This window comes from Sturnus vulgaris, chromosome 3, assembly GCF_052056855.1.
Source record: "Sturnus vulgaris isolate bStuVul1 chromosome 3, bStuVul1.hap1, whole genome shotgun sequence".
NCBI classification, from domain to species: domain Eukaryota; kingdom Metazoa; phylum Chordata; class Aves; order Passeriformes; family Sturnidae; genus Sturnus; species Sturnus vulgaris.
Window position 1 is genome coordinate 97,120,118 of NC_142245.1, and position 144,179 is coordinate 97,264,296.

The 144,179-nt window shown below is 38.9% G+C and overlaps 1 protein-coding gene and 2 long non-coding RNA genes across 6 annotated transcripts; 2 read left to right on the forward strand and 1 right to left on the reverse strand.

The window, feature by feature from the left end:
• Positions 1–18,187: 18,187 nt before the first annotated feature.
• LOC148224493 (uncharacterized) lies at positions 18,188–99,839 on the forward strand. Of its 4 annotated transcripts, XR_015802718.1 has the most exons (6): positions 18,188–18,469; positions 19,208–19,384; positions 85,607–86,092; positions 95,672–95,806; positions 98,552–98,643; positions 99,047–99,839. It is a non-coding gene; the product is annotated as an uncharacterized LOC148224493 (long non-coding RNA). The 4 variants fall into 4 exon arrangements; XR_015802719.1 differs by lacking the exons at positions 98,552–98,643; positions 99,047–99,839 and having other exon boundaries at positions 18,191–18,469; positions 85,607–85,892; positions 95,672–98,539; XR_015802720.1 differs by lacking the exons at positions 85,607–86,092; positions 98,552–98,643; positions 99,047–99,839 and having other exon boundaries at positions 18,197–18,469; positions 95,672–98,539.
• Positions 40,546–48,460, reverse strand: LOC148224494 (uncharacterized). Its single transcript, XM_088162373.1, has 2 exons — positions 47,877–48,460; positions 40,546–42,914 (listed from the first exon to the last, which is right to left on the reverse strand). Exon 2 carries the CDS (start codon positions 42,870–42,872, stop codon positions 42,171–42,173), a length of 702 nt encoding a protein of 233 aa, XP_088018499.1. The 5' UTR covers positions 42,873–42,914; positions 47,877–48,460; the 3' UTR covers positions 40,546–42,170.
• On the forward strand, positions 42,912–47,028 carry LOC148224495 (uncharacterized). The gene is made up of 2 exons (XR_015802717.1): positions 42,912–44,204; positions 46,278–47,028. It is a non-coding gene; the product is annotated as an uncharacterized LOC148224495 (long non-coding RNA).
• Positions 99,840–144,179: the final 44,340 nt, after the last annotated feature.

Here is a 144,179-nt window from a genome sequence, read left to right on the forward strand (position 1 = left end):
GGGAACAAAGCTGAGAGAGCAGGAGAAGCTCTGGCCTGAGAATGACTTTCCAGCCTGTAATTTTCCTAGCTCTCTAACAATGTGTCCACACAAAAGCAGTGAGTGAAAGAAAGTAGTCCTTCTTGAAGTCAGTAACTTTTTGAAAATTAGTAAGGGAATTTCTAACATTAGTATTCAACTTCTGATATGTTAAATGAATTGCCATTTTCTGTTGTTTCTTCCTTTGATTTCCATGTTACTCTGCAAACAGTAACAGGTATCAAATAAAGGAACAGTGGTCCCTTTTCTGAGCCTTTATATTCAGTGAATCATAGTCAGCTCTTGTAAATGACCAATATTAATCAATATTAGGAGGGAACGAAGCAAAGGAGTAACTGTATCTTGCAGCAAAATCTGAAGGTTATTAAGTCTAGGCAGGATGAAGAAGATCAAAGCATTCAAAGAAGAGAGAATGTGACAGTTTTAGTTGCACAATGTCTAAAGGCCATTTGTGTTGTACTGCTGGTTTTTATATATGCCCAAATCAGTAAAGTCAGTATAATTTTATACAATTTATTCACTCAGTAACATTTGACTTACTGCTCTGGTCATTCTGCCAGGCATTGGTGTAAGTTTTCATTGCAAAAGAATGAATGGAGATCATATCAGCCAAGTGCAGATAGTATTTTCATTTTTTAAGGTGGGAAGCAGTAGCTCAGTATTAGGAAGCAAGATATTCTGCAAAAAAAGACTGTTGGATACTTAAAACAACTCCTGAATTTCCCTTTTGGCTCTGGCACTCATATTTGAATTGCTTTGGTGATGTGAGCAGCCATGAAGGTGGCCTGGTAGGAAGGTGACAAATACTGAAGAAAAGAAACTATGTGCTGAAAAATACTGACATCTTTGAAAAGTGCAGCTGGTCATTTTCAAGTGCTGCCAGGGTACATAGAAACCAGAGATACCATGGATGAGCACAAACCCCAGGGACTTCAATGGCAATTTAGAATCTGATAAGGTAGAAAATCACCTAGCTCTGAAAGAACAAAAAAACACCATCATCTAATGTCTGTTATGGGCAAGAAAATCAAAGTTAGTGGTTGCTCGAAGTCGATATCCTACACTATCTCAGTGTTATAAAAAGGACCTATTTTATATTCAAAATGAATCGTCTTGATCTCTGAGAACTTTACAGTTGACTCCCACATGAACTTTCTATCAGCTTTTGGACTCTCACTAGGAGCACCTGCCTGACTGCAGGCTCTATAACATGGATCAGTTTTGAAGGGAGACTATTACCTTATTGGTTCAGTCTGTTCTCCCTTTTTTTGAGGTGACTAGATTCTTCTGGGATCCCTCAGCCCTCTTTTTGGATAGTGTGACTCCTTCTGAAATCTGTCCAATTCACTTCCTGCCGACATTATAACTATATTCTTATAGAAAACCTATAGTATCTGCTGTTACACTGCTGGCATGTGTGCTCCACTAATGGGAAGCTGTAGTAACCTGTAGGAGTGTTTGGCTATTACTGTTACTGGTTGTACTGCAATATTGATTGATAATATATTATTGATTGAGACTAATTATTGATTGATGACAGTAATTTTTAATAGCTTGTTGTATATATATTTATAGATACTCAGTTATTAATTACGTGGATTTCATTAATGACGTGAATTTCCTAGTAGCAATCTGTGTGTTATGTGTGGATTTTGTGGTAATTTGTAATAAAGTAGAGAAATTTAGAGGATAAAGCCTTCATGTTGTTGTGTATTACAAGACTCTATGAAGCTGTGGTTGCAACTCTGCACACCCAAAGGCGAGGTAACCCTTTAAGTTGAGATGCTTGGGAAAATCACTTCATATCCTGTGGTCCTTCCTTCTTTCTATTGAATTGTTAAAGTTAAAACTGTAAACTTCCAACTTTCTGTCTAATTCTTCCTTCCTGATTTTCTGTACCCTAGGAAAGAGAATTTTCATTGTGCCATCTATAAGGAGAACAAGTAGAGGATAGTTTTAATACAAGACCTCATAATTTATATTTTGTCCCATTCCTATACAGAGGAAAAAGGCAATACTTCGCATGGAGAAACTTCAGCTGTCTCTCTTCTGGAACAGAAATGTGTACTGACATTTTTCTGTCTGCCATAAAAATGTTAGTCATGTAAAATGACCTACTACTTATAACATTTTAATTTCCCAAGAGAGGAAATAGAGAAACAAATACAACATCTCTATTAAATATTGATAAAACTCAAGAAGTAATATTTACTGTAAAGAAGGAAATATTCAAAAGGTGACAGTGGAATAGAATGAGATCACGCTTGTAAGTTTATACATGCAAGTAACGTGTAAAGTCCTTCTCTTCTGGTCAAAGTTTTTTCCCTGACGGTTTAATTCTAATGGCATTGATCAGATTATAGTGATTTCTTTTGAAAGAAATACGGCTGTGCTAATGATCTATCAGAATAACAGTATTCAAAGGTCATATATTTATCATATGTTAAGAGAAGATATGGGTTTTTTTAATATCTTGGATCCTCATTAAGTATTGAAAGTAATTAGTTTTGTTATTCAGAAACCTCTTTCCTCTATATGTTTGCTTGAGTTTTCTTCTGTACAAATCAGTCTAATAAAAATAATAGATCTGGTGATGTTTTGCCTCTTCATTTGTCTCAAATTTCAGGAACTGCATGGTCCAGAAGACAGTGCACTATCCGGTGAGAAGTTTACACTTGGGTTTTTTTAAGGACTTGCTGCAGTAAATTTCCTTGTTGCTGTTTCCCCTCTTTCGTTGTCTGATATTTCAATCAGTTTGGGGCAGCTGCCTTCCGTTATGTTTCTGTAATCCCTGGCACAATCAGGATTTCGTGGTTTTTTTATATATATAAGAGAATTTTAAAGTAAAAGACCACAAGTTTTAAACTTGATTATGGCATACTAGCAAAAAAGCTCATGTGGGTATTAGGCGAATACATCGTATGCATTAGATCCTCTCCATGGATTCAGTACATACCTATGGAATTTGCAAGTCTGTGTGTTTGTGTGAAAAGTACAGAATCAAAGAAGCTGTCGAGCAAAGACTGGGATCCATAGGACATGATAAAACTAAGTGTCCATCTTGAGAAGCAGAGAGACATTGAAAACAATTGGAATTAACTTATCCCAGAAGGTTTTAAACGGTATTAAGTGTGCATAAACATTGTGAGAAAAGTTCTTTCCTTTTGATAACTGTAATAGATTTAGTACTTTGTTTTTCATTAGCGTTTTGCTAATGCCTTTATTGCATTAAGGAATGTAACATTAAATGTTAATTTTAGCTAAGGCAGGCTTTCCTCCCAAGGCTCTATTGACAAATGGTTCTTCTGAAGGGCAGTTCAGAGCCCGCTTCATGTGCTTTGAATTAGTTTACTAAAGGCACCTTTCTTTGTCCATTGACTCAGCCCTAGAAAAAATAAGTTAGACAGATCTCTGCAATGTAGGCTTAGTCTTCAGTGAATACATGGAAAACCCTGTTAGCATTCAGACTATGATTCCGAAGAACTCTTTTAAAGTCACATTATTTATGAAAATTTTTATTGAGTTTTCACAGCTTGATAACAGAGTAAGACATACTTTTGAAATAAGCCATCTCCCACCCCCTGCAAGTGTTATGCAGATCTTACAGACACTAATATTGGGCCTCAGATCTTTGTGCCATCTGCTTTAGTATCTGTTTTTCAGCAGAGTCTGAAGCACATCAGCAGTATTTGATTGCTATCTGCTGTGCAATTGCAGTGGTCCTGATAGCAACCAGTAAATGCCATTTCCTTATCATAATCTTTTCACTGACACTCCATTCACAAAAACCTATGTAGAAGGAGTTTCTTGGAATCAATCAGATTTATCTGGGACCCCTTATAAGAAGGGAGAAAATGCCAAAAGTCGTGTATTATTCTAATTGTATGACTACCTCACCTAGGAAAATCTTCAAAATAAAACAATGGCATACATAGCAATGCCCTCCTGGACATGACCTTACCCTGTGGCAAGAGAAATTATTATCTGAGAGTACCTTGCCCAGGAAGCTCTTCAAGATAAGGCAGTAATATCCATTGCAATTATGTAATTATCTTACCTTGATTATAGGCACTTGGACATTTAATGAGACTCAGAACACATTCAAACACTTGGTTGGGCATGTACTTCTAATGATTGCAAGTCTTTGATTGACACCACATGCTTGAAAATCTATTCATGTATGTTGTGGTAATATATACGAGGCACCTGTGAATGTAGGAGTGGCACAACCTTTTATATATAGACTGGGGAATTTATTAATATGAGTTTTTTTCAGTTCTTTCTTTCATTCACTGACTCAGACGTGAAATTCGGGTTCAAAGAATATTTTCACTCTGGAGAGAGCTTTAAGATACCAACTTAAGTTGCTTCAAGCTGTACATGGAACTGGGATATTGATTCCCGTCTTCAGTCAAGAGATGATGTCAACACACAGATCATACAATTTCATTTTCAGAAGAGCACAAGAAACCCATCATTGTCCAGTAAAATCTCTTCTTCTAGAATCCTGTCAGAAATGCTGTGATAACTTAGAGAGCAGATGTGATAAGTTTTCTTTTTCTTCTGTAACATTTCTGGTGCACATTTGAACACTACCCTCACCTGTGACTAGAATTATTTTGCACTATCACAATGCAGATGAATTTTAGAGCACTGAAAATGCCAGATAAAATACAACAAAAATGGACAGATGCAGCCAAGCAAATTACAGAATAATATTTTGCACATGATCTCACAATTTTGTGAAAACATTTTGCCTGACTGTATAAATGAATCACAGAATTTTTAGCTATCCTGTTTAATATGTTTCCAGCCATTTTAAGCTGCTTCCAGTCTTTCTCCTTAGCTACAATTGTGACGTTAATCTAATAATTTTTAATGTAGTGAGGCTAATTGATACAGTAACAATTACCTTGATTAAACAACTTAGGCTTTGCGTGCCTGCTTTGCAAGATAAACATTCCTGGTACAATCCATTCTTCATTTCTTTTTGCTCGATCTTCCAACTGAAATCATGTGCAGCCTCTAATTTAGGCAACCACTAATCAGGAAGAAGTGCATTTACAGGTTGAACTTAGGTTGATCAATGCACATGACCTGTCAATTGAGTTTGTAGTATGGATGTTAACTTCAACATTTATGTACCTTTCACCTCCTTTTCTCACTAGCTAAATTTAGATGTTGGGTTTCACTGCAGGATAAAGGAAAGAACAGCAACCTGTTCTAAAATACCCATGTAGAAATAAAGTTAACCCAAAATGGAATTCCACTTCAGTAATCTGACTGCATGGATAACAACAAAACTGTTGGACCATAACTGTGCATGTTTCGCAGCAATAGAAACCCCAAGTTTGCCTCATAATCATTTAAAAATAAATATATAATTTAAAAAATTTACAAGACTCTATCTACAGGGGTTTTTTAGTGAAGTATTCTTTTTATACTTTGTAAGTGGAATTCAAACATAATGCTAAGTATTTGATAAATCAGTACCAGTGACAGAGTGGCTGTTAGTTTCTCCAGTTATACTCACCTGTCCAACAGAAACAAATCTGCTGTATTGCTTTGTGTACACTCATAGTCATTTCTCACCTCTTTAAACTTTTGTACCTTCAATGAAGGTAATATTCATCAGTAAAAATGTTCAAAGTAATTCCATTTGTGTTAGGTTGTATTATATTTTAAAATTCTGTCTTCAGATTTTGGTAGCAACAGCACTGACTGGGAAGCAGTGTTAAATACCTGACAAAATTTTATTTTTACATAACTTTTAGTGCAAGTCAAGCTTGAGTATTATCCATATATTTACTTTTGTGAGAGGAAGAATTGATTAGAATACAACCCAACCATTGAAAACTATTCTGACCTGAGAGAGTTTTCAATCTGCTTAATAAAACAGCCTAGATGAGGTGTGGCATTAAGCACATTCTCCAAGTATTTTCATTTTCTTAGTGGGTCCTTTTGGCCTAAAAGAAGAGTTTTTATTCTTATGAGTCAGTAACTGCCATGTGCACTAGAATTTCTTGAATATCCTTTTATTTTCTTCAGAACTGGTTTGCTCTGAAGATATCACTGAAATTTAAATTTAGAATCAGCAGACTTTATATGTACAGCTTACAACTAAATGTTATATAATGAAGATATGTCTCAAAAAAATCGCATAAGAGAAAGAGTAAATTAAGTCATCCTCCTTAGCTTTTTGCCACCTTCTTCTTGAGGCTGTGTTGTTGCACTGTATGGTTTTCTATCTGGTATTTCCTCTTGCAGCTCTCTGGTAGCTGCATACAGTCAGACCATATCATCCACATCTTTTAATGACTTAGCTCATACACTCCAAATACTTCATGATTGGAGGATAGCATCAATGAGTTCTATCTACATAGTGTTCTAGTTATGACGAGTGGAAGTATATGTGAAATATGGCTCATAATTCAGTATTTTGTATGTGTCTATGTCTGACTGAGAGGCTATGCATGTTGCAATATTGAGCCTCAGAGGCTTAGGTCTTAAGCTCCAACTACAACAAAACTTGTTTAGCATTTGGATTTTCATTCACATCTTGCATGTTGGATGAGGAGCAACCACCACAAAAGAAAATACAAAAATATCTCTTCACACTTACCTCTTGTTAATGGATATTATAAACAGATGCCATCTCCGTCAGCTACAGGGCCAAGGGTTCCTCTACCCAGCCACTGGATCCCAGCCTAGAGACTCAGGAGTCACCATCCCAGGCTGATGAGCATGTCTACTTCTTTCCCATTTGCTCAGTCAGTAGGCTGAGCATGTGTTTTGGTGACATGTGCAGTCACACAGAGAAAAGAGGCAGAGCTGGCTGCATGTACTGCCACAGACCAGGTGCTGCCTTCTGCAGCACCCACATGTGACAGTGACAGGACTAAAGCCAAGTCCTCCTTTTCCTCTTGAGCTGGTATGCAGCCAGATTCACTAGCTGAAAGCATGTGTGTCCCCACTCACTATACTCCCAAGTAGATGCACATGTGGAGGTCCCTCATGGTGCTGTAACTAGGAATTGTCAGGGATGCTGCATAAGTATGGTCTGAGAAAGCAAACAGGTCAGTCATAATTCTACCATGTTATTTCATGAACAGTAAACTATTCCAAACTCCAGCCATGCTAATAATAATGGGTAACATAAGATAGGCTTGAAGTCTGCTTTATTTTGCGTAGACCAAATCTGTAAATCTAAATGTTTACATTTATATTCCATATTCAGGAATGTGTATGTTTGGCAGTTTGTTGGGGTTTTTAAAATTCCGGATTGAAAATGTAGGTTTTGAATAATAAAACCATTACTTGAACAAAGGAAAAACTATGGCTCTGTCTCCTTCACTCACTCCAACTTTTCACTCTCAAACCTTCAAAGAAAGCTGTAATTCCAAATCTCAAATGTCCCCATTGTCTACACAGTGGGTAAAATATTCATCTTCTCAAAATTACTTCCTGTTTGCATGTCATTCTGAGGTGCAGCTGGAGATACCAGGCTGTGCCAGGGCAGTAGCCTTTCCTGAAGGCATACTGTTCATGGGATTCAAAACTGTTCTCAAGCATAAAAAAATTTTGTATAGGATATTAGTTTCTAAATTGTTTTGTCTATAATTTTATCACCAGCTTCACTATGTGAACTAGTAGACCACTAGGTATAAAGTCCTATGTAAAGGCACAATATTGCATTATTTTTGAATGGTTTGGTTATAATTAGTTACTAAATCGAAAAATATTTGAAGTTGCTCACATACAGCCGACTGCTGCAGATTCTGGTAGACACATTCTCCATACACACCATGAACAGAAATGTGTTTAGCCCTTAATGGCAGTAGTTGATGTAACCACCCAGTCAAGATAATATGGAAGCTAAACTAAGCAAGATGAATCACTATAAGAGCAAAAGGAAGCTTGCAGCTCCATACTACACAATGCTAAAGTAGACATAAAAGAGCTGCTGGCTATTTTTTTCACCCTGCTCTAGTATGGCAAACAAGCAAGCCCTCAGCATTGTAAACAGTGTTTCTCTCATGCTGAGATTGACTTTTCCAGTCATAAAAAACATTTGCACTTTTAAAGGGGATATAGTTACAGATGAAGAATCTGTAACAGGTGAATGAAGAAAGAGAGGACATGGTTCCTACAGATGTAGAGAAAACTGTACATAGCCAAAAGTAATCTTCTAGGCATGTTTTTACAGATGTGACACTGAGAAGGAAACTGTAGTGGTGTATGTTTTTATCCCCTATTGCTGACATGAAGTTTTAGCTGCTGATCTAGCCTCTATGCAGCCAGATTTGTTTGACTCCTGGAGAAAGGAACCATAATGCTATCATCAAAACACTCAATCGAACATTGAACTTTGGGGAGAAAAAGATTCTGCCTCCTGTATCTGTCTGTGTTTTTAACATGATCTCTTCTTATGTATATATGCCTGTGAACAAAGTCCTTCCTATCTGTCAATATTTTGTTGTGTGGCCTGGAGTAGATCCCATACTTCAAGAGGGAGTGAAATCCTTCCCCTGCTACCAAGAGTGGGAGTCTTGGTCTTCAGTAGGGTCAGGACTTCATCCAGCATCTAATATTCTGAACCTGTACAGTGAAGACATGGCTATAACAAGTATATTATGCCTCCTTCACATGAGTATTGGTAGTTGAAGTGTGAGTAGTTTCCCTTCACAGAAATTAACGAGTTTTGTTAATTAACGTTATTTTTTCAAAGCATAACTTCTAAAAAAAAAGAAGACTTTTTAAATCAAGAGAATTACTTAAACAAAATGAGCCTTTCCAGCTCAACCTCTAGTCGTATTTTCTTTCAGTAGTTAATCCCTAATGGTAAACTAAGTATAGTGTAGTCAGATAGTTTAAATACTTTCATAATACATTCTGCATATACTTTCTGAAAAAAAATTACTTTAATGAAATCTGAATCAACATAATTTCAAGGACTAACTAAAGTTAGCTACTCATTCCTTTCTGGACTAGTTGAATATTTTTTACTAACTGTTCATAATAACAGCAACAGCAGCAACAACAGCAAAAATAATAACTATTATTACTGTTATTAATATTGTTATTTTCATATTGTCTTCACCATCATCGACATTATATTAAATTGTATGGCTTTTATGGAAAATTTGATTTTTCAAAGCTAAAAGTTTCCTTTCACTGAAACAAATATTTTTCAAAAATTTTACTTAACTATTTAGCTATTTATGAGAAGAGGGTGAAGAAAATAATGTCGATATAATGGGGAGTGTATAGACCTTTATGAACTACATTCTCAGGCCAGCATACTTCTTCAGAAGTGTACCAATGAAGACATGAGATTATGGTGAATAATAGAAGGGGAGATACTATAATTAATAGAAAGAATGGGAGCATAAAGATTGAACAAGGAGCTTGAATAATTCAAATGAAAATATTTAGGGGTTTATCACAATTAAAGGGGTATTTCTGTTCCCTTCTTCCAACCACATTAGTTGATGTGGTTCTGTATGGATTGTAGCTTCTTTTGGTCATCCATCTGGAATACTTACTTTCCGTTAAGAATTACTTTTAATCATATTACTGTGGCTGATTGGAAGTACTGAAATATTACAATATATATTAAGTATATTATGGAGTGAACTGCATCTGGGAGAAGGTAAGCATAGCAATTTTCTGTTCTCTTCAGTATGGTGAGTGTCCTGTCAAAAATCACAGAATGGGTAAAATTGGAAAGGACCACAGTGGGTCATCTGGTCCAAACTCCCTTCTCAAGCAGGGTTGTCCTGGAGTACACTGCACAGGATTACATCCAGATGCTTCTTGAAATCATCTCCAGTGAGGGAGACTCCACAGCCTCTCTGGGCAATCTGTTCCACTGCTGGGTTACCTGCACAATAAAGAAGTTCTTCCTCATCTTCAGGTGAAACTTCCAGAGCATCAGTTTCTGTATGTTGCCTCTTGTCTTAACTGTTCTATTATATATGGAACATTTAAAGTTGTATTAGTACAAGAAATTAATGTATGAAATCTAAATATTGAGAAAGATAAAATAGAAAAAGAAAACATAAGTAATAATTTTCTAAGTCCAAGATGACCATGAAGGTAGAATGCTAGAACAGTTGAAAGATATGGCCTTCGGAATATTTTTAGCAGATAAAATGAACAATTCATCCTCATATTTTCACATTTTTAAAAAGTGTTTGCAAATTTCAGGGAAAATAGGGAGGAAGTTGCATAGGACATGTTAGAAACACAGCAGAAAATTGTAGAGTTGTTAAAATACAATAAAGAAAATCAGAGCAGGAAAAAATGGTTCCAGAGTGAATCCATCCTCCAGAATGAACAATAATAAAAAGTGTAAAATTATACAAAATCATTGTATGGTTTTGGTAAATCTCAGATAGAAAAAAATATCTGGAGGCATTCAGAATTGTTGGGAAGGTTCAATAAAGCATACATTTTAAAGAATATGTATAAGAAGCAAACACTGTGAAGGAAAGAGGTATAAAACTTTTCTTTCTTTCTTCAATTCAGATAAGCATAGCCACTGTTCTGTAGTTCAAAACTAATACTCAAACTGAGATTACAGGACTGTGACCTTACAATGTCACAAAATGTAGAAGATTGGAAACAAATAAATAGATCATAACAATAAATAGTTTAGAATAATTGACTCCCTCTGTTGATTGATGTACTATCATTTCTATTACTTTTTCTCATCCTCATTTTAACAGATTTTACAACCTCCTTAAAAAGTTCATATGTTAGGCTGTAAAAGAAAAGTGTTTTCTGATATTTGCTCTCTTTTTAACACTTAATTTAGACTCTACTTTTCATTGTATATTTGTAGATTGTATTAAAAATTCCTCCTTCCTACTTCCTGTCTTCTCTTCAAAATCTTGGGATTTTTAGCTTATATCCCTCTGTCAGTGATTGATTGAAGCTGTTGAAGAAAGCTGGCAAAAGCTTTTCCCAAGGATAAATGTGAGAAATAGTTATGGTGGGTTTTGTAGTAAGACATTGCAGAGAAATAATTGCCCAAACGCAGGTTTGATCAGAAGCATATCTGTGTCATGCTGTATTGACATTCATTGCAAAAGGCAGGGAGTTATCCTATTTGACTTGGTTTCCCAAAGGTATACAGAGAGCCTGAACAACATGAGAGTGGGACACAGAGAAAACAGAAAAACAGAGAACAGAAGGACCATTTTGATAGAATGTGACAAAAGAAAAAATACTGAGAATGCTGGAAAAAGAAATTCCTCCCAGTTTCATTCCCATTGCCTTTAGTGTTGTGAAAGAAATAATGTGACTGTATGTCATCATAATGTGACTTTCTGCACAGTTTCAACTTATAAAACTGATAGTAAAATTACGATACTGACTAATTGTTCATGTTAGGATTAGGAACATTTTCCTAGGTCACTGCATTTTTAGGACACGGAAATCTAATTCTTCTCATATTTATTGTCTTACACTTTAGTTTCTCCACTGGCTTTACTAGTGTTCTACAAACACTTTGTAGATTTCTGACATTTCTTGATCCTCATTGCCTCAGAACTCACTTCAGTGATCCCACTTAAACAGAGGATCAGCTTCTGGATATGACACTACATATCTAGGCTGAAACTACTTACCATTGTGTCAAATTTAACATCTACGAATGTCCTTATATTTCTTTCTATATTAATGTTTTCTAATGACAGTTACTCAATTTGATAAAGACGACCACTTGGAAAGTAATATTTTCATTTTAGTATATACTTTCCTATTTTCAAAAGTTTACATTTGTGATATATATTAGTACACTTTACTGTGGGAAATGACAAGTATTGACTTTTAGCAAAAGCACAGTAAATAGTTATTTCATTTTTTAATTGAAATTTCATTTTGGTTTTTGATACCATTTCCATGAGAATGACTTTGGACTCTTCTCATCTACCTGAATTTGATTTGCAGCTGGGGTCTTTATTTTATCTCGTTTCCTTCCTTTGATCTTGGTCTTGCTACTAACTTTTCTCCTTTTAACAGTATCTACAAATTTAAGTTCTGGTATTATGAACAGCACTTTCATAAAATAATCTACTGGTTATAATTGGACTACTCTCAGGAATTAAATCTGCTGACAAGTTTTTGTAGATCTGAATATCAGGTACAAAGGCCAAAGGGTCAGACCTCCTGTACACACAGGAAGACTGTGGCACACCTTATGGAGCCCAGTTGCTTGCTCCTAAGTTTGGTTGTATTTCTTCTAAAGACTGTGTTGATTTGGGACATGAAGAGATGGGGAATTCAAAATTTGCCTCAGAATCTTTGCAAAATTTAACCAAATTCCTTTTGAAATTTATTTGGATTCCCCTTGCTCAACTTTCAACCATTGGTTCGTATCATGATTTCCTTTGCTGGTTAAAAGCACCATCTGTACATGGTGTTTTTATACATGGGTGGTAGCTAAGCACTGAGAAAAAATATTTATTGGTAGGCGAAATCTGTGGAGTTCATTAAGACAATGTAAAGGACCATCCTCAAATTTCTCATCACTATTTGGCTCTGTTTTGCTTTCCCTTTCCCACTGTTTTGAACACCTTTGTGTTTTTATTTTAAGCAAAAAGCGAGCAGTTCTGAATTTGGTTCCGAGTAAGTATATGTTGACTGCTAAATTGGCATTAGCTACAGTAAATCTTTGGGATAGTTTTAATTCATGTTCCTATCCAAGATGATTTGAATTCAGAATACTAGAATTAATAAGAAAATATCACTGACATAGTCTCATTGCATTTAGGCTTTGTGCTACCAACCATTGTATCTTGCATTACAATATAAGTTCTTGAATTCTGAGTTGCTACAATACTTCGAAAAAATTAAGTTTGTGATGAGGATTCCTCTGTAATACAGCAGTATGTGGAGTATATGTAATAGAAGTTGTTAAATATGCAGGGTATATATGTGTACATCAGCTGTTACCCATTTGGCAATTCTGTTGAAAGCTGTAGCCAGAGGCCAGATATGGCAGATAAGAGGGAAAAAATCTCAGATAGTGTAAATAGTGACAGCTTCATTGCCCATTACAGAGCCATGACAGTTTATTCTATTGGAGCAACTGACTGTAAGAACTTGAATCCCTGAATTATTCTGATCTCAGGAGCTTCGCATCTCTGTGAAAGGGCAATATTATTATTCCTGGATGATAGTGTCAGGTGGATTCAATTTGCTCCAATCAGGCTGGGAGATGTGTTACAGCCTCTTGGAAATTAAGGTCCTGGACAAAAGACCTTAGGAACAAGACTGGGCTAGAAATAAATGACAGCTATTTCCTGCAAATCGATGAGAGTAGGTTTTTGATGTATTTACTTCATTTAGAGTTTCAGGGTCAAAGATTTTATGGGATTAATTGTTCTTAATTTTTCATCCTGTAATTTATGGGGCTTTTGTTTTGTTCTGAAACATATAGTCAGCTATTTTGCTGGGAAGCTCCTCTTGCAATACAGCAGTGTGTTGCTTTTTATTTCACAGAAGAAGAATACTGTGTTTGCTTCTCTGATTCCTCCAGTATTTCCACTCCTTCCTATGAATTAATGAACTATTTATTCAGGTCCCTTCTTAGAAGAAAAAAGGCAAAGATTCTTCATGTTTTGTTATTGATTAACCCAAATATTCTTTTTTATATTTTTATCAACAGTTGTAATTCCAAAACTCTTCCTTGCTTTCAGTTGTACTTTCCTCTATTACTGTTCTTTGCAAGAGTTTCCCACAGGCAGTGTTTTGCAGAAGCTCTAACATGTGAGTTGGACAGTGCATTTCAAAAATAAGTATTGGAGAATGCTGAGGAGGAGGGAAGATCAAGAAAAAGTAACTTTTTTTTTTAACTGCAAAAGCTTAAATCAGTAAAGATTTTATGGAATTAACATGGAATCTTATCTGAATCCCACTAAACATCTACACACAATACCTTTCAGCTCTGTTTTGCTCACTAAAGGCAGGTAATTTACTATTATATATCAATATAGGTGAATATTCCACTTAACTTATTAGTGTACTTGTGGTAGTTTGAGCAGCTGGCTGCCAGACACCAACCCAGCTGCTCTTTCACTCCCCTTCTCAGCAGGACTGGAGGAGAAAATAAGATGAAAGAGCTCGTGAGTCAAGATAAAGACAGGGACATCACTTAGCAATTATCACTGTGGGCAAAACAGATTTGACTAAAGGAAAATTATTTTAATTTATGGCAAATTAAAATAGATGTGGGCAATGAGAAACACCAACAAACTAAAGCAACACCTTCCTCTACCCTACCTTCCTTCTTTTCCAATGCTCAGCTTCACTCCATCATTTCCAATTCCTCTACCTCACCCCACCCCAATGGCACACTTTCATGGCACAGGAAGATTTTTCTCTATGCTATTAGAAGTTAGAGATCAAACGTATCTTTAATTTGTATTATATTTATCAAGATTTTTAATATTTTGTGACTTTTCTTCTTCCATAGCCTTTTTGTCACCATGTTGCCATGATGATGTTCTGTGAAAGTTTTAAGAGATTTTGTTGAGAAATCACACCCACTTTGTACATCAAGCAAAGCACACCATGAAAATATTTCATCATTTTAGGTCTCTCAGGAGCCTCTCTGGGCCACTCTGTGCCTTGCCCACATCAGTGTCTCACCAACATAATCAGTAAAAGGGATCACGCCCATTACAAATTTTATGAAATAAGAAACTTTCCTGGTACTTCTTCTGAGCTGCTATCATGAAAGTATTTGGGATACCATGGAGCAGGCATAGGGTTTTTGGATGTCTTCACGCAAAAGGAAAAGGAATGATTAATCTCAATCTAAAGTACTTTTGTTTCTGATTCACTGAAGATCTTGGCTTCTAAAGTACTACCCTTAGTGACAAGGTACCATATTCAAACTTGAACTTTGAATCAGAGCTTCTTCTGACCATCATAAATAGGATTTCAGTCAGATTCTAAAGCATGCATGTGTAAATGCTGTCTGTGTGGTGGTTATTCAAGCTTCCTTTGAATTCCATCCATCCATTTAGTCATCCCTGCCAAGTCAGTCTCTATTGTCCATACCTTCCAAGATGAGTTTTAATGGTGACAGTAAGAAGCTCACTTCAAAGCAAAGCTGCCAGTGATACTAGGAAATACTTGTGTGGTGAAGCACTAGAACAGGTTTCCCAGGGAGGTTGTGGATGCCCCATTCCTGGAAGTGCTGAAGGTCAGGTTGGATGGTGCTCAGAGCAACCTCATCTAGTGGGAGGTGTTCTAGTTGGAACTAGATGATCTTTAAGGCCCCTTTCAACCCAAATGATTCTTTGATTCCATGATTCTATGACTTTAATAAAATAGAAAAATAATTACCTTAGGAGAGCTTTGTCCTTGTCACAGGTCTCTGCTAGGATCAGACACATAATTATTAAAAGGAGCCAGCCCAGTAAATGCAGTGTCAACTACTGTTTGAGCACACAAATTTCCCTCTGAACATGTGGCAGGCCACCCTCAGTTTTCAGTGCCTCAATTTGCTAAAATATTTTGTCATGTTAGAATTGTGAGTTCTCCTTTCAATTAACATAGTATTATAGCTGTGTAGTCAGTATAATGGCAAAAATATATATGTAGCATGAAACTGTTTAGATCAAACACCCCAGAAACTATGGAGTTAATCACAATCAACTCTCATCTTGGTAGTAAACTCAAATTGTTCCTGTTACTGATTTTCATTCTGATAATTAAAATGGCTCTGGGTTTTTTTTCCTTTAACCTACTTTTCTAGTGAAAACTTTTCCAAAGAAATGCTACAGGCTGTGACAAAGACTTCTAAGGGAATTGGCCACTGGATTAAAATTCACCTTTATGTAAAAAAGCCAGATCCTGCGAGAACTACATTTTTTATGTACATCTATTACTTTTTTTTTTTCTTTTATCAGTGCTTTATTGCAGGTCTATTTTATTTAGATGGCTAGAAGCTTTCTGTTTTGACTGACTTAGCTGAGGCTGCTTATATCTATGACAGATATGCTGCCATGAAACAGAAGAGAAACTGTCAACCAAATGTATAGTCAGGATGGAAGAGCACCTCTATTCTTTTTTCTTCACTATGATGGGCTTAAGGGGGCAAAATCCTTCATGTCCATCCCTCTCTCCTCTGGCACATATGCCATTTCACTGAATAGATAACAGAGAACAGACTGTTTTTATGGCAATATGTTTTGCACCATAGGCACAGTGCTCTTTTGAGAGCAAGACAAATAGTGCTGTGGTCATGTGCTGTTAGGAAAACAGATTTCAGTCAAAGTCAAGAAGATGTATCCGTTTGGTGAACATTTCATGAATCATTTCTATTTGAAATTAGGGTTGTGAATAAATACTACTGGAATATTATACAAAAGCCACGTGTTTACGCAGTATTACACCTGACCCAACTGCTCTTTCAGTCTGGCATCCAGGTTTTCCCTAATCCCAGTGAGCACAGCCATAGACACACCATAGGAGCTGTGGCCTCCACTGCCTCTAGAAGCCACATAAATCTGAGTCTGGCCTTTGCTTAAAATAGATTGTCCCTAGTGTAAGGGAAATAAATCTACCCTGAAAATGTCCATATGTATGGAATCAAATACAAAATGTATCTGAACTTTCTTTTTGGTGCAACTAAAAGTGCTTCATAAATATGACTCATACAGTATTTCGCCTGTTCGATTCAGGTGGAGGTTGCTTTAGTATTTGTCTGAGTTTTTAAAAAATCTTTAATAATACAAATTGAAGTAGTGATAAAAAATTTAAAATAAAAAAATTCCAAACAGCATGAAAAGTTTTAGTAAATTCATATCCAAAAAATCAAAGCTGAAAAATATCTATAATGCATTTCTATAATAACATCCACAGTACTTCCCACTGTGTTTATTGAGTTGGCTTCTTTTTATAATTATTTGGCTGTTTCTAGCAGGGACCCATGAGAAAGAGGAACAAAGCTCCCATCAGGTCATTATTTTTCAGATTAGTAAAGTCCCAGCATTCCTTGGTGTCACTGCCAGCATTCTTATTAAGTCAACCTGTTACTTTCACCATTAAAACACATCTTAGTAGGTACGGGTAATAGAGACTGACTTGGCAGGGATGACTAAATGGATGGACGGAATTCAAAGGAAGCTTGAATAACTGCCACACAGACAGCATTTACACATACGTGCTTTAGAAGTCTGACTGAAATCCTACATCCAGGTGAATAATAAATAAAAGCATTTGTTCTTTTGGTGGTTGCTAGTGGCTCTGTTTTATTATTTTCATGCTGGATGGCTAAAAAGTAGAAAGTGTGGCAGCAGGACATCGTTATGATAGGCGAACATCTGAAAATGTACAGCTTTAGCTAGGTATCCGTAAGTTTCTTCCTTGCCCAATTAAAGGTTCACCCTTTGGTATCTACAAAAATTTGGATGAAAGTTTCATGTGAAAAGACTGTCTCTCAGGATTTCTACACAGAATTTTCTGCTCTCATTCAGGCTGAATGGTGCAAAGAAAAGTAAGGGATAATAAAAACAAGAGGGAGAGTAGCAATGGCTGTACAAGAGTTATATAATTTCAATGAATGAAATTGAAATTAACTAATAATAAAAATAATAAATAGCATCAAAGTGCCTCCCTTCTTTTGTCCTCTGCAAATCCTTGGAACTCTTTTTGTCTTTATTCCTTGTCTTAGTCTTGCTTTCCAGTGCTCAGTAATATGTTTCTTTTGACCTTTATTTGTAAAGCAAGGCCAATATTTTTAATCAAGTGTTTACACTCAGACGCCTAAATCTATATTAAGCATCTAAATAAGGCTTGCATTTTAAATGAGCCAAGCACAAGTCAATAGCAGTTGCAGCCTCTGACTACTACTGAAAAGTAGTCCAGCTCTTTAGGTGCCCTGTTCTCTACCCACAGGCTGGAAAATGTTTGCAGCCATTTTTGTATAATTCTTACTCTCACTATGCAGTATAGTCTTGATGTTAAACAAATCTGCTATCATGCTGCATCTTTGATATAGGAACACAGAAGCATTCATGTCTGACCCAGATGTTAGAAATAGCTGTACATCTCACAGATATTTATATATTTTGTGGTTACACTCGCTGTCACAAAACTACTCGAAATCTTAAAATTCTGTTGTATTCAGTTGCATGATGACAAAGCTAGCTACACGAGAAGAAAAAAACCCATGATGTTATTTTCCTTTTTGTTAGGGAAGTGGTGTATTAGTGGATAGGTGCTTGCTTCTGCTGAAAATGTTCGTTCATCTCTTGGATATGATGCTCATACTACCTGTCTCGCAGCTGTCAATTCATGATTGAGGCAGGAGCTTGCAGGGATGTGTGCGTTGGCTGGAGGGGATGTCTGGAGGAGCTGGGAAGTAACCAGATGACTGACAGCGATTGAGGCTTGACGCGGTATGGAGGGGGTAGGTACAGAAGAAAGCTAATCCTATAGAGGCAGTTGAAGGCTTTTTTGAGGGAGGATGAGGGAGGTAGAAAGCATCTGCAGGATTTGCTTTAGAGAGAATTTAAGGTTACATCTGCATCTCTGCAGCTCAAGGGAACTGAGAGCTAGTAAGTACAGCACATATTATCAATTATACCAGCACAGTGATGCTGATATGGTTATATGAGTGTAACAACCATATGAACACGCTTATTCCAGAATTAATTTATTATTTTTTATTAATTTCACAGTCATGTTGTATAAAGCTGAAATGTTTGGTTGTTTTGGTTTTGTATTTTTTTTTTTAAAGCAAAAAAATGTATTTTTGCCAGTACGGTAAACGATGCAGAAATTTAATTTTATGTAACTGTAGCTGTTTAATTCAGCCCTTAGAGTGTCCTGGTGTATTTTCAGCATGTGCACAGCTCTAAGTATACTGTTTTTCTTGCAATAAGGTTAATATTAGCTAGAAATGGAGACCTGCTGGAGATAAAACCAATTGCAGATGAGCTTGGCTAAAAGCAAAAGCTATAGTCTCTCAGATAATACCACAAGACAGCTTGAAAGGCTAATATATCATGCAAATGGTGGACCAGAATCACTTAGGCATAGATGGTCTGTGGGCTGTGCAGAAGGAGTGAATCTTTCTGTATTCAGCTGCGCGTGTGTGCGCGCCTCGCTCCCCCTCCACCCGCTCCTCTCGCTCTGCCTCTCCCAGACAGGCGAACAGACCTGCTCCTTCCTTTGTGTTGCCAGTCAGGTCCTCCCTCTGCAGTCTTACACAGGAAGAAGATTTATAACAGCTGCATGCAATGCCAGTGTCTCAAAGAGACAGTATCACGCCATGTGGAGGATTTTTGTATGGGGTTTAAGTTTTCTCCACTGAATTGGAAAGGTACATTTTTTTAATCTTAATTATTTTAAACACTTAATTCCCGTGGCTTTTATTTCCTGCTAAATTCTGACCTCCAGATACTATCATCTTTAAATCACAATCTGTTGTCACAGTACTGTAATGGCTGTGATGTCTTAATTGAAAACATGGGGATGTAAGGATTTCGGAAGTATAATTAGGGTACATTTCAATGAGAAGCTGTAAGTGCTGTTCTGTAAGATGGGCATCTGATATTTCTGACATACTGTATCAGAAATATAAGATTCAAACTAGAAAATGAAAATACAGCACACATGCAGTGCAACTGTGTACCATATGTTAAGAAATGTGCACCTCTTAAACAGCGGGCTAATTAGCTAGAGAAAACAGAGATGTCTGAATAATGATGCTAGAAATAAAAAGGATAATGAAATCTCAAGACAGACTTGTGTAGGAGATCCACCTGGCAGCAACTTGCCAGGTTTACTAAATTAAATGAAATCAAAGGAAAATTTATAGGTGGGAAAAAATGAATGTAAAAGCACTACATCCCTTTGTTTTAAGCTCTTGGTTGCCTGCTTCTTACCTCCCTGACAAGTGGCATGTATTATACTTAATGATGAGTGAAGCATCACAGTCAGAGAAGCCCAAAAGCTTAGGCTTAGTTCCCTAGGCTTAGAGAAAATTTCTAAAAAATTTGGCAAGGGATAGTTTCTTGGGGTATCTCTCTTCCCAGGTAGTAGCAAGAATACAAAATTAAAGTAGATTTCCTTTTGGCATTTCACCTCTTAGCCTCCCTGTTTCCCAAAGATGAATGCACAAAGTTGAATTATTTGATTTCAAGAAATCCCTAAAAGGGCTAGTGCTTGTTAGTGTCTAGGTTCAATATTAGTAACAGATTCCTTCTTCAGAGGAAGATACAATCTGGAAATATAAACCTAGATAAAATAATAAGGAATAGAGGCAGTTGCACTATAAGAAGTAAAAGACTACACAGCAGGCCATGGCAGGGAAGTCTGTGTCTAATTCTTCTAACTCAAATACATGCACTAGTTTCCTTCTTCTACCGTTTTACCTCATCCCATAAACAGCAAATCTACACATGTTGCTTGGGATTTGCCTTAGGACTTCTCTTCCCAGGATCAATGAACTCCAGAAGAGTGTTCACTGTATTCAGTCACTGCTGATTTTCAGCAGCAGGAGGTCCAAAATATGCTTAATATACCATTTGGAGAAACATAACCAAGATTTAATTCCACTACTCACTCATGCCTGAAATATTTCCTCTGGTTTTCCTCAAATGTTAGTCTGTCCACCCAGAACCACTTCTGTTGCATTGTTTTTGAGATCTACTATTACCCAGTATTATCAGAACAATGCTTATTTTTGTTCCTCCTGATAACCTGAGCCTTTGCCCTTCAACTTCTACAGCTAATCCACTGCTAGTTTTGGTTGATGGAGCCTGCAAATGGGGTGACATAAAGGATTCCTGTCCCTGTGACATGTTAAGTTCATATGTTTATAGCTGTTTAATCTGTAACTCTATCTATTCTACTGTGTCAGGAATACTATATTTACCCAGCTTGGAGTAACATTAGCAAAAGTGCTATGGCATCAGGGAATTGTCTGCTCCTCACTACTATACAACTGGTTGTTATTGTTGTTTAAAGAAGCTTAGAGCTGATAACAGAAGGGCTTCCATAGAATGAACTTAAAACCTAACAGCCTCCAGAAATTGTTCATAGCTGTGTGATCTGCTTTTAGTGTAGGACATAATTTTCTCCACTGCTAATTAAATCTGTAGTATCTGAACTATTCACATTAAGTTCTTTCTGCAAAGTACCGTAATACAACAGATAAATCTATGCACTGTTTACATATGAAACGAAACCTCAACATTTTTAAAGTTTACATGTATATCATCATGGTTAGATGCCATTTTTGATCTAGGAAACAGTATCCATACAGTTATTTTCCCTTTCCCTCTCTGGTTCCCTGAGGTTTACACTGCCTAAATATGTCACAACTTTTGAGAATTTCTTGGGACAAGATTCGGACTGCATCTCATTGAAATCTTTACAGAAAAGGTGACGGTACTTCCTTGAGAAGTCCCAAACACGGCAAACAACGAGGAGGGGCAGAGGCTATACAAAAGGCTTCAACGTGGATGTACCTATGCAAATACAGAGACACAATGTCTGAGCATGCATTTGCATTTGCACTGAGCCTGTATAACCATAATGCTATGTAAACAGAGCTTGAATTCCAGCACTGGACCACTGGTTATCTCACTGCTTGACGGCTAGCAGACTTCATTCTCCTCAGTTTGCCTGGTGCTAACTAGCACCCTGCCAGACAATGCCCAGGCATGGGGATAGCATTTGTCAGGAATCACTTCCAATACACACTATCGCCCTTGATAGTTTCTCTGAAACTGTCTCTGAAGGTTTTGGACCTTGACACCTACCTCCTGCCACATGCAGCACGCAGCAAATTCTCTCCGTTTCATAGTAGAAAAACCCCCTGTTAAAAGCTGCAATATGACCCTCACATTATTTCAGACACTTTGTCCCCTTGAGGTGACACTCAAGGCCAAGTGTTATGTAGTTTGCCTGCAGCATTGTGTGCCATTTCGCCTCACAGCCAGAAAACAGCCCTTAGCCCTATTTTATTTATTGACGTATATAGCCAACAAGACCTTCTGAGTTAAAAGTTAGGGAACACTGAATGAGTGCAGTGTTGAGCCAGGAGAAAAAAGGAAAACTAAGACAAATGGCCTATGTCTCATGTATTTGTCAGCAAGGTTAAAAAAATGGTACAGACCATATGAGAGACAAATGTTTGCTTCCCTCTGTGCCTCAGAGCACCAGCATATCTCAGTGGGATAAACTGAGTTTTTCTATAGACTTGTCACACCACATCAAAATGCTTAATCTCCAGAGAAATCACAGTCAGGCAGCTAATGCTCAGTTGACTAGGAGAATATTCATGTTCATGTATAGGAGTATAGTCGCACAGCCAGAACAAAGACTTTCCCATGCAGTTTATGGTGTTGAATGAAACTGTACAAGTTCCCTCTTTCCATGTCAGAGATAAATATGGTGTTCAGAAAGGGGAAAGAAAACAAACAACAACCCTAAACCTCATCCTAAAGGAATTTGGGATTAAAGTATACTAATTAATATATACAGTATAAGACCATCAGTGATGCCAACAATATGCTTCATATGAGATGTGGAAATATGTAGCCAGTCTTAGTCTCAACCAGAAGATGTGAGCTGAATTTTGCAGAAACAATAGAAACACTGGGAATGCATATAATCCGAGAAATTCCACATAAGAATAAAATCTCTTCTGACTCACAACATATAACAAGAAATGCTAGCAATGCTATAGTGTTTGCAAATAGGGTTTTTAAAAGAAATGAATCTGCATGATAGAAAGCTATTGGCCCATCAAGCTAAACTATCAAGACTGGAGGCCCAGCAAGGATTTAGCTGATTCCATTCACCAAACATACTGTTGGTAATGACTGACATAGACACAGTATTAAAAATTGTGTTTTAAGCAATGGCCAAAAGACAAAATATGTCATATGTACTAATACGTTCTTGAGAACAAATGGTATTAAATAGCACTGTAGAAAACACTATAGTAACGTATCAATTCAGAATACAATCCAGAATGCTCATAAACAAAGCTTCAAGTGTTCATGAAACTGCTAAAAATAGCATCATGTTCTTCATGTTCTTTATGTTCTTCGTGTAGTTAAGACATGTACAACATTTGTATTGTAGTTCCATTAAATCTGTGACTCACAACTGCAGAAGTTAAAAAGGGCTTATTTTAGAAATAGACACAGATAACAGTCAAATACTCCATCATCAAGCCTGGGAAGTTTAAACTTCCATTCTTACAATCTAGATGGTTCTGATGTGTTAAAATGGTTGGAAACATCAGGGCATTATGCACTTTTGGAAAACAGCACCAGTGAAGCATTCTTTCACATGAAAAGGACTACACAAAACAAGTTTCTACTTGTTTCAGAAATAAAAGGTTGGTTTTTTTTCTTTTAATAGTGACGTAAGGTACTTCAGGTTGGAAGGAACCTCAGGAAAGATTTAGGGCAAAATCTTGCTCTAAACAGAGTTGCATAGAGATTTATACAACCTGGTCTTGAAAACCTCAAAGTAGAGTCTGTGTACCCTCTCTAGGTAACTTACTTCACTTCTTAGGTGTCCTCATGGATTATACCCAGCTGGAAACATTCTTTTTCTCATTCATGTCTATTGTTTCTAGTTCTCCTGACATGCATCACTGGAAAACCTGCAATGTCCTTTCCATAACCTCCTCCTAGGTATTAGAAGGCTGCTGGTCCTGTCAAAACTGTATCTTCTCCAGGAAATTCTATTTCCTTCTATCTCTTCTTGAAAGGCTTTTGTTCCCTGATCCTGTTGTCCATTCATCCCATAGGTTCCTCCCAACAGCAGCCTGCCCCTCAAGTCCTTGAACTGTAGCCTCCATATGAGTTTCATCTGGAAACCTGATGAAAATATTGTCCATCACACTGTTCCTCACATTGTTCCAGGTTCCCAGAAATATGTTCCTAGAGTATTTACTCTGGGCATTTGCCAGGGATTGAAATAAGGTTGAGCAGCCTTTAGTTCCCTGGGTTTTTCTTTTGGAACCTTTATAAAGTTTTGATACAGCTTGTTAGGTCCATGAGCATTTATGAGTTGAGTTCTCATAAGTAGTCTCTGACTTGATCCTTATCCAGTGCTGCTATTCCCCTCTCTTCTTGCACACAGGTCTCAAAGAACAAGGCCCTGGGCACTTCAGCCTTACAGTGGCCACTGTTGCTGAATCATCCTTTTCATTCAGCAATCAGTACATACATTTTCCTTTTTCAAGCTTTTTTTAGTAATGTACAAGCTCTTCTTGTTGCCTTGATGTCGCTGGCAAGTCTTGATTCCATTTGAGCTTTGGTTTCCCTTTTCCCTGCCACAATCATTACAAGCTAATGCAGTGTTTCAGAAATTCCTCCTTTGAAGCCTATCCTGGCTTCCATCTGCTTTATGCTGCCTTTTCTGGTGGATCTCTGTCTTGAGTTGATCTGTTGATAAATGTACTTGATTTCCTGACTGTCACCATGAATATTCATAGGCTTGAAAGGTGATATCCTTACAGACTTGCTCAATTCCCTGAACTCATTTGCTTGTCAGACCTGCCTCCCATGCAATCCTACCTTTCAACTCCCCAGCTAAGCTGAAGTCTGCCCTTCTAAAGTGTATCCTCTGCCTCCTCAGGATTCTGAACTCTACTGTTTTGTGGTTATTACAGCCATGGTTTCTATTGATTATCATATTCCCAAAGAGCTGTTGCTAGCTAGTGAATGCCAGAGTCTCCTTGTTGGCCCTTCCATGTCTGTATCACGAGTTTACCTCAAATACAATCCAGAAACCTCCTGGATAGCTTTCTTCTCACCACAGTGTCCTTCCAACAGATGTTAAAGTTCCTGTAAGAACCCACATCATAGGATCCAAAGACTTCCTTGAATGTTTCAAGTAGACTTTATCCACCTCACCACGTTGATCAGGTAACACACTTCCTCTTCAATGTCACCTTCACTGGCCTCTCTGAGACACAAGTCTCTCATGCAGCTTTAGCACATTTTTAATACCATGTCTACGTCAGTCATTGCTAACAGTATGTGGCTGAATGTAATCAACTAAATCCTTGTTGGGCTTCCAGTCTTCATAGTTTAGCCTGATGGGCTGAAACATTTCCTCTGAATGTTTCATTAAAACCAAAATTATTTTTAAAATTCAGAACAGCTTTTTAAGGTACATTTGGTAGTAAAATTCTGTTAGAATGATGTCTAGAACCACAAAACTATTAAACTTATGGCAATATAGTACTATCATCAGTTTTTTTTAAGTATTTATATGACACCTGGCATGCTGTTTAAATATTTTGTAAGAAATTACTGGAGGGTGAAGAACAGGCACTATACAAGGTGCCTAGACAACCAAGTCCACTTGGCCTTGCAAGTCTAAGCAACAAGATCCTTTCAAGACTGTTCAAAGATAGGTTAGTCAGTACTGTTACCTTGGGGGAGGGTGTGAGTGCAGCAGGGTTGGTAGAAAACTTGATATCCAAGGTAAAAATAGTGTCTTAAAAATTTTGCTCACAGCATTTTTGTGAAACAGTGATAAAGAAGGACAAAACCACAAAAGCATTCTCTTAAATTCAGCAAGTAGGTGCTGTAGCAGCTTCAAAACACCTTTGAAAAATGCAAGGAGAAACTTTTTCTACTTTATTATGAAAATGAATACATGAGATACTGAAATGTGCTGGCTTATTGTACCAGCTTGCAAGGTCATGCAGCCAGTAAGAAGGGGGATTACAGGTCTAAACCTTAGACTAACTATCATAAGCTCCTGACTTAGGCAGAAGAGACTCAGATATTTAACAGATTTGCAATAAAATTAATGGAGAAAGTAATGTAGAGGCTGTCAGTGTAAGGTAGGATGTAAGGGGGAAAATGAATATGTACTCTTTTTTCATTTTCGTTTAGATTCTGTGAGTGGATTAGTCTGGCTTACACATAGCTGTATATTTAGCTATGGTGACAAATATTGCTTAACAGAGGAATATTTCACAGTTAACACAGCCTCTTTCCCAAACATTAGGCCTTATAAATACAGAAAAAATTGGCTAAAGAATTCAGATTCATTAATATTGGAGGAAGAAGAGAATTACAAAGAAGTGTTCATGATCCTGGACCTTCTAAGGACAGACTGGCAGGCTTACCAGTGAACCTAATCAGTTAAGGTAACCACTTAATCAAGATTCTTGTTTTCTGGATCACACATTTGTTTCTGTTAAATAAACTCACTGCCTTTACAGGTGGTCAGATATTTCTCTTGGAGCCTAAAGGTTCTCAGCACGTAATTAAAGCTAAGGTATTACAGTAGACTCCAAATATATGAAAAGCTGACACACAAAGGAAAGGAGTAATTTGTTGTCTGTATCATCAGTAGATGAGTTAAGTTAAAGAAAAGTTAGGTGTTAGGAAGCAAATTCCAGTGCTAAGAATAGAGAGAACCGGGAAGATAATGCCATGGGAGATTGTAAAGGCTCCATCTCCTGAAGTTTTTAGAACAAACATCAGTCAGGTGGATATAAGCATAGTTCAGTTTGCTTTAGAGCTGGGATATGGAAAAAGGTGTCCTCTTGAGGGCCTTTTCAGGCCTGTGATCCTATTCTTATAAAGCCTGCTTCAAAGACTAACAGTCTTTAATATGTTTCAAATGCAATTACATGTTGTTCAGATAGCTGTGAAATATTCAAATGAAATGTAAGTTTCATTAAAACCTGAAAAGTGAAATGAGTGCACTAAATTCATCTCTCAAGTAACTATTTGACCTCTTATGTTTTCCCTTTTGGCTTATTCCTGCCATTGTGCTCAAGAAAGCTGTAACCTGATAACAAATACCTGGATAGCTGGCAATGACTCAAACTCATCCAGTTGTGTTCATGCTTGACCTGCCTTTTCTTAAGCAGTTTCATCTCATTTTGTACCAGTCATTACGCTTATTGACTAGTGTTCAGAGATCAGTAAGTGGCAAGCTTAAAGACAGTAAATCACACAGAAAGTCTGTGTACAACTGAGACGTGTTGCTTGTTTATGGTAGCACTCTATTTCTGCAACACCTGGCCTCATCTCTGAACAGTGCATGTACTGACACACAGCATATTGCATCTGAAAGCTGGAATTTGAATAGATTGTGCCATGTAATGAAATACTAAGAAACAGGACGTTTCCTAAATAAAGATTCATTACTACTTGCTTACTGGCCCCAATAAGAAATAATCCTTTTCCTCCAGTTTCCATTTTTCAGCCAGTAAAAATGCTTTGTAGTTTTTCTCCAGATTCAGCTGTAGCAGTCATGATTGACTTCTCAGCTAAAGTCAGCAGCAGGGGGGCAAACTTCTTCCTCACCATTGGTTAATACTATAATCAATAGGAATCTTTTGTCCTCTTAAAAATAGGGAGTCTTTTCCAAGGAAAAAAAAATTAACCATCCATAGAAAATTGCATAAGCTCTTTCCCGGTCAGTTAAGCACAGGGGGTTCTTCACCTTGCACCAGAACATAAAGAAGGTCCTCTCTGTCTAGCTTTGCTATTCCATAGATAACTTCCTGTTTAGCTAATGCAGATTTATTTAATTTTAACTTTTAATGCATTTCAGTGAAACAGACTGCCACCAAAGAAAGAATAGTAAGACAAAAGCCTTATAGTCTAAATAGAAAAGAATTTTCAACTTGCTAATCAGGAAAAATAATCACCTAGGTTTAAAGGTTTAAATCCTGTCATATTGAAATCACATGTTTACTTTAACACTTCATACTATAGAATATTCAGAATTTACATATTATTAATCCTGTTTTTGTGAACAGCACAGACTTCTATTAACAGCAATGAGCTTGCACTTCTGTGCATTGTTAAAATGAGTGAATTTATACCAGAAGGAAATCAGGAAATTCACAATAAGGGCCAACGTAATTAGTTACACAACGAGTGGTGTTAAAGATGCCAGCCCATCCACATCTAAGTATGAACTTTGCAGAAAAAATCAGAGCATTCCAACTTCTGTTAAACTATTCAGAGACTTCAAGATGCAGAACATTATATTAACTCAAATAAGAAAAGTAGGCTAAGAAAAGGGGAGATATCAGATTCAAAGAAAATATCGGAAAGAAACAGATTAGATGAGACAAACCAGAAAATCCCTTATTTTTTAGTCATACTATATGTCATAGGAAAAATATATTACCAAAATACTGTAGAGAAAATAGCGATTTGGGGAATAATTCAGTTCATGAAGACTTCTGGATTCTGTTTAACATTCTTCAGAAAAGTCTGTACAGTACCATACCTAGGGTTTGATTCAGATTTTTAAAAAAACGTATATAGAAGTTTAGCCACTTTGCTAGTCTAGAGTAGATTCTGTCTTAATAGACACAAAGCAGTGCTTCCGAGGGAAGTATATCCCTATTCTTAAACTCCTTTCTTAGGCACCTCTAAAGAATGATTTGTCCCATCTTCGCTCTTTCCATAGTTCACTGAGGAAATCTAGAAAATTAACTTAATAAAGCTACCTGTATACTACTCAAGAACAACTTACACACGTACAGCATTGAAATTGTTTTCTAGGTAATTAGTAAATAGTAATTAAGCTAAACCTCTAAAGTAAAAGAAAAGTTGGATTTCCATCAGTATAAGTCTTCTGGGCTCAAGTTTATGACTGTCTTATTGCAGTGGGGTTTATTCATTGTGCTGGTACAGCTTTGCAAGGGCAAGTACAAACTAATAGGCATGCTATAATAACCAAACATGAAGGAAATTATGAACCTGAATTAGTTCTACAGTATTTCAAAGGATTAAAGGTATTAGAAAACAGGACAATATAATCTTGTCTGGGTGACTCCATGGTACTGATTCTTGTAGTAGGGGGATCTTCCTTGCTGAAGGACTTGCCACACCATGTGCACAGTAATATTTTTCTTTGCTTTCAGAAACAACTGAAGAGACAAAATAGTGTGATTTTGAGTTTCTCTGTATTAAAAGTCTATAAAAATCTGTTCTTTATTTGAAGTCTGTAAGAAACCACAAGCAACTCCATATGTGCCTTCCTTTTATGTTACACTTGTCCTTTTTATTTTGCAGTGTACAAAGTCACCACTGGAACCCAGTGACAGACCTTGATTAACTGTGCTTCATCTATTTCCACAGAAAAAATGGACTGAAGAAAGTGTTCTAAAACAAGATAATAAAATGTTATCATTCCCTCACTCTCATTTTATTAAATATGCTCATCTTATGTGCAAAATAAGTCTATCCAGTTGGCATCTTTGTGATGAGACAGAATGCATAAGGAAAAATTGCTTTTGAAACGTATGTTTACATATTCTATCTGCAATGGTAATCTTACTGACAGACATTTGTCACTGATCATTCTGCTGTGGTACAGTATAATTTGTACTCCTTTTCTCTTTGTTACTGGAAGTTAAATGGGAAAATAGATAACTGTAGAAAAGCCTGTAGCTTTTTTTTTTAGACTACCATTCATCTCTAAGTCAGTTCCAAATGCAGGAATACCTCCCAATATCCATGAAGCCCTTTGTGACTGTAATTTTTGTTTTCTAGCATGAGGACAGAAATATTCAATGAATTCAAAAGGGGGGAAATTTCATACTACTAAAACAAAACATTCACTCTATAACAAGCCTTTAATTTTCATCAATGTCACAAAATGTTGTTGAAGGTTATAGTTGAGCAAGTTTTAGATGGTAGTTAGATATTTATATGCCTAGCAGGAAAAGAAAATCTAGTCTCAGAATATTTACTAACAACAATTGAATTTTTGAAAAGGAGATCAAAATTCACATTTCAGGCCTTAAGGAAATCACAGACTTAGGGAATAGGCATGAGCCATTTAATGAAGCATTTTCCCCATGGTTTGCATCACGCATTTTCCTGTGGGAAGCTTGTTGCTAGCCCTCAGAGTCTGAATAATGGACCTTGTTTTAGCAAGAGGATTCCTGTGTTCTTATGTAAAACCCTGACAAAGTGCCAATAATGGTCTCTGCTGTTACCTACCCTTGTGCACACTATATCTGTCCCTACGAAGATGACAGATGTGTTGGAGTAAGGAAAGAGCATTGGAAGCCTGGAGCTGAATTGGTCTTCTTTTATAACCAATAGAATGCAAAGGAGAAAAACAGTTCAAGGGATTACTTACAAAAACCCCAAAAGTCACATCCTATTTTTACTCACAATAAATAAGAAAACTCATTGGTATCTCTGGTAAGTTGACCTTGTCTAGCTACCACAGGCCCACCAAACCTCTCAACTGGACTGTGGACTGGGGAGAAGAAAATGAAATAAAAGACTTGTGGGGTGAAATAAGGATAGGGAGATCACTGTAATGGGCAAAACAGACTTGACTTGGAGAAATTAATTTAGTTTATCAACAATTATCAACAATTAACAGTGAAGTAGGATAAGGAGGAATAAAACCAAATCTAAAAGCACCTTCCCCTCTCATCCCTCTTCTTTCTGGGCTCAGTTTCACTCAGATTTCTCTACTTCCTTCCCCCAAGTGGTGCAGGTGAATGGGGAATGGGGGTTGTGGTCAATTAATTACAGCTGTGTGTGCTGCTCCTTCTTCCTTGCACTCTCTCCTTGCTGCAGTGTGGGGTCCCTGCTACAGCAAAGTCCCCCAGGATAAGTCCTCCCATGGGTTATAGGTCTTCACAAACTGTTCCAGTGCATGTCCCTTCCACAAGGTGAATTACTTCAGGAAGAAACTGCATCAGCATAGGTGCCCCACAGGGTCACAAACCCTGATGGCAAACCTGCTCCAGAGAGGCTTCCTCTCTCCATGGGTCACAGGTCCTGTCAGAAGCCTGCTCCAGCGTGGGTTTCCCATGGGCTCCTGCACAGGCTGCAGGTGGATCTCTGCTCCACCAGGGACCTCCAAGGGCTGCAGGGACACAGCTGCCTCACCATGGGCTGCACCAGGGCTGCAGGGGAACGTCTGCACTGCCCTTGGATAATAATCCCTGCAGGATTATTTCTCTTACATGCTCTCAGTCCTCTCTTTGGTTGCTGTTGTGAAGCAGTTTTCCCCACGTCTTATCTATGTTATCTCAGAGGTGCTGCCACTGCTACTGATGGGCTCAGCCTCTGCCGGTGTGGTGGGTCCTTCTTGGAGACAGCTGGCATTGGCTCTTTGTATATGGGAAAAGCTTCTGGCAGCTTCTCCCAGAAGTGGCCCCTGTAGCCACTCTGCTATCAAAAATCTTGCCACATAAAGCCATATACTCCAGGATCTCTTCATGTCCATAACTTTTTCCATTAAAACCGTGTTATCATGCAGCCTACATAACTGACACCACCTTAACTGCCACACCTCGACTGTTACACAAAGATCTCAAAGGCTGCATTTGACACATTTTCATCCTGATATGCTGTAAAAAACTTTCCAACATACTTTTTCTTCATATGTGTGTTTTTAATTTAGGACTAACATAACTTCATGTATTTAATTTAACTCTATATACATACTCCATGTATGAAGAACTACATACTCTATGTATGCTATGACATATATATATTTATTTTTATACAATCTCATATTATTAACTTGTATAATATATGCATTACATTTAGAATGTTTACTATATGTATTTTCTATTGTTCAATATGTTATATACGACATATAATTGCAGTTTGGTGAGACAACTGGGAATCTAATCTGTAGGCACAGATCTGGAATGCCATCTGAAGAATTTCTGTAAGCATTCTCCAGATATTGAACCAGTTTTTGTTGTGTACATGTGGAATTTCTTCAGGATGTAATCAAGAGGCAGTACATTGTTGGCTAGAAAATAAGAGCCTAGTGGCAATAGGACAATCTGCCTGTCTTCTTGAGCTGTACTCTTGACTTGAGCATTCGTCCAAGCTCTCTATTAATTTTTCTTCAATTTTCTGTAAGCGTATACAACACAGATATTCTCCCTTTTCTCTCCCTACATATTTTTCTTTTTAAAATTCTCTAATTCCTTTTATTTCCTTAATTTCACTATTTTAAAATTAGTTGATTTTCTTTGGTATCCATGCAAAATATGGTCTAAACTTTATCTTCAGTTGCTTCAGTTGCATGCTTCATCACTGGCCTTCCTTGTTTTTTCTTTATCAATTTCATCCAAAATGCTGGTCTAGTAATCATCTACATTATGGACAACCTCTTTTATGATCTATTCATTAATCTCTCATTATCCTCATTCCTGACTTCCAAACTCTGCATAACTCCACTCTCATTATTGGCAATTTTCTCTGCAATTTCTTAACTTTGTCCTTGTATCCTCTAAGTCATATGTCCTTTGTTTTATTCTTTCATTCCTGTCTTTAGGCCTCAGATTTTGGGGAGTCTTTGAATGTCTGAGTCTAGGGTGAACATATCAACCAAAAGCAAAAGTGCTTGCAATCAAAGAAACTCTCTATCATGAACAGTCATGGAAATCATTAAAAATCTTAAGACTGAATTTTCAAAGATTGTCTTCACACTCCCTTTTATGTTTTATGCCCTATTAAAATATTTTGGGTTTGGTTTCTATAGTTCTCAAGGTGTTATAAAAAGTGAATAGGCCTTGTTAGCCTATTTACAATACTAAGGTAGGGTAAACCTAACACAGGTGAGCAAGGCCAGTATCTTGATAAAGGCCAAATGTCAAAATAACAGCAGAAATTAGATTAGATTAGACTAGATTAGATTAGATTAGATTGTAATATCATAAACCTGGATTATCTACCTGGGTAGATAATCCCAGATTAACATTTTCTATCAGATGTTCATGTCAAGTTAGATACATCTTCTTCTACTCTAAGGTAGCAAGTTATGAAAGCATTGCTCATCCTCCATTGAGATATGGTGGTATTATACTCAGAGAAGCAGGGAGTATTCTTCTGTTCAAGGCTAAAAATATTTTCCTTTCAAGATACTGCCATGGAATACAATCAGGATCAAAACTCACTGTTGAGATCAGTAATAGAAAAGAGAGTACATTCTTACAGTCAGAAGGACTTTTTTTCTTCACTGCAATTGCAGCTGAGATAGGTGAACCAATACTGGCCTTCAGATATATTAAATTATGTTTCATTGATGGTAAAATCCAGTTTCCAGCTAATATGCCATTTAGTAGATGGCTTAAAGTGCACCTTAATCTGCATCGTGCCCCAAGTTTGACATTATTTGTGTAGGGCATCACAGGTTGATAGTATATTTTTTCTGCTGACAGGCACAGTTCTCTTCTCCATTAAAGCTTATGGATATTTATAACTCAAAGTGTTCTTGTAGTGGCTGGTAATATAGAACACTTCTCTGCAGTCTACTATTTGACAGTTTCTACTTACTGAGATCTAACTGATGAGAACATCCATAGCTCTTCTGGTTACTAGATAGTTGTACCAAGGTGATCCTGATCCCTGAACTGAAGGAAGCAAAGACTACTTTCTTACCTAAATTCATGTCAGTCTTTCTAGCAGTAATACACACCACTTTACTAAGATAAATAGCAAATCAGCTCTAACTTCTTCATCACTTTTTCCTGTTTCTTCAAAATAAATGTTGACCTCCAAAATCCCAGACTACAACACTGCCTGCATAGATATAAATCAAAGTACATTTTCTTCATTCGTAACAACATGGAAACAGTATAAAACTCCAGTGCATTAGGAAGCAGGAAATTAGAATCAGAACAAGGGAGTCATTGGAAGGATTTTTAAATTATTTCAGGCAATCTCCTACTAAAAGCAGGAGTATAAAATCCTAAAAACCTTCATGAGAAGAGAATTCACAACTCCTCTGTATAATAGTGCTGTGCTAAACTTCCATTTTCCAGAATTCCAGTGGTGAAAAATGTATTCATAATGCCCTGTTTGAACCTCCCAACCTGTAGTTTGTGGTTGTTACCTGTCAACAAGCCCAGGTATAGAATGAATCATAGAATGGTTTGGGTTGCAAAGGACCTTAAAGATCATCTAGTTCAAGTGCCCCTGCTGTGGGCAGGGATGTCATCCTCTAGACCAGGTTGCTCAGGGCTGCATCTGACCTGGCCCCAAGCACTTCCAGGAATGGGGCATCTACAAGTTCTCCGGGCAACCTGCTCCATTGCCTCACCACCCTGAGGTAAAGGTTTTCTTCCTAATATCTAATTTAAACCTGGCCTCTTTCAATTTAAAGCCATTCCCCCTCGTCCTGTCACTATCTGCCCATATGAAAAGTCCCCCTCTCCCTTCTCTCTTATAAGCTCTCTTACGGTACTGGGTGGCCACACTGAGATCTCCCCAAATTCTCCTCCACACTGAACAACCCTAGCTCTCTGCCTGTCTTCATAGGAGACGTCCTTTCTGACAGACCCTTTCCAGTTCCTCCACATCAGCCCTGAATAGGGAGACTAAAAGCTGGATGCAATAGCTGAGATGTGGCAGCATGCAGTAGAAGTGAATAATAAGTTCCTCTGATCCTTTCTAGTAGTGAAAATTCTCCTAACTTAACCCAGAATGTAGTTTGCCTCCTATGAGATGAGGGGGCCTTAGATTCCGCCAGGGATTTGCTACACTTCCACAGCCACCTGGTCATCTCAGAGCTGCATTGATTTATTCTGCTCTGGAAACAATTTTGAATTTTTCATGTCAGCTGCATGGGCATCCTTTTGGATCAGTTCTCCAGCATCTTAAGATCAACAGAAGCTTTATTCTATTTATTGTGTGAACCAAATTTAATATCTTCTGTAGATTTACTGAGAAGTCTTGTCTCATCATTGAAGTTTACAAAGATACCAAACAGTTGTGGAGCCATTGTCACCCCACTAGGTCTTGTGCTCATTAGCAGGTTCACTGGACATCACATGCCTGATTCCTACCCTCTGAGCACAGAAGTCCAGCCAATATTATGCATACTTAAAAGTGCATTCGTACAACCCATTCTTCTTTAACTTGCAGGTTAGAGAGATATTTTTTCTCTGAGTGATTTCCAAAGCCTCAGCAAAGTTGTGTTACATCCACTATTACCCCTTCACTCATATTTATAGTCACTTTATCACTGAACATAATTGAGATAATAAGCATGATTAGTCCTTAGTAAACCTTTATTACTTGCCCTTCAATGTTTAACCTCAGACAGTAAGTAAACACCATGCAGTCATTCACTTAATGCAGGATGGGGAAGAGAATAAGAGGAGTAAAAAGTAAGAAAACCTGTTGGTTGAGATGAAGACAGTTTAATAAAAATAAAAACAACAACAGTAATAGCAAGGAAAAAGGAAAAATAACAAAGAGAGAAAATAAAACCCAAGAAAGACAAGTCATGCAAGTGAAAAGAGTTGCTCATCACCAACTGAGCAATGCCTAGTCAGTCCCTGACTAGTCAAGGGAGTCACGTAGTCAGCAGGGAGCCACTCACCAACCTCTCCTCCATCTATATATGCTGAACATCACACCATATGGTGTGGGATGTCCATTTGGTCGGGATCAGCTGCCCTGGCCGTGTCTCAACTTCTTGTGTACCCCCAGCCTCCTCACTGGTAGGGTGGGGAGAACTGCAGAAAATACCTTGCTGCTGTGCAAACACTGCTCAGCTGTAACAAAAACACCCTTCTGTTATCAACACTCTTTTGGTCACAAATAAAAAGCACAGCCCAACACCAGCTACTCTGGAAAAAACCCACCTCTATCCAAGCTACAGCCAGCACAATTGTTTAGAAAAATCCTCTAAGAATCTGTTTTTAGGGACTGAACAGCCTGCAACTCCCAGATGGCTCCTCCTATCATTTATAATGCTTGGCATAATATTTTCTTTTTTTTTTTTTCATTTGTAAGGGACTTTTCCAGATTGCCTCATTTTTTTGGCCACAGGTAAGAAGCAGCTTTACAGTCACCTCAGCTATCTGCTTCAGCAGTTTCAGATGAATCTCATCCAGGTCCAGGGATTTTAGTACATCAGGATCCTTCAAGTAGCCCCTAGCCTGAAACAATTCCACTCTTGACTGCTCTTCTCCTTCACAAGCTTGACTGGCTCGATGCAGCAGTCTGGTCTCAGGCTTTTCCTATAGGGACTGAAGTAGGGAGGTGGGAAAGGCATCAAGTGCTTCAGCTTTATCTGTGTCATCCATCATTGGGCTGTCTCCTCCCTTTTGTCAACAATGCCACATTTCCTCTGAACTTTTTGCTCTGAACCTTTTTCTGTGAGCAAACTGACAGAATTTCTTCTTGTTACACCTTGTGTCACTAGGCAATTTTAACTTCAGCTGAGGTTTGGCCTTCCATTTTTCCTCTAAGTGAGTAAGGTTTCTCTCTCATGTCTATCCTTGTTTGCAATTTCTTGTATGCTCTCTAGGTTAGCTAGCATCAATTTGATAATCATTAAAAATCAATGGTTTCACATGTTATTATGTTGCTGTTTGCATTGCATTAATTTTGTGCAGCCACTGTTTGGTCAATTTGTGTTCTTTATGCATGTTTAATATAGTACTAGTGGATTAACATATATATGTTAATCCACTATATATATAAAGACAGGTAGACGAAAACTCACTTGGTAAAGCTGACCAAGGGTCTACACCAAATCTGTGGGCAGCAAGTCACGTTTTACAGGCAGTCAAAATGCATGCATTCATTCTCATCAGGAAGAAACTGATTTCTAGTATTTTAGGTAGTTACTTTCAAATCAAAACGTATTTATTGTGTCCTAGGGCTATGAGTCTTCTAAAACCTCTATCCATAGGAGCCCACTGTTCAAAGTTGCATGGTCATCCAACTGCCATCATTCATGTTTCATATGCACATTACAGATATATGAACCATTATTTTAGATATTTTCTCTTGATCCTGGTTCCTGCATACCTCTCTCCAGCTGAGCAATTTGTTTAGAGTCTTTCTAACTTTTTCTTGATTCCTTACTTAAAAGATAGTGTCCAAAGGAGACAATTCACCTAAAGATCCCTGGACCCTGTAAATACAAAACTCCAGTTTTGCTCTATCTGCAACATTATTTTTAGATTTTCTTGGTATATCAGATAAGATGGAATTTTTTTGTGTGTGAACATTTGTTTAAATATTTCATTTTCTTATGCTTTATAAAAATGCATTTTCTATTTTAAAGTGACATATCATGTCTGGAAGTTAATCTATCACTATTTAGGGTTTAAAGTTTGAACAGAAAAATGGATAGAAAATGCTTCAGTTACCCTGAGCTTTTTCTACATTGATTTGGCTCTTAGATATAATATTTGTGACAACTAGATACACTTTTTTTTGCCTCCTCCCTTCAGTTAAGGAAAAAAACTTAGGGAAGAATGAGACAGTAGTTTCCATTCACAGTTTAAAGTAGCTCTGTCACCTAAAATCATAGACTTGTTGAGGTTGGAAAAGACCTCTAAAATCATTGAGTGCAGTTAAACTTTATATATTTATTATGTTAACATTTAATTTGTCAATAATTAACACATGAATAGGATAAAAAACAAATTTTATTTTCCTTATGTATTTAAATACATAGGGAAAATAAAACCTGAGAAAAAGTATTTTCTCTCTTCAGTTTATATCTGTGTCCTTCAGACACTAAGCATTTTAGCAAATTATCCCATAGCTTCTTTCCACTTCCCCAGGGAAGATGGAAGATGCACTTATGAAGTCTCTGATGACATCTGCAGGAATAAAATTCTTGGAAAGTTCAAGAAGGTCAGGCAGAAATGCCACAGGGTCAGTACCTAAAAGACAGCAAACATAATATGCAAGAACCCATTCTTGCATATTATATATATTTATATTTATATGCTTTTCTTCAATATTATAAACACTATTTTAAAGCTCTTTTTTTTTCCAGAGGCATGGTTGAATGTTAATTATATAGAATCTGTGAGGTTCGGTAATATTTTTAAGGCCTTAACTGGCTTTGAGATATTTAACAATTTATTAAAAAGAAATGTAAATCCTGTAGTCTTATGGTAAAAAGAAAGACCAAAAATACACCTTTCATGTTGACTTTAAAATACAAAAATTATTTTTTAAAATAAGTTTTGCTTCTGCACTATCCTTGTACTGTGATAGGTGCCAGAGTTGATGAATGGATGTTAATTATTGCTGTATGTCTCAGCAGAACTGAAAGAAAATCAATGTTAATGTGTCTTCACCTAAACTTTTAATAATGTGCCTCTGGAGGATCAAACTCAAATAGCACCAGCCAACAACCTCTGCACAAACAGGCTAATTTATGATTCAAATGCATAAATATGCAAATAGATGTATATGCAGTTCAGGATCAGACTAGCTGTAAATTTATATTAGAGAAAAATACTTATTTCATCATTTCTTTAAAAAGAAAAGAAAAAAGAAAAGAAAAAAATTAAATATTTTATTAATATAATTAATAATAATTAATATAAATAAATTAAATATAATAAATTTCCACTGTTTGTCAGTGGAAAGTGCAGGATTGCTAAGGACTACACCAGTGGATGAGAATTCCAGACACCAATCACTCAAACTCCAACTTACATGCTTTCTTTTGCTTTCATTTTGAAGGCTTTGGAATAGAATTAACTTGTAAAAGTTAATGAATTCGTTTAGAAAACTCAGGTGGATGGACTGCATAAATGAAATATTTTAGAAGAAAAGTAAGAACACACTGATGCTGACTTTTCTCATATCACAAACAATTTACAGAAAGCACTGATCTTACCATATCCATTCAGGTATTGGAGACTTGGCACAGTGAAAGGAAAAGCAATACAGAAATGTCATCTTTTAGAAAAAAGACCATTGAGGTGTCAACTGGAAGTAGTCAAATACTGAGATCAGGCTGAAAAAGCAGCCTTTTGGAAGACTTTTGAGGAGAGCATATTTATTATTATTGCAATTTTCATATATTGCCAAAGGTACAGAGAAAATGAGGTCACAGTAGACAAGAGGCACAAAATTGTAATTTCTTTTGTATCAAAATGACTCTCAAAGGCTTTCTTAAACAAGAGTGGAAGATGGTGTACTTATTCATTGAGTATTGCTTTAAGATCCCAAACAGGAAAAGACAAGTAACACATAACTGAGGAAGCCATGTAACCTTTCCCAGAACATGCTGGTGTTGATCCTCTGCATTTCACACTCCTCAGGAACGCAGCCTAAGCTCAGTTAAACAGCCTTGGACTCCATGTCTTCAAAAAGAGATTCCTAAGGAGAGATATGGAGAAGGTGTTTAAGTTCTTGTTCACCTGCTCCATACAGCTCATGAAAAAATTATTGTCTAGTAGTCATAACAAGGATTAGGAGTAGGCAGTAAAAACACCAGCCAAAGCCTGTAGAGTAAACGATAATACCTTTTAACTGAGCATATGAGAGCTCTGGAACGTACTTTTATAGCTTATTGTCTGTTGCATGCCAAAAATATCAAAGGGAAATCAGACCCATTTGGATGAAGGCTGCATAGAAGGCTGTTAAATGAAGAACTGTATATACAGTCTTAGCATCCCTAAGTGAGCTGTTCTCAGAAAGTGGGAAAATGCTAGTAGAACTATATTTGCTCTCTTATGGTGGATCCCTAAACTTGCTTTAGCAGTCACTGTCAAAAACTGGTCAGACGGCCCTTTGCTCTCACTCACTGCAGCTATTTTATATTAACTATCCTTTCTTTTTGTGCTTTTATCCTGCGTTTTGTGTACTTTTGTTTAGGGCAGAATTTGTCAAGAGGAGGATGAAAATGCAGATCTCAGATCTCAGTGACTGCCAGCCATATTGCCTTTTGCATTTTTGAACTTTTTCCATTCATTTTTATTGATGAACACTTGTTATTACAGTTCCTGCTTATGAAATTCAAGTTACCTTTTATTGTTTGAAATTTTAGATTTGTTTCTGGATATCTTGAGAGGAAATGTTATGTCACAGATAGCAAGATTAGAACTACTTTTTTTTGTCTTATAATAATATGGCCATTCAGTTTGGCATTAGAATTACCATCCATTTATTGAACTTTTCATTTTTGAAGGTAGGTATCTATAACTTCCTAGAAGAAAATAACAATGTCCACAACAGCCAACAATTATGGAGGTGCTTGAAATATTTATATATTTTTTTTTTAGTTGAAAGGTATTGAAAAAAACTATTGTCAAAATGTGCTTGATTGAACTTTTGAGAACTAAATATCATAATATTTAGAATACTTCTGGCCTGGGAGAAGGAGGAACACATGCTACTTACAAATGCAACAATTTTACAACTGCTTTTCAAAGAATTGTTAAAAATATTTCTATTTCAAAATATTTTATCACACCAAATTTTGATTAAAAATACGGGAATTATTCTCATAATTACATGAGGCTTATTCTGCTAAGTTATTTATGCATTTCTAGTTCTCAAGAACACTTACTGAGCTACAGTCAACATTACAGAGGGAAGTTTAGCAATTCATCTTGAATGTTGGTGCTAAAAGCCCTTTTTGGAACATACTTAATTTACTTAATTTTAAAGTGTGCAGCTAATGAAACTTGATCTGGCAAATTTAGAATCTTTTTTTCTGAACTTTTGAGGGGAAACTGTCGGAGAAGGGAGACACGGACACCAATTCGGTCATCTGCGAAGTCTCGTTTATTGATAATTAGAGTGGCGATTAAATACAGTGCTTAATTAGTTCATGCATATTGCAAAAGCTAAGCTCATCATTGGTTGCCTTGCCATATGCGTCACTATGCTGATCGGCTAAGTTTATAGCTACACTTTTGCAATTTCATGGCTAGCAGAGTTCTTCTAGTTCTTCTTTTACAGTCTGTCTTTGTTCATCTTATCACAAGTCTACGTGCTTTCCCTCTTGCTATGCCCTTGAGGCTGAGGCCTGCTTTGTCAGCCTGACTAAATTGATCTGACTATGGCCTCTCTCTTCTAGCCATTCCTGCACCAGGCTCTCTACACTTCCCCCGTTTTCTTTTTGAGCGAGAAGATTAGTATGCCAAGCCTTGCTAACAGTTTTTTGAATGAAATTCTGCAAGCAAGTTATCAAGCAAGGAAGCAACAAAGCTAAGCATAAGAATACGCCTAAGATCATGATAGCATACTTAATGATGGTCCGAATCCATCTTCCAAGGCCTAGGCTCTTTAGCCATTCATCAATGTCCCAACCATCTTGCTCCTTTAGGTCATGTAGTCTGTTTTGTATGTCTTGTATCTTTTTGTGAATGGATTTAGAGTGGTCAGACAAATTCATGCAGCACATTCCCTCAAATTCCTCACAACCGTGTCCCTGCGCTAGAAGTAAAAAATCAATGGCTGCTCTGTTTTGCAGTACTGCATGGTTAACACTTGAGACATCCCTGGCCATCATGTCTAACACCTGAGAGGTGGTGTTAAATTCATCTTTTGCCCAGCATCCTAACTGTTCGGCTAGGGCCATAGCTTTCCTGGCTGCTGCGTGAGGGAGGAGTACAGCAGTTGCTACCTGTCTAAAGTCACTCCAAAAGTGTGGTTGCCCTATGCCGGTGCAATCAAGATCGTGTAAACTGCGTTTTGTTCTATTTGCCTTGCTTGCAAGTTGCATGAGAGTAGTTACATTGGGGTGAAACATGGTTAGTTTCCCTAGATAGCAGGGTCCCCCTTGTGGCCTCACTGGAATACCATTCCAGGCACGATCCCCACAAATTAAAAATATTCCTGGGGGTAGTGCTCTTGCCTTTGTGATGTACCTACCGTTACATTTAGGGTAGAGCTGAGTATGTATTGTTGGTAGATTAGTAAGAGCTGAATTAAGGGTTGCAAAGTTTTTGTCTTCTAGGGGCATAAAACTAAACCATCCTCCTGCATTTCTTCCCATTGATGCGTTAGTGCTTCCGAAGAGGTCAATTTCTTCCGGAGGGGAGGCTAAGGTTTTGCCTAAAGCTAGGACAAATTCACATTGCCAGCATCCATCGTGTTGTGAGGGATTACTACTAGGGAAAGTACAACCCTGCAACAAATCGTCATCCCCTTTTGTAGGTAGGTTGCTATTATTAAGATACCCTGCAAACTCTCTTGGTTTCCAAATTGGCAATCCTACAAGACAAGTTTTGAAAGGATTTTGCGCCCCCCCTAAGCTCAAGCAGATTGATTCTTGCTTTGTTATGTTAGCAAATGTTACCCATACATTTTCTCTAGGTGTGTGCTCCATTGGAAAAGCATTTGTGTAAGCAAAGTTAGTAAGCGTAAGCAGTGTGATGAGTATCATTTTCGTTGCTTACGTGGCTTCTCCCTCTTGTATTTTGGATTGTCTGCTGCTATGTGCCACTGCTTTACCTTTTCTATGCACTGGTCTAATACTTCTTCAGGGTCGGTACCTGGCTTAATTGGTCCTACCCGAGGGAAAGGTAGATATGGCACTTTAGTCATGCACCTGGCAGCAACAATGCAAGATTTTGCAGTGATTTTCTGCCTCCAGAGCCAATTAGTTACTTCCCACCGGGCCCAAGCTAACATAAGCTGTTCTGGTGCTTCATATACACTCCGGACTTGTACAAACGGTACTCCTGCTTCCCCCTCTAATGCTGCATCCCAGCTTGAGCGTCTTTGGTCTTCCCTTTGACACTCTTGGCACCACAATTTATATACTGCTCTTTGTCTTACCCATGAGCAGTCCCCACAGCCCCCACACTTTAAAGCCACCCAAGCTTCACACCACGCCTTCCCACACGCGCAACAAGGGCGACCGTTAAGGCGTTGTTCCTCCAGGTAGGCGTGGTAGGCGTGATACTCGATCCACTCCACCCAGTTCGGTGGCGGCCGTTGTAGTGCCTTGCGGACAGCGCGTTTATATGGTGCTAGTTTCTGTAAATAGGGCCGTAAGGTCACCGTCAACTTCTGTTGTATCCGCTCTCGGTCGTCTGGAGCTAATGGTGTCCTCAGGAATCTTTCCACCAACTCGCTCATTTAGGATAGGTTTCACCCACCTAGCAGGGACCCAAACTGTTCCTGTGGGAGTAGAAACACAAACATAACCTCTGCCCCAGTATATTACTTCAGCAGGGCCATTCCATATCCCTGTTTTTGGATCCCGGTAGTTTACCCACGCTTTTGTGCTTTCTTTCTTGTTACTTTCCCTTTTCCTTCTATGCCTAATTGCAGGCGGTTCTGACTCTTCCCCAAACACACACAAAAAATTCATGACATAAAGAACCTTAGCTAACCTTTCTTGTGGATCATCTATGGATTTGTGCTTGAGTAGGTACTGTTTGAGTGTTCCATTGGCTCTTTCTACTATGGCTTGTCCTGTGGGTGAGTGTGGTACTCCTGTGATGTGTTTGATTCCCCAGAGTCTCATAAACTGGCTTACTTTCTTGCCGACATAGGCTGGTCCATTGTCGGTCTTTATTTCCCTAGGCATTCCCATGACTGCAAAGCAACTTGTCAGGTGCCTTATCACATGGATTGCCTTCTCTCCTGTTTGTGCTGTAGCCCAAATGTACTTGCTGTAGGTGTCTATTGTGACGTGCACGTATTTGAGCCTACCAAATTCTGCTACATGTGTAACGTCCATTTGCCAAATTTCATTACTTTCCAGACCCCGAGGATTTACCCCACACCCAAGACCCACCCCACTGTTGTGATGACTGCAGGTGGGACAAGCTCTCACTATTGCCTTAGCTTCTTGTATGCCTATTTTGAACTCACGCACCAATCCCTTAGCATTCTGGTGAAATCGTGTGTGTGACTCTCTTGCCTCAATCCCCTTATCATCTGCTACATTCATAACCAATTTATCTGCCCTGGCATTGCCTTCACCCAAGCCTACATCCCACTTGTGGCTTCTGATGTGTATGATACAATAAGGCTTAAACCTCACTCCTACTGCTCGCTTTAGCTGCAGTAAGAGTTCATAGAGTCTTTTGTTTTGCACCTCTTTCACAGAGGCGTCCTCAATTCTTTGTGCTACTCCTGCAACATAAAATGAATCAGTGACCACATTCAAAGGCCCTTGCAGTTCACTTAGTGCCCACACAACAGCAAGCAATTCCAATGTTTGTAAACTGTCCTCTGGAGCAGCGTCTATTATCTGCTTTTTCCATCGAGGGCCTTCTTTCCAGGTGATGGCTGCCCTCCTCGATTTCTTTCCGGCATCCGTGAATGCTGTGATGGCACCTGCTATCGGTTGTTCCGATCGTGTTGGCTTTAATACCCAGTCCCAATTTCCTAACCACTGAAGATGACGTGGTGTCAGCGGTCCTGTGTTGACTGCTGCTCCAGCTTCCAGCAAAGCCGTTTGTAAGTCCTCAGAGTTGAGGAGATACCAATCTAAGTCCTCCTTTTTCATAGGTAGGTGGATTGCGGTCGGGCCTGTTCCGGTGATTTCCAGAATCCTTACCCGACCCTTACGAATCAAGGTAGCTACTTGTTCGATTTTTGTACTGATTGTCCTTTTTGCTTGTAAAGGTGGAGTTATCCACTCCAGTACCTGTATCTCCCCCGTTTTCTTTTGTGTCTGTGTAAGTGCTCCAAGTAGATGATCAGGAGTATTCCAAATGGTAAGGTCTATAGGTAATGATACATCCCGGCGGGAGACAAATCCTTCATTGACGCAGCGAATAATACCATTGAGAGCGTCTTTTTGTTGTGGTGTCATGGTTACAGGTGTGGTTGGATCAGTTCCCTTGAGCATTGGCCTGAGGGACTCTAGCAGAGAGTTGGGTATCCCAACAATTGGTTTGAGCCACTGTAGATCTCCTAGTAAGCGTTGTGCTTCATTGAGATTGGTGATTTTTGTTGCAATTTGAAGTTTTTGCGGCCGTACGATTTGATTTGTAATAGTCCATCCTAAGTACTTCCATGGTGTAGATTGTTGTATCTTTTCTGGAGCTATCATGAGAGATGCTTTTGCTAAGGTGTTTCGAATTTCCTGCATTTGAACATCTGTAAATGCTATTTTTTGGGCGAATAGGATGTCATCCATGTAGTGATAAATAATTGTGTCAGGCCACTTTAGTCTCAGGGGTTGCAAGGCTGCATCAACATATAATTGGCACAAGGTAGGCGAGTTTTTCATACCTTGTGGGAGAACAGTCCATTCATATCTTTTGTCAGGTTCCCCCCTGTTAATTGCCGGTAGGGTAAATGCAAATCTTTTTGTATCCTGAGGGTGTAAGGCTATAGTAAAAAAGCAGTCCTTTAAATCAATAATTAAAAGAGGCCAATGTTGTGGAAGCATGGCTGGATTGGGAAGTCCCGGTTGTAACGCTCCCATTGCTTCCATTTGATCATTTACTGCTCTTAAATCATGTAGAAGACGGTATTTTCCTGATTTCTTTTTAATCACAAAAATTGGCGTGTTCCATGGGCTTGTGGAAAGTTTTAAATGTCTTTGTTGAAATTGTTCTTTTACGAGTTGATGTGCTTGTATTAGACTTTCCCTTTTTAGAGGCCATTGCTTAACCATTACCGGTTCATTGGTAGTCCAGGTGATTGGGATTGGGAAAGTCCAAGCAATGGCAATTACCCCAAAGGGTGCTCGTTGGATAGAACAACCCCAAGCTGAGCTAAAATGTCTCTTCCAATTAAGCAGTGTACCATGGGCGGTAATGCAACTACTGATAACACAGCTACTAAGTCCTGTCCATCTATAGTAACCCTTATTGGGGGCGTTTTCTTTGCGAGGGTAAACCCTCCGACGCCCGTCACGGTATCCGTGGTTTGTAATGATGGCCAATCACAGGGCCACTTTTCTGGAGAAACAATGCTGGTATCTGCTCCAGTGTCTAAAAGTCCCATCATTTTTATTGTACGTCCTGCATAGGTGAACCTCACCTCCTTTTTGGGTCTAGTATTAAGATCCATTGTGAGCAAAGCAACACCAGAGGATCCAAAACCTTGGTCCTTGCGCGGAATTTGTGTTTGTGGTTGAACACCCCGGCTCAACTGTGGAAGTGGAATAAATTGAGCAATACGCTGATTTGCCTCAATCGTTAGAGGAGGAAAAGGAGTATAAACTATTATTTGTATTTCCCCAGTGTAGTCTGCATCGATGACACCTGGTAGTACAAACAGTCCTAAAATGGAGCTCGATGAGCGTCCCACTATTAGTCCTCTAAAAGTTTGTCCTTTAATAGTTACCGGACTTTGTACTCCAGTTGGGACTTTAGCGGGGCGTGTTGTTAATAATGATGTTTTTATTGCGGCTGCCAAGTCGAGTCCCAGGCTCCCTGTTGTGGCTGGTTGCAGACAGGAGATGGCGCTGATGCTACGGCGGCTACTTGTGTCTGGGCGCGGCTGCCGGGCGCGCTCCGCCTGGAGTTTCCCGATTGGCGGCGACAAGCTGACGTGTTGTGGGTGTTGTTCTGGCAGTTTTGGCACCACACTCCTGAGGCTCGGCAATCTCGTCGAAAATGGCCTCCGTTTCCGCATCTAAAGCATCGCGTTGAAGGAGGTCGGCGGTTGTTCGCTGTGGCCGGTGCTGCTGTGGAAGCACGGAGCGGGGCAAGAGCAGCTAGTACCTGTGACTGTGTGGATTCAGCTTGTTTCTGCAGCCCTAAGCCTATTTCTTTTAGTGCATTAATTAAGAAAACCTGCGACCCTGATGGCTGCAGCGCCATTCTTTCTAATGCTTCTTCTATTGTCCAATTAGCTCCTAGAGTTGACAATACCCTCTTTGTTGCCTCATTGCTATTTTGTAACGCACATTGCTTTAACATCGCCCCTCTCATATACTCTGGAACTCCTGCTCTATCAATAGCAGCGGTAGCCTTATCTACAAAGTCCCCAAAGGATTCCTCCCTTCCTTGTTTTATTCCCATATACATGGGTATACCTGAGCTATCTTTCACCTGATCAATAGCAGTTCTTACGATACGCATAGCTTCTCTAACCCTGTCAGCCCCTGGGAGTAACTGAGTTTCTGACCTGCGGAATGTACCCACTCCCATTAACTCATCTGCTGTAATTCCGGCTAAGGGATCACCCTGACCTCTTTGTACTGCAACTGCCTCGGCAACAAGAGCTTGCCAGTGAGCATTAAATAGCATTTGCTGATGTGGTGTGAAAATTAATTTTGCTATGCTTTTTAGATCATTTGGCAGTAATAAATATGTGTCAAATAGATAGTCTAGCATTTGCTTAGCTGGCTCACTGCGAAAACCGAACTGACTCACTGTCTGCCGTAATTGTGCTAGCAACTTCCAATCAAGTGGTTCATACTCTCCCACTTGTACAGCTTGTCCTTGTTGGTTTACTCCCTGTGTGTATGTTACAGGAAAGGTCCAGACCTTGACTGCACTTACAGCGGCATCATCCCTAGTCTCCAAGCCGTGTCTAGCTAGCATATTCCATGCCTCCCTCCTCTGCCTTGCCACTTCCCCCCGCAGGTCGCTTTCCGCCCTAGGGACAGGATTTGGCTCACTGGCAGGTTTAGGGGTGCTAGATTCAGGCCGGCAAGGGGATTCTACGCCGCAAGGTTGAGATATTTCGCTCTCTGCAGTTACCTCCTCTGCTTTAGCAGCATTATTTCCCAGTTCTTCTGAGGGGGGTGCAGAGGGCCAAGTGCAACTAGTTCCATCGGCCATTCCTGCCGTGTCTCTAAGAATAGGTATTTCAACCCTTCTTGTGCTTGGTGCAAGGGGCTCATTATCACCATACTGAGCATTTCTTTTATATGCCTCTACTGCCTGCTGTGCTGCCCTTTTTTCTGCCTGTTGCTTTAAGAGTGCGTTATGAACTACTTGCCAGATTTTTCCTAACTTTTTTGCTGTCTTATCATCTGCTAACACTGCCTCCCACAGTACATCCCCTAACTTACGCCACTCATTTAACTCATGCACACTATGAGGGTTAGTGAATAAGCCTTTAGCAGAACCCCAGGCTAACAACCCCGGTATGTCCTTCCTGGGATTAAGCTCTTTTAGCCCTAACTTATCTATATGTGCTATAAATAAATCATATGCTGCTTGCCTGTCCATTTTTTACCGTCGGCGCCGTTGCAACTCTCCGGCTTCGGCAGCACGTATGGCCCAGGACCACCTCTGTAGCTCCTGAGGGTGTCTTTCCTACGTCGTTTGACACCGACCCGGTTGCAGCAGGCCCCAAGCTCAACTTAACCGACCGTGGCGCGTTCTCCCCCGTTTTCTTTTTCAGCGACGGAGGCACGCGTCGGGGTCACCATTTGTCGGAGAAGGGAGACACGGACACCAATTCGGTCATCTGCGAAGTCTCGTTTATTGATAATTAGAGTGGCGATTAAATACAGTGCTTAATTAGTTCATGCATATTGCAAAAGCTAAGCTCATCATTGGTTGCCTTGCCATATGCGTCACTATGCTGATCGGCTAAGTTTATAGCTACACTTTTGCAATTTCATGGCTAGCAGAGTTCTTCTAGTTCTTCTTTTACAGTCTGTCTTTGTTCATCTTATCACAAGTCTACGTGCTTTCCCTCTTGCTATGCCCTTGAGGCTGAGGCCTGCTTTGTCAGCCTGACTAAATTGATCTGACTATGGCCTCTCTCTTCTAGCCATTCCTGCACCAGGCTCTCTACAGGAAACCACAGACATGTTTAAATAGGAAGACTTGGAGGACGAAAAAGGAGGCATGGTTATTGTATCTGTTATGCAATATAGTCTCTCTGTTTTTCAAAACATCTGGGTCCCAATTTATCTCTAAATAATGCTTATTCAGTGTGTAGTAGATTTCAAATCACTTTGTGAAAGGGATCAAAATTGTTATCAAATAAAAAACAAGGAAGTGATTTGTCCAAAATTTTGCACAGAATAATACATGTGTCCTAAATTTAGTCAAGTCACTAAATGACACCAACTTTCTGAATTATCTCATAATTGTAGATAAATTCCTAATTCCTGCTCAGTCATATTGCAACGCTTTTAATCACAGACTGTAGTACTTTCTTGTTTTGTAAGGGCTGGGATTAGCAGTCTACAATGTGTCCATGATTCCTTATTAAGCAGCAATATTCATGATTGTTTTGGTTAACAGTATAAAATACAAGTGACTGATAAATCTGAGAGTTAACTGTGATCTATAGGCCCAGAATGTTTGGAAGCCTTATGTGTTTGAGTTTTTACATAAATGTGTATGTATATATCTAAATATATGTCTGTATATGTGCATGTACATAAATATATGGATGTACACAGTCATATAACACAGTAATACAAATAATGAGTAATATCTGTAAAGTTGGCAAGCCTTGACTGGAAATCTCAGTATAAGTCAAAAGGATTATTAAAAAGTTAGAAAAGATGACAGAGGGTTATTTTTAATATAAAACTGTTGGTTTGCTAAAATCTCATTTCAGGTTTCTATAACAAATCTATCATTGACAGTTTTGCTTTTTTGTGATAACTTTGAGAATTTCTGACATTTTTGCAACAATTTTTTTAAACTTCTTTTGAGATTGTTGAGAGACTATTAACTGTAGTCTCCTTTTAGGATTACTTAGAAACATCTTCTATTCCTTTTTAGAATAAAAATTCCAAAGGATAGTCAGTCTTCTACCAGGAAGTCAAATCCCAGTTTCCCTAATCTGAAGACACTGCTGTCTTTTGAGATCACTTTTAAAACAATGGCACCCTGAGGCAATGGGCCAGAAGCAATAGTGTCTGCAATTAGTGTCACATTCAATCCAGACCAGGAGTATAATGCATTTTGTTTTTACAAAAACCTTATTGGCTATGTAACTCAATTTTATGATGATGTTTTAAGAATTCCCAAGTCATATACCCTGAAAAGATCTGTATGCTCATTAAAGAATGGGCCTTACAGTATCTTAAGGAATTTGAACAGAAATTGAATTTATGTTTAAAGAAGTTTGCCAGAGAAATTTAGCCTTTTTAAAAAAATAAATTTGGCGGCAAAATAAGAGAGTAACATTCCAGTGGAATAAAGCAGTGGCTCAAGAGATGTTAGTATGTTCAGATGGCAGTAGAAAGAGCAGGTTAATTTCTATTATTTTAGGTTATTTTAACTGCTTTGGAAGTTAGTTTTCCATCAGGATCCCACTTTGTGAACATCTATGAAGAAATTCTCTTTCCCCACATGGGATGTTTCTGATCTTCCAGTTCTCATGTGCTCTCATGCAAGATGCACCTTTCCTTCTCACCCTTTACTGTATGTAAATAGTCCCTTTTGGTATGACATCTCTTGGGAAGACATTACCAGGACAAGAATTTAAGCACTGAGAACCAAAATTAGCAGTAGAGAGACAGTGCACAACTTTTAAATGCCTTTTTCAGATGTATTTGAGTCCTTAAGTAATCTTATACTCTCACAGAGCAAAGTCAGACAACTTAGATGAAGCATTTTCAATGATGGATTAATTAACCTGTGTCATTATTTTGAGAGGAAATATGTTATTAGGCACTCAACAATAGAGTTATCTCCAATATCTGAGCTCCCAGCTCTTCTGTGGTAACTGACTGTGATTCTAGTCCATGGTGTATATCGTAGTGTATACACTGTTGAACAACTTACCTGGAAAGTCCCCTTCGAGTATTGAAAGGCAACAATAAGGTCTTCCTAGAGCCTTTCCTTCTCCAGTCTGAGCAACCCCAACTCTCTCAGCCTATGTTCACAGGATCTATAGCTTTCTGATAATTTTTTTGGCCTCCTCTGGACTTGCTCCAAGAGATCCTTGACTTTCCTATGCTGAGAACCCCAGAACTGAGTGCAAAACTCCAACTAGGGTATCACCACAGTGAAGTAGAGGAGGAGAGTCACCTCCTTGAACTTGCCAGTCATGCTGCTTTTTGAGCAGCCCAGGATATGTGTCTGCAAGTGCACATTGCCAGCTCACATCCAGCCTTGCATCCACCAGCACTCCCAAGTCCTTCTCAGCAGAGCTGCTGTGGATCTTTTCATCCCCTGGATGAAAAGCCTGGATTGATAACTGGGATTGCCCTGACCCAGGTGTAGCACCTTGAACTTGACCTTACTGAACATCATGCGTTTCCCACAGGCCATTTCTTGAGCTTGTCCAGGTCCCTCTGGATGGCATCCCATTCTTCAGGTGGTCCAGCCCACCACTCAGCCTGGTGTCACCTTCAAACATTCTGAGGGTGCACTCGATCCCTTCCTCTATGCCACTTATGAGCATAGGAGCCAGCATTGGTCTCAACACAGGCCCCTGAGGGACACCACTGGCCACTGATGTCCATTTGGACATTGAACTGTTGGCCAGTACCCTCTGCATGTGACCATCCAACCAATTCCTCATCCACTGGACAGTCCGCTCATCTCTCTCCAATTTAGAGAGAAGGATATTGTGGTGTACCTTATTAAAGGCCTTACAGAGTCCAAATAAAATGTTTTAAATTCTGTAAAGAAAAAAAGAAAGGTAAATGCCAGAGATCTCAGTAGAGATTACACTTTTCTATTTTTACATATTAGGAAACTTTTTGTTTTCTTTTTTTTTTTTTTAATTCAGGTGATGTTTCTTCTTCTTCCTAGGTGCTTATATCACATTTTAAGGTTCTTTAAAACCAGAAGTAGAAATGCAATAGGAGTCCTTCTGTCTGATAAGCAATATATGAATTCATTCATTTGGTAGTTTTGAGGATGCTTAAGTCCCAAGAACACATACAAGAACTGGCTACTGCACTACTGTGAAATGAGCTGCATTTATATGTCATTTATTGTTTTCCAATGCTGAGAAAACGTGTTGAGGAATCCACTGATTATGATCAGTGTTGATAAAGTAAACATTACACAGATGTTCATGGGCTCCTACTGCTTCAGAAAAAGGTTAGCAATATCTTTCTCAGAGACTTTAAAAATTATATCAGCAGAGATGATAAAGGTAAGTCAATGTTGAAGTAAGAAATTAGCTTCCTTAAAAGATTATAATGATTCATAGTCTTGTTTTTATTCCTATAAAAGGGTGTTGTTACTTGTAATTTCCCATTGGAGACAATAAAAGAATGAAAAGGAAAGGACTTATTTCAAGTGATAATACATGCAACTTAGGTTTTACGTGTTTTGGCTTTTTTTTTGACAGGACTCAAGAGGAGAGAAAAAAAGTAATGTATCATAGCCTCAAGGGAAAGCAAACCAGCTGTCAGCTTGAAGGAAATATCAGTTAAATTATCTCATATAAAATTTAGTTAGACCTCAACCACAGAGAGACCCCAACATGCTTTTGCACACACAGTTTCTATTAAAAATCATCTCTGCACACTTATTTATGTACAAAGTGGATCTATCTCATGGGTCATATACATGGTCCTACCTCACCTGCTAAGTTAAAAAGACCCTTGCTCTCTCAGCTCCTACTAAGTAACACTATATCCTCAGTCAATTTCTTTATTTTTCTATCGCTTTTTGTTGTCCTCCCTTAGCAATACTGTTCTTCTGCTTTAGCGCTTTTTTGCACACTGTGAACAGTCTACACTTTTGTGCTTGCAATCACTTCTTATTCAAGTTTTTCATTACCCCTAAGCAAATCTCACCAATCAATGAGCAAAACCACAAGGTGATACAAACCAGATTCTAAAAATAAATAAAATAAATCCAGATCATCTGCATTCTTAGTTTCTCAAACACTAATCCATACAAAATACCCAATAGAGGTGACTGCTTTCAACGTGGAAATCTAATCTCTGTTTGCATGCTGTAAAGGATTAGGTCTGATACATGTTCAGCCTTGCCTCAAGCATATGCGTCTTCTCTTTCTTACTTACAGATATTGGTCCACCCTAGGTGAGCCAAAAAAATATGAAATGATGCAGTGCACAACAGAGAGCTTTGTCATTCTGTTTGTCTTCATTTGGATCGAGGTCCTGGGGAGCTACAGGCTAGGATTTTACCCAGGCCAAGTGCCTGTTCTGCCTTCAGTGAGACTTCTCACATGCAGCCACAACTTCCTTTTGGTCATATCTTTGAAGTCATATGCACTGCATGGAATATCTGAATCTGCCTGGGAGAGTCAGACTTTAGAGCCCATCAGCATGGTACCTTGCATCTCGACAGAGCCTGGCCAGCAGGTGAGGGAGGGGATTCTGCCCCTCTGCTTCTCTTTGGTGAGAGCCCACCTGCAGTGCTGCATCCAGCCCTGGGGTCCCCAGCATTGGAAGGACATGGAGCTGTTGAAGCAAGTCCAGAGGAGATAAGTGGAATTATTCAGCCTGGAGAGGAGAAGGCTTTGGGGTGACCTAATTGCACCCTTCCAGTACCTGAAGAGAGAATACAAGAAAAATGGAGAGAGAGTATTTACAAGGGCACACAGTGACAAGGCAAGGGGGCATGGCTTCAAACTGAAAAAGGGTAGGTATAGATTAGATATTAGGAATAAATTCTTTACTGTGAAAGTGGTGAGACACTGGAACAGGTTTTCCAGAGAAGCTGTGGATGGCCCATTCCTGGAAGTGCTTAAGGGCAGATTTTATTGGACCCCGAGCAACCTGGTCTAGTGGAAAGTGTCCTTGTCCATGTCAGGGGAGAAGGAACTAGATCGTCTTTAAGGTCCCTTCCAGCCCAGGCGATTCTATGATTCTATGATAGTTTGTTTCAACCTGCCACAAAATGCCCTTTGCAGATCATGCTGAGACATATCTTAGACAGTGGATTGCATTTTAGAAATCTATAATTTATTCCCTCTGCTGAAGAAATTTCTGAAAGCAATGCATAATCCATGATCAATGAACAAAGTAATTAATCAGGAGACACTGCCTGAATTTCAGTAACTAAGTAGGGCATTTTCCTGCTAGGCTTTCTCAATTGTTGAATATTTTTTCCTCATGCTGTAACAAGCATGTGCTCAGTACTCCTCCCAGCAGTGTGAAAACTGATTGTTGATATTTCTGACATTTCTCTTTTGTGTATGTCCATTTGAACAATTCATTGTGTAGAGGGTACATAATTTCTCTTTGAGCATCGGAGAGGTTTATTCTCAGATCACTTTCTAAACTATTGTTTTTGGAACCCTAATGAAGTTTAATGCCAGGGGAGCTAGGGTGGAAATAGGGTTCCAAATAATCTGTCTAAATTAGTCTCACAACACCCAGAAATAAAACTGCCCACCTTTTTTTTGTTCTCAAGATTGCACAATGATATAAGTCAGCAACTGAGTCCAAAACCAGCTATCTCACAAAGAAGAAGAGCACATTAATCATGTTGACAGTGAGAGCTGTGCTTCATAGATAGAAGTTCTATGCTTAGTGCCATTACAATGGATACTCATCATTTTAGGTACAGACTGCATCCTTGTCTAAGGGGGCAGCTGTTCATGGACAAGTATCCCGAGCCAGAATGTAATCATAAACTTTTTAAAGAGGATCATCCAAGCCCAAAAAGCATATTTTGAAAGCTGAACAGGTCTTCATCCAGGAACTTTGTTTTGTAATCAAGGAACTGGATCTTCCACAATTTTTCCAAACATTTCACATTCACTTTTCTAAATCAACAACAAACCCATTTATTTTACCTTTATTTTACGGTTTTCTGCATTATCCCAAACCATGAGCTATATCCTGTAATTACCCAGGCTTCATAAGGGCAGAAGCACACTGCCATCTGCCAAGCACTGGCAAAAGTCTTGCCTGTCTCAGTTTGGGATTTTACAGACTTACTACTGTTTCAGGCCACACGAGGCACTTCTATGGTGAAAGCAGAATCTTTGTACAGGGCTGCACAGAACCATCCACTGTTTTGCTTTGTGTTAATGTGATGAGCTGCTATTTAGAATGACTTACTGAATGTGATAAGGATTTCAAAAGCATCGACAAGATATGTTTCTGCTCACACCAAGGTGATCTAGTGTAGCCTCCTTCACACAGTCAAGTCCCATTTCCTCATCTGCCTAAAAGGCAGGCTGAGATTTGCCTCTCCATGAAGGAAGTAAAAATACAGGCTCTTGCACATAAGTGTCTCAGAAAACAAAAGATTCTCAGATTTTTATCTGACACTGTCTTGGAGTAGGGATGTTGGGTACATACAATCAAGAAGCCTTTCATTTCTACCAGCAGCAGCCTGTGGGTTCTGTGCAGCTGGCTGTCCATAGGCTTCATCTCATCCTCAGCTGTCCTCATGACAGTGTCCTTGTCCCACACAGGATAAGAATTGTTACAGCTCACAGCCGTGTAACCATGACTCTCTAACCTGACCCATTTCCTCTACAGGCCATCAGTTTGTTGGCCAAGCAGATGGCTGTTACACTTCATCCACTGAGAGGGAGAGCTGCTCTCCACAGCATGCAGGGGTATGGTGCTTTCTGCTCAAGCCTCCTAGACCTTGCTAAGTGGAATATGTTCCATTTGTTCCAGGAGACAGAGTTTGTCCTCTGGTTATCAGTGGTTCTTTCATCCTATAGACTCTGTACAGCTCAGGTATCCTAGTAGATACTGCTGAAGATCCTTTTATCTCAGAAGCAGCTCTGCTATTTTCACTAAAAATATTCCAAATAAAATCCACTCAAATATTTTGAAAAAAATTCTGCAGCAATTTTTTCAATATGGCAAAATTATAAACTGACCTACCACCCTCCTTTTAAACAATTGAAGAACGTCTACAGTAACAATTACTCTTAGTTCCCCATATAATACAAATAGATTTTCGCTGTGCATCACATATAATATGCTGTGAATTTTCCTGCTTCTTCGTATTAAACTATGTTTCATTCTCTTTTCTTTTTTAAATAATTTGCTTTCTTTGTAGTTTTAAAAAATTGTTTCTTTGGAGATCCCCTAAATTGAAATTTCACTGGATGGTATACCAAGATATTTTTTAACTTATCTACTGCTAATTTCATTCTTAATTTAGTTTGATCTTCAGTAGTTAATGGAAGGTGGATTCTGACACTTGGTGAATACTTTGCACCTGGCCTGCTGCTCTAATGTATGCACACAAAGGGTTGGATTGAACTTAAAAACACTATATTATGTCTGTGTTTAAAGTCATGGTTAGGCTGCTAAAGAAAAGTGACTTGAGTTTTATAAAAACTAGATGGTAGGCACCTAGACTTACACATTAGAATGAGTCATAATGTGTAGTTTATTTCTGAGAAAATGTCAGTGAAAATAGGAATGTTTAGAAAATATATAGCATGAGGATAAACAAAGATTCTGAGTTTTAAAAAATCGGCAAATTGACAAAGGTTCAGACTTGAAGGAAAGCAGCCAACAGTTCCATCAGGCGTTTAATTCTGGTTCACAAAATCATAATTCAGATATTTGTGAAAATCATGTTAATGACATCTTTTTTCTAGCAGTATATATATAAAAATAATGAGAAACAAAACAAAACAAAATAATGTTATATTTTTCAAGGAACTCCAAAAAGTTTTGTAGGATCTCCCCCATTATAAATGGATTATATTTGAATTTTCATTAGGCATAGCATAGACATTTTGTTTAGCTGAATTAAATTTCTGAGCAATCTGCAAGGCAGTTAGGAGCAGCTATTAAAATGACCACAAAAAACCAAAAAAATAATTCTCTTATTTGAAGTACACATGTTAAAAACGAAGGTACACCTCTTTTATGCATACTTCCAGTTATACAGAGCAAAATCCCTGATGATTTCAGGAAAGAGCGTATTGTCTGCTTGATTTTTTTAATCCTATTTTGCAGTTCAATAAATCAGTTATCAAATGTTAACTACTAATTTTGTCTCCATCATCTTATTTATGACAGCATTCTGTATACAGATTAATTTTACTTCCTCTATGTTTACTATTCTTTCATTTGCTAATAGACAAAAAATTGCAAAAGCTTTAGGGCTGATACATAGCACAGTTTAGTCCCAGATTTGTAAAAAGAAAGCAGCCAAATATAATTTGATAGAATTAAATTCCAACTATTGTTTCTGAAAGTGTCTGCAGTGCCCTTTCAGCAACTGCACATTCAAGAAGCTATTTCTCTTTCTTCAGCAATCAGAAAATACCTCTGCCACAAAGTTTTGCTTAGTGAGGGCAAGGCTGCTTTCTGCAGTGATGTCAACAAATAAGTGCTGTTCTTCAAATGCTGACCTTTAAAAAGTGCATTATTAAAACTAATACATTATCATACAGACACTGTAGAGCAAGCAGGAAAGAGGTTTCTCTTTACTAGAAAATATACCACTGCTCTTCACCCAAAACTTCCAAACTCTGTGAAAGTGCCAGTTTTTAATATTTAGAACTAGCCTTGTTTGCCATGCCTGGGTAGGCGGATCTGCACTAAGGAGCAGGTTTTTTCCCATTCCCAGATGAGCTGAGTAGCACAGCTGGTTGAAGACAGTTAATTGCTCTTCATGATGATTAGAATGTTGTTAAGGTTTTCTCAGAGGGAGAGAAAAGAACATGCATGTGGTTTGAAAGGTCATGGTGGAAACAAGATATAGCAGGCACAAGATAGTGTTATATTGACAAGTGTTTATCATAAAAAAACACACTTGGCATTAAAACCTGTTAGCTCTTCCAGTTGATTACAATGTAATATAGTTTCATAAAATAACTCTATGATTATGTGTCCCTTTGTAAAATCACTTTTTTTTCTCCTCTGCAGAGGATTGTCATTTTTGTGGTTTAAAAGCAATGCCAATATGCCAGAAAGGTCTTAAGAAACCAACCGGTCTGTTACCCTCATTAATTTGCTTCTGAAAGTGAATTGTTATATTTTCTAAACTACCTTTTCAATATACATACATGTTATTTTTATTTTATCATACACAGTCATTAGTAAATATCACACTACTGATTTAGCCATGGATTATGCTTTATAAAATGGACACATTTGAATTGCCTGAACCAATGTTAAGAGCTGGGCTGCATTCAATTCCCTCTTCAATATCCAGGCACAGTGGTCCATCCAGTACAAGAACTGGAAAACAGCACTCGTGGTCTGATGGATATATGCAGATCAAAGGAGTTTAACTCCAGAACATGTGCAGTAGAAATAATGGAAGTGAGGAGTAAGATATCGATATGGTTATCCCATATACAGTAAAAGGGTAACTCCTGGAAATATGCAGGCCTCTTTATTTCATTTGTCCATCCTACACACTAAAAAAGGCTGGTTGCTCTATCCTTGCCAGATGTTTATGGTGTATCACATCTGCTTTTTCTCCAGGATACCATGGAATCCAGCAAAATAACACACACTCTTTCATCCTGGCCAAAAAATTCCAGCAAACATAAAGGAAATTCAAGGTCATCCTTTCAAGCATTCTTGTTCACACCTGTTTTAATTGCTCTTAATTCTCTTCGTCTCCAGATACAAGTATTTACTGAGCAGCTTTATCTACTTTGTCCTGAAGGTTTCCCTTAGGCTGGCCAGGTTTTCATACTTAACACTAACATTTCTGAGTTCTGCCATTCCTGTACTCCTGGAAGGTTATACAGAAATCATTTTGATGAATCCATGCAACACTATGAGCTGAAAAAGAAACACGTTTGTGTACTATTTCCAATCTTCACAGGCTTTACTGTCTCATGACTGGCACTTCAAGAAAACACACCTGTTTTCTGTGACCACTTATGGTGTTAACACCACTGGAAAAACAGACCAATTGTACTCAAAGGATGAAAATTAGAAAGTGTTAGTGCATGAATTTTATATCACCTTGATATGAGAGAGGAATATCTAAAAAATACAGAAATGTCATCCTTCTGGATCTTCTTTGAGACTTTACCACATTTTTTGTTTATTTTGGGGTTTCTTTAATTAAATATTTTAAAAGAAATAATTTTTTTTCAAGGCAATAGCTGTATTTCAGGGATAGCATTTACAAAAAATTCACTGTCATTGCTGCCAGATATTCCAAATTCACATTCCACTTGCATTATGAATTTAGTGAAGCTTTACAAAAAAAAAAAAAAATAGTCTCAAAGTTGCTCTGCCATACATGTATTTAATGACCTGCAGGTGTTAGGACTAACTATACTGTGGTTCTGCTCTGAGAGAAAACACACATGAAAAGTACTGATGATATATCAAATAAAAAATCCTAATGATAATAGTTCAAAGTGGAATGTTCAAAATATTATCAATTGCATTTTAAAAACTCAACAATGGTATATAAGCTATCTCTTATATAAATTACTAATTATGCTAGTTTAATTGTTAAACTGAAAAATTAAGGTTGAGAGAAGATTAAGTTGCTAAACTCAAACCAATTTAAAAGCAAATAAACTATTTTTTTTGTTATCAAAACAAAGAATAAATAATTTCCCCTAAAAAATGTTCCACAGCCTCAAAAACATTTGATTTGATGACCTTGAAACAACAACAACAAAAAAAAAGTTTATGAAAATTGCAGATATTATTCGTGGAACTTTTCATAGGCAATCTGCAGGTCTGTATAAATACTGGTATCCTTGTCCTGTCTTCTGATTATGCCTCAGATTAAGAAGGTACTATGTGGGGGTTGTTTTCAGCCAGTGTTTCAGAAAATCAGAATTTAATGTGTTTTGTGGCAGATTTGTCTTCCATACCTTTTCTCTGCACTGTTAAACTGAATTCATACAACTCGGCCTTCAAGTTGTGAGTCTTTCCTTGTAGCTGTGTGTTGAAGAAATTATGCGATTAGTTCTAAAAACACTGAGTTCAACAGGTCAAATTCATCTCGAGGGTGACTTTGACTTCAGTGAGAATGCCGCAGGGAGACACTGGCTCAGCGTGTCTCCCATGTTTACTAATCACAGGAGCAGCAGCAGTCCTCCCCATTTGAGCAGGGCTGCACAGAACTTCCATTACAAAATAACAAAGCACAGCTAACTCAACTTTGAATTTAGTTATGGGTTCATTAAAATTTTGCAAAGTTTCTGACTGAGCATGAATTTTTATAGTGGATGCTTTATGGATTCAGCTGAGTTTCAGTGTGCATTTTAATTCTAGACTCACAGTGAAATACAAAGAAATGCAAATGGCAAACAAACTTCGATATAAATGCCAACAAGACAAATGCTTGAAATTTTTCAGCTCTAATGCTGCTAATGCTGACCTCATTCTACATAACTGTGATTTTTAACCAGATTCTGCTTTCCTTCCTCACTGGGTGGAGAAGGAAAGGTTGGTTATCTAAATGAATATGCCGAGGTTAGGAATGTAGGTTCTTAGATAATTAAAACCTTTTGGTGAATACTGAGTGCACTAAAGCTGGGAATCAACTCCCGTCGTGATGGCCTGAATCACGAGTGTCCCTAGAGGTACCTCCCTCCTGTGCAGGATCTGCACTGTTGGATATTGGGGAGGGCACTGGAGTTGCAGTATACAGTACATAGTATACCCACATATACCCTGCTTGCATCCATAGCTGGACATAGACCTGCACACAGGCTCTGCCTGTACATCTGTGTTTCCTTGGGATGTGGGAGGAGCCACAAAGGCGGGAGCTCTGTGCCTGCATCAGGACTCCTTGCCTCAAGGAATTTAGGGCCTGAGATCAGATCTGTAATGTGCACTGCAGTACTGCATCCTGGAATCAAGAAAAAAGCTGGCTCAGTCTTCAGGAAGTAAAGGGCAGAAAGGCACCTGACGTTTTGTTGTGTGGGTATTCCATACTGTGTACAGCACAACTCAAGGAGTGTGAGGATGATGGAAAACAGCACTTGACATATCAGCAGACCTCAGAACACTGTAATCACACCATGAAGACTCTGCCTTCCCTCTGAAAGATTTTTGTATTCTCAGAGAGGCTATTTGACTCCACTAAAGTAATTGCATCGTCTGGCTTTTCTTAAATTAGTATAGAACTTTCTTCATAAATACATACTGCATATAGAGGCATGTATTTACACACACATATATGTGTGTGTGCACATTTAGTACTGATGTCTCAAAAAACTACTCTTCAGATGAAATATGCAAAATATTATTTTACATTTTATCAGATCTCTTTAGTACTTCTGAGGCTCTGCCTAAAGACATTGTAACACTACCCAAGATTCTCTGACTTTCTAAAGAAGTGTAATAATGTGCAGGAACAAATCTTGCTACTAACACAGGACTACATACAGAAATTTTCAACTTGCTTCTCCAGTTGAAACCAACAGGTAACTTCAACATAGTATCAAGGACATCTCACAGAAATAAAAGGCACGTATTGGTTGAAATCATTGTAGTAATCTGGAACCATTCTGTATCTTTAGGATGGTTCCTGCATCTATCCTTTCCTTTTTTGCTGGCATCTGTATATGTATGCAGATCCCTTGGTAAGGAATCAATAGGAGGTTGAATATGCTGCTGGATACAGGGAATAATGTCCTGTGGGACTTCTTCAGCACAGCAGTCACTTCTCTGTTTTAAAGGAATAGGCATGGAGCAGGTTTCAGTTGGTTAAGTGCACATTCAGTTGTGTTTGTATCTGCCGTGATCTTATTCTCTAGAGGCAAAAGCAAAGCAAACTTTGTTTCAAACATTGTGCCTTCTGAACTTTCTTTCTCAATCCTAAATCCAAACCAGAGGCCTCAAGAGATCTGTATCAATGAACTTTACATGTTGTGCATCCGCCTTGGCAGGGATATGTAACTCTGGAGGAGGCTGACTCAACTGAAAAAAGAAATGGCCTAAATGCTTGCTTTAAAGAAAATATAGAGTTAACCCCAGCAGCAGAGTGTTTGAGAACACTTTCATGGCTGCCTAGCAAAAGGCTGTACTACTTGAGAAAAGGTATGTAGTCGATAAAGCAGTGCCTACATCATATTTTATTTTCAGGAAGCCAGTTCCAACACACCTTGCTGTAAAAACCCAGCCAATAGCAGGGAGCACTCATTCAAAACTGGAAATGATAGTAAACAGCCGGCAGTTTAATTTCTCGTTGTGAATGTTACAAGGAGGACAGCACACATTAGGTATTGCTGTTTAGTTCAAGAGCTGTAATGTCACTGGCCCCAAGAAGTCCCAGTACCCCTGCGGGGTCTGGGGGATGTCACTGGCCATTGACTGAGTATGGAAGATTCTGGGACACTGTGACGATTGCACACAGCTACATAACTCATATATTTGCTGATGGTCTCAAGCCCATTGTTGCTATTCATGTAGTCAGCATGAGGACATATTTTGCATTTCATTTCTACTGCAGGTATGGGTTCAGCAAAACCATTGTGATGACAGCAAGGTGTTGGGATTTTCTTTTGCAGTGGTCCTAAAACTATTCCTTTGAGGTGAAATATCCCAGGCTGCACTGATTGTGCTAACAGAACAGTGTCTCAGATGGCAGCATGGCTACTGCTGAAGGCTCAAACATGTGGATTCCCTTGTATATGTGGAATTTTTAATAATTTAAGAAAAAAAGATTTTAAATGATCGGTTTTATGCAGGAATATGGTAAAGACTGTACAATCACATTCAACAAAACCATCTGCTAAATTCATGCGGGACTCCCAAACTGGCTTTTCAGAGCAGCCTCCAGCCTTTCTCTTTACCACCTCTCTGCTGAGATGGTCCAACAGCACCATTCTTCTACTGTGCTGGCACCAGTGCCTGCCTGGAGTCTTTCCTCATATCTTCCCTTGAGTGCTCTCCCAGCTCAATCCCAAAGATTACAAAGTTCATGCATCCTGGGTGCCTGATAGGCATTTATCATAGAATTATGCAGTCAGAGAACCATTTAGGTTGGAAAAGACCTCTAAGATCACCAAGTACAACCATTAATCCAGCCCTATCATGTTCACCACAGAACTATGTCCCCAAGTGCCACATCCATGCACCTTTTGAACACTTCCAGGGACAATGATTCCATGGGCAGCTTCTTCTGATGCTTGACCACTTAGTATGCATTAATTACCACATTTAGTATATCTGACTCTATTCCTGCTTACGTAAGCAGCTACAGCTTTGCAGAGTAATTTTGAACTTGCAAATGCTTCATGTGTCCTACAAATGAATTGATATAATTTTGAGTTTATTGCATGTTTTTCATGGAAAAAATAAAACCATAGCATTACACAAGTGATGAGGTTAGAAGGGATTATCTGGTCTTCCCTTTCAATTGATATATGCTACAGTATTGTAATATCATAGTGTAGATGGCTCACCTGTGGTTCCTGTGGACTGACCCCACCGAGTTCCTTGTGTTCGTACAGAAAATTGAGAGGCTACTAGGACCCAGAGGCAATTCTGTACTCTTACCTCAAAAAATGTGATTTCCCAGGAAGACAAGAATAATGCATGGGCCACAGTTTTAACACCACAATAACTAGTATAAATACATAATAATTCAAAAGAGAATCTTGGATTTTCTCGAGACTATAATAACCATTTCATAAATATTTACTTGCATCCAAACAAAGCCACCATTCAAAGCTGATATTTTAAATCAATTTCCAGAGCATCTGGTTGATAGCTAATTTTCAACTTTTCCATTATTTTTTTCTCCTTTTGAGTAGAACACTTCATTCAAGTGTTGCTTGACTCAGTAAAATCTGATGTATGTAGTATAATCAATGGTAAGGTTGTCAGAGCACATCTCCGGAGTTCATGGCGAACAATAATCGTGATATGAATCAGTGACAAAGAACAGTGTGTGTAGTACACAGGGAGTTCCAGAAACACAAAACCCCTAAATCACATACTCAAGAGATGAAAACCAGAGCATATTGACAACGCTACTGTTGGAAGTTTCATGTATAAATTCAACTCAAGTGAATTTAAAGTGCATTTTAATTACAAATTTTTGGTTAAAACGCTTATCAAGTTAGAGAAAAAACCACAGGGACATAGTCAAAAGTGTTTTTAACCAGATTTTTTTTTTTTTTTTTTACTTGTTATCCTGTAGATGTAATGGTTAATTTCAGTGAAAATGAGCTGGATACAAAATAAAAAATATTTGAATATCTGTGCCATCCATGAAAATGAAGAGATGGTTCTGCTTCAGCCAGAATTGTGAGCAAACTATCTACACACCAGAATCAAAACTTCTCAGTTTCAAGTGCGTCTTTATACAGCTTCAGAAACTTCACCTCAAAACACAAATAGGGTAAAAAGCTTTAAAAAGCCTTTCTCAGGTAGATAATGGAACAGAGGAGATGCATGAATAATGGAACTGTGGAGACATGTGCAACAGGCCAGACACAATGCTGTTCCTCTCTTAGACTCTGAAAATCACAGCTCTTCATAAAGTAGAACTCCAATCTAAATTATTTTAAAACACTTGCCAGGGAAGTTTTGCTGGATTTATATGAATGAGCAAAAGTAGTCCACATGTGCTTGTGTGCAGTTCAGGTGATAAATGGAGAAGTGAACATATGTCTGAGCACATACAGAACTGTACAAAGATTCTCAGAAGCACAACTGTTACTATTGTGTCCAGCATCTTGGAGAGCAGTTACATTTTACTGCATATTACCTTGCACCTAAACAATGTAGGTTAGGTTCTGTCGTCTTCAAAGAAATTACCAGAAAATGACTGACTGGTGTTTTATCACATTTTATTTCCTGTTTATTTAGAGGGACTGTCATTGCAGAAATTAAAATAGCAATATAAACCTTCAATAAAAATAAACATAAAAATAAAAATGAAAAACACCAGAGCAAGGAATGAAAAGCCTTGATAATTTCAACATGGACTTTCTCAATATGAATCTCTTTACTGCCCAGACTTTGTGAAAACAGCCTTACGATAACACAAGAGTGGTATATATTTATCAGGTACTAGAAATTTAGAGGGTAAAACAGATCTGTTTGTTTCAGTCAAACACTATAAATTGTACCAGACTACAGTAGCACGCAGTTGTGTGTATACACCTGACACACAGGCAGATCAGCATTGCCTATTGTTAAACATCTTCATTGTCAGAAATTATGTAATTTCTCATAGCAAGAAAATATAATTGTCCTCTCTGGCTGTGCAATTACTTCAATACATTCAAGAAGTATACAAAAATAAAGCAACAACAGAAGAGGTCTAGATGATTTTCAGAGTTTCTTTATTTATAAAGTAGAAGGGCTTTTAACCACTTTTAAGCAAAAGATGTCTTTTATACAAGTATACATAAAATTAGACTAGTTTACAGTAGCTTACAATTTCCCCCAGCACTGTAGAATACTCAGATAAGAGTGTCCAAAAGCCACCTAATGGAAATGGTCAGCAACTCTTACCCCCTAGTATGCAGAGTAGATTTTGACCAAGCTTCAAATAGGTTGTTTCATTTTCTGAAATCCATGGGACCGATTCATATGCTTTGTCTGAAGATTGTGAATATGGCAGAATGGAAGAGCCATTGCTACTCATTCCTACTCTTACTGGTGGGCTTACTGCCAAGCCTCAAAGGCCCCTTCTCTTTTTTGCTCCACTTTTCTGAATTCCTGAGACCCTTGGTTTTTTGCAGTGGCACAGTCACAGTGAGAGGTGTGGAGGAAAACCCTCAACTCCTCTGCCTGTGCTGCAGGCTGCTGTGGATAGGGCAGGGAATTGGGTTTCAGACATTCCAGCTCAATGGCACTAGGCTCCAAAGGAGTTTTCCACCTCCTGGGCAGGTGTTCCAGCCACTGAACTGCAATATGAGAAACAGGGATTGTGTTCGCTTCTTATCTAAAAATAAAGGTAACTGAGGGCACTCTGAATTGCTCCTCAAAGGCAAAGCTCCCGCAAAAATAGCACAGTGTAGATGATTTCAGGTACAAAATGAGGACGTACACCTACCTATAGGCAGCCTAATCTGAGCACTGGAAAAGGGGCCAAAGTGCCTATGGTGAAGTATTGCAAATCCTTTACTGGACATAGGGTTCAGCCTACAGTCACACTTGGGTAACACAAATCAAGGTAGTGCATTCCCCATTTCTGCCTCCCAGCCCCATTGAAGTTTGTGTTTCATGTTCAGTGCATTAGATCATGAAGCAGAACAACAAAAACCATCTTATGCCAGTTGTGTACATCACATTCTTAGGCCAATAAAACTCCATTATTGTTAATGAAGGCTTTCACATTAATGATTGGGCCTGCAAGGTTTATGGTAGTGCTACAACCTAAAATATTTTGATGCAGATTTACTTGGTGCTTCTACAACTACACTGCATATTTTGCTATTTCACATTTCCACATGGAGCCATTAAAACTATATATATATATGTCCCCTATAGAGAGTGGGTCAGTAAACAAGTTTCAGAAACTTGTTTCTTCTTCTTAAGGCCAGATCCATGAGTGACCTTTTTGCACTTCAGTTCCATGGAGATCACACACTGCAGCTCCTGCTTTAGATCAAACCTGAAGAAGAAGGGAGTTAAGCTTACCTGCTCTTTGGATAGAAAATACTTCTATTCAGTGTAATTACTCTTGGTCAGAAAACATCCCTTGCACTTTTCCATTTTTAGATGTCTTTGCTTAGCACATAAAGGGTTCATTTTTCCTCTCCAGCAGCCTATATCGCTGAAAAAAGTGTATTTGCTACAGGGCATTAGGAAATATATTCCCAGATTGCTAAGAATTCATTTTTGTTTGCTTGGAATAAAAGCAAAAGAACAAATACAGCTAGATTAAAATGAAAAGCATCGCTACAAAGCAGAAAGCACATATAGTGGTTTTTCTTCAGTAGAATATATACCTTCAGCAGGAGGCCTGATGGGATTGCTTTAGGCAATAGCCTCAACTAGTTTCACTCCTTGGAACTTTTATCTTAATGGGGCTGCAGTCTTCGTAATATTATACAGTGAGCCTTGGCTTTCAGTGCTGCAAACTTTTGGTAGAAAGGGACAAGATTTAAAATCATACCTGGTAAAGTCACAGTACAATGGGTTTCCTTTAGAAAATCTCATTTTAAGGAAAATATAAATCCCTAGAAGACATTTTGGATGTCCATTGTATCAGATAACATTATTTGGACTGTTCCAGACATTGTTTTTTCACAAAATTGGGAGTCTCTCACATTATTCAGTTCCAGAATGGATAAGATAAATAGCTGCTGCTGCTTATTTGCAGCCAGCCTGGGGACTGCAGGAGCCTGGCTGGGTCTACAAACTGTGGGAAATATTCAGCTTTGTGGAATGGCTCTGTTTGCAGGCAAGGGATGGCATGTCATGTGGAGGAGACTCCTCATCGCATTCAGTCTCTGAATTTTAGTTAGCACCACGTGAACCTCCTCACTTCAGCCTTCAGCCTTTGTGGTACAACCGTGTCCATGTGCATGGTGGCTTTTTTGTCTGCGTGTAAGATGAGACAATTTTAAAATTTGAAAGTACTAATCCAGAAAATAACTTCCATTCTCGGTGGTTGCATCATACACTTTCTTTTGTTTATTACAGGCACATAACAACCTAAAAGCATAACCATTTATTATATTTTGGTATATTTTTGGAGATAAACTTTCATTTTAATTATAATTTGATTCCCTTACCTTAACCTCAAACTTTATTAAAAATATAAGGAAGGGTTTAGGAAAATATTTTAGGTGAAATCAGAGAGCTGATACTAGTTTAATGAGGTGGCAGTAGCATGGAACTTTTAGTTCTCTATGGAGAGCAGAAGAGTAAATTTTTACCCAATGTTTTCCAACATGAAATGTCTACAAACAGTATTAATTTAAGTTAGTAAAATATTTTATTTCCCCAAATAGTGTCTTGAGCAGTAACTCTAAAATTAATTGCAACCATCTCATCTGTTGTAAGTGCTACAATTACTCCATTCACTAAGTTTTTTTTATAGCACCCCTGTCCCATTACTGTTCTATTGCACTTTTCTAAACTTGATTTAGAAAAATAAAGAAGAAAATTTACTGCAGAAAATATTAAGATAGCTAATTTAAGAAACAGAACAGCTTTTCATTAGCAGTCATATGACTGGTATTCATGACTTACTGGTAATTATATCAGAGATAATACATTGCAGTTAGAAAATTTTCTAATTTGCTTTAATAAGAAAGAATAGACAAAGCAGATGAAAAGAACTGAAAAGAATGCTATTGGTATCATTAGCTAAAATGAACAAGAGCCTCCCAACTATCTGCTCAGTTATCTTTAGCATCTCCAATTGAAGAGCGCAGATCAATTAAAAGTGCCCCAAGTTTGAGTACCTATAACTCACAGCTAGCAGTACATTTCAGTGTCTCATGCTCTGCCAGTGAGGAGATGCACAAAAAAACATGGCTGGGAAGGCATATTACATCATAAAGAATATCATGCCCAGTATATTCACTGGGAAGAGTTTGCTAGGAGCCACCAGTTGCTGGGCGATTGTGGACAGACCGGACATTGATTAGTGGGGTGGTGAGAAATTGTATGGTGCATTACTTTTTTCTCCTGGGTTTTATTTCTCTCTCTCTGTCTCCCTCTCTCTTTCATGGTTTTATTATTATTATTATTGTTGTTGTTGTTGTTGTTGTTGTTGTTGTTGTTATTGTTGTTGTTATTGCTATTATCATTATGGTTACTCTTAAAATTTACTTCTGGTATGAAACAGTTCTTAACTTACAGATTTTACCTTTTTTTTAATTCTTCTTCCCATCCTAGAGGCTGAGAGTGGAGGGAAGTGGCAGAGTGAGTGAACAGGCAGCTGTGTGGTGCTCAGTTACTGGCTGGGGTTAAACCATAACAAGTAGCAATTGCAGTCACCTTAAATCTTGTGGTCAGCACTTTGTGCTTGGAACATCCATGTAGGCATTAGGTGCATTGAGACCCTGAGCAGGCCAGAGGTTTGTGATAGATCTGCTTAGGTTTCTTCTTATAGTGACCTCTTTAAAGCAATTTTTTCTTAGAACAACAGTAGGATCACTATTTAATGACAAAACTCTCCAACAGGCAAAGTGTAAACAGAACAAAGCAGGATTTCTGCACAATTCTTCCCTTGGCTCACAGTGTCCTTGCTTCTGTCTGTCTGCAAAGTCAAGTGTGTGCCATTTACCCTTGCACAACCCTCCCTGCTGTTCCTGGATCCCTGTTGTGTCTCTTTGCTTCTGCACCCTGCTGCCTCTGCCACCCTCCCTCTCCAAATAGGTTCATCTTCTTCCCATTCCTCCCCAAACTCCTGAAAAAACATGTGACAGCTTCTTCTGAGAGGACTACAGCAGGAATTTAAACAGAGGAGACAGCTGTGGTCACACATGGCCACACCATTCATTTCACTTAATTTAAATTCACCTTTCCAAACCTGCAGGACGAAGGCACCAGGCTGTACCTGAAACTTGGGGGGAGTGGGGTGTTGGAAACCCTCCCACTGCATCTGTGTGGATCTGTGAAAGAGAAGGTACAGGGAAAGAGGACACAGAAGTAAAACAGGCATATATAAGATCCCACAATAAAAGATGTAGAATTCTCACATTCTGGTCCCTGTGGTAGTATTGTTCCTGTTTCAGTTCAGCGTGGATGTGGCAGACAGGACAGTGCTTTCTGCACTTCATGCCCCTGGCTTGCAAGCTGTCTTCCCTCATGAGGAGTGACCATGGCAGGTGAGACTTTCTGAGGAGCTTGGTAGCTGATTCCTGCCCTTGGAGCAATCCTCTTGTTACAGCTGCAGCAAGGAGCTGGCACTCTGTGGCTCCAGTGGAGAGCATGGTGGCAGCAGCAGAAGCAGACAGGTAGGTCACAGGAATGAAGGGAGAAAAGCTTTCTATGGAGCAGAGAGGCTGTTGGGAAGGCTGATGCACCCCTGAAAGAGACTGTATTTCATTTCAAGGCATTCAGCATTGAGTTAAGAGCTGCCAAAGTGCCAAAAATTGCCTTGTGGTCTTTAGAGCATTCTAAGACATCTTATATTTTTGCGTAAAGACTTTCTTATCTGTAACAATGTGTTCTGCACCCATGTGCTAGAAAAGTGCCTGGAACCTTGTGGATAAGTTACTTCCAGGCAGCTTTGATAGCCCTGCTGGTAAGTTAATTTGAGTGTCTTCATAATAAAACCTTAGGCTCAAGGCTATCTCTCCAGCATCTTCCATTACTATTCCTCTATTAACTACAGTTTTTATCTGTATCTTGTAGATGTTTGAACCAGCTTGACTACTTAACATCTCTCAGGAGTATTCCATAAAATTGGTTATATTTCACTTTTGGGATCTGCAGGTATACCAACCTTTTTATGTAGAAAGCAAAGGCACCAAGAGGTGAGGTGGTCCCACAGGAAAGCTGAGAGAGTGGAGAGATCCCACTTTTAGGTACAACCCTACACTTCATTAATGTTGGTTCTGCAAACTGAATGAATAGGAAAACTATTGAATAAATGGCTGGAAAAATATTCATTCATTTTTCTCCCAAGAAATGTTACTAAGGATTTACTTCAGTTGTGAATTTAAATGACAGTGATTCTATTTGGTTTTCCCATTCCTCATAGATTTTAATAAAAATGCAGTACTCCAAATCCCCAAGTCTGGCTTTAAAAACTTCCTGTTGGTCACCTTGTCCTCCCACTGCCACAGGAGAGACAGAATAAACAGTAACTAGTAATGAACCTGTATACTGGGCTTAATAATCTGAAAGATTTGAGCTCTTGGCCTGCTTGGTTATTTTACACTGCCTTACTCTCCAACTCTACCCATTTTAGCCCTTAATTTCCACCCTGGTAGAGAAGTCACTGCTGTTCTCGGAAACTTGGGCAGGAAGTTCTGTGGGTTCCAGCTGCTTGCAGTGATCCTTCTGGACTTTTACTGGTTAAAGTCCCTGAGCATCTCCTAGTTTCCATCTCTGTGTATCTCTCTGACTACCAGCACCCTTCCCCCAGTCAGGATTCTCCCCATCTTCTTTCCTGGTCCTCTTTCTCCAAAACCACTTTTTCTCTTTGGAAACCCTAGTGTTTCAGCTTCCTTTCTTTATGAGCATCCAAGCCCAGGGTTCTCCCAATCTAGTGTATACACAGAAACATGATCATTATTTTAGTTGTTGGTCCTAGCATGTGTCTCTTTGGTAACCAGAGGGCTTGAGACATTTCACTGCTATTTAGTCCAAGTTTTAGGAAAATTTAGAGCCAACTTGTATTAGTTGCAGTTAGCAAGCAGCAGGCCTCAGCTTGAAACCTCAAAACGACAGTTTTGGACTTTTACTGAAACATACACACATACACACAGTTATCTGGCACTTAATTACCCTTCACAATTGAAGCTATTTTTCACCTGTGACACCCACATATATCCACCCTTTTTCAATGACAGGCTTCTCCAGCATGGGTCAAGTTTGTACAGTTACTTCTGCCATGTCACAAGATAGTGAAAAGGCTCCTGCTCCCTAACCCAGTCTTTCTTCCATACTTCTGCTAAACTCCCATTTCTTTAAAACACAATTCAAAGCATTACGCTTGCTGCATTCCATTTCCTCTCTTCTTCCCATTTAATTTGCTAGTTCAAAATAGATTGCTATAAAATTATACTACTTGTATGTTTTGTAATGATCTCTTCTCAGGTAATGAAAAGTAGGGGTAAGCTCTGTCAAGTGAGTCATAAGATAATGCCAGGCAATTCTCTGCCTGAACACAATTGCTCAATCCAAGTGCAGATACAGATCAAACTACTACATAGATTCTTTCCCAAATAGCTGTGAAAAGAGACATTTAGATTTCACTTCTGACCCTCCCAGGTTCTTACCTCTACAAGAAAAAGACTGTTAATCAGATGCCTCTTCAGTAGAATGGGAGGGGTGCTTAAGTGATTTATTGTGTTTTTTAGGAGAAAGGATGTACTTTAGAGGCTTACAAATTTTAAAAAGGGTCATTTAAGATTTGCAATAAATGTAAGTATTATTTAGAGTGGTGATAATTCTCTTGAATTTCATCTGAATGCAATCAGCAATTTATTGAGTGCTGAATGTCTAAGATGTAAGCTGGTAAACAGATAATTAAATGCCTAACTGCAGGGACACAAGAAGCTAAAAAATGAGCTAAAGGCACTTTGTTATATAAAGCACCTGTAAGAATGGGTAGCTCCTCCATTTTCTTTTAAGATCCTGGATAATATTACTTCACCTTTGCTTGCTTTTTTCAGTTTCAGAATTCAAGATCAGTTGTTTGAATCTTATTACAATAGAAGACAGTGAGAGTTGTTAGCTAGGGAAGCTGCATAGCCTGAAACATCCCTCGTAGTATACCTAACCACAAAACAATGGGGTGGAAATTTGCATAAATTTTCATATATTTGAATAAATATATGGATAAACTATTACAAACACAGATTTTAGCTTAAATTGTGTTGCCACAGAACTACAGTTTATCATTATTCTTTTCTTATTTCAAGTTTTCTTCATTAACCATTGCCTAGAATAGATTTAAAATAGTAGTAAAAGGAATAACTCCTAAAAGAAAAAAGAAAGCAATGTTTCTCCATCTTGTTCACTCATATCTCACAGTGAGTTCTTCATAAAGTGAATTTTGCTTTTATGAATAGCCACATGGCTGTGGCTACAGTACAAAATTTTCACCTGACATGGTAAATGTAGATATGGAATTTTCCCCCATTCTTCTGTTCCATAGTGCAGTAAAAGTAACGCACAGATAGGACTGGGGAATATTTTTCTGACTGGTTTTAAACGTCTCATCTTCAGCCTTACGTCTCTAAATTTGAGTTAATTCCTAGTACACACAGAACCCCAGAATAATATTTTGAGGGGCACTTTTGTATTTGGTATCTTTGAACATTTGGACCTCAAGAAAAATCACTAGAGGATTGATCAAAAATAGGTCAAGTCTCTTGTTTAAAAACAAACAGTAATTAGCTGGTGGAGATTTTCTAGGCAGAGGAACCTAATAGGCTCAAATATTTCTGCTGCATGCCTTTCTTATCCCAGAATATTAAATTATAGTTTAATATTATTTAGGATAAGTCTTTAAAGGTCATTTCACTTTTAAAATTTAGTATGTTTGTACCTCAATCTCAGTTTTTCAGGCATCAAAGACATTGAAATGGAAGAGTTTCTGTTTGCTCCATATCTGACATGGGTTCTCCTCATTTTATACACCTCTTTTCTGTGCAGAACTCGTGGTCCTCCCTTTAATCAAAACCCTTGCATTTTGAAAATTTAGAAGTGTATTGGGTAGCACAGAGTTTCTTATTATAACAAAATTATGATCCCCCCTTGTGAATTTTTGCAGGAAAATAACAGAAACATCTCTATGTAGATATGATAAACTGTTCTACTTATTAAATGATGAATTCAGTGATGACACTGAACACAACTTGCACATCTGTCCTCACGTTTAGGTTTGATGACAAGATTCTGAAGAACAATGACATCAGAGTAATCACAGATTGCTTTAAACAAATTATGCACAGACTATTTCACTTCATAGCAATAGGTTTGAACATATCCATATTTATATTGAAACCGAAACAATCTTCACTGAATCAAATGGTTATTTTCTCCATTGATATGTCTTGTTTAATCTGTTGCATTAAAAACATATTTGGGCCACAGTAGCACTTAATAAGTGCTCAGATCCTGTAAAATATATTGACTTTATCTATATTACCAAGCAAAGAGTCATGGAGTCTGAAGAAGCTCCTGTCTGTGTTAAATGCCAGCAAGACTATCCTTGGGGTTGGCCTAAGACCAAGACAAAGCTCATTTCTGTATAGAAGCTTAAGGTGATCCCTTAGGGCACCTTCTAAGAGGATCTTCCTGTAGTGTGGATGAGCCCAGACTGCTACAGAAAAGAGTTTTAGGTAACAGACTTTTGCTGTGGCTGCCATAATGGAGAAAAATACATGAAATCCCACTCTATTAATTCCAGTAGTTTATACCCCTTTTTGTAATTTTATTGAGAATATGGTGTTCCTAATTATTTAACATGGTTTTTTTTTAGAGATGGTTCTTCTAAATCCTGAATATATTTGCTTAGAATATAATAAAATCATTAATATAAGTTTTCATATAAAGATCATCTTACTTAATGTTTTGGTCATAAGGGCCCTAACAAGCTCATTAACATGAAAACTAGTATCTGCCAGAGGGAAAAGTTTGAGGCATTTAGTCCAGCATCCCAACCATTATTAACAGGAAACACGACCCACTAGACAACCCAAAGTACTTTTGGGAATAACATGTGGAACTGCTTCAAGTTTATACACAGCAGGGCACAATGAGGGCTTGAGCCTGATGAGCACTTCAGCATTGTAGGAGTATCCATACTTCAACAGTTGGAATTAAAGCAAGTAGTATGAAAACCGTGTCTGTGATAGCTCAATAAATACACACCAGGTTTGGCACACTAGTTAAAGCCAAATGACATGAACTCTGCTGAACGGATTTTTATGCATCCTTTGAAGGACACATACCCTTGAAGAAAATGTATCTATCAAATGAACACTCTGTCTTTTCTTCAATTATACCAACATTTGAACCATATTTTTGTTTATTATAGGACCACTTGAACTTTTCTCATTGTGTAGGGATTGTAACATGGGTGGTCATCAGGGTACTCCTGAAGGGCACTGGTATTTGCCAGAATCAGGTCCTTAATGTTGAAATGTCATGTGAGTATGAAAGCTTCAAAGAGACAAAAATTCGGTCACATGATATGCATGACACATATACTAAAATATTTTCCAAAGCAATTTACATTCTCGTGTCTTTTTGCCAGGTTGTGTTATTAAACAGGGAAATAGGAAACAGATACCTAGAATTAGATCTTTCACAGATGAAAATAGAAAGTTAATTGTGTCATGTAAGGCATGCAGGGGTGGGAAGACACCATGACTTTAACATCATGCAAAAGGGATTGCAAGAATTCCTGCTTAGTTCAGGAAGCCTGCAGAGAACAAACACACTGCAGTATTATCTGGGACCCTACTGTAAGCATCAGGACTTGCCACCTAAAAGCCAGGGGAAAAATCTGCATTCCCTTCAGTACAAAAAGAAATAAAACATTACAGTTTAAAATGCATTTCCACTGAAAAATAGGTGCAAAACCTTGCATTCAGATGGTGTGGAGATGGATTGTAGCACAGACACTTCTGCTATAAAAATTCATACCTAATCTTTTGCTGTGACTGGCAGTCACAGACTAAGAGGCATCACACAGCAAGGACCATGCAAAAAATATTCCACCTGCTTTTTAAATACACAAAGGGCCTATGTGACAGACTTCTAGGCTTGGGTTTGCTCTTTTTGCTGTGACAAACTTACTCCATATATATATACATACACATACATATATTTAAACAGAATAAAATTATAATTTATATTTTTTGTACTTGCTGTCAGCTAATTGCTTCGCCTACATTTAAATATCTGATCTTCTCTGACTGCCATATTACACCAATAGGGAAATTCAGTACATATTATAATTCCAGCATGTTTCTTTCTTTACTGAATTTAAATGTTACTTTTTCTGGACCTTCTAAGCTGCTTACACAACCACATAAAAATGAACATGTGAACTAGCATAGACACTTAGTTGTATCTATGACTTTAAAACATCCAAGACTGAATATTTGAAGCTGGTCTTCCCAGTTTCTTCTCTTATCCTTGCAACTGTTATGTCTGTTGTGTCTGGGTTACAACTCCAGCCTATGTGTTGTATTTTGATGGTTCTTCTTCTTGGAGCTCATGTGGCATCATAAATATCAAGCCTGTGATGCATTCATCCAGACAGCTCTGAAACAGCCAAAGTTTGGGTGGGATGTAAGAGAATGTTCATCATACTCTCTGCAGCTACAGTTAAGCATTCATGGAGTGAATGCAGTCAGAAGCAAGACAACATTTCCCTCTCCAGCAACTCAATTGAAAAACTTGACATACCAGCAGAAAACAGAATGGAAAGGGTACAAGGTATCTGAATCAGTCTCCTGGATTATTGAAACTTCTACCACAAATACTGCTTATCACTTCTATCACTCCAGAAAAAAACCCCTACCATAACATGTTATAAACTACTTAGAAACTGCTTTGTGAGCTTTTAAGCCACCCCTGTCACAGGGGCAGCAACCTCTGAGAAGGAGGCCAGCAGACAGACAGGAGCAGAAATCTTGTCAGCTGTCTAACTTTAATCCACTGATGCTTTAGAGTCAAAACCCTAACACGTAATTTTGCTTGCAAACAAACATGCAATATATAGTCAGCTCTCCATTATCCCTGGCAGATTATCCAGTTTGCTGATAAACAGTGCCACAGTTGCAGACATCCATACTGGCTCTGTGCAGGCTAGCCCAGGTCTGGCAGAGCTTATTAGCTTAAGCTCTGCAAAAATACTTCTATACAGCTTCCAGAGCCAGCTTCGGGTGCCTCTGCACTGTGTTACTGGAACCAGTGTGCTGAGGAGTGCAGTGCAGACATCCAAATGGGCCCGTGGGAAGCCAGCTCATGTCCAGCAAGGCTTCAGATTTTGCCAGCCCTACACTAACACCAGCTCATACAGGGGTTAAAAACACAGATAGCTTTCTGTAACTCACCCTTTTCCTGCTTGTTCCCATTAATTCATTAGCATAGTTATTGTGAGTTCAGCCTTAGGCCACAAGAAAGCTCCCAGAAGACTTTAGCCTTAGCCAGGGAATGCACTGAGCAACATCTAATTAACCCCAACCAAGAGCAGGTCCTGGGGACTGCAGCGAGGAGGGAGAGCCAGGGCCATGTTGCCAAGTAACTGTAGGAAGAGACTCCTGGAGACAGTTCAGCGCCTTGCTCCCTTGCCTTCTTGTATTTCAAGCAGGGCCCCAGAACTCCCTCTTTAGGAAATTTTAAATACAAACAAATTCAGTGTTGGTGGTGTCCTTACAAAGTAGAGTGGATGATCAGATTTAAGCAGACCCCAGTGTCTTGAATTTGCAGGGAGATATGCACTGGAACATGACCGAAGTTAATAAATTATAAAATGCTTTAGTATAATTCAGGATGGGAAATATTTCAGAAACATGACACACTGCTATATTCAATCTTCATGCCCTTTCAGGTTTTTCTCTGTTTGCTGAGATACCCCAAAAGCATGCTAATTATTGCACAGATGTGGGATTTTTTTTCCCCAAATTATATTGACATTATCAGCTCAGTTTATTTATTCATCCAAATGGCTGCCAGCTGCAGAGAGATTTTTGTTTTTATTACTCACCTATGCTAGACTCAGACTGGTGGCCAAGGGGTGAAAGGTCCCACATTAGATTACTGATCTCTTGAGCCAGCCAGTCCTTCAGATCAAGCACTCTATAATGCATATTTTGTACCACAGAATCAACTCACTTTTCAAGGTGACACAGTCACAATATAAAAGAAAAATAAGTGAAATAGAAAGAAGTTGATGTTCTTAACAACAGTAACCTGTTTGTCTAACATAGCAAGCTTAATTTCTGGAGTCACATCTCTCTTTCATTTCTAAAATGCATGCAAGTATGCCAGGTAAATGAAAATGAGGAGAAACATATGCAAGCTTCCTTCAAATATACAGATACGCTTATCTGTATATGCACACAAACATTTGCATACACTCTTTTGCAGTGGAAATACTATCAATTTCAGATGATTTTTGTTAAGTGTTTTGTGCTAACTGCTTAGGAAAAAATTATTCTACCAAACCTGGGAAAATAAAAACAAAGTTATTTGTTCCAGGGTGGTCCCACTCAATCAAAATGCTTTGGTTTATTGAGCAGAAATGTTTCATTTGAATCATGCTGATGTCAAGTTGCATCTGCTCACCACTTCGTGGGAGTCCCACTGGAACTGTGATGCAGATGCTACCTAACTCCATGATTTCTGGACTTCCTGGGCTGGCTGTGATGCTATGTATCTTCCCCTATGGCCAAGTCATGTAGGAAACTGAATCTCATGGTTTGCAAGGCTGATGGTAAATATACTACAGCAAATTAGCCCTTTCTGTAAGGCAGGGTTAAATACAACAAGCAAAGTACAATGCTCATAAAGCTTTCCTTTGGAAATGGAAGAGTTACTATGCATCAAACATTTCAATTTGATTCAGTACACTGAGATGAAGTATTTCAACTTGGGATTGCAGAAATAATTAATTTCAATTAAAGTACTACAGAAAGTACTGTATATGTACAAACTGATTGTTTCACCTTTCTGACTCACAATAAATTTAGATATTTTGACTGTGGAGGAGAAAAACAGGTTAGAAATTCCTGAATTTTTAGCTATATCAAATAATCTGATTCCAACTCAGCTTGTATTAAAAAAAAATCACTCCACATACATGGATTCTGATTTCTACCTTAAGACATTTCCTCCACCCATATTCCCTCACACTCCCTGTGTAGAAAGCAACAAAATGGAGGGCAGTACAGAAGATGAGGGCATACCAACCTCCCCTCACACACAGCTTGATATCTAGAGGGAAACTCGGCAGGACATAAAGCTTACATGCATAGAGCCAACAAATCTGCATTTCCTTATGCATAGAAACCAAAAGAACCTTATGGTCAACTGCAGCTGGTTGGAATTCAGAGGTATCTCCCATACCAGAAGGGTACAGCAGCAGGTTTGACACCAAGACCAGGACTGCAGAGCAGAGCTGCCCAGCCAACATGAGTGCCCTGTCCTCGGGGGCACTGGTGAGTTAGCAGCACGAGGCAGCTTTGTGCAAGAGACGAGAGGCTGACTCTCTAGGGCACATATGATTTCAAATCAAAACAATGGCAAAGACTTGCAATATATGTTGAAGGACAATAGTATATATAAGTATAGTTTTGATTAGAAGTAAGGAATTTGGGGAGATCTAATAGAAATTTGAGAGAAATACAAGACACAAAAGGAGACAGAGAAGAATTTAGGGTAGAAAGCACTGACATACCCAGTATTAACTTTTTTAAGGCATTTCCCTACAGGTCAGCCAGGTTCTGATGCCATAAAGAGGATATGGCCTTGGGCAATAAATATCTGTTTTTTCCAAGCCTCATGCTTTTTGCATTTCCCAAATTCTCACTAGGCAGTGCAATTGCACATGTGCTTCATAGTCTAGGAGGGATCAGGAAAGAAATTATTCTTATGAAGACTCCTGTTCATAAAACATCTTCTGGCCGTTGGGGTGGATAATATGGCCCTAATTATTTAAATAAGTCACCGGTGTATAATTTAAAATTGAGACCTAGACACAACTGACTGTTTTGACTGTTTACTCTGGAAGTAAATGTGGCTAAGAGTGGCACACACTTTCCAGTTTGCCTACGGCAGCAAAACCCCCTCAAGCCAGCCCTGTCAGGAGTGGTGCTGACATGCATTAATGGTGCAGTTACGAGTAGATAATATAATGCAATTAACAGATCTCATCACTAGTCCTTAAGTGAGTGCACCACATTGCAAAATTTTGCTATGCATCTCATAATTGGTGCAACATCCATTCAGCCCCCAGTACCAGATATTCTGATTTAATCTTACACAGTCTCATCTGGTTTATACTGCACCACGATTTTCTAAAGATTGCAAACCAAGACCTGGCTGACCTCCTGCCCTAACATGTGTAATGCCCACAGTGAAGCTACTGGTCTCACATAACTAAGCCTTATGGCCAAAATCTCTGGAGGGGAAAGATACCTGTACTCCCTCTGTCGGTGGAAAAGGAAAAGCGATGCTTAAAACATCCTAATCCACAAAGACTACCTTATCTTTGAATGTTTTTTGCTGCAAAACTTTTTATAAAGTGGATTTAGGGAGACAAAAGGAAGCTGTGAAAATGAAATTGAATTCTTATCATATATTTAATAAAGAAATTATTTATTACTACAAATTTTGGAAATTGTTTTTCCCTTTCTTTCTGTGAAGGTCTTGCTTTTAGGGATAATACATTCTGAAGGGCTCTCCTATGTCACAAGTAAGACAAGGAGAAAAAAGGAATTACACCCTTATTAAAGCAGCATCATCAAAATTTGATTGCATAGTGATGTTGCCTAAGTAAGATCAGGCCAACTGCTCATTTTGGGCAGGACAGATCTTCAACCTGGCCATGCTGGGACAAGGGATCTGGTTAGATAAGACAGCAAATTTCTGAGGATGACCAGATTGTTGTGACCCTCCCATACCTCATGAGCTGCATTACAGCCATGAAGAACCAGGCTGTTTGCTGTTTTTGAGGGAAGTATCATTGTTTCTGGGGGGCAGCTGCTGCTGTGGGAGAGCAACATGTTAAGCCCTCATGCTGCCCAACTCATTGGTAGTAATAGGAGCAGGAAACTGACCTCCAGCTTCATCTCTCACCTCCCCTTCCCTTCAGCATATCTTTCTTTCCATTCTTATGTCCTAGTGTAAATCTTACTTGTAGCCACATTATAATTGTTGGCTCTGCATGTTTCATCTGCACTGGGGCTGCAGTATCTGGAAGTAGATAGTTGCATTGTAACTTGACCTGCACTCAGGTCATGGCTTGCAGAGGGTCTGGCAGAGATATGTGCTCATGACAAGTTGTTGCTGATGGCATCTCCCTTGCTAATGGCCCTTAGCTTCAAGTCCTGTCCTTTACAGATCTTTTACTAAGAAATCTTGTTTGGAACTTCAATTCTTCATGGACATGGGCTTTACTCATCAGAATTACAGAAAGAAGACAAGCCAGGAGGACAGGGTCCTGTTCACATTGCCCCCTGCATCCACTGATATATGACACAATGTTCCTTTCTATATAGTTTATTTGCTTAATTAGAAGTGAAGAAAATTTCACCTCTGTTGTAACTTCTCCTTAGTATGTACAGCTTTTACTACTTATGGCAGTTGGAATCTTTACCTGCTCTCCTGTCATTTCACTGTGTTCTCAGCTGGGATGGTTACTTGATACTTCATTCCATTGCTGCTGCATCATCTGAATTTTCAGGGTGAAGGTTTCAAAACAAATTAAATTTTCCCAATGATTCCCATCTATATCAACTGTATACCATCCCCATCACTGCAAACAAAGAAAAAAGAAAGTGCATTTTTCCTCTAGCCAGTTGAACTAAATAACCACCATCTTTCCAAAGAAGTAACGCCCCTTACCTTTTATTTTGAGTTTTAAAGTGCATTAATAAATCACTTAAATGAATTATATATACAAGTTCAAGAGATGTGCTAAAGATACTAGAAAATCACTGATTAAGATTATGATCTACTGCATTTGAGAAATGGCCATCTAAAGAAAAGCAAGGGTTGATTCTGTCAAGAAGTGAATTAAACCAAATCATAGGTACCTTTTCTATCTGCACATCCTTAACAACCGTGAATTGCATTGCCAAATGGATAGAGAAGATCAGACTCAGGACCACAAATAGCCTTTATGCTGAATGATAAAACAGAATATATCCCTCTCCGACTCTGATGGGTGAAAAAATACGTGTAGGGTGATAAGGGCCAGGAATAAATAACAGTAGAGTGCACTGTTGAAAAAGAATAGTCAGCTGCCTTCATGTTAAAAAAAAAAAAAAAAAAGAAGAAGAAGAAAAAAAACCTTAATACAACAATTATCATTCAGAATGATTTTCCACCACCTAACTGACAAGTAAATTATCACGTCTGTACCTGCATGTTGAGTTACTGCTTCACCTTCACCAGTAAACAAAGAGGGGGAAAAATTGCTTTCAGTGACAATTTTTTTTCCAAAGAGCCAAGCTGTTTGTGCTTTCTTCTCCTTTTCTTTCTCTACATGTTTTGTTGTTGAAAAAAAATAAGATATAATTAGATAAAGTGGTAGCATAAAGCCAGGAGAGCTTTTGCTAGAAATTGGGGAAATTGTGTCTCATTTACTGTTATCCCTTCAGTTATGTCCCTCCATTAGTTCTTTACTCCTATAGCCTTCCCTAAAAATATTAAAAGATTAATTAATATTTAATAAAATAAAAGCATTTATTCTACTTTATTGAATGTTGAAGAGGTATTAATGAGCAAATGGATACTGTGTTCAGGTCACAAATATATGGACCCTATGGATCCCTCTAAATTCAGCTCTACTTCCCTTCTATATTTCCTGGCATTTCAAAAGAGAGAAACATTAAGTCTTTTTTCCTCTTTAGTACTCTTTTATGAAACAGATATCTGGAGAAATTAATTTTTAAAAAGCAAGAACAGTTCTTACTGCAGCTTTATCAGAAGAATACAAAAATTAGGTATCACAAATAAATATACTAACGTAGAGGAGGCTCACAGTAAAATTTTAAAAAGCTTCTAAGATGCTGAAAACATCAGCCTGATGAATCACATCCCAACAGGGTCTATTTTTCATCAATGTGATCCTGATGTAACCAGCTTGTATATAGACATTAATGGGACAAATGCCTAAAGGTAGATGAGATGAATCCCAACATAAGTATCTTCCTTCTGCACCCAGAGGTGTCTCAGCATTGCTGGAGATAAACAACTCCTTTGTGCTTGCAGCCAAGGAGGATCCAGAAACAACTAACTTGTGGCTCTTCCCTGAGAGGCTCCATCCAGCAGGATTTGTTGAAACCCTCCCAGCAACATCTGAACTCACAGCCCCCACTAGACTTACAGTGCAGGAGCCCAACAGCACCAAGTGGTTCAGCACCCAACGCTGCTCCAGCAGCCTCAGCACGTCCCTCGGGTGCCCTCAACCAAGCCCTGGGGGAGCCAGCTGGCTCTGTGCTGCTTGGGTGCTGCAGGGCTCAGCCCAGAGCACCAGGCTGAAATGCCAGCAGCCCAAAAGGTCATGAAGGAACTGAGGAGCTGACATGTCACTCCAGCAGAAGCTCCTGGAGCAGGACAGGGCAAGCACTGGCTGTGCAAACTTCTGGGGTGGCTCCAGGGAGATCCACCACAGCTCGTGAGTCAGGCTGCTCAGTGGTGAGAATGCACACCCAGATTGCAAGAGTGCTAGGCTTGCTCCTTGTTATTTAAATTATTTTTTCTCATCTGGTAATCTATTTCAAGGTGAAGATATTCTCACTCTGTCCTATAAAAGCTATTCCATTGTACAACACCCAGAATTCAAGGTGAATGGTCAGGAAGAGAAGCTGCACATTCTTCTCTCAATCTCCATGGGAAAAGGAGGAGTGCCAGCCTTGTTGCTGAAGCTATACATGCCATTTATGTATAAAAAGCCATTAGACTGAAATCCAAAATTCATGACAGGAGTATGTCTCTCTTTCTTCTTAGCTGACTGTAAAAGCAGAGTACATAGCAAAGGAGCTAACAGAAAATGCAGATGCTGATTGTGATGCAGGAAAAAGGAAGAATTTTTTTGCTATTTAAAAAAAAAGGCTTAGTGTCAGTTTAAATTGAACAAGAGATTGCTTTCTTATTTATACAACTATAACCCCACCTGTCTTGGATTAGATTTGATGTACTGACAGACTGTCCTCCCAGTTCTACAAATGCCAGGGAGCAGTTTCTGTCAGCATATTCCTGTGACCTTCTGCACTGGAACAGGAGGTTTTTCCCTCCTTTCTCTCTGCATTTTGCAGCCTCTCTCCTTCAGGTAACTCTAAGAAAAGCACAGAGTGCCTGAAGTCAGGACTGAGAGGCATCCTCTTTAAATACAGTGGAAGCTGCTGGAGGTGCAGGACACAGTCAATGCTGAATGCTGGCTTTAGCTTTATTTTCAAAGAGCATTACAGTCATGCAGTAAAATTCAAGCTAAAACTTTTTGATCTTTTATACCATCTCATGTTATTAGGTTTCCAAATGAAAGTTTAAGCAACCCACAATTTTGCTTAGTGAATACAGCAAGCTTTGGGGATCACTTTCAAAAACACCTCATTTGCATCAATTCAGCCAATCTCTTCCTTGTTGGTGAAGATGAAAGTGTGTTTCTATCTTATGTTTCCTTCTACTCCGGCAATGAGGCACTCTTTCCTTTCAAAAAGGAAAAAGAACTAGATCAGCAAACTTGTTCTCCCCTTTTCCAGTTTTCCTTTGACTGCATAATTGAAATGCAGGAAAAAATGCACAGAAGCAAGAGGCACAGATGTTTACATCACAGGTACCTCAAATAACTTAAAAGTATCCTAACTGTGTATAGCCTGTGAATATATTTCATGCCTCACTCGCTGAGAATTAGCATTGAAAGTCATCACAGTGAACACAGGGAACTGGATGAATTTCAATCTACTGCAGAAACCAGCCACTTATGTTGTTTGATGTCATCTGCAGTCACATCACTGCAGACATCTTTTGCAAGACTAGTAAAAGAAACGTTGTCATTTTTGACATGGCTGCCTGTCCCTCTTCACTGCTCGAGTGACAGCATTCACAGCGCTCTTCCCATTGCTCAGTGTATATAACAAACCCAGGTGCAGAGATGAGTCTCCCAGGCTTTCCTTTGAAGAATGTCAGATCAGCTCTGCTTCTTTTAAAACCGCTCCCTTGGACCAGCTGACATTTCTGCAATCCACACAACACTGAGGAGTCAAGATTTCAGGCAACTGATACCACTTTGGGGACACACAAGCTGTAATCTAAATGCAAGCCTCAAAGCCAAAATTAACAATACATGCAACTGAATGTCACTGGGATGGGAAAACAACTGCACCATTAAGACAATTAATGAAAAAAACAGGTATCAAATGGGTGAAATAATTTACAGTGAGCACTGCATTTACTGGCCTCTCCACTTGTCACAGAACATCAATATTGTGTTAATGAACTGCCCTGTGCAAGATCTACCAAAGAGCAAAACAGGGGGTTTGTAATAATGTAAAGGAGAGAGATCAGTCTACCTAATTTTAAAAACTTATTTCAGGCATCCAAACAGGAGCCTTGTCACCTTGGGCTCTTTCTATGGTGAGTGAAGTGTGGGAGAAACATCTCCAGGGGATGCTTCTGGCCTCTTGAGCTGTGAATTGGCTTCTAGTGGTGCATCTCACTCTTCATTTCTCAAGAACAAAATGAAAAGCCTTAATTTAGAAACCTTTGACCTTCTCCTTCAAGTCCTCCTCATCCTCCCCTCAAAGGCCTAAAGCTCCATTATGCTTCAAAAACCTGAGAGCAGCACTTGAATGCTGGGATGCTGTTCCCTGCCTAGGAACAAAGTTGAGGTAACTTCTGTGGCAAGGGAGAAGCTCAGGGAGCTATGGTTTTGTTCAGAAAAGAACAAAGAACTTGCCCCAGTTATCCAAAGTTGTATGTCTGCTAAATCGGGCTAGAAATGAGTTTGGAAATCTCAGCTCATGTGATGGATTGGTAGTAATGCTTCTTGCAGTGAAAAATAGAAATATTTAAGGCTTTCCCTGGAACTACATTTCTCACACTAGCCTTGCAAAGAAGCAAGAGCTGAAGAAAACCCATCTGTGTCACTATATTTCAGATTCTCATGGGTATCTGGATAGAAAAAACTTTCAAAGAGATCAGTTCAAAAAGCACTTTTTGTCTATGCATTCATGGCTATCTTTCCAGAAATCAGCTGCTCAATGAAATTTAACATAGTTTTTTCGTCTTCGGAGTTACTATTGGTTTACAATTTAGAGATTCTGGCTAACCTAATGAAATCACTGCATCAAGAAATGTCCTCATGTATACACACCCATGTACAATCAAAACCAAGTTATCTTCCACATCAATGCTGCACAGATTAAACGTTGCATGTAAAAACTTGCAAAAGTAAATTTCTGTTAAAAAATATAGACATATTCAACACTTGAGCAAACAAACAAAAATGGAGAAAGGAGTGGGGGAAATAAAGGTAATAAATGAAATTTAATTCAGCCTTTTATTTTAGCCTAAATGGAAATCACTGCAGCAATACTGCACAACAGAATCGGTAGAATTTTTTTTAAGTCAAAGTGCATCTAGCAGTTAAAAAAGGTTGAGGATACACTGCTCTTGACTGTGAATAATTAGACTGCCTTTAGCTGAGGCTTTAGTTGGCTGGATTTAGTTGAGGCTGCCTTATGCTGTGCAAAAACCCCAGCTTTCCCAAGCCTCTGGACTGGGCGATACAAAAGCTCCACAGAATGGAGAAACTAACATGGTTTAATTGTTGTCTCTTTGAATTTGACAGATTTGTGATTCAGAAAACCTGACACAGGAAGAGGATCCCCATCTCACTTGAAGATCATCTGCATATCCTGTTGAGAACTTAAAGCAGAGAAGAAATTGAAGCAGAACAAAGGGCATGGGATTTCATCAGTCTGTTGTTATTCACAGCTACATCTGCTGCTACAGTTTAAAAAGGCGACTCATTTTTTAAACTCAGATAAAGTTTCTGCTTACTTTCCGTGACTGGAGATCCTTAGAAAGTTACTTTTAAACTCAGTAAAATTACAATATCCATACCCTGGGAAAAGGTGGGTTTGGTCTGCTGGAGAATCTGTAAAGAAGGGCTCAGCAATGGTCCTGAAGGTTTAGTATCCCTTGTCTGTGAGCATCCATGTGCTCATGTGATGTTGCCAGGGGCATGCAAGGATGAAGTGCACATGCACCCAGATACAGCCCAGTGAGAGGCTCCCAGCAGCAGCAGCTCTGCCAGGGCCTGCTGACACACAGGGTATATATATTTATTTTTTTTGTGCCTATGTATGCAAGCTTCAGTGCCTGGGCTGAACTTCCCAGCTCCCATCTGCTGTGCACAGTGTGAAACGTCTCACTGTGCAGGAGCCAGAACAGCCATGCATGCTGCAGAAATCCCACTCATCTCGGTATATTTCCAGAGGCACAGCTTGTGCTGACCCCGGAATGGAGGAGATTTACATTCACACACCAGAATCAGAGGGTTAGCTGCTGCCTTCCTCTCTATTTTCACCATTTGACCCATTGTTTTTCTCCAGCTCAGCTGACATAGACACTGCATTATGCTTTCCATGGCAGACAGTACATTAAGATTCAGGGGATTCTCTACATCCTGTGCATTTTTCATTACATGTATTGATATTATGTATCAAAAGACTAATGATTTGGAGCCTTTAATATCGGGAAATGATGCCTCTAATGATAAATGTTTGACCTCAGGAGTCTGCAGCATAGCTTCCTTGTCTGTGTATACGTTTCCTAAAAGCCTGGCTGAGCAGTGTGTTGGCCAGTGCAGCAGCTGCTTAAGCCTACACCTTTGTCTCTTTGTGGTACTCGATGTTCATCAAGGAAGGGCACTTACTGCTTAGAAAATAAATCAGGACAGTACAGGTATTTGAGTCAAAGCATCTCCTGTGTCTGGTGATGGAAGCAGCTTCAGTCAGTATGTAAGTAGTCTGTAAAAAAGAAGTTTTATCTAAATTTCCTCTGCTCTGCAAGATGCTCTGAATTTTGTATCACACGATAGCTTAAATCCACTCTGCCAGTAGGCAAAGAGGAGAAGGCTGATAAAAGCAGGTGATTGATCTAAAGGTGCACTGCATTAGTTCATGATACATGTGTACAAAACATTCTATGGTTGGGGCCTCAGGTTTTCTAACACAGAAGTTTAAAACTTCAGGGCTGTCTGCCTTTTCATACTTTAAGACAAAATATGTTCAGCTCACTCTGACCTGCCTTATTGTTTTGCTGGTAACTCGATTTCCTGAGTTTCTCCTCATGTTGCAGAAAGGATTTTTTAAGACTACCAACATGAATCTTCAGCATCAAAACACTAAACCCCTTCTTCAAGGGAGTCATAAGAAAACATATTTATGTAGATGTATGTTTCAAAGGCCAGTGAAATATTAGGCAGACTAAAGAACCTTTATTTTTAACAGTGTTTCAGCCACCCATCTTGCCTTCACTGGCAAATGTCTTGCTGCGTAAACTTCCATTACCAAACTCATTTCTATAATCCATTTATTGGTCTGGAATTTTTTTCTCTGTAGGCTTATTTACTGTATACAAACACAATGATGTAAGGCTTGCCTTAGGGAACTGAACTAACACCATTATTTTGCAATTTACACTTTTTATTAAGGATTTAAAAAAAAAAACCTCTACTTAAAAAAGACCAGTTCTGAATCCTTTCATTATTAAAGGGCTCCTCATGTGAATATGTGCTCCCAGATATAAAGTACTGATTCTCCAAAATCATAAACATGTCACAAACATGCTTAATTTTATACACTTTGAGTGGCTCCATTCAATTCACAAAGTAATAGGGCTCACAAGTTGCAATTCAGCAGAGTACCCAGACATATGCCTAAAGCCACCTTTGTTCAGCAAAACCCTTCTGCAGGGGGATTTTCAGTAATATACTCCAGGATATATTTAATTTTAAGCATATGATTAAGTGCTTTATTGAGCTGAGGCCACCATTTCTTGAATGAAGCATATCAATAAGCCTATGTAGTATGGTCTGTTGCTCCATATGAAAGGCATCAAACATGTATTTCCAAGTACATACAATGCAAAAATTAAGTCAGTAGAGTAAACCACTGTTTTGCAAGATATTCAGAATCAGTATTGATTAAAAACTGGGTGCTAGATGGCAGATGCCCCTTTCTCAGTCAAGATCTCACAGGAATGCACTACACCCTCAATGGGAAGACAAATAGCTGAGAAACAGATCTCTGATTATATACTTATAATTCAGGTATAATCCATTTTGGCAGCATTTATTCAATTTATTATTTAAATGTGCTGTATGTCCTCCAAGATTCATAGAATCTCAGAATCTGTAAGGCTGGAAAATACCTCCAAGATCACTGAGACCAGCCATTAACCCAGCACCACCACATTCCCTGTTACACCATATCCCAGGCACCACATCCATACACCTTTTGAACACTTCCAGATACAATGAACCCACCACTTGCCTGGGCAGCTTATTCCTGTGCCTGATTACATTTTCCCTTTTCTAATCTAATTTATATCTGCCCTGGTGCAACTTGAGAACATTTTGTCTTGTCCTATCCCTTGTTATGACCTCCTTTCAGGTATTTGTAGAGAATGACAGATTCCATGGCCCTAACTTTTCTCCAATTCTAATAAATAAGACATTTGACAACAGAATTGAGACAACCTTCTGTGGTCACTGAGAAAATTTTGTTTTCTTTTTAAATCTTAATCAGTAGTAAAATGCAATAACAATTGCATCCTCCCATGCCTTCTAGAAGCAGACAACATTAGACTATTATATTAGACACAATTGCATAGACTAGTTATAGTCTTGTTTTCAATCCCTGTTCCTTCTGACTACAGTCCAGAAGCCCCAGTGTCTGCCTCAGGAAAGGTAATCCCATTCCTTGTGTAGTCACATGGATAAAAAACAACATGGCAGAACAGAAGGGCTTCTATATACAGTGTCAAAGGATATCAACTCCTCCTGGAATAAACTCCACTGATTGTCTAAGACAAACAAACATGAAAGAAAAATAAATTTGAAGGAATATTATTAGAAAAACAGTTTTAGATTAACAATACTATTAGAAAAGACCTCCGCGCCAGTCTCAAAATTATATATCTTGCAACCTTAGTATGAAGATTTAGTAATTTCAGGTGAGCTGCAGAGCTTACATTATGACTTTACCACAAGAGATTTACAGGCCACCCCAAATCCATGTTAAGAAACCTTTTTGCTACAGTGTTATGCATTCTTTATTAATATTGCAGACAGTTCTGAGTGTTTCATCTGGAAAGATATGGACAGAGATGAAGGAATGATGAAGAAAAAAAAGAAAAGCACAAAATTAATTAAATGGTCAAAAGACTAATAAGTGGAGAATGTTGAATATAGGGAACTCTGTTATTCAAACGACAAGAAGGTGAAGAATGTAAAAAACAAGCACAAAGAGAGACTCTTAATGCCTTACAAACTAGCAACATAATTAAAATGAGATAAAATGGGAGACTTTTTGTAGTTTAGCTAGAAAGAAACATCCCTTACTGCTAAGACCTATTAATATCTTTTCCTAGAGAAAAGTGGCAGAAGCCCTAGCACCAATTTAATCCTACCCAGAGAAAAACAGAGAACAGTCTGCAGAAGAGCAGCACTCCCCACGGTGGTGATCTGGATGATGAAAGAGGTTCACCTGACACCCAGTGCTACAGCTTTAATGAATCTTCATTTTCTGAGCCTTCCCTCTTAAAAATGACAATATGCAAGTTATATAAAACATTACAGGCTCTCTTGACTGCTCTAAACTATACTGATGTTGAGGCAGATGTTTTCCACCTGATCCAGATTTTTCTTTCTATATTTTTCCTCATTCTGCAGCCCTGCTTTTCCTAGCAGGGTGGTGAATGGGAGCCAGGAGTACACTTGTGAGAGAGCAGCTGTTTTGAACTGGAGCAGGCACACCTCTGCCAGGGTAATACAAAGAGCAGCTAGAGAGCCACTGACAGTTCAAAGTGTCTTGCTTTCATTATGCTGCACCTGCCATCAACCTCTGTACATCTGTTAAATTCCCTTCAGAGGAATGTTGTTTTCATGAGAAAAAATGAATAGCTCCCTTTTACTAGATGAAAACCTGTAGATGTATGAAGCTAAGACAATTATTAATATTAAACTAACATCTACCATTTAACAGCAGCTTCTCTTGAGACTAAAGCAGTGACATGATCTGCTATTGTTGCAGAAAGAGAGACTTGCAGCTTACAATAAAAGCAATGCTCTGCTTGCATGTGCAAAGCCACATGTGACAAACTGTGGCAGCTTTCACAGGTTTAACGAGTCTCTTTGGAGTTCCTCTCTCTGGTTAGTCACAGGCAAAGCAAGGGAAAAGCTGCATGCAAATACATACCTCATGTGAGTAGCTGCACACCAAACAGCAGGAAGCATAATCAGCAAAGAGATGGGTTTTCCTGCGATCTCTTTTCATTTCTTCATACATGACTGAAAAAAAACCCAAACAAACAAAAAACCAAAAACAGGCCAGGAAACAAAAATAGTCTGAGCCTTTTTGTTTGTTCCCAAACTCCAGAGTGCAGGGTGTGATACACAATGGCATGCATCGAACTTTGCTTTCTATCTCTGGTTACTACTAAGTTAAGAACAAGTGTTCCAAATTTGGCCTTGCTATACAGGAAATAAAATAAGAGTTTAGTGTACCCCTAAAACTTCCTGCTGCTTGTTTGCTTCTCTAAAGTCATCCCCTGACAAGACTGCATTGACAGCAAGAGGACATGGCAGTGTTCCCTTTCCCATCAGGGCTGTAAAGAAACTGACTTAGCTGTTCCCTATGGTGTTCGTCTTTGTGGCATTGACTAGAAATGTGTCTGAAGTTCACTGGAATATAAGATGACTGTTTTGCTTCTAAAGATAAACCAAATGGTAGGGAGGCATGGCATTGTGTTGGGGTATAATGAGAGATTCCATTACCCATGAGAAATATTAGTCACAGAATCATAACATCATAGAATGGTTTGTGTTGGAAGGGATCTTACAGATAATCTTATTCTATCTCCTGCCATGGTCAGGGAACCTTCCACTAGACTAAGTTTCTCAAAGCCCCATCCATCCTTGCTTTGAACTCCTTCAGGGATGAGGCATCCATAACTTCCCTGGGCAAACTGTTCAGTGCCTTACCACACAGTAAAGAATTTCCTCCTAATATCTAATCTCAGTCTCTCCTATTTTTGTTTCAAGCTCACCTTGTCATATCACTATCTCCTGGAGTAAAATGTCCCTCTCCTTCTTTCTTATAAACCTCCTTTAGGTACTGGAAAGTCACAATGTGGTCTCTCCAGAGCCTCGTCTTCTCCAGGATCAACAACCGGAACTCTCTCAGCCTGTCTTCATAGAAAAGGTGCAAGCAGCCATCAGATCTTCTTCATGGCCCTCACAGTACAATAATATCACGCTTTAGCTTCTGTGACTTTCTCAAAACCCTGACAGTTGCCAGCTAAAGCATGTCAGAGTAACAGTTAGCAAAGATTTCTTCATGGATTTTGGTTTTTGTATTACCAAGGTAGAGAATCTGAGTTCATGTCTGGAAAAGATAATTAGTCTCTTATGCTTTCTTTATGCAGTAAGGCACTGTGTGGGAAACAATGTGAACTGTACTGAACTTTAAGTCCCAGGAGCATCAGTCAGCTTTACAAGTCACTTATCAATGAAAACCATTATAGTTTGTCCTATGATCAACCCAAAGTGTTGATCAAAGCCACAAAGTTAAAATCTAAAAAAATCTTGCATGGTGGAATTATCTCCCTCAAGAAGTGGCTTGCTTATCAATTATCACATTATGGGTGCTACCTATCCAAATAACTGTTGTTATTTGTCATCAGCAGCTATCTCTGGTTCAGGACTTATTTCTCAAAATGAAGTTGCCTCAAATTGCCTATTTACGACACTTCTTGCTCAGTTTCAGTTTATCCAGTCTTTGTCCTTTATCGGTACTATTTTCAGCCTTATTATCTCGTCTTTCCTTTCAAAGATCTTTGAATAATTGCTTTCTCCAATGCTGTCCTGTTTTCCAAGCCACAGGGAAGAGATATCATTCTTGTTCTCAACTATGTCAATAAAGTGTCCTGGACTGTACTTACTAAAATAGGTTCAATAAAATGTAACACAGAATACAACAAATGGCAACAGAATACTGAGTTCTCATTGAAAGCTTTTCTCCTGTGTGGTAAGGTGAAATCTCAACTTGTCTGTGAGATCTGTAACTACATATTCATAGCAGCCTGCTCATAGGAAATCTATAAAGGATCTATCACCTCCAATGTTTTAAATTAAGACAGGTTTAACAGCATAGACTCCTGCATCCAAAAAACTCTGAACAGTTTAGGGCCTGCTCAGTTCTTCTTATTCTTTGTGGAGATGGTTAAAATCCACTGTTAAAACTTGAACATGAGCAGCTCCAGGCCCAGTAGCAGGAATCTCCCAGAAAGAAAGAGATCTCCCACAGCATCACAATGCAACAAGAACTTGATAGAAAATCTGAATTCTTCTTACACTTTTCAAGGAAGCATCTAATTTGCTTTTTTCTTTTTTTCCTTTCTTCCTTATTTTTCTTTTTTTTGTTAACAAGACATCATTTTCAGGTAATTAGTACATTCCTTGAAGATGTTGTAAATAAATACCACTGAGAAAGTATCTTTTCTGTTGCCTTCATAAGGGAATAACCTTTTGATAACAGTCCAGCAAGTGTGTCTTTCTATGCACTGGTCATCCTACCATCTCAAAACATGTTAACTATTGACAAATCTCCACTGAAAAAGACAGAAGAAGGTTCTCAATTATTATTAAGCTCCCTCATGACTAATAAAATAAATTTTCCATCAGTTAGAAGAGACTGACCAAATTATTTTTCTTGCCCATCATCCATAAAAAGGAAGCAGAAAACTGTCAACTTGTATGAGAAATAGTGTGGGGCAGGACTGCTCATTAAACACCAGACACAGCAGAATTTTGACTACAGCTTAGAGAGACACCAGAACTTTCCTTACAGAAAACCATTTGGAAACCATAGAACTGTTTACTTAACTTTGTGATTTATTCTTCAGGTGCTTTATTTGCAGGTTATTCATGAATCATCAGCTACTTTTCGATATCCAATCTGCATAATCAGTAATTTCTTTCCCCAGATACCTCCATTTTTATGTTTTTTTTTGGTTGGTTGGTTGGTTTTGGCTTTGGTGGGTTTTAGTTTTCTTTTGTTTGTTTTTTGGGGGTTTTGGGGGTATTTTTTGGAGGCACTTGTAGTGTACCACCTTCCTTGAATCTTATTATAAGGCACCTCTATTTATTCAGTGTTAGGCATTGCTCACAGACAAGTAAATCCAACTTCAGTGGACTCCAGACTTCAAATGTCCTGGATTACCCCTGAGCAATTACTGCAACAACTGCTTTCAAGATTCGTAGTGGTATGGGGGCAAACAGCTTTTCAAACACCTGCAGGAATTCACATGGAGTGGCACTTCTGCCAGTGCCTGGAAATCCCAGTCATTCTAAATGTAACCTCAAGGAGAACAGATAAGCTCAAGAGCTGACTAAATAACAGCATCTTTTTATCATATGTTATTGACTATTGAACCAGAAATGCTACCACATTTGGTGGTACCACTTACTGACCTGCTTTCCTTGGTAGTAAAGGGTAACTATAACTGTCTTTTCACTCCAGGATGAAAAAATCACATTGTTATGAGATTCTGTAAAAGCATGCAAGAACCTATGGTGAAAAAGGTGATTAGGTGTGTCATCAGAGCACAGGAACTTTTAAATAAACAGTGCTGCAAGGTAATCTAGTAGAATCTAGCATCACTAGGATCCTTGAAAATAAAGCATTCATAGATTATTCACCACTGCAATCAAATAAACACCTATTCATTAAATCAAATTCTTAAATGATAAATTCTTCTGTGGGTAAATTGAAGAGAAAATAAAGATGACTGTTTTGTTTCATGTTTGGCTCCTAATTTCTAGCACTCTAATTAAGACTTATTCTGGTCTTGCCTACTTGGACAAAGAGCTGCAACTTTTTAAAACAGAGATCAAAGCTTGATGGTAGAATTACTAAATAAACTGCAGTTGTCACATTTAAAAAGGTGAGCCAAAGGACATGTATCTGAGGTGGCAAGCTTTCTGCTCTGAGTAGCATGGCTGCAGGGAAAGAATGTAGAATGGGTTACAATAGCAGCCTTGCTTCATATTAAAAGTGGGACCAGTGAAATATCAGGTTAGTGGCAGTTCACTCCTATCTTCATGAGGCAATACTTTGGCTAGACTGCAGTGCACTTTGTGATCTAACAATGAATACTTAAACAGAAAATATGCCCCTGTAATAAGCCCCCACAGTAAAAAAATTAATATTAATGCAGTGAAAAAATTGTTCTTCCTTTTGAACCCAGTGAGGACTGCAAAGACAGTGATTATTAAAGAATTCAGCTGGTTTCAAAATTGACCTTAACCTGGAAAAAGCTAAGCAGAAGCAGAGGGAAAACCGATTAAAAATTCAATGCAGCATTTCATGGCCTTGGTAACCTGGGACTGGGGTACTCAAGAGCTACTGACAGCTTGCATTTCAAAGCTGATTTGTAAAGTTGCCAACAGGTCAGTAATCAGTAACTTTACAGAGCATGCAGCTGACACAGAAAGCCAAAAAGGAACAACAAAAGACATAATTGGATCTTAGGACCCAAAAGATGCCATGAATGCATTCATTTTTGGCACTACGTATGCTGCATGTTGCTACAAGATATGGTTATAATGAAGGTGATTTGCATATTTTTCATGAAGTTTGGATGCACTGAATTATAAAAATAACCCCCTAACATGAAACTATTTCACTGGTGCTTGGAAATCTTATTTGAAACATTGACAGAACCACAGAAGTATAAAGGAAAAAAAGTCTGTTAGGTCATCACAGGCATCTGCCTTCAAATGCTGAATTATTTTCTTCAGCTTTTTAAAAAGTTATTCATATTTACCAAAGGAAAGAAACAATAAAGGAAACCACCAAAGTAAATATAGACTAAAAATTTCACAGCACTTAAAATCTCTGGACTCCAATGAGAAAGTTCTCACCCAGCTGCCGCTGGTTATGGAGAGTTACAGGGTCTTAAAAGGCTTATGCATATTGTTTAAGGGCCTAGTGGTTAAAATTCCTTCCCTTTAATGCCCTCTTATCCTTCTTCTCCCTGCTTGTTATCAACTCTGAGGACTGGATATCATATTCTGTATGCAGAGGTTTCCAGGTCGATGTCCAGGGCTGTGTGCCCTGTCATGAGGTTCTGGGTCTGTCCTCTCATGCCTTTATCCAGTATTTTTGTTTAGCACGGGAACTGCAAGCTCTACCATCTTCCTGTTTCGGAGGGTACCACCCCAGCTTTGCAGACACAAAGCTCCTGGAAGCACTGGCACACAGCCACAGCAGTCAGACACACACTGGGCACACACAGGTGTCAGACAGGGGCTGCTGGAGTGGGCAGAGCCAGCACTGGCAAATGCCACCCTGCTCCAGTCCTCTGTCACTGCAGCTGGTGTACAAATGGCAGCAGGGCTCACACAAGGCTTGAAGCTTCTCAGCTCCTTCTCCCTCACCAGGCAGGTGGCTGGGGCCCTCTGTTTCCTGGGATGTGTAGGGACTGAACCTGTGGGTGAGTTACCTCATGGGTCTGTCCCGTGGTCTGTGTGTCTGTCTGTGCTGGGGTCTGTGTGTCTGTGCACAGCTGGGGTCTGCACAGCTGGAGGGGAATTACACTGACTGTGTGCAACTTGTGTTGCCAGGGTCATGCCCAGCCTTGAGGTCCCACCAGCAGCAAGTCAGTCCCTGTGGACACCTCCAACCAACCCAAGGACAAAAGTCATGCCTTGAGAAGAGAAAACCTGGAGAAGCATTTGCAGCACACCAGATACACACAAGTGGGTCATACTAAAAAAAGCTGTATTTCTATGATGTTTATAAAAGAGCTCGATCTTAAAAGTTTCCTATTGTCATGGCTGTAGCAGTCTTGGCAAATCTTTCCATTCTTCTCCATGGAAATTCATGTTACTCCTGTGCTTGGTCTTTCTGACAATCAGTTTGTGACCATCTACCCCTCTGTCTACACGTATAACCATGATGTATTTCTGCGAGAATGTTATAGCTGTATATTTGCTGTATTCACTTAAAAGGAAAAAAAGTATTAAAAAATAACACAAAAACATATTTTTTCTGTTAATTTGTCATTATTTTGCTCTTTTCAGTACACTAATGATAAATAATAGGCCACTTTGAGGACTAAGTAATTTGTTTTTAGGGATTTTTAAAAGTTCTTATTTCCTACAAGTTCCCTATAGGAATTAAAATATGCATATCAAAATCTGAATATGCAATCAATCCAAGGATTTGTGGATCCTATTTATTAGCATAGCAGATTTCTTTACTGTTGCTTCAGACCAAGTAGTGGTCAGCTTTAGGTTTTTGCTCTTGAAGGAGTTTTCTCTTGTGCTTCTAGGAAAAAAATCTTAAGTCAGTTTGTAGTTGTTGGATAAAAAGTGCTTCTGCCTTTTGAATTAAAAGATGCAAATGGCAACATGCAATAACATAAATGAAGCAATGAGTTCTCTGGATGTGCACCTTGAATGCAGCTTCTGTTTGTTTGCTCTGCCAGGGATGTTGCAGCAAAGATGCAAGGCTTGTAAAAGGTGCCAAATGTCCAAGATCACCCACAGTGAGATGAACACAGGTTTCCTCTACACTTTTCTTTAAAATTGTTAGTACAGCAGAAGGAATGGGAAGGAAATGGCAAGCAAGGAGTGGCAAGGCATGGCAAGGCATTAGTGGGAGTCCACATAGTCTTCCATGGTTGTTGCAAACTGAGTGGTGTCAGGGCTCGATGTGATTCTAGCAACATGAAGTGTCACAAAATGAATATAAGGAATACAGCTATGTCATTACAATGCCAGACTCACTCTTCTGTCCCTACCAACTTATTCTGAATGCAAATTTATTCATACTGAGCTCTTGTGAAGCAAGAATGTGATTTATTTTTGAATATGCAAGTGCCAAACTTTAGAGATGGAAGAGATATTTCACAAAATATGGTCAGAGGATATAGCTATAATTAGTGAGAGAAAATAGGAAACCAAAATAAATTTTTTATTGGTGAAATCTTCCTATCTATCAGTAGGAACCTTGTACTTCCATAAGACACATCCATAGGACTAGTCATTGAAAATATTGCTATTTCTGGAGCAGTTAGCTAATGAAAGTGGTGCATACACTGAGCTAAAGGCACTTAAATCCTTTCAAGTCTGGTTTTAATTAAACAGGACATAGAACCAGTTTGGATCTAGGGCAAATAATTTCTCACTCTAGACATATCCTTCCAGGTCAGAGGGCAATTTGTTGACAGGAAAGAAATAGGAGGTCTGGTAGCAACTTGCTGCCTACACTGCTGCCAGGTGTGACACTTAATTTGCAGTGACTTTTTAGCCCTTCCTAGCAGCATTTGGAAGGAAAGCATGCTGTGATGTGCAGGCATGCATGGCTAACTCAGCCACCTAGGGGATGTGCATATCTTGTCAGGTGCACAGGGAAAGAGGCAGGGCTCCACAAGGGCCGTTCTTGCTTGCCCTGCTACACTTGTTCTCATAATGTATGGAGCTGATGGCCTGTCTCCCCCATTTTAAAAACTGTTAGTAATGCATTCATTCACTAATGTGCTCACATATAAACATGATTTTGTGAACACATGGGGAAAAGTCAAAGCTTGCAAACCCTCCTTTGTTTCAAAAACTAATTGAGGTTGCTAAGAGACAATAGTGTTGATATCTATTGCATCATTTCCAAACCCAAACACTAAAAGAAATTAATATCTGTGGGTACTATACATCTCATACTCACACATAATAAAATCTGAACTTACAATTCCTATCAAACAGAAAAAAATACACTGCAACTCCTCCCCTACTTAGACCTTAAAATAATATTATCAGCCTGATTTTTACGTCTTGCAGCTCTGTAATATTTCAAAATGAAATCATAACTGGTGCTTCAAAAAAAAAAAAAACCTAGCTTTGTTTTCTACTAGAAATCTAAGTTAGTGCCTTTCTTTGAAGGAGAATGGGAGAATGATTTATGTGCACATTAATGTCATGTATTGGTCAACCACTTAGTCATATGTAATTTTACTACTATTTGATATTATAGGTGCTCATTAAGGTATATGATTCCAAAGAAATATCAATTATCAGATTTTAGCAAAATAACACATAGCACATTGACTATGAGATATTTCTTAGTTAAATAAGAAAAGGTGTGTGAGAGGGATTGATTTTGCCTAATATTTAGCCATCTGAAATTTGGGTGTTTAGCCTAAGCTAGTCACTTACACTCCTCTAGAGCAACGGAGAGAGACTGCAGTAGAGAGCAATTCATCCAGTCTATCTCAGACACCTATCTTAAAATGGGATGAATTGCCATTTGGAGGAACTTATCTTTCTCCATTTACTATAAGGGGAACCTGGACAAATAGCTTAGATGAAACTCTTAACTTTAAATGACTAAATGTAGTGAAGATGAATTCTACTCTAAATCAATATAATACAAATAATACATAAAAGCCACAATGCACAGGTCAAAGTTAAGGCCATTGTGATGAAATATGTATTTTCTTGTTCTAGGCAAGAAAAATGTAGGAGTTTTGCATGCCCAGAAACTTCAAGATTTGCAAGGACTCTAATAATTTCTTTTCTTTCTATTCTGCTATTTCTAAGTGAGTATCTATGCCGTTTTCCACTGAAGACTTTTAACGTATTTGTTTTTAAAGGGTCAAATTGTTTTTTATCTATATGGCTGCAGTTATGAATCCTAAACCAATAATAACAGAACCTTTTGGATTACCTGCCACATATTCTAAATCCATTTGCATTTTTGAAGGCATGGTAGTGATGGTGCTATCCATATGCCCTTCCAAAACAGTCATTGGATAAAAAAAAAAGAATAAGTATTATTCTTCTATTTTAAGTAGACTAGAATGACTCTTTCCCCTCAGCTTCATTTTTAAATTTTTTGTATGAAAGAGGACATCTCCAACATTTGCTTGATGCTCTCTGGGTGACGTGTTGAGATTCCTTCCCTGTTCTGACAGTCTCCTTCATGGGACTCCCTTCCCACAGGATTTTGCTTCTGAGCTCCCATAACTCTGCTGGTCACCTCCTCCTCTCCCACACCTTTATGGTGAACAACGGAGAAAGGACACAGCTTTGCAAGTACCAAGGAAGAAAGGGAGAAGTAACTGGAGGATCATAAGCTACTTACTGCTGCTTGCAGTGGATACCAGAGTCAAACTGCTCAGAGAAGCAGATCCTACAGGACCATGAAGAAGTGCCAGTTATTTTACTGCTTCCCAAAAGTTTAAATTACAGAATATGTAAGTCTCCAATGGATTGAATCAGCTTCCTTTTAATTTTTAAAATTTTAGAGTATTTGTCTTGTGTCCTGACTTTGCCTGAGATAATTTATTTTCAGTTTCTGGTACAGTGATGTGTTTTGGATTCAGTATGAGAATAATGTTGATAACACCCTGATGTTTTGGCTGTTCCTAAGAATTGTCTGTCTTAAGTCAAGGACGTTATTGTGCCTCATGCTCAGACAGTGAGGAGTAGCACAAAAACTGGGAGGACCATAGCTTGGGCAGGTGGGCTGAGCTGGCTAAAGGGAACCTGGAACCTGGAACAGCATGCTCAGTATACAAACTGGGAGAATTACCTGGAAGGGGGGCTGATTGAGTTTCAGAAACAGGGGTCTGGCATGAGCCAGCAGATGGTGAGTAATTGTCTTGTGCATCACTGTTTTTCCTTAGGTTTTACATTATTATTATTGTTGTTGTTGTTGTTGCTATTGTTGTTATTTATTAATATTATTATTATATTTTACTTTGTTTCAATTATTAAACAGTTTGTATCTCAACCTGGAAGTTTTACCTTTGATTCTCTTCCCCATTCCACTGTGGTGGGGGTGTGGGGTGGGGATGAGTGAGTGTCTGCACGGTGCTTAGTTGCCAACTGGGCTTAAACAAAGACACATTGCCATATTAGCTGCTCAGAGGTAAAACAACAAGCCTGAAGTCTTAGTATCTTTAATTTATTACTTCATTTTTTTTTTTTTAAATATAACTTTTGGATGGGGCAGAGTTTTAAACCATTATCGCCAGTTTTAGTGTATTTTATGTAGTAGCTCACTCCATGTAATTACTACCAACCTTAAAAAGTTTCACTCTGCTCGCTGTAAATGTAACTTTGGGATAGAAGCTACTGTTTGTTCAGCAAATACATCCGTGTGTGTGTTTTAAGTAGACTAAATATACATAGACTTTAGGTAAATATAAATAGACAGTATACATAATAAACTGAAATGGCCTTGACTACATTCTTTTCCAAAGGAGATTTGTTGTTAATTGAAATTCTGACCATAAAAAAGTTCACAAAAGCTGCTTGAAGAGGAACTTCTTCAAGAAAGATCCAGAGAAGACACAGCAACAAGAGCAATACTGCTCTGTGTGGAAAATTGAAGGACAATGATGCTAAAAAGGCAAGCATAAACCAGTGAACATAAGTATTTTTCTAAAACTTTGCTTTTTTTTCCAGGTAGATTTCCCAAAAGCAATTGATAGAAAGCCTGGCTAAGGCATACTAAAATCACACTCACTGAAGTCAGAAAACATGTCTTGGATTATCTACTCCTGTTCTGTCATTGCAGATGTTCAGAGAGGCTTCCAGCCCTTTGTGTATAAATGACTTTTGCCTGATGCAAAGGCAGAGGAGCAGGCATGGAACTGGGAGGCACTTTGCAATCTCAGACAGGTGGGGCAATACCTCTTGCATAACTTAATGTCTTCAGAGGGAGACTCTTTTGCTCACACATTGAGCAGGGCAAGCATCACTATATTGTCCCAGTGATCTTAGAGTAAAAGAATTTTAGTTTTTCATTCTTACCACTAATATCATAAAATGTTTATGGAAATATTTAACAATAATTAATAACACTTATTTGGGCTAATGAAGATTAAAGGAATGACAATCTCTGTGAATTTTTAATCTGACATCTAAGGAAAATTTCATCAATTAAATTTAATGACATTGAATATTTAAAGTTACTTTCTGTTTGGCATTTTTATTTTTGCATTTTTTAAAATGTCATTTTTCTACTGTATACCTTTCCTTCTCCAAATTATCAGCAAATATTATAATAAAAAAAGCTTGAATTGAATTGGCAAAGCTCCTTCCTGCTGGAGACACCACAGATTAATTTGTCCCACTATCCAATTCATCATATTGATTAAAAAATCTTGTTTAGGTCATCACTGGAAATATTTCTACTGTTCACACTTATAGCACATTACATCCCCGTATCTAAGAGTCTTTAGAGACATTAATGGACCTTCACAGTTTAGGTATGAAATAGGAGGTCATATTCCCCATTTAAAAACAACAAAAATGCAGACTTTGTGACATAAGTATGAGCTTTGGTTACACACCTGGTGCCTCACTCAATACAGGAGATTAGGATACAGGAGATTAACTAGATTAAATTCTCTGACCTGTTTTATGCAGAAAGATCAGACAAGATGATCTAATGGTCCCTGATGGCTTAAAAATCTATGGAACTGCCAAATTACTGCAGGGCCACAGGGTGACTGATGACTGAAACTACTGAATTCGACACATCAATAGGAAACAATTAAACAATTACTATGTTCCTCTTTATCAGAATAAATATCGAAAAATGCAGCAGGAAATGGTTTACCAGGAAAGAGTTCTTGGTTAGTTATACTAATTTTTGACTATGATATACTGTTTCCAGGGAAATTTTTGTTAACAAGCAAGTCTACTGGTTAATTGTTAATATTAAAATTTTGCTAAATCCATTTCCTGATGGATTAAATCTTGAGATCCATCAATCCAAATGACTTTTCAAATTTAGTCATAGAACGCATGATAACAATAATAAATAATGAAGGAAATACCTGAATACCTAATCCCACAGTTCTATTTGCAAATGTAAATGAAAAGAAAGATCTCTATACTTCTCTGAGAGTAAAGTATCTTACGTAATATAATGGGAAAGCATGGTCCCTAATGACCTGTCAGACTTCTAACAAGGTCACCATGATGAAGCAAAGTTCTGTATAGTAAAAGAATGAAATAGTTAAGAAAATCTAACATTTAGATTTTCATTTTACTTTTGATTTTTCTTTATGAAGACATGGCATTGATTGTTAAATGTACAGTATATTTTACAATAAAGTCCTAACACAACTCAACTACTTTGATGAACTATACTGAGTCAAAGAGTTTGACTGTACAATCATCTTGAAATTATTCTTGCTGTATTGCATCCCAGCCTCTTGAGAACTCACCAGCAAATTCACTTTATATATATATATTTTTTTTTTAAATGCAATTTGTGTTAGACAAATCTTTGCAAATATTTTCCCCTGGTGTCTAAACTTTCATCAAAGAGTATAACAATAGAGGATACACATTGCATCAATTCTTCTTTCAGATGGAATTTTGCATATGCCAGTATAACTTCTTGTGTTCCCTGTGTGGTTACTGCGCTGCAAAGAGAGAGAAAGGACAGCAACACACACGGACCTCTTTGGGGAAAAAAGGCCAACTTTATTGTACAGACAGCCCGTATTTAAAGTGTGTTATGTGCAGCTAGGACAGGACAGTAGCTCATTGGACAATTGGGGAAAAGAATCCTTGGGACTGTACCTCAGGATGTATCTCATGGGAAAGGCACCGGGTGTTAATCTTTATTATGAATTCCACTCTGTTTTTCACCATGTTATCACCCTGGGAGACTTCCTCCCTAACTGAAGCTGTAGTCAGCTTGTCAGCCTGGGAATGGACCTGAGAGTCAGGAGAAATCCAGGCCTGAAAAGAATTTCCAAGCTGTAGCTCCCTATCTCTCTAAATGTGTGTGTCCACACCCTGTGACATATAGCTACATGTCTGTGATCCTGTTTGTTGTTATCCACTATTTAAGTATAATACTTTGGTATACATTTGCCAAAAGCTTTGGGTGACAAAAATATCACCTCACCATTGGAGAACCAGTTTCTTAAAAAAAAAAATAACACTCAAACCAGCTTGTAAACAGCCCATTCAAGCCCAGTAGTGTTTGAAACCTATTCCTCTCTGAGGATGACATGGTACAATCCTTTGCAGAGGGCACAAATGTCATCTTGCTGTTGAAAAAGAGCTGCTGCAAAGAGACTGTAGCCTCTGTTTTTTAAGTGATGGATTGATATTCAAAATTGTCAAAACCCACTGTACCTGAGACTCCCAGCCTGCACTGAGATGACATGGTCTATCGTCCTCCCTCCCCACATATTAAAGGTAGATTAGCTTTACAAATAAAATATAGCTTGTGAAGTCTAGGCAAAGTATTTTATTAGGTCCAGGGATTAGTTTTAGATCATGATTAATTTTCTACAGTGTGCAGAGAGAGATACCATAATGAATTTGTCATCATTTCCATATTTTTACAGACAGCTGTCACAGAAATGGCAGAATTATTCCAAACCACATAACAACTTTTCATGGAGAGGTGAAAGCCATTGAAGCAAGCAAGGTTCACTTATTTAGGACTGAGGCTCAGTAAATTATGGTAACATTTTCTAAGGTTTTCACTGAAGCACAGTCTGACCAGTACCAGAAGAAAAGCCCCATTCTCAAGTCTGCCTTGATCTCACACCTCTGCAGTTGCTGTGCAGGACCTCTGTGAACAGCACCACCAGCCCTCCTGTTGTTCACATCACAGGAAAGATGAGTTAGAGGGGTTTAATCAATATATTAGTAAATTTTAGCATATGACAATTATTATTAATTTTTCATTTAAAAACCTGTGAAATTTGATCTGTAAGTGAAATGCTTTCCATCTCCCATTGCCAAGACCTTGACCAGGTCAAACCTGATCTCAGAAGACTTGTTGCCAGATCTGTTTAAGGTTTCTGGATGGAAGTGATGGTCAGTGAAGATGGATGCAAGTCCTTTTTATTTGCAATCGAGCAGAAGACAGGATGCCATCAGGGAAGCTAATGGTCTGTTAGCTACTCTGTGAGGGCCAAGGAGGGGACAGGGGAATATGGACACGCCAGATACAGTGGGAGCAGAGGGGAGGGAGAATGCATTCAGAAACAGGACAGCAAATTGAGTGAGACTAATGTAGGGACCAGGAGGGATGCAGAGGAGTGGCAGACAAGCGTGAAGATGAGGACGCAGAGTCAAAGTGCAGGCAAATGTGCTGCAACAGAACAGAGGAAAATTCCAAGTAGGAATTTGTGAGAAAGAAGTATGGAGGTCAAGCAAATGCTGCTGCATCAGACGTACATGAAACCATACAAAGAAAATTCAGGTAGCTGCTCCTGCAGCAGAGCAGGACAGAGGGACAGAGAAATCTGAGTCTAGTAGAGGCTCTTAGAGGTTCCTAGTACATGGAGTCTCTCAGATAAGTGAGTTAGAATTTGCATTTCTGGAAAGGTTTTTAAGAATAAGCTTTTTAAACTTGCAAAATTACTAACAATTTTACATTGTCATTAAAACTATTGACTATTTTGGTAGCTAATGTTTTAGAGATAAGCCATTGTTCTGAGAACTGGAAATGCCAGACTTTGTTTCACAGCTATCATTACTGTGTATAAGCCAACATAAGCCAACTAAGTAATGTCATTGTTGCCTTTCTAGAAAGAGCTCACTAAAGATATATGCACTTACACAGGATAGTTGTGAATGAACTTCAGCCAGGTGGATTTTTGAGGTAACACAGTCTTCTTCATTCTGTTACATGAGAAAAACAACCTCTAGAATCCTTCTCTGGAGTTTCAGACATCCAAAGGTGTCAGAGTGTGTTAATGTTGTACAGTCCAGTGGCTGCCAAGATTTATCTTTTTAAGGTTTGTCAGGGTTATAGTGTACTGCTATTTTACAGTCCAGCAACTTCCAAGGTTTATCCTTGTGCAGAAACCCATATAAAAGTTACAGCATCTTGGAGAGTTTTGATAGGAAACATCCATAATCACTGAAAGATTGAAAATTATTTGAAGTTAGACACACTAATAATCTTCATTGCTTTCACAGCAGGTGTCACCTTTTACTTTGGAAATGCACCATGTCAGTGTCCCCCAAGAAGGAAGAAAAAACTTCTAGACTGATGAAGAGTATTGAATAGAGTTGTGGGCAGATGGTTTGGAAAAGGCTTTATTTTTCTGTGGCTTTTTCAGTTGTGGTTCTCACATTGAAAAGATCAAAGTTTATGCTGAGATTCTGTCTAACTAGCCAGACCTTTTATGCCAGGGAGGAAAGCCTTAAACACTCTGTACTCTTGCTCTGTGGCACCATGAGTCAAGTAGAAACCTGGCTGAACATCACTGCCTGTTACTCTGTGAAGGAGGGGAGAGAATAAACATGAAGAGATGGTTAAGGTTTGGTTCTAGTTTTTTGTCTCTTTAGGCAGACCTGTTCCTACACAAGAGGGAAATACTCTCAGCTAAAAGCTGATCTGGTCATTAAGCAATGAGAAATCAGAAATAAATTATAATCCACAACCAGATACCTGTTCTGCTGTTACAGTCTCAAAAATACTTTCCAGTCCTCAGGACAAAAATGTTACAGTGAAGCAATGACAAAATAGAACTGCTTTTTAATATTTATTTTCAAAGCCTCAGAAAAAAAGGATTTTCAGGTAATTTCATTTTTAGTATGTACAACACCTAGTCATTCGAGGATAGTCATTATGATAGTTTTGAGTTTTCCAGAATGCCTGTTTCCTGAATGTCTACAGAAAATGAAAATTACACAAGATATACTTCATTTTACTGTATTTACGTAGTCATTCATAAATTACTGGTTTATTCAAATTTAGGAAAGACTGGGCTTTATTCAGGACTTCTCACAGCCCATTAGTGGGAATGTTATCCTATAGCTTCTGAGATGGGAAAACTTGAATTGGACAACTTTATTTGCATGGCTAAGTAGAGTTATTTCATGTACTGTAACATGTTCATAGAAACATTTTTTACAAAATTTTTATCAAAGTGAATATAAGATGCCACATTCTGTGGTTTTATTCACACATCATGTACTAAATTGCTTTCAATAATTTACCAGCAGTCGTAGTCCACCAGGCAGGACTAAGTGACCAGAAGATGGCAAATGTGATCCCATCTTATTTCCAGGGAAGGTTATGGAGCAGGTCACCTTGAGCATCATCAAGCAGCAAGTACAGGACAACCAGAGGATAAAGCCCAGCCAGGGTAGGTTTAGGAAAGGCAGGTCCTGCTTGACCAGCATGATGTCCATTCAGTACCAGGTGACCTGCCTAGTGGATAAGGAAAAGGCTGTGGATTTTGTCTATCTGGACTTCAGCAAAGCCTTTGTTATTGTCTCCCACAGAATGTCTCCACATTCTCCTGGAGAAGCTGGCAGCCCATGGCTTGCACAGGTGCACCCTTTTCTGGAATAAAACTGGCTGGATGGCCAAGCCCAGAGAGTGTTGCTGAATGGTGCCATACCCAGTTGGGGGCTGGTCACTAGAGGGGCTCCCCAAGGTCAGTATTGGGGACAGTCCTGTTTAATATCTATCAATGATCTGGATGAGAGGATCACCTTCAGTCAGTTTGCTGACAACACCAACCTGGGTGGGAATGCTGATCTGCTGGAGGGCAGGAAGCCCTGCACAGGATTCTGGACAGGCAGGATTGGTGGGCTGAGACCATTTGTATGAAGTTCAACAAGGCCAAGTGCCAGGTCCTGCACTTGGATCACAACACCAGGCAGTGCTGCAGGCTGGGAGAGAGGAAAAGGACCTGGGGGTGCCCAACTTGAACATGAACATGAACAGCTGGCTGAACATAACGCAGAGTGTGCCCAGGTGGCCAAGAGGGCCAAAGGTATCCTGGCCTGTATTACAAATGATGTGGCTGGCAGGACTAGAGTAGTGGTCATCCCTCTGTACTCAGCACTGGTGAGGCCACACCTTGAGTGTTCTGTTCAGTTTTGGGCCCCTTGCTACCACAAAGATGTTGAGGTCCTTGGGTGAGCCCAGAGAAGGGCCATGGAGCTCGTGAAGGGGCTTAGCACAAGTCCTGTAAGGAGCAGCTGAAGGAGCTGGGATTGTTTAATCTGGAGAAAAGGAGACTCGGGGGATGGGGGGGATGGTGGTACCATTGTCTCCAGTTACCTGAGAGGAAGCTGCAGTGAGGTGGGTGTCAATCTCTTCTTCTGGGTAACAATGGACAGGAGAAGATAAAATGGAGGTTTAGATTAGATATTAGGGATTTTTTTCATTGAAAGTGTTGTAAAGCATTGGAATGTGCTGTCCAGGGCAGTGTTGTAGTCACCATTCCTGGAAGTGTTCAAGACCTGTATGGATGTGGCTCATGGTTGAGGACATGTTTTAATGGGGAACATGGTGGGAGTGCTGGGTTGATGGCTGGACTCAATCATTTTAAAGGTCTTTTCCAACAGTTAGGTTAGATTTTATGATCTGCTGGTGCTGTTCTTACTAACTGATGTTTGTAAGGCTTTTTCTGCAATGTCTTCACTTCTCTGGTAGGTTGGAAACAGAAGCTTCACAAATACTAACTGAGATGTGAAAAAGGAGGAGCTTTTGAACAGTGTTCTAATGGACCATACATAGATTTTAAAGAAGTGATCAGATATGTAATCAGAATCCAAATCAACATATTAATTTCAAGTTCAAAGATGCAAAGCCCAAGCCTCAGATTTTTCTACATATATGAGTATCCTCATGAACAAGTCAGGCAACATCAGACTCTCTCAAAGAACAGAGAAATAAAAGCAGCGTACAGCAATGAGGTATCATATTACAGCTGCGAGAGTCCTGGAGGTTTTCTCCATTGGGTGCAAGAAACATGACACTGATTGTGTGGAGGTGTGAGAGTGCATAGGAGGATGAGGCCACACAGAGACCTGACTGCCTTTCATCACTCTTACAAGTTTACAGAGTTGTCCTTTATGTGACTCTTCTGTTTCAAGCAAGTAAAGACACAAGTGAGGAAAACTTCAAGATAATTTTCAATAAGGCAAGATATGTATTATTGTTTGAAATTCATGCCTCAAACTATATGTAGAAGTCATCATCATTGTAGAAGACAGATATCCTTGACCATGAAGAAAACATTTAATCTGCAAAGTATATGGGTTATTTTGTCCTAAACCCCCAAGACTTCAGCTTCAGGCCTTCTTTATTTATCCATTGTCCTTTATTTCCTAGTAATTCAGTCTGTATGCTATCCTTTTCTTTGAAGTCTGTTGCCAACTCATTAAATTTTCCAAACTTTCTAGTACATGGATTTATGGGCAATTAAGAATTTCTCAGACTCAGTAGTCAGGAAATATACCTCATTATCTGCTGCAAAGGCCTTTGGCCAATTTTAGGAGATTCTTCAATAGAAACATTGTTTCCTAACAGTGTTGCCTAGTCTCTTGCTTTTCAGATATTTTGTCCCAAACATTTTTTTTTCATACCTCAAATGGCTATAATATGAACAGCTCTTTCACTGAAAAAAAAAGCTATATTTTACCCAGTTGTTTTCAAATGGTAAATTTACTGAGCTCATCTAATGGCTCTGATATGAAAAAATTCCATTGTCTGAGAGCAGGTCTTGAGACATATATTCAGACAAATGCTTTATTTTATTCTCTTTTTCCCCTTGTCCCTGGTAATATGTACACAGCATGTTTGTGTTAACATATTAAATCTAAGGTCCTGCAGTTCTTTCTGCCAACTCTGCCATTTGTTCAAAATCTTTATTTTTAAATGGTATTTTTCATTTTAGACCTATAGGAAATGTATCTGAGTGTGTTACTTTATAAAGTTAGATTTTCTGAACCTTTCATCTTCTCCCCTTTGGATATTTTTCCTACTTGTGTTAAAGTAGCATCATTTCTATTTAAACACTGCTCTTTTGGAATTTGTCACTGCATGGTTCTCTAAACTTTATTAGCAGTTTCTAACAGTATCTTTTGTTTACTGGACAATTCTTCAGTGCTTTAAGTAGCTGGTGCTGTAGCAAAAGCAATCACACAAGCAGTTTTGAAAGATTTATTGTCTGGCTGCAATTTTTTGTGAATGGACTTGCTGCTCAGACTGTTCAATGATGTCTGTAAAAGTATAACAAAAAAAAGGGGCGTCTGAATTAAGACTTGCATGAAACCACTTTGAGTAATGCTGGGTTCCTTCCAGGGCCAGCTCTTAGCACTTGGATACAAGCAAAATATCAAGTCAGAGTGAAAAGCAAATCATGTATACTTACTTGGTCAAGCACAAATCTCAGTAATGTCATTCAAGGACATAAGTGTTTGCAGTTTCAAATCCCATTCTTGGTAAAAGTATTTATGATGTTCATCCACATTTTTAAGTAAAAATCTCAGAATTATTTAGGAAGAAAAACAAAAAAAATTCCCAACTTGTCTTTGGGTTAAAACAAATCACCATTAACCAAATTTATGACACTTTTTTCTTTAGTGTTTCCTGAACAAAATTTCTGGTTCTCTGTAACCTTTAACTGCCTGAATCTTCCTTAGAATCCTGGTGGAAAATGTCATTGTGTGTACTTCCACAATGTGTTTTAAACTGCTGACTAGTATCTACACTTTAACTTCTTCCAACACTGTGCAAGACCACCTTAGGTTTCCCCAGAGCTACTGGTATCTGTATGCAAGATGTAGCCATAATCTCTTAATAAAAGCAATTAAATTTTTAATTTCATCAGGGTTACTTTGTCCACAAGGCAACTAATCACTACTGAATTAATAAATAAATAAAAAGAGAGAGGAAAAGAGAATATGTCTATTTATAGACAGATTAAATGACCATAAGAAAAAAAAAGAAGACTATTCAGTTTTGAAGTGCATTTTCAAAGATAATAAGGATTTCACAGTTTGTTTTTCTTCTCTATATGTGATGAAGAGCCCTCCCTCCATCAGAAACAGCTTCTACCTCTAAAAGCTGTTGATAGGCAGTGCTAACAGCATTTTACTTCTCTTACTGATGGTGTTGACATATATATACACACATATATGATATATACATATATACATACTTACATATCATCCAGATGTATGTGTGTATAGATGAATATGTGTACGTGAAATATATACATAGACATATTCGTACATGTGCAGATATATATACGGAAATTCTGGAACATCAAATGATCATGAAGGCTTTTTCAGCCCTCTGAAGTATGCATGGTATAGAGTGTGATCACTAAGCTTTTAAGTATTTCAATTCTAGAGAAAATAACAATCTGTATATAAAATATTCTCCTTCAAGGTACATTTTCTTAACAGTCCTTTTCACTCAAAACTGTTTGCCTCGCAGTAAGATCTCTCAGTTTTAGTTCAGTTTCAGTTCAGATTAAAGAAATGAACCAGTGAAGGAAGAAACAAAATGCATCTTTACACAGCCCATCTCTTCATGTAAAACATATACAACACACAAACACTGTCAACAGCCTGGCATCCTGTCCCACACATTTCTATCACGCCACATGCATTAATAAAAAGCTCCTCTATCCAATGACAGTGCCTTGTTAACACTCCAACATCAATCATGTTTTTAAAAACATTTTGTTTTGTGTGTCCCTAATTGAATCCTTTGAAAATATGCCAGAAAGGTGAGATACTTTTTCCCCTTCTTTTCTCTTCTGGCTCTTTAATTACCCTTCCCTGAAACGAACAGGCATCTAGTAATAGACTGTTACAGGAAAGTTTCAAAAAAACCCCTCAAATCTCTCATTACTGAGGTTTTATGGGACAGCATTTTAACTTAAAATATATGGGACAGACACAACTTTGGAGAGTGAAAAGGTAAAACCGCTGGCAGAGCAGCTGCTTGTTTGATATCAGATGCAAACTCAAGACACACACATATCCCTGCCTGCAGAGGGAAATGTGCTCTGACAAGTGGAGGTCAACTAAACATTCCCTCTTCTCAATGCACCGTTGGGCCTCTCACTCCTTTTACAACTTTCTCTCCTACCATGACAGTCTTAATTGTGACACTTTTGATACACATGAAGAAAAAATGGCTCAGATTGGCTCTAAATGCTGTATTCTAAAGGGGTCAGTGTACTGGAATCTGATTTTAGCAGAAAAAGCTTCAGCCTTTGATGCACAAAGCAAAATTTAGTTAATAAATTTAATACTTTTATTTAAGTTAAGCAGAAATGCAGCACTCTGAAAATCATGTTCACTGCAATATGAGCACATAAGTAATATAATTACATCAATGCTTTCCAAAGAATTTTATGCATCACTCTGTCACTGTATTACGTACCTTTGGTGATCTGCCTAATTTTTGGCTTTATCTCATTTGCCTGCTTAGCCCTCTTGAATAATTACACAGTGCAGCTATTTTAAATAAAATAGATTTTTCACAATTTTCTCACTCTCTTTTCCGTTGCCTAACAATGGCAGTGACGCAAAGGCAAGAAACTGCTACAAACCGTACTTTGATTCCCAGCAGAACACATGGAATGAAAATTGAGAGATGGAGCCAGATGCTGCAGAGGTAACATCCTGTTTCCTTTATCGTCTCATCTCATTCCTCAAGGCAGCCAATCTCCCATCCCCTCCGTGCCAGTGACAGTAATCCTATGCGAAGCAGTGTCACCATGTAACCATTAAAGAGAAGCAGCAGTAGCAATAATACTCAAGGTGCCTTTCCTATCTTTCCTTCTAAAAAGATCAAACTTTCATACATTCTGGGAAATAAGGATGGCTAGATCTGCTCTGTGAAATTGTACCTTCACTGAAAAAGAAAACAGGCAGAGACAGAGCTAGTGGCAACTGTTCTGATTTTATAAAAATCATGCTGGCAATTTTACAGAGAAAGATTACAGGTAGTTATGTACATATGTACAATCACACAAATAAGTAATTGAGAGACCAGAACTACATTGGCTTTTTTTGAGGAAGTACCATATGAAAAGATAATGAGTAAAAACTCCAGACAAGGAGTCCCTGTAAACCTCCACACCTGGTGAGCTGCAGCTCCCATCTGCCATCCTCCTTGCTTTTCTCGGTGCAGTTCTCTTTGTACAGAAATAGTGTATATTCATGTCATCATCGATCCAAGCACACTGCTGGGGTTTAGATAATAATGCAACTGATCCCTCTTTGGGCTGTGTCAGTGTGAACATGAGGCCCACTGATGTGCAGACGTGCAGAGAAAATACAAAGTCAGAGCAGGGCCAAAATGTGATCCTGAACACCAGCCTCCCTCAACCTGAGCCTTCCATGGGCTCATATAAAAAGCCATATCCTGGCAAATAACACACGGAGCTTTCCACACAGACAGTGGAACTGCCATGGTCATAAATGCTTTAAATACTGTGGAGGAGAGTACCACCAACTCCCACCTCTACCAGACAGTAGTTCACAGACTTTGTAGGTCCCACTTGCACAACCAGTACAAGTTTTAAACTCATCACCTTACTTCCAGAAGCAGAGTACAGTGCCCCAATATTCATCCCCAGTCGGGAGCAGGGCACCACTGCCCCTGTTCTATCTGCATCATGCTGCTCCTTCTTTGCTAACTACAGCCACCTTCAGGACCTCCAGTGTCTTTTCCTCCACCTTCCTTTTTTTTCTCCTCCTAAAAACATTTACTGCTCCACATTGGTCCTTACAGCCTGCTAAGCTGAGCCTTACCAGCTTCTTCCCATATCTTCCCCCTTCTCCTGGAGACATCTACAGGCCTTATGTTGAGCAGTGCCTCATAAAGAAACAATACTGAGACCACTAGTCATCATGATCAGCCTCTGTGTTGACAGTCTTTTAAAATCCATTTGGATTTGCTCCAGTGGTAAATTTTGACCCTTGAGACAATTTACCAATATCACCTTTCCCTAAATAAAATACTAGGATTCAATATAAGTCTCTATAAATATAGACCTCAGCTGCTCATGTATCTGCTTTGACAAGAATGACTATTAAGGTGATAAGAACTTAAAGCTTAAACAACCAGAGAACAGCTTATCTGAACATGCTAAAAAACATATTTCTTGTCAAATATATCCCACCCCTGTGGAATACAGCTGAGATGATCCTAATTCCTATGGAAATATTGGTGTATGCTTTAGTGAATGAGTTCAGAAATACACCTAAAATAAATGTTTCCGCTAAATATTTTCCCCAGAAAGACTCAACAACATAATTCACTCATGGAAAAAGATGTTTAACTTTAGTTGGTGAAGAACTAGATTTAGCCACAATACATTCGGTGCTTCTGTTAGACTTGAGAATAACATTCTCGACAAGTTATTGACTCTAAATAGCTGAATTCTTTCTGACCTTTTCACTTTAAATGCAATTAATGTTTAATTATTTTCAAGTTGGGGAAAGGTAATTAACATGCACTTCCCACAGGAATTATTTTGTTGGACTAACAATTTCAGAACACATTGCCTGGGATCATGTCAAGACTATTTGGGCAACCTCTTCCAGTGCTGGGTCACCCTCACAGTAATAAAAATGTTTCCCAATGTTCAGACAGCACCTCCTCTGTTTCAGTTTGTGCCTATTGGTTTGTGTCCCTGTGGTTCTGTCACTGGGTACCATTGATAAGAGCCTGGTTTGACCTCTTTGCACCCATTCTTTAGGTGTTTATATACATTAATAAGATACCCCTGAGTCTCTTTTCTGGACTAAACAGTTCTAGTTCTCCTAGCCTTTCTTCATATGTGAGGTAGTCCAGTCCCTCAATCATCTTTGTCATCCTTCACTGGACTCTTGGAAGAACTCCATATGTCTTTTGTTCTCAGGAGCACAGAATGGTGCCCAGAATGGCCTCATCAGTGCTGATGGGAAGAATCACTGTAGTGATAGCTAATATAGCCCTGGCTTTATCCATTTTAAAATTCTGGAATTATTCCTACATCTTCTCCAGCTTAATTAATAACTTCCTGTCACATAATGCAGTGCAGTTCAGATAAGAACATAGGAGAATGAGGATGGTCATGCTGATCAGATTAAAGGTCTATCTGTCAATAGCCCACATGTGTAAAAGAGAACAAAAATGGGCTGAGTATGCAGCTTTACTTCCCTTAAAATGTCTCCTTGCCTCCATGGTTCACAGACTTCTTAATTGAATAGGTGTGTATACATTTAATAGCCTTGAGGGACTTTTCTGCAATGATTTTTTTCTGATTGATATACAAATTTACATAAACTTCAAGCATCAATGTCCTGTATCAAGGAATCCTTCAGGTGATGTGTGGTAGATTAGATCAGTTATGTTTTCTGTGTCCAAAAGGTGCTTTGGCTAGGAATAGATAGCAGACAGGCCAAACTTGTCTTGAGAAAACCTTTTTGCCTTTTACCTTCCACTTACCTCCATGTCTTCAATTTTTCCTCCCTCGAACCCAGACAAAAGTGCATGTCTGTTAGCTCACTTTTTCTGTTTGGTTAAATGTAAGTGCTATTCTTCAAACCCCTTATACAATCATACCCCACTTAAAAATCTCTTACAGCTGAATCATGAACAATCCCACTTCTGACTGTGCATTGGCTCTTTCAGGACACTGAGAGAATTCAGCTCTCTGAGTATTCCTCCCACTACACATATAGTAAGTTCAATTTCATCCTTATTGATAACTGGGTCTAGCAGCCGAACTACTGAATCCTGGTGTCCTATTGCAAAAGCCACGCACATAATCAAAGCAAAAAGAGGAATTAAATCCCTGTCTTCCAAGACCAGGCAGATGTGCAGCCATCTCCAGGAAAGCAGGGCCCCATCACCTGTTATGGTGACTTGGGAAGAAAAACACTATTACTACAAACACCCCCACTTTCTCCTTCTTCCTCATCCACTTTATCTACTGAGCATGATGTTGTATGATCTGGAATATCCCTCCGGTCAGTCTGGATCACCTGCCCCGGCTGTGCCTCCTCCCAGCCTCCCATGCACCAGAGCAAATTATAGTTCCAAGGTTTCTTTCTGTCTACATTTGGTTGTTAAGATATTGGTTTACTCCCTGATAACTGATAAAGGCTTTTTTTTTTTCACTTTTGAATCATTATTTGTGCATTCCTGAAAGTCTACTGCTATATTAACCTAAATTGACAAAAGCTTGTGACTATTTCTTAATTTACCCCTTGATTTTTTTTAAAAGTCAAATTATTCCCATGTCTTTATGGAAAATTCCTCTATAGCTGTGGGTGGAAGGAATGAAGCTGGTTAAGTAATTCTGAATTCATTTTAGAGAACTTCACTTTTGCTACACAGAAGCATATTTATGTGTTTAATTAAAAAATAAAGAGGCTGTAAATTGTTGGTCAATTTTACAATGTTCTGTCACCTTGTATTAATGCAAATATAGAAGATGTGTTTCATAAAATAAATATATGGAGCAAGGGTTCATGCGGCATGCTGATAGTCTCTCTTTTTACAGTACCTAACACAACGTATCTGTAACCTAGCTGATGTCTCTCAGCTCTATGGCAATACAAATGTTAATAAATTCCGTCAGTTAAAACTTGATGTTCAGAGGATTACTAAACAGGTACTTACATAAGCATTATCAGAGAGTTGTACCTATTTTATATAACTGATCAGTCATTAAGCACAATAGGGAAAAGAACAATACACAGGGGACTTGCATGGCATTTTGCTTTTTTATATGTAGACTAGCAACTTGGGTAGTATTCAGAAGAGACACAAAAATTATAATAATCAGATTTTCAGTGTTGCCACCGTTACTGGGTTAGCTGCACATCAGATCCCCCCTCTGTGTCTCCCTGTCTCAAGTGGGCCTTCCTGGATAGCAGATGAGCTGCTCCATTGCCCCTGAGGTTAAATCCTGCAGATCTCTGACTCACAGCCTTGGCCCCAGCTGCAGAGGACTACCCAGCCAGATGTGCCTCCACAGCAAACTGTGCTGAATTTAGTGCTTGAATGGGACTCTTTGTTGGTTTGACTTTCATTAGTAGATGCAATGACTCAGAACAGCTTTTTCAACACAAAGTGCAGCACTAAGACCGTATGACAATAAAAAATGCCCTCAAACTAGAAGCAAATGAGTAAAGGTTATGCGGTCTAAAATTTAAGTAGGTCTAACTCATGTCAGACACGATCCCTAGAGGATGGAAAGTCTAACTCTATTCCTCTTTTCTCTCTTCCTTCTCTTCCCTTTCAGAGCTCAAGATTTTTCAGATGTGTAAAAACACTCAAAGCAACTGAGCTCCTAGTCATTTCTCAGCAAGATACTCCAACAAGGCACATATGAAAACCACTGAAAAATATTATTTTGTCTATATTCTTTCCATCTTAAAATCTGTTCAAATCTGAAAAAATTGCTATATGGTCTCTCTACCAATGCCCAAAATCATCCATCTGAGTCAGGTCAAAAATTTGAAAAAAGTATAATTTAGAAAACCCTACAAAACAAAATTAGACCTAGCCTTTATTCAGTTGGTTAAAAAATGTCCAAATCATAGCATGATCAAAAGACAAGTAGATAAAAGCCTGACCTTTTGTTAGGTACAGGAACATGGCCATTGTTTCAAATAGAAATTATCAAGGAATATTAACTCACACTTCTTCAGTTACAAGATTTCTGTTTACTCTTGTACAATGCGTGGAGGTAAACCCACAACACACAGAATTCAGTGTCTAGGGGCACCACCTCATTCTATATGATTTCTAAAAGTGAGGAAGCCTTCTTCTGTAAAGGTTATAGAAATGAACTGAGGCTGGAAAGATGGGAACAAGACACACATCTCTGAGTTATTCTTCAGTTATTCTTGCAGTTTATTCATTCTAAACAGCATAATGCCAGAATGACTGCTTCAGGTTCTCTCTTGGTAGAGGAAGGAAACCCTGATGTATCATTTATGCAATAGCCATGAGGCCCCCTTCACCTTACCACTCCCTGAAAAGTACAAGAAAAACACAATGGGTCATAATTAATTTAATAGTGAATGACATAGACTTTTAAACAACTACACTGCTCAAAGAACATTTATAAGAGAAGGCAGAAAACCCATTATTCATATCTGCATGTGGTGGTTTGGTACACCCAGTATCCTATTTGTAAAAGGTGACTAGCATATAAAAATTGAGAATTGCTGCCCAAAAGGCAGATTCTTCCATAATTGATCATTAATGTGTTTCTTGTACCTTCTTCTGAACAGCCAGTATTGGCTGCTGTCAGGGATAGAATAATCTATTAGGCAAATTGATACCGATCCAGAGTAATGTGGTGATTCCTAAATGTTGTTTTTGCTAAACTGAAAACAGAATATTAAGTATTTCTTTAAAGACAAAGGGAAACAGCTTTTAGTGATATCCTATGGAGTTCACAGATGAACATGTTTGCTATTATTGCTATTGTTCCTTTGTGGATGATCCTGATGCTGATTGTAAAATCTAGTAATTTTTCATCCTCTGCCCTTGGCTGTACCTCTTGTGTCATTTCAAACAAAAAATGCAAAGCACTGACCCTCCAGAAACAGAATGTCATTTGGGATGAAATTGTTGTAAACAAACTGTTAAAAAGAGTTAAAATAGATATGCAAATTGCAATGATAGTATTCCTGAATGTGCCTGCAGGAACATCAGGTAGGTGCAATCAAGGAAGAAAAATGTTGTTGTTTTAGGGATAGCACCTTGAATTTAAAGACAGGGTTGCAGCTGAGGGCTGCAGAATGTAAATTCACTTGTTAAACTGTTCATTTATATATATTTAAAAGCAGAGACTATAATTCAGAAAAGCACCACACATATTCTTAAGCACCTTTTCACTGGAGAAGAGGGAAGGCTTTTCATCACATGCTTTCCATGACTGACAGTGGTCAGTGAGAAGAGTCTGCTGCAGTGAGAAAAGTGTACTGGCAGAGCTGAGGTATTTGACTGAAGCAGCCATGCTGGCAGCTACTCCCAGTATTGACATACATCCTTTCCACTTATATAACTAATTTCTTTTATAGGATGTGGCTTTGCTAATTGTACAACACACATGCATCCAAATCTCACTGCAATTGTACAGATATACCACCAGCTTTGTCCTAACAAAGAACTGTAAGAGACCTTTTCTCAAATAGCTTACTAGGTAAGGAGACTTTCCAGAACTAGAAACAAAGAAATAAAAGCAGAGAAATATAAATATGCTGTTATTGAATGCCACCTGAATTCCAAGGGTAAAAGAAAAGAAAATATACAGCAGGCTGCATTTCATTGGGGAAAATCTTTCAGTTGCCTGATGGAGTTTACCTACAGAACAACAAAACACATATCTGTTAAAAGATGAATGGCCAAATTTGGGTGATTTACCAATGCCAGGATTCACAAACTCGTTCTTTAACTGCCTGGTTCTCAAGTCAGCCCTGCTGTAGAGAAGTGGCTGGATGCCAGCCCAGCCATGTGCCCCGGTGCCCTGGCACACGCCAGTCACGTGCCGGCCTGCACCCACCAGCTGACACCCTTCCCCCTGTGCCACGGGAAAACAGGCAATTGCTCCTGGGAGAAGACTGTTTGGAAACAAGCCTACAAAATTAGCAATGTATCCTGGCCTTATTCCCAGCTTTCACTTGAGGTCCCTTTAGTGAGATGCAGTAATGGAGCAGCTTGGGACAGTGGATAGCGGTACTGGTGTGTCACACAGATGCAAAAGTTCATCTGTGATATTGTAGGACTTGTATAACGCAGATCTTATTGTTTCTCTCTGGCTTCAAACCTCTGGAAGGACCTGTGATGCACAGAAAATATAGACTTTATCTAGAAAATAGCTCCCACTTCAGGAATAACAGTGACTTGGATGAAATCAGCCATAAATGTACGTATGCAGTCACTATATTCTGCAAGTGGCTTCATACGAAGCATTAAAGAAATTATCACTTTTAAAATTCTTTTTAGTATCAACAATTTCAATGCATTTAATTTACGTGAGTGCTTTTGTCAATTAATGTAATCTATTTTGTTTTTCTGTTAACTGTGTGTTTATGAGACTAGTATAATAAATACAATACAATTTAAATAAAATGTTATAATTTTATAATTTCCTGCATAGTCAATCAGTCTTGCAAATAGTGATAGAAACATTGTCAGATTTTAGTGCACTTTAATACTTCAGAAAGGTTTACAAATTTTTCCGACAAATACCCTGAGATTAGCTCTGTTGGTTATAGCCTGGTGCTAGAAACACTAAGGTTGGGAGTACAATCTCTGTGTGGGCCATTCATTTAAGAGCTAGAATTGATGATTCTTGTGGGTCTGTTCCAACTCAGAATATTCTGTGATTGTGTGAAATACTAGTTTAACATCTGGAAGAGATGCAAAATAATAAAGAATGGAAAGAACTCATGGGCAGGAAAGACACAATTTCCAAGGAAGGTAGGTACCTATAGAAGTAAAGAAAGCTGTAAAAAAATACATCATATAAACCAGAGTAATGCTTCCAACAATAGAGTTAATGGCACACATAATCAGAGATTTACAGAATCTTTAGGGTTGGGAGGAACCTCTGGAGATCACTTAGTTCCTGCCCAGGCAGGGTCACCTGGCCAGGTGACACAGGAACACAACCAGGTGTGCTTTGAATTTCTCCAGAGAGGAACACTCCACCTGGGCAGCACACCTACCTCTCTGGGCAGCTCTGCCACCCTCAATGTAAAGAGGTTCTTCCTCACGTTGAGTAATGGAACTTCTTGTGTTTTATTCTATGGCCATTTACTTCTTCTCCTGTCTGTACATGTAATATCTATACAGACAGATAGACCCAGTATTATCTTTCCATTTCTATTCCTACAAAGGTTATAGAACCTTGCAGAGAAATTGGATGGTTGGATAGTGCCACCAAAAGACCTTCCTGAAACTGACCTCTCTGGATTTTGACAAAGCCTGAGATTGAAAAATAAGGACAAAAAGGCAATGCTTTGTAAAAAACAGTATTCAAAGAATGTTCTTAATAAAAGATAAGAATATTTGCTTCTGCTTTACTATTTCAATTTCCATATAATAAATTATATCAAACACAGAATGCACTGACCTTTTAAAACAAAATATTTTAATGACTTCCTGTGAGACTGGATTAGAGATTGCATTCAAAAATATCCCTTGTGAAACCTTCCAACTTTGTTGACTCAGCACTGTCTCTCAGAAAATATGTTCTACCAGAATTTCTTAATTATCTGCAGCCCCACATATCACCCACAGTTCAATGATGAAAATAATCAAACATAGTTTCATGCTTTTCCATCACTCTACTTATAACAAGTCCAAATTACTCCCCAAATACGGTGTCCCAATGCTTGTTTTACCCCTGACAAAGGTAACCCAAGTACTAAAATCTGTTTCATTTCTAGTTTTCTTTGTCAAAGTCATAATGACATCTGAGCCACCAGAACCTTTTCCACCTACTTTCCTTTTTTCCCCCTTCTTTTATACAACAACAAAAGGTGTAATTCCCAGGGATATCAGACATCTGAAGGCCTTTGCAATGACAGAAGTAAATATTGGGACAGAGAAGTTGGTCTTTGGAAAGGACTTAGAGTATTGGAAAAACTCGTCATATCATAGACCCTTGAGGGAGAAGTAAGAGTGGAAGAAAACTGGTAATGAGGAAGAGCATTAGGAAGGAGGGCAATGTATAGCCTATCTTCTCTTCCACACGGGATTACATGAAAGAGTGTGCAGCAGACTTAATATAAAAATTTTAAAAAGTGTAGGTAGATGGGATACCTACAGGGGGATTAAATTACCACAGTGCAATGACCTTAACAGTTCCTTTATTAAAATTTTAAAAAGGCAAAAAGCAAACAAAAACTAAACAAGTAAAATTATTCTCCCTGATTTGATAGATGCATGGCCAATTTTACTGTAATTTCTGTGGGCTCTGTATGCCACTGGGAGACTTGAGAAAGACACAGAAGGTGTGTAAAGGAGTGTAGCAATGGAGAAAGGACATGTATTATCTGGCTTCTCCACAGCACATCATAAAGTAACAGCTGTTTGGTGGTGGGGTCACTCATTGACATGCTGAGGAGCTCCAATATGCTTTCTCCCCACTTGTGAGCATGCCAGAACTTTTAAATTATCATAGATGTCATTATATTTGATGAAATTCTATAAAAAAAGAGGGCAATGGATTTTACTGGAATACAGTACCTCTGGGAAAGTCATTCATAGAAGGTCTAAATTCAAGTTCTTTCAGTTTCACAACCATGAAAACCATTGCAAAGTGGATCCCCATCTTCTGCTGTTGCTTTCTCCCTCAGAAAGTGTAGAAAGATCACAGTTGCTGTAGCACTGCATCTTTATGGGAGAGGGTGGGATAAATGGCCTCATCATGGCACTCTGGCTGAAAATACCATTGAGAATGCAGAAACACCCCTAAAACATTCAAGGCACGTCATTACCATTTTTTATCAGTGAATTTTGAATGAAACACATGGTCTCAGCCCAGACATGCAACATCTAGAGTTCCTGTCTCTTTCTGGAGACCTAGATCTAATTTAGCACAGGCGAACATATAACACAGACTTTCATTTTTATGCTCTCATGCTGTATTCACTCTGTTGTAAGAATCTGACAATAGCAATGTAGAAAAGCCATAAAGCATCTGGCTTCTCTGCAGTCTATCAGCAAACTATAAATGTCATAAAAATTGCTTAATACTAGTAAAAGGATGGATGCACAAAGTTCCCACTTTCGTAGCCTTTACCATCTTGAGGAAGTAATACTGGTAGGACAGAAAAGTGAATATAAGCTTTCACCCAAATATGAAGGCAAGCTTGTTTCAGCAAAATGCTCCCTTTAAAATATTTGGAGACTTTAGTCTAAAAGTTTCTTTTATTTTATCTCAAATATCATTTAACAATATAGATCTAAACACGGAGATGTCTTAAGGGTTTTTTTTACGGTAGCAGAAAATTTAGGATTTGGTCGTACAGGAAGCTTTCTCAGTGCCAGTGTAGTTAATTACTCTGATACAGTTAACTGTTAGCTCTTCTGGAGTAACTCTCCTGTGCCAGCAGAGCTACCTGGAATATGAGTATTTTAAACCTTTTCAAATAGCTTGAAAATTGCTTCCCAAGTGGCAATCTGAAGGAATTGGAGGCAGGCTTGTGCCCATAGAATAAACTAATTTTAAACTCTTGTCCTATTTATATGACTTTCTCATGTAGAAAAGCCTCTGGGACAAAAGTGCTTTAAAATCTATTCCATAATACTTACTTCAGTATAATTATTCATAAATCCTAAGAGTGTCCACATGGGGATTTTGTGGTTCGACCCTGTTCGCATGCCAGGCACCCACAAAAGCCTCTTGCTCACTCCTCTGCAGCTGGACAGAGGAGAGAAAATATAATGAAGGGTTCATGAAGTGAGATAAGGACCAGGAGAGAGACCACTCATTAAATAACATCATGGGCAAAACAGGCTCAATTTAGAGATATTTAAGTGAATTTATTACTAACAAAATCAGAGCACAATAATGAGAAGTAAAATAAGCCTTTAAAAACACCTTATCCCACACGACATCTCCCTCCTTACCAACAACAGTGCAAGGAGACAGGGAGAAGGGGTTTACAGGTCAGTTCATCCCCCGTGGTTTCTCTCACTGCTCAGGGAGAGAAGTTGTTCCCCTGCTGCACCACGGGGTCTCTCCCACAGAAGGCAGCTCTCCATCAACCTGACGTGACTCCATCCCACAGAAGGCAGTCCTCCCAAAATCTGCTGTAGCATGAGTCCCTCTTCCACAGGGTGCAGTCCTCCAAGGACAGGCTGCTCCAGCCTGGAAGCAGGGTCCCCTCTCCATGGGTCTCCCATGGGGTCACAGCCTCCTCCAGACACCCACCTGCTCCAGCATGGGCACCTCCCCCATGGGCTGTGGGTGGATCTCTGCATCCCCTGTGGATCCCCATGGGCTGCAGGGCACAGCTCCCTCACCATGGTCTCACCACAGCCTGCAAAGTAATCTCAGCTCTGGTGCCTGGAGCACCTCCTGCCCTCGTTCTGCACTGACCTTGGTGTCTGCAAAGTTGTTCTGCTCACATGTTCTCAGTCTTACTCTGTCTGGAATTAAAACTACACTGCAAAGCTTGTTTTGATTTTTCTTCTTAAATATGGTATCACAGAGGCGTTACCAACCTCTTAAATTGGTCCAGCCTTGGCCAGCAGCATGTCCATCCTCAGAACCATCAGGGATTGGCTGTGCTGGACATAGAGGAAGCTTCTGGAAGCTTTTTACAGATGCCACCTCTGTGCCACCCACCCCCCCCCCCCCGCCCCCACTACCTAGAACAAGGCCATTAAAAACCAACACACCCAGAATAGCAATTTCACTCAGTGTGCAAGTGCTTACATATGTGGACACTCGTGGATACTTCAGCCTGTCATACATAATGAAGGCAGCAAGGTGTTGTGCACTGTGGTTCCAAGGAGGAGGCACTGAGCAAACTTAATGAGGGCAAGCCCTGAAGAACAATGTGATGAAATGAATTAGGATACTTAAAATGTCTTCACAGATCCAAGTCTTGTATGTCTCTTCAAGGGACTGAACGAAGTAAGGGAGTTTCTTTCCTAGTACTGAGAATTTCAAGCCATTGATATACCCCTTATAGACAGTAAGAAGAAAATTGGATAGTCATTGGGCAAGAGGCAAAGAATTGCTCTGGATTAGACACTGGCAAAGTAACAAAACAAATAGTCAATTTTCACCTTGGCAAAGCCTCTATGCTAAATCAGTGCTGGAAATATTCATCAATAAATCAGGAATTAAAGAACAGCAAGATGTAATCGTTCTTGTAATGCAAATAGCAATTAACAACAATATTTGCATTTGACACAAAGCTCAGAGGATAATAAAGGCTGGAAGTGCCTGCAAAGAATCCCACCAGTAGACAAATGGGAAGCACAGTGGCAGATAAAATCTGATCCCAAAGCCATCATGACATCTCAAGGGATTAACTGTATCAAATATTATTTATAGCTGTGTCAAAGAGGGGAATCACAGCACTCCTCACTGCCATCCACAGCCTGGCTCTCATTCACAAGTCCCGCAGGGTCCCAGAGGCTACCCTGTCTCTGGTATGTGGGATTCCCATGGAAGGGCAAAAGGAGCACAAACCTGGATGGAACAAGGGGAGCTTCCCCTGCTGCAGAGCAAGTGTGCTGGCCACCCCTTTGTGTCCCTTAGCTACAGAGGAATATGAGTGCCACTGCTTCAGGCTTACTGATGGGAGTTAAGAAGAAATTTTCTTTCTAAATATATTATTCTATCAGGTGACTTTGATACCTTCTGTATTAACTAGTGTCAGCCTCTACACTGACTCAGAGGGAAAAGCTATGCCATTAATGCCACATTTCTCTGATTAGGAGGATGACATGGAAATGTCCCAAGTCCTCAGGGACCAGCAAACTGCTGCCAGAACTCGTTCTGATTCCAGCTGGTAGCAGCAACCCCAGACTTGTGCTATTTAGATTGAGAGACATGCAAGGGAAACAGTCAAAATCTAACAGGCTGGAAAAGGGTAAAGTGTATTTTCTCCTAATTAAAAACTGAGACAAATTAATAGTCTATAGTTCTTTTGGTGGTCCTTTGATTTGAGACACCTGAAGAGGGTTATAGTTTTAGAAGTGAAGTGCTCAGCACCTTTGAAAAATCCAGCCCCTGTGTCCCCTGAGGTGAGAAACCTCCATCCCTCCATTATTGGCCACATCCCTACCTCTATATTAAAATGTGAATCAACACTCTGGAAAGAGAAAAATGTCAAAGGGCTGACAGCATTAACAAATACCTTGAGCTTACAGTGAATAAAACAGTCAAAACACAAGTTCCCCAGTTTTGGGGATTTTACCAGCATTCAGCCTCACTACCTTATGTACATCTAGACATGAACTGGGAAATTAAAACCAAAAATACACACATATTCATTTATTGTCAAAATAACAAAACAAGTTGCCCCCAAAGCTTGTAAATATTCTGAAAGCATATACCATCTATAAGAGAGCAAAGTGCCCCCTACTCTCTGCTGCCCTTCCTAATGCCTCTACCTTTTCCCTGGCCTGAGAAAGTGCAGGTTTCCCAGTGCTGCCACTGCCCACGCTGCCCATGAGGGCATTGTTCCCACATCCCGCTGGCAGTGCCCAGGGCAGAGCCTCCACGGGCAGCAGCTCTGGTGCTGCATGGCTGTGAGCAGTGACCCAACACAGCACAGCGCTGCCAGGCAGGACAGCACAGATCAGGAAGCTGAGAGGCAGGAATTACAAATTTTGCCATGTCAGATTGTGCTGGTCTCTGCAGGAGAATGTGCAATATATGAGAAAGAGCAGCAGGGTTTAGTCTAAGATGGGAGACATTGAACACAGGACAAGTTGGATTTTAAGGACCACATGTTGAGAGGATTCAAAAATATGAATGAAATACTAGCAGCACAACTAGAAAAGCTCAGGGATCTGGAATGGGGCAAAGGGGGGTGAAGCAGCTCAGGGCTAATGGGGAGGAGGGAGGAAGAGAGAATAGAGGGAATAGGAGAGGATAAAAAAAGCTTTTGTCATAGTCCAAATACCATGGTCAGAATAATAGTGGTTTGAAGGGAGACTGAGGGTTTTTTTTTTTACACAGCATTAAAATGAAGCATTAGATAAAATTTGAAGAAAAAATGCCAGAAAAAAACCATGAATTAAATTATGCCCATCTGTTTCTTCAAATAATACAGAAGAGGATGGATCCCTGACCATTAATCATCATATATAAGATGGTGGTGTTTAACTGAGCTCAGATTTTTATAAAAAAACACATATTTGACTTGTGATAGAAGCAGGAAGGATTGAACTCTCAGATATACTTTTTAAGCTATGTCTTAGGAGAACCTTTAACAGAGATCTCTGTGATCCAAACATTAGCTGAAATATAAATATTGATTATAAGTGTTTTGAATTCAGGAACTAAAAGCAGTTCTACTTGTTAGTAGTCCAACTTTTGTTAATTAATTTAGTAATTTCCCTAGCTTTCTATGCCAGGACAATATCTTATGTAAATATGCAGTGAAAAAATATCCTTTCCTTGCAGAAAATATTTTTCAGCATGCAGGAAAGAAAGTTTCCCACAGAAGAACTATGATGGTTCCTGTGGTTGTTCCCCTAGCTGTGTGTTTCATCTTTTGCAGAGGTTACCTCTCTGGCAGCAGAACAAGCAGGAAAGGAGGACATGAGTGCTTGGCCAGCCCAGCTTGCATGGGGAGAGACAGGGAATCTCAGCTCCCACACCAGACACTCCCCGCAGCAGCTGAAGCGTTGACACACGATCTTTTCTGCCAGCTCTGTTATGGCGATATGATTTCCAGCAGGGAGAAAATTAAAGATAGTTGGGGACTGAGCCATAACAACCAGTTCTGCAGTTCAGGGACATTTGTTCTTAGCACTTGTTCATTCATTCATAGGTGCTTTTTCATTTTAAGTGTTTGGGGATTTTTTTAGTAATAAAAACCCATTTGCATTCTTGTCTATATATGCAAGAAACTCCTCTGAACAAGTCTTTTCTATAAACACATTTCATTAAAGGAAATATTTTGCAAATTATAGTTAACTTTTGCATTGCCAAGATAAAAGATGTTTTTAGTGCATTACCATCTCAATAGAGATGAGGTACTCTTCATTTGGACTAATTTCATCCAGTTAAATAATTGTAACTGAAGAATCTAACACCCAGCAATTGATGGATATTAAATTACAATTTGTGTGTCTACAAAAGAATGGCAACATGGTTAAAAACACACCTTTTCCCAGGAGAGACTGGTAGAGTTCAGAAAATAAATTGAATTATGGCAGCTAATGAGTTACAGCGCTTCAGCTCCAGTAACTCTTTCCCTGCATATTCTCCTGCAGGGAAGGACACATGTCACCCCTCAACCCGTGTCTCTCTTCAAGCCTCGGTAAAAGACCTGCACAGCTGGGCTAGGGCAAGGCAGACAGAGCAGGAGGGCACTGGACACTGCCAGATTGGCACCGAGAGGCTGAGCTCTGACTCCCCAGCACCTTGCTGAACCTCCAGAAACCAACGCAATGACAAGCCTGGTAATCCAGACTGTTTGGACTCAGCTACATTCATTGGGTAGACACATTAGTGCAATTTCTACTAAAATGGTTCTGCCAATTAGCTTAAATTGGTTTACACGTGGTTTACAGAGATTTAATAGAAACCTTAGGAGGTGGGGGAGAAGTGTTTGCTACCATGCTTGGCCTAACAAGAGTGCCTGAAGACAAACTGGGTGATGCCAGAATGGAAATGCAGCTCCCCCAGTAACAGTGGAAATAAGTAAAGGACATACTGGATCTATACTGCTTGAAAATTCTGAACAAGCTGTCTTCCTCAAAAGGATGCTCTAGTTTTAGCCTGGATATGGGAAGTTTTGGCTGAAGCTTCTGGGCTCATGCTATATGGAAAACCAGTAATTTCCCTACCTTTAAAAACTGATATTTGTTCATAACTGAATTAGGGGAAAGAAAAGTGTTAATGAATTAATTTAAATATGTCCACTAAGGCATACTATTATTATTATTATTAAGAAATTATTATTTTAAAACCAAATGTATATACAGTAATATGCTCACATATTTTTTGTCAAAAATTGCAGATACAGAAGGAATTGCATTTATCATCTACCTTACCACAGTGTTTTGTTCATTAAATCATCTCCATCGTGATCCTGTCCACAATATAAATCCATATACGCAATACGTGCTATAATATGTGGTGGCAGAACATAGTTTAATACATCAATCTTAAAGCTTTTAGCAATGTAGCCACGGGAGAGGCTTGGCACACGCGGGCCAGGAGCCTGGAGACAGGTGATGCCGGCACCTCTGCTCCTCCCCAGCTGGAGTTCCCTTAGGAGAGTCGCTGTTCAAACAAATGCAGGGAAACCCTTCCGAAAGGCACTGAAGAGCTGAAGCAAGAGAAGGGGGGAAACTGCAGCTGCTCGCCCATCACGCTGCGGAGCAGGGCTGGGCTGGCACACTGGGTCCCACCGCCTCCCCCTCGCCGCCCTGGGGGCAGGAGGTGCCCGGTGTCTTTCTGCGGCCACCAAGGTCAGGAGCGCTCACCGCCGGCCCGGCGCTGCGCCGCCAAGCTCCGCTACCCACACTGCGCTCCAGGGAAAGGCAAGAGACACTGCAGGGCACATATGCTTTTGTTTATTGAACTCTGCCTGCCCGTGACCCACTTGCTGCTGCCACTCAGACACGCTTTCTCATCCTAAAATACCAGCATGGTATTTTTCCTCTATCTCACTCAATTTTCCCCAGTGCATGCAATATTTTAAATTAATACATAAAATTAATGCATAAGATTCAGTTACATTTAGATCTGCACATGTCATTTTTTTTTTCCTATGGCTATGCAGCTTTTTAGGGAGAGAAATTAGGTGGGGTTTTTTTTTTTTCCGGTTTATATTATTCTTCTATAATTTGCAGTTTGGCTTTAGACTCTGGCAATCACACAGTCCAGCACAACATTGCCTAGAGACAATTAGAATTTCATCCCCTGATTAAAAAATGGGCTAAAAAACGCTACTTAAGCTTAACTATGGAAATTCAAATTTCTCTGATACAGTGGAAATAAAAAGGTAGAGGTAGAGAAAGTGAGAGAAGAAAGGTGGGGAAAAGAAAAGCTTCCCCCTCCAAGACCCAGAAATTAATATTTGGACATACTAGACCTTAGCAGTTTTATATGTGATATAATACTCATAACTTTTTCATCACAGTAACCCTCTTTATTTGAGCCATTTTCATATTATTTTCAGCCCCTACTCTATTGGAGAACGGTTGAAAGAAAAAAGGTTCATATAAACTATTCAAGACCACCCCCTTGACACTATTGTTACCTGCTGATAATTGCTTTGACGTATCTCATAGACCCTCAATAAAAAAGGAGGCAGAATGTGCCACAAGAACTTGAGGTATGAGTTTTAAAATTCTATGTGCAAACCACCAACTTACAGTGCGAAGAGAAAAACCTCAAAACAAAAGTGACACGAATATGTTGTTGTTGTTGTTATCATTATTATTATTATTATTACTATTATTATTATTATTATTATTATTACTAACCTTCCAACATAAATCCTAAAATCACCATTGTGGAACAGCAAAGACCTATCATTTAATCCTCACTCTTTTAGCTGGTCTGGGTACAGTACTTAATTTCTGATAATATAGGCTATCACATATGATAAACACAAGAAATATAACAGAGTAAGTGTATGAATAGTGGCTTAACACATGTGAGTTAATATTAAAGGCAGTTTAGGTCAATTTAGCACTAAGCTAAGTTATAGGATAAGAAAATGTCAGAGGTACAAGACAGAGAAGAAATGGGACTTTGGGTAAAAAGAAGCAATTTTCTTTGTCTTTCTTTATCTGAGATAACATGGATTGATTATATCCAAATTATTTGTATAGACTGAAAACTTCTGTTTATTGACCAAGTTAATCAAAAAGGGTATCAGCATTCCATGTTCAACCTTTCCTTGAAATTTTCTTTCTGAACAGAATTCTGAAATTTCTTGAAATTTCTTTTCTAAATGTTAGGTGGACATTCAAAGGAGCAATTCCTTTCTTAGTTCTTTCAAAATAATCTTAATTTTGATCTTCAGTATCTCCCTTTGGTTTTTTACTTTTTCTTCTCTTTTTTTTTTTTTTTTTTTTTTAGCATTATCATTATTGGCACTGTTGCAAATTAATTTTCCAACCTGTATTGCATTACTCATTATTTATCTACTGTGTTACGTGATTTAGTTGTTATACAAAACTCTTTCCAAATGCTATTATGAAAACCTCTTTTGGTTTCTTGAACTCCTCTCATTTCCCACATAGTGTCTCAGGGTCAACAGGAGAGGGAAGCAGAGATGACTGAAGTTGCTGCGTTTTTGCGATGTTTGCATTGACATGGGCACAATAAACTGTCCTTACTGCAAAAAAGGAAATTCCACAGTGTGACAGTCAGTCTCTGCTGCTCTCCAGTGACTCCTGTTTTGGGGAAGAGTAGGATGCACTTGAGCAGGGCATGAGCAGAAAGGGATGGAAAATACCCTTTAGGAACAGACACCACTGATATCCGTGCTGGCATTTTTAGCTATAAGTGCAAAGCAACAGTGAGAACTAAACGAAATATTTCAAAGAGCAGCTATTATGCAAAGTGCTGCTTTAAAAAAAGGAACTATAATCTAGCCCCTATATGGCATCTCCTAAGTGAGATTCACTGTAATTTTCAAACAGCTGAATTAAACAAGTCAGGTAGTATTGGCAGAATTCCTCACAGACAGACATATGTTTCAAGTAAAAAATAAAAACAAAAACAAACGAACAAAACAACAAGAGATCCACAAACACCTCAAAACAGTGAATAACTTTGAATTCAGTTACTATATCTATCACCACCTGAATATGCCATTTCTTCCCTCCTCTACTGTTTCCCGTTGTCACTGCTGGCACAGAATGGAAAGAGCTGGAGAAAGCAGAACTAAGACAGATAAAAGGGTCAGTTTGCTGAGACAAAAGATGATATCACGTCGAGACAAATTACAGAGGTGCTGTGTCTAAATGTGTTGAAGCAATAACTGCTACACAACAGCCACATCAGCAGGGCTGCTCTGAGCCTCCTGCTCACGCACGCTGCATGCAAAGCAGGGCCCGCAGCCAGCGCTGCCATTCAGGTCACACACAGCCGCAGCTCCCCGGCAGCTCGGGAGACAGCTACCAGGCCACCTGCAGGCCATGCTGCTCCGGCACGGAAACAGCTGCACAAGAACTCATTGGAAGTGACAGGTAGCCCGGCGCTGGAGGGCAGAGCCCCAGCCCAGCGCTGCGCAGACGGATCTGCATCCCCCGTGCATTGACAATGCATCCCCAGAGCGTTCCCAGAGCATGCCCAGCGAATCCCCAGCTTATCTCCAGAGCATCCCCAGAGCATCCCCAGCGCATCCCCAGAGCATCCCCAGTGTATCCCCAGAGCATTCTCAGTGCATCCCCAGAGCATCCCCAGTGCATTCCCAGTGCATCCCCAGAGCATCCTCAGCACGTCCTCCAGTGGATTCCATCCCCACCTGCTCCTTGGCTGCCTCTCTCATCCATACATCCTACCATCTGAGAGTCGAGGGGAAGAAAAAGACTTTTTTTATTTTAATTTTAATTTAAAACCATCTAGGGAAAATACAGGAGCTCTCAAGTATGCACTGACTTCAGAAGGTCTCACAAAGTAAAGGGTAGTTAGCACCTGTGAAAGATCAGAAACTGCTCACAGGCAGGCTGTTAACCCTGATGCAGAGAAAACTGAATAGCAAGCACTCCTAGAAGAGAAAGGTGCCATGGCTGCCTGGAGCATACTGGTAACAGCAGGGGGAAAAATACATATGGATAAATCAAACATGCATGGATACATGGATAGATCAATCTATCTGTCTCACAGCACAATGGCATTTGGGATGTCCCCTTCTTCAACAGCACGGTTACGTATATCCTGCTAGGGCAAGGTGGGATTGTATTTTTACAATCCCCGCCTTGCAATTCTATTTACAATTACTTGCTGGAAAGGGGAAATCAACCTCATCCACAGGCAGAGCTAGGACAAGGATCTGCCTTGACATCACTTTTGCTCCAAGACACAAAGCCTCCTTGGTACTGGCGCCAAGCTCAAGCAGATCTGAATCCCCATTGCTGTGCCAAGTCAAATGCTGGTGGCACAACCTCTTGAAAAGAAACCAGAGTTTTATGAACTAGTTCACAGAGTACCTGTGATTTTTAGCAGCTGACATTACCAAACAAGCCTGAATTTCCTTCAGTACTAAAATTGCTGGGACTAGGGTAAATTAATCCATAGGGTTGTGGCACAAAATTGCAAAAGCAGCACCAGACTATCAGAATAGTGCTCATGTGACATCGTTCTGCCCAGCAAAGATGATCTAGAGATGAAATGTTCACCCAATTCTGTTATATTCTTACAATCTTACCCCCTAGGAAAGATCATCACCCCATTTTCTGTGCCATGCCGTGCTGCCAGTGTAATGTGCAAGATAACTGTGCAGCAACAAGCACTGGGATGTATTCAGCATTTCTGATCCAGGAAGGAGCTTTTCCAGTTTTAAAGTGCTGGGAAGCTTTTGGGTCCTTAGCTAAGGAGTGTATGTAGATACATGTCATCTAAAAGATGTGGAGAATTTTTTTCTTTATATGAAGACACCTAAGACATCTAAAATTGCCCACACCTCCAGATGAATACCACAAGTCCAAAAAATGGACAGCAATTGTTGGTTTACTGTTAAAGGGCTGCAAAAGAAATTGATTTGCAGAGATATAGGAGATTTTTAAGGAGTGAAGTAAAGAACACTTTTTATACTTCTTGTCAATGACCAAATCACACAGAGAGTATTTTCTCAAGGCCATGAAAATAGATAAAAGTGCTTGATCCCCTGCATGGTAGCTTAATGAAGACTGGTTTTCAGTTAGGGGGTGGTTCCCTGGGGGGGGACCTGCCAGAGCCAATCAGCTGGCTAGGTTTAATGAGCCAATCAGCTGGCTAGGTTTGATGAGCCAATCAGCTGGCTAGGTTTAATGAGCCAATCAGCTGGCTAGGTTTGATGAGCCAATCAGCTGGCTAGGTTTGATGAGCCAATCAGCTGGCAGGTTTGCAGATTGACATCCAGTTAAACCACTTAAAAGAGTTGAACACGCCTCTGTGGCAAACACATTGAAAAACGAACAAAGGCGGGGAAACCTCTTTTGGCTTTCGGCCTTTGAACAGGTAATTGATGGGGCTGGGCCTGGTCAGCTTAGTGAGTGGTGTGGCTGCGATTTCTGCCCTCTGAGGGGTGGTGAGTGGGCTGCTGAGTCCCTGAGTGAGGAGCCTGCTGGGCCCTGTCCCAGTGGGCAGCTGGGGCCCCTTCCTGGCAGAGCCCAGCAGTGCTTTATCCAGCAGAGCCACTGGGCCATGCACGTGGCCAGGACTGCGCAGCTGAAATTGGTGCGACTGGAACAATGAGGTGTGGCCATGGCTGCCTTGGCATGGTTTACAATGAATTTTTTTTAGCCACTTTTAGACAAACATGCTGTGGACTGAAGGACAGAAATGGCAGTAGCAGCTTTTCTTGGTATTTTGGGCACTCTGCATAGAGAAAAGTGCTGAGTGGAGCCAGCAGCTGGCACAGCTTTGCACACTGTTGAGGGAGACCACATGTCCAGCAGCTTGAGGCACATCGAGAAAATTGCCCAATGCAGAGACTGGATGAGAAACAACCTTTTGGTGCTGCAGAGCTCTGTAAAAATGGTTTCACCTGGTAAAGCTTGAGAACAAATGAACCTACAAACACCAATTCTCTCCCGAATCAGGAAAAGGAAAGGGTGAAGACACGTAGAAAAAACAACGTGGGACACTGAGGTCACTAAAGAAGGAGTCAAATTCTAGATGGGAGGGGATTGAGGAGATGCCTTCATTTTGGGCTGAAGTTCTTTTGCGAGGCTATGGCTAAGATACATTTTTGATATATCAGACTTTGTTTTTTCCCTGTAATTCATGAAGTGCATGGGGGAATGCAGCATTCACCTGCAGCCTGTGAGAAAAAGGGCACTTGTGCTGGAGTGTATGGATGCTAAAAAGCTGTAATCCAATGGGAAGCTTGAACAGAGGCAGATAAGAGAGATGAGAAACTTTGCCCCAGGGATGGAAGAAGTAACACCTTTGTTCCCAGAGACAAAAGTGGAGAACATTTGTTTTTATGCTAGAACAGCTCATCCTTAAAATAGCGCCCCTTAAGTTGACATGGCCCATGAAAGCTGCGAGGCATGAGAGGGTCTTTCACACTGCACACAGATTTTGCTTTCCCAGGTGCCTAATTCTCTGTGATACTGAAGCCATGAGAGAACAGTTTCTTGTAGAGAAGTCTCCATGACATGGCAACAGAGACATCTCTCCCTACTGGACTGAAGAAAGACTATTTAAGAGGTGGTAAACTGACTGAAAGTTCCAGGTTTTGTCTCTTTGCATTGTTAGTGGGAAAGAAAAGAGGGGGTGGGGGGAGGAGAAGTGTTCTGAAGGTTTATTCTGATTTTCTTATCTTTTTTCTTTTAATTCTGTTAATAAAGTTTTCTTCATACATTTTAAAGTTTTGAGCTTGTTTTGCCCTCCTCCTCCTCCTAATCCATATCTCACAGCAGGAAATGAGTTAATAATTTCTAGTGGGTGCATGGGCATTTGGCCAGCAGTAGACCCACTACATAATTGGTGCATTGGCTGGGAAGCTCAGATTAGCGAACCCAAACTGCTGCACCCTAAAAGAAAGGTGAGTTAATTGCCAATATAAGCAGGATGTTTTGAGGCCCAGAGAACTCCTAATTGTCCTTGCAACACTTCATCAGCCTTATAATGTTGTCATTATTTGGGGAGGGGGAAGATAATTCAATCTACAATGAAAGAAATGTTGGTTACATATTCTGATTACCTTGAAAAACGCATTTGTTTCTAGACCTGTATGCTCTGTTCATTGAAGACCTGACAATGGAAAGTTCAGAAGCAATGAAATCAATTTCTCAAAACTATTGATATATATGGGGTGATCAGAATATTTTGAAAACAAATGTATAGGGCATTAAATTCTTTTTTCCCAAGTATTTTCTCTCAGTCTTTGTTCTTTTATCTTACTCCATCGATCTTGAAACCATGATAATCAATATCTCTACTTTAAAAAACATTCTGTGTGAGGGAAATGATTTCCATTTACTTTAGATGAGTAGTTTTGACAATGGGGAATCCTCTAGCATTGAATTGCCAGTGGAAGTGATACACTTCACCACAGACCAAGGGTTACTGAAGAAAAGAAAAAGCAACCAAATCTAGGAAATAGCAGAGTAACAATTTCAAAGGAGCAAGGTGGAATATTGAATCTCATCCCAATTCTTTGAATCCTAGGGTGGAATTATTAACACAGTGGGGCATGTCAAAGCCTCTGGAGAAAAGATCAACATGAAACACTAGTATGCAGTATATCTATATGCAGTATATGGATCTATGGAGTGAAATATTCTGTCTGTGGTAGATTTTCAATCATTTTTTCTGTTACAAATGGTTTCAGACTTATATGGCTACCTTGAATTGTGCAGATTCTGCTTTCCAAATCACATGCAATAACAATATAACTGGAGTCTCTGCTTTCCAACCTTTCTGTGGTAACCTGAATGCAAGGCAAATAAGAGCTCACTGGTCTATCACAGGTGTTTGCATCTAAAACCTGATTTAGGAACCAGATTCAGAGACCTTCTCTTTGCCACTTCCACTGGGTGTAGAGTTGGCTTTCATTGAAGTGAAGGAACTCTTTATATTCAGCTGGTGCATATCAGCTCCCAGAGAACAGACATGTCTCAGGCTTGGGGAGTTGGGCACTTAATTCAGCATGTTGGATTTCATGATTAGGGGTGGATTGTCACAAATTATTCATGAGTAGGCTCAGTGTTGTCCTTCATCTCCCTACTTCCAGGTTATCTCTGAGGTCTTTCCAAAATGAAGAAGTCCTCTAAATTTCAATACATGTGACACAAAGATGTATCATTTCATTTGAATAATGCAAAATGATACTCTTTTAACATAAACTACACCACTATACAAGTCCTGTTGCATTAATGAAATATCAATCACAGGGCTTCCTGTAGTCTCAAGATTGTTTTTATTCACTTTAATGTATTTTGTGACACACGTAGATACACAATCTGAAAAGGCCTATCCATAAGTAAAGTTGTGCAAGAAGGTGGGGCCTGCAGGAGAATATTTTAATGAATTAATTCACTATATTGTTAATTTTTTAAAAATAATTTTTATTAAATATATTTTTACCTTAATAGCAGTACCAAACAGAGAACCTGGATTCAGATCTTGAGTTCTTAATTGCAGGAAAGTGTCATTGCCTTGATAATTTTGTTATGTCATCAGGTTTGAATGAATCATAAAATCTTAGAACCACAGAATATCCTCAGTTGGAAAGACCCACAAGGGTCATTGAAGTCCAGCTCCTGGTCTAGCACAGGTAAGTCCCAAGATTCACACCATGTGCCTGAGAGCATTGTCCAAATGCTTCTTGTACTCTGTCAAACTGATGCTGGGACCACTTTCCTGGCTAGCCTGTTCCAGAGCACAAACACCCTCTGGTTGAAGAATCTTTTCCTGATAAACAACCTAAAGAATTTATGCCCATTAAGAAGATCCTTTCTTTAATCTGGGAAGTTTTCACTTTAGTTTACACAAAAGTTTTATAATTTTCCTATATTGCAAAATCTGATATAATTTTCTCTTGCTAATGAGGTCCACAGGATTTTAATCATAAACTCTTGGCAAAGATAACAAATAAGAAATCATCCTGGGCAACATTTATGTAGTCAAGCTTACTGAGCAAATTCTACCTTAAAGGCAGAGTAGCTTCTTTCATTCTGTGAAGACACTTGTTCACCTTTCAGTTGAGAAATTCTGGGAGTTAAAGGCTGTCATCAGAATTTCTTGGGATTTAAATATTGGGATAGGTTAATCTCAATTTCCTTTAGTTCTCTTAATTTTTAGAGGTATAGTTTGAATTTTTACTTACAGGTGTTCTCAACTATGCACCTGTATTGATCTTAGCTAATATTTCAAGAATCAAAACAACTTGAAAAATAAATGTGAAGTCCTGCTACTGGATAATTATGTGAATTATATTTTTCTCTCACATTTGTGTCAATGGTGACTTTTTTACATAAGCATACCTCAATTTTTAATCCTCCTTTGTTCTTTATTCTTCTATTGTATAATGAAACTATGTGTAGACAAGTTCCGCAGGTAGTGGCATAATTGTGTAATTCGTTTGTTCATTTTTCACTTTATCCCTATCAATTTGGTTGATAGACACTTTTAAACTTTCTTCTTATGTAAGAAAGGCTAAACAGCAATAATCAATTTACTTTATATCACAGTTAAGATGCCACTGAGATTACCAGGAACAATTCATATCCTTTTGGAAGCATTTTATCTCAGTCTCTAGGGATTTGTTTAAGCAACACAACATTCTGTTCCTGTTACTAACCACAAAAAGGAGAAATTTAGATTTAAGTGACAGTTAAGATTTTGCATAATTTTCTTTCTCCTGAGTTAGGAGAGGGATTTGTCAGACAAATAAGACAAAAATGTGGGGGGTCTCACAGGTAACAGCATTACAGACATATATTCATACTCAAGACAGCTGTGTTTTGATATAACATTGGGGATCAAAATTCTTAGCTCAGGCAGAAGGAAGAACAGCCAATTCCAATAATCCCTTGAAACAAACTGTCTAATACTTCAAGATTGGCTTGTTTTATTTCTGAAAAACTTCTGGTTAGAAAAGGACAGTGTAAGTGACCAAAATTATTCTCAGTCGAGAATAGGTAGTTTCTTCCTATTCTTGTCAATGACCTGTTATTCTTGCCATTCTGTTATCAAGGTCGTCCTTTTAATTAAAAGATTAAGAGTAATTCTGAAAGAATGAAATTATTTCAACAAAGCTTACTAATGGAAGCTTCCTTATCAATGTTGTCATTTAAAAATATCAGATGGCAAAATTAAAATTGTATACTAAAAGCCGACTGGTCATGAGACAGACAATGTTTTTTGCAATGGAGAATTAACGTATTTGCACTTTATAGGAGTAGCGCATTTGTTTAAAATTAGCAAAGTATAAGGATTTGTTATACTTGTTTCCTTGTTTTTCAGTGCTTAGTTTTCATAAAGGGTGTGATCCATACATAATCGCTCAACAATTTAATGCGCTTTCAATTTTTAAAAAATTGCCTGTTTTTATAATTTACTGAAGATTTGAAAAATAGAAATAAAAAACTTAACAAAACCTAACGGTGCTTCTCTTTTAGCAGGCAAATAAAGTAGTGTCAATAGGAAAGGGGGGCATTCTTGCTACTTTAAATTCAAGGGTAAATTCCATGCCTTCAAAACAGCCACAATTTCACCCAAAGAATCCTGAAGTGGTGGGCTCTACTGCAGCAGTTTGTGCATACATTTCCCCTTCTCCATAGTTTTCCTGTGCTTATGGTTCTCACAGTATCATGATGGCCTTCACCAAAACTACCCCAGATTTCACCCTCTGATTGCTTCTTGCCTGCCCCCAAGCTCAACAGCTCCCATCCTGACTGCAGAATTCTGACTTTAGCCAGCACCTGGCCCACACCTCCTGTCTGAACCCTCATCTGGGTGAGATTTGATGAATGTATAAAACTTTATAAAGCGCATGTATATTGCTATAACAGTGTAACATTATATAAAATACTTAATGAAGAATCAAAGTTAGTTACCTGTTACGAAATCATAATTATAATTACAGGGAACTAACCTAAAATGTGCTATATTCTATCAGCTAAGAGGCCTGTCACAGGGCACTGGATTTCTTACCCATTTTGTTCATGCTGGGTTTCTCCAGTTTGCATTGCTCTGAGGCTGCTGTTGCTCCTAGTCTGATTTGCTTGCTTGTTTGCTTGCTCTTGTCCCTATCTTGTGGTTTCTGAGCCTACTCTTCGCTTCCTCTCATAAACCCTGCTGATCTCTACTGTTTTGCTGTCAGCACAGAATGAATTCTGCTAATTTGGAAAAGAATGAAATTTCATTCATAATGCTGAGATTACTCCAATGGGATGCAGACAATGGTGTGAAATGGGGCAAGATTTAGCCCTTTGCCATTATCATTCAGAATAAAAAGAAATATAAATATGTCCTACAACAGCCACTTGCTGTCATTTTTCCCTGCTATGCTAATTGTTCAAAAATTTAGAGGGAAAACTCGGAGCATATTATATGTGGAAAGACCTCCAAGGCCTTGTGCAGTGGTGAACTCCCATAGGCAGGCTTCTGCAGCCCTCTGAAAAGTTTAAGCACACAATACCATGCGTTGCACATTGTTAACTTCCTGGGTAGAGTTTTGCTTCAAGCATTCATACTGATGCTACTTTTCCTACTATTGACTTTTCTTTTGCTATATTTTTTTTCCAAGAAGAAAACTTTTTTTTTTTGTTCTACAAAAATCGGTGATGATTCTCCTTCTGTTCCTCCTGTTCTGGAGATAATTTCGTTCTTATATCTGTTACTATTTATCTGGCACACTGTTGTTACCAGAGACATATTTGATGGAAATAAGTTTATGTGAAGCTTTTTCCATTTGCTGTTACTCAATTATGTGGTTCACTAGTGTTCCCCTCCACCCTCTATATGTGAAAAAGTATATATTTATATTTCAGTCAACGATACTGTTAAACTTTTCTTTTTCTTGTAAGTCAGCAGAGGAAAAAAAGGAGATTATAAACTAATTAGTATCTGACCAAAGAATTTCACAAAGCTTGAGTCTTCAGGCTCTCTATCTGGTCTGGTTGAGGGTTTCAGAAATTTTTGGCAAGACAGGGACAGATGGATATTTGCAATACTGTTACTTTGCTTCTCCTTTCAAGGTAATCTAATTCATTAGACATGTCACAGTTTAAATATTAGATCTTTGCTAACCTAGTTTGACTGAAATGGGTAGAGTTTGACAAGTAGCTCTACCAGCAGATTGAATGTTGCAGTCTCCAAAAGAGTGGCAGTGATGAGTGCTTGAGATTAAGCTAAAGATCAAGACCTTCTTTAAGGCAACATACCTGCAGCTAATGAAAAGACACATGTCAACAGTAAAATATAAAAATACATTGTAAAACACCAAGTACATTAAAGTGGATAAATACAGACCATTCTGAGACATTTAAAATATTACATTTTCCTCTAAACTGGAAGATTTTTATTCTCTGTGTGTACATGTTTGAATATAAAGTTATTAGGCAAACAGTTTGACCCATGTGGTTATAATATGATAACCATTTGGCTGGGAGCCTATCTGGTTGCTTGATTTCTCTTACGTTTTGTAAAGCAAGATAACAAAATTCTCAACCTCTTGAAGGTATTTGCCTTTTGATTAATTATAATTATCTACTTACTTTCTTATCAGGGGTAAGCACCCAAACTCTGATCTAATTTTCAAATATCTACTAATAATGGCAAATAAAGGTGTGGTTTATTCTGGCAGAACTTTAATGGACAACAAAACATTAGGTAAATAAGGTCCCAATACTGCCATGTAGAATAAAAAGCTTTGTCATTAAAAGAAATTAAAGTATTTATTAAAAGAAATAATATTCCAAGTGCAGTTCTGACAGATTCTATTTCAACATAATAAAAATGAAGTATGATATTTCAACATATATTTTACAAAGATTTGCAAGAATTTTCTATCAGAAAAGCCACATCGTAGCCAGAGAAATATGCCAACAGGCAAAGCTTTGGCATACTAGAGAACTGGATTAATGACTAGTGAAATACCTGAACTTTAATCAAGGAGATGGACTGAAATCAGGACCTGAAAAGTTGTGTATGAACAGCTGAATTGCTTACTAAATTTCTGACTATGCAGGTACCTAGAGCCAAATATCAAAGCATATGGAAGGAGTCTGAAAATGACTAGCATACCCTGAGCTGCTGATTGCAATCAAAATCTGTATAACCTTTTAAAAGCAAACACTTATCAAAATTCAGTTCATGTTCTGGTGCTATCTAATGTTTCTGTCTTTTTAGATTAATATAACCTGAAGGCAGCCACTCTGCACCAAGAAAAGGATCCAGGCTGAGGTGCTACTGATTTCACCAGTAATACACTCAGCATCTACAGAACAACTTGGGAAAAATGCTTATTGTCATTTTTATCCAAGATCCCAGACTGTGTGCTGCCACATTCCTGCTGTTTGCTTTTCCTAAACCTTAGCAATGATGTTCTCATTTCTCTCAAAATTCCCATCTACTACAGACTTCATTTTTTTACTCACCTTTGAGGTCGGCTCCTTATCCTTTCTTGTTCTGTTTGAGTCAGTCTGGCAGCTTTTGACACTCACTATTACACCCTAATTAAAACTGACTCTATTGATCCAGCTCAATCCTTCAGGTTGTTTCTAATCAAAGACCTGGCAGCCCAAGCCAGATTTTACAGCAGCATGTTAACCTACAATCAAGCCTAGGAAGGGAGACTCCCTAAGAGGACAATGCAGAGCTACATCTGTAGAACAGTTATCCTCCACACAGGACCATTTGTTGTCTACAAAGAAAACCCAAAGATTTTTGTGGTGAAATGGTAGCTTTTCATTATCAGCTCCTCTTTTCCGAATCTGTTGGATCCAAAAGTCTATGGCTATTTAAATAAACAATGTCAGGCAACAGAGATAAGATATTTTACATAAAATCATATTTTTTATTCAATTGGGTAATTTCCTTGTCAAATTAGAAAATACGTGAGAATGAACTGGGAAGTCCAGCTGACCCATGTATTTAAATTGAAGAAAGCAGGTAATATGAAACTGTCACTATAACAGTAAGGCAGGCTCTGATTTTGTTTGTAACCCACCTATGTTAACATCACAGCTACAAAATGTAAATTTAGGATGCCAGTAGCACTATTTACATGTTCATTTCCCAGCATTTCTACTAACTTACCAGTTTTAAGATTCGCACCTTCCAGAGACAAGAGCCTTGTGTTTACCCTTCAGGCAGAACAAGTACTGTGCATGTCTGTGTGTCTACTATGTAGGTAGCAAGTGGATTTGGTTCCTAGCAGGTTTAATTCGATGCTTTCCTTATAAGGTCAGTTGCCTCTCTTCAGACACAGATAACCATGTGAAATTTTTGCAACTGTCTAGCAGATCTCTTGAATTACCATGTTTTTCAGTCAGTGGCCACCCTCATTCTGCAACACTATATCACAGAAACAGTCAGAGGTAAGTAATCTCAAACTTCTGTCCTGCAGCACTTCCCTCGAGGCACATCAATCCATGTCTCTAGGAAGACAAAATAACCTCTCTGCTGCTAGTCTAGGGCTGATGAAATAACCTGGAGGTAGGAGGGCACTGCCAGGAGCTGCTTTGTTCGCCACAGGTCCTCTTGATTGCTGCTGCTCTCTCAGTACCTCCTGTCCTTCTAGACCTGCCTGCCTGCACTGCCTAAGTGGCTGGCTTTAAATCAAAATGACCATACTATGAAAAACTGTGTTTTGGAGTTTTTTTCACCTGTGTCAATAAATCTAGACTCTGCAGACAAGCAAACCAGTAGAAATTAACGGGCAGCTGTCTCCCAGAAGGTGATCACAGGGGCAGACGTGGGTCTGCTGCAAGTGATGCTCTAGGTACAGTTGAGAAAATGTGTTGATCCTTCACCAAGGATGTGAAGGAAGAGCTCAGGTCATCATGACCCCAGCCCCTGTGCTGCAGTCACTGCCCATTCAGAGGTGTCTGACTCTCAGAGGGCTGAGATAACCACAAAAGTGCAGTTACATTTGAGATGGCTTCTCTCCTTCCCAGTGTCTGTTTGTAGGCAGATCCCTCATGGCTGGTGTGATATGCAGGAAAGGCAGCATGCTGCAGCATCACACCTGCTAACATCCCAGCTAGCATGCACCTAGGCATGATGCAGCCATCTCTCAGGGTGACCCAGCAAGCACCTCCTGCTTTGTCTCTGGAGAGCTCTTGATGACTGCCCATGACACAGAGTAAAATATGTCACTCTGCACTTAGCCCCGATGCCAGCTAGAGCTATCATCTGCATGATTTAATTCAATCACTAATGGCCCATTTACTTTAAGGAGGCCATTCTGCAATTCAGAAAGGTATCCTGCCTTCAATGGGATGATTTTGCCAGGGAATATATCTATAGCTCCTTTTCTGTTTATATGCAGTAAGAAAAAGCAATTTCTGGCACTAAGACTAAGCAAGTTTACATAGTCCTCTTCTTAGTGTCTGGCCACAAATTTAAAATCTTTGCAACTGCTATCAGCATTTTCTCATTAATGTTATAAGGACAATGAAAGTCCATGACCTTTCTTCTATTTGTTACTTTCTAGATTGTTGTACAATAAGAATTCAGCAGGGTGTAAGTCCATTTTCTCTCTCCTTCTTTTCAATTGTATGTTGGTATATTTACATGTTTTCATCTCTTTTCCAGAGCTGAAGACTCTTGTATTAATTGATAACTCTTTCATAACTTCATACAGGCTCTGGTGTTCTAGAAGCAGTCCTGACCCATAGAGGCTTCTGCATGCTTGAACGGTTTTCATTCCTGGTCCAACTTAACCCTGATGGCTTCAGATAGATTGGGAACCACCTGAAACTAAACCCAGTTTTCCTGACTTTTAGGGGCAGCAGCAGATAACACAGGGCAGTGACAATTCAAACACTGTAAGCAGTGATTATTTGACCATGACTTAAGACATCCCTCTAATTTTTGTGCTTTTTTAAATTTATAGCTTAAATTTTACTCCAGACTGCTATACAAAAGCATACTATAAAGTGATCTCTCAGGAAGGCCAGGGGTAGATCTAACATGAAAATGAACAGGGAGTTAAAAAAGGAGAAAAAACAAGTCTAGTAACAACAGTGAGTAACAAGGAAGGGACTGGGGCAAAGAGTTCAGTACATCTGTAGTAAAGCCACTGGTGGGAGACAGTGCTGTGCCCTTCACAGAATGACTTTTATTTTTTGCATGAATTTCATTAGCAGTTATATATCAACAGGCAATGAAATACAACAGGACGCCGTGTGCAAGGCAAGTGAGTTTCTTGCTTATGAGGTAAGTCTTGCTTTCCATTAGAATCTTCCTGCTCCCATCCCTGCTGAGAAGAGTTCTTCCTTCCAGGCAGCTGGAGTGCATTCCTGGAAAATAAGAGAGATAATCTCATCTTTTAACTCTCTGGGTAAATGCTGTGGCCAAGAGGCTTATTAGAAAAGGACTGCAGCTAGGTCACACCTTGCTATGCTGCTGCGGCCCTGGCACAGCACACAGCAATGCTCAACATCAGCCTCAGCTGAGTCCCAGCACATGTAGAGGTGAATTCCATGCTCACAGGTCCGGGGAGGGAAGGATGAGAGGCAGGATTTAAAGATTGCATCTACTTTCAGGCACCTGATTCCTTTTTAGATTTCCAGCTACTAACTGCTCTGTGATTAACACTAGTAGCACTGGAAGACAACATACTAAAGCAAAATGTAAGAGCTATTTCATGGTGAACTATGATCTGGAACATTCTGCACAAAAAGATTACCACAGGCTTTCCCACATGCTTACAGAAATAGCTTTCCTTCCCTCCAGCTCTTCAGTAAAAATAAATAAATAAACAAACACATTCCCTGGGCATCTGACAGCTTGACTAATTGCAAACAAGTTTT

What these genes read in the sequence shown, in the direction of transcription:
- LOC148224494 (XM_088162373.1), bottom strand. Translation starts at nt 42,872, where the DNA reads ATGAGCGAGTTGGTGGAAAGATTCCTGAGGACACCATTAGCTCCAGAC.